General features: G+C 38.3%; 5 protein-coding genes across 9 annotated transcripts; 2 read left to right on the top strand and 3 right to left on the bottom strand.

The window, feature by feature from the left end:
* Positions 1 to 17,114: 17,114 nt before the first annotated feature.
* LOC127426717 (follicle-stimulating hormone receptor-like) lies at positions 17,115 to 29,646 on the top strand. Its single transcript, XM_051673684.1, has 10 exons — positions 17,115 to 17,299; positions 19,878 to 19,949; positions 22,040 to 22,114; positions 22,604 to 22,675; positions 22,949 to 23,023; positions 23,255 to 23,335; positions 24,956 to 25,024; positions 25,124 to 25,198; positions 28,054 to 28,239; positions 28,324 to 29,646. The coding sequence occupies exons 1-10, from the start codon at positions 17,115 to 17,117 to the stop codon at positions 29,471 to 29,473; spliced, it is 2,040 nt and encodes a 679-aa protein (XP_051529644.1). The 3' UTR covers positions 29,474 to 29,646.
* Positions 29,647 to 33,607: 3,961 nt separating this feature from the next.
* Positions 33,608 to 71,582, bottom strand: LOC127426718 (forkhead box protein N2-like). Of its 3 annotated transcripts, none has more exons than XM_051673685.1 (6): positions 71,441 to 71,582; positions 44,173 to 44,750; positions 43,160 to 43,284; positions 41,131 to 41,186; positions 40,718 to 40,786; positions 33,608 to 37,032 (listed from the first exon to the last, which is right to left on the bottom strand). In XM_051673685.1, the coding sequence occupies exons 1-6, from the start codon at positions 71,448 to 71,450 to the stop codon at positions 36,674 to 36,676; spliced, it is 1,197 nt and encodes a 398-aa protein (XP_051529645.1). In that variant the 5' UTR covers positions 71,451 to 71,582; the 3' UTR covers positions 33,608 to 36,673. The 3 variants fall into 3 exon arrangements, with proteins under 3 accessions (XP_051529645.1, XP_051529647.1, XP_051529648.1); XM_051673688.1 differs by lacking the exon at positions 33,608 to 37,032 and adding an exon at positions 37,045 to 40,277; XM_051673687.1 differs by lacking the exon at positions 40,718 to 40,786.
* A 4,004-nt stretch (positions 71,583 to 75,586) lies between these two features.
* On the bottom strand, positions 75,587 to 97,601 carry LOC127426715 (F-box only protein 11). Of its 3 annotated transcripts, XM_051673683.1 has the most exons (23): positions 97,284 to 97,599; positions 93,691 to 93,760; positions 93,023 to 93,150; positions 92,837 to 92,918; positions 92,563 to 92,707; positions 91,834 to 91,963; positions 88,369 to 88,452; positions 88,115 to 88,247; positions 87,898 to 88,004; positions 87,570 to 87,681; positions 87,092 to 87,198; positions 86,645 to 86,782; positions 86,334 to 86,551; positions 85,936 to 86,116; positions 84,379 to 84,501; positions 84,212 to 84,297; positions 83,993 to 84,069; positions 83,644 to 83,787; positions 81,545 to 81,655; positions 78,237 to 78,344; positions 78,025 to 78,133; positions 77,838 to 77,936; positions 75,587 to 77,563 (listed from the first exon to the last, which is right to left on the bottom strand). In XM_051673683.1, the coding sequence occupies exons 3-23, from the start codon at positions 93,128 to 93,130 to the stop codon at positions 77,434 to 77,436; spliced, it is 2,532 nt and encodes an 843-aa protein (XP_051529643.1). In that variant the 5' UTR covers positions 93,131 to 93,150; positions 93,691 to 93,760; positions 97,284 to 97,599; the 3' UTR covers positions 75,587 to 77,433. The 3 variants fall into 3 exon arrangements, 2 of the variants coding, with proteins under 2 accessions (XP_051529643.1, XP_051529642.1); XM_051673682.1 differs by lacking the exon at positions 93,691 to 93,760; XR_007894846.1 differs by lacking the exons at positions 75,587 to 77,563; positions 77,838 to 77,936; positions 78,025 to 78,133; positions 93,691 to 93,760 and adding an exon at positions 81,310 to 81,414 and having other exon boundaries at positions 78,244 to 78,344; positions 97,284 to 97,601.
* A 1,719-nt stretch (positions 97,602 to 99,320) lies between these two features.
* LOC127426714 (DNA mismatch repair protein Msh2-like) lies at positions 99,321 to 112,488 on the bottom strand. The gene is made up of 16 exons (XM_051673681.1): positions 111,673 to 112,488; positions 111,165 to 111,313; positions 110,768 to 111,055; positions 110,527 to 110,673; positions 109,523 to 109,672; positions 109,287 to 109,420; positions 105,488 to 105,687; positions 105,284 to 105,393; positions 105,046 to 105,169; positions 104,804 to 104,954; positions 104,613 to 104,710; positions 103,616 to 103,861; positions 103,285 to 103,489; positions 100,116 to 100,363; positions 99,794 to 99,972; positions 99,321 to 99,684 (listed from the first exon to the last, which is right to left on the bottom strand). The coding sequence occupies exons 1-16, from the start codon at positions 111,878 to 111,880 to the stop codon at positions 99,502 to 99,504; spliced, it is 2,820 nt and encodes a 939-aa protein (XP_051529641.1). The 5' UTR covers positions 111,881 to 112,488; the 3' UTR covers positions 99,321 to 99,501.
* A 12,367-nt stretch (positions 112,489 to 124,855) lies between these two features.
* LOC127427039 (calmodulin-1) lies at positions 124,856 to 130,981 on the top strand. Its single transcript, XM_051674347.1, has 6 exons — positions 124,856 to 124,964; positions 126,119 to 126,149; positions 129,533 to 129,676; positions 129,840 to 129,946; positions 130,051 to 130,186; positions 130,301 to 130,981. The coding sequence occupies exons 1-6, from the start codon at positions 124,962 to 124,964 to the stop codon at positions 130,327 to 130,329; spliced, it is 450 nt and encodes a 149-aa protein (XP_051530307.1). The 5' UTR covers positions 124,856 to 124,961; the 3' UTR covers positions 130,330 to 130,981.
* Positions 130,982 to 144,179: the final 13,198 nt, after the last annotated feature.

The raw sequence follows: 144,179 nt of genomic DNA, 5'->3' as shown, positions 1-144,179 counted from the left end.
GAATGTATATCAGTGGTGTGCTGATTTAGAAAGAAAAATGTAAAAGATTGAAAAAAGAGAATGATTAGGATGATCAATAAATTATTAACAATTTATTACCATTGCCTTGTTAATATGTAATCATGTAATCTATAACAAGTAATTTAATCCAATTACAAGTACTTGATTTTGTAATCTGATTATATAATCCATATTACATGTTATCCATTAGTATCCAGCACTGTTGGTCACCAGAATATGTGGTGTTTTGGATGCTAGTCATCAGCATAGGATGCTGGTGTGCTTGTGTCCCCAACTATTGCTGTGAAACAAGATCTTAAGAAGAATGCTAACCTCAGTCACCATTCATTTTCATTTAAACTTTTTTCCATACATTGAAAGTGAATGGTGACTGATGCTTTCATATTCTATCATTCTGCCTACAACATCTCTTTTTGTGTTCAATGAAAAAATGAAAGTCAATCGGGTTTGGAACAACCCTGTGAGGGTGTTAATTTTACAGGCCATGCTGTCTAACCAGTTTCACCTGCTAAGGTGAATCTGGTCCAACAGCAAGACCAGCACCTAACAAACATAAACCATCCTAGACCTGCATCGCAAATCATGATGGTCTATGCTATTTTTTTTTTTTTAGTTCTGAAGCGTGAGTAAATGCCGTATTGTTCATCACAGTAGAGAAGCCTGGCAACAGCTCAATCTCTCTGACTGCCCTCATCGCTCCATTGCGTGTCATCGGGCAGTGGGTGATATCAAAGTAGCTGTCATTTGTTTTTCCCCATCAAAATCATTTCCTGGCTTCATGTTTCTTTTCCACTGTGTCACTCTCACTTGCCATGATCATTAGTCATAGAGCCAATCATGCATTATCCTCATGCCATCAGTCACCGTTGTCCCACCCTCTCCGTAACAGCCGGTTGTGTGACAGCCGCTCTAATGCATTGTGCAAGGGTCTCTGGGAGCAAAAAGACAGAAAAAAATGGGATGAGGTGAATAAGTGTGATTGGGTGTGGGTGCGTGGTTAAATGTGTGCAGGTTAGGACGTGTGGCTCAGAAGGTAGGTTTGAATGTTCATGAATACTTTGACAGTTTTAGCTTGTGTTGTGAGTGCGTGTGTATGCAGCCACGACAACGAACGGCACCACACGTGTCTTTCACAGCGTGACATTTTATTCATTCATTTCCCTGAATAATCAACAGTGTCAGTGCTACTGAAATGTTGACATTCTTGAATAGAAATTAGGCTCTGTCCTTTCACAAATTTCGATGTGTTTACCTTCCAGCCTTACTTTTGTTTTGGTTTGGTTAATTCACTTTGGAAGGTTTTTCCAGGGCTGAATGGTTTTTTTCTCCTGGTGACAGAGAGAATGCCTGAGTTAAATTCAGCTCCTTGCATATTCCATCGGGAGTTTTGAGCTCAGGTAGATTAAAAAAAGGGAGTCGGAGTAAAGAATGAATCATTTAGAAAGGAAAGGTGCAAGGTTCCCAGTGGCTGACAGTCACGCTTTGAAGTCCGCCTCTCTATGGAGGGTTGAGTGTGTCTTGGTAGGGATGTTCTGCAGTTGTTTAAAAGGGCCGTGAGCCTCAAACACATGAGGAACACAGGAGGGAAACATCAGTCAGGGTGGAAACGCACATTGGATGTAAAGTTCCAGAATATTCTCCATCCTTTCACTCCATACTGGCAGATATTTTGAAAATAAAGGGGAAAACCTGCTAGTGCTATGAGAATATAATAATGCAGTTGCATGAGAAGAAGACTCCACACATAGCCTTCCTAAAAAATCAGAAGTGAATGAACATGCCAACACACACACACTTTAAAATCTCAGTGTCTACTCTAGGGAATATTTTGTAAGTATGTTCTTAAAACAATGGTGTAAGTAGTGACATCATTCACAAACTTTTGTATTGGGGATGAAATAGTATGTCTTTTAAAGACCTTTATCTTTCTAGATTTCTGTTGTTTTGTAAAGTTTAAATGTGCTGAGCTCCATCCAGTTGAGCTACGGTGTAGCGCTGGAGATTTAAGATCAGTAAACATTTGACCATGATGTAAATGGGAGAAAATGATAACTGCATCACAGGAAAGCTGTTAGTCTGGCAAAGGTTCCATAGCTTCTTTACGGAGTGTTCAAACCAAACTCATTCTTGTGCTATAAAGCAGAATGCAGGTTTCTCATGACACATTTTTAAAGTAAGACGGTGGAAAAAACAGTGAGACGTGGCACAACAGCATTCGCCTAGCACATGTTTACTTAAATAAAACGCAGTGTGAACTGCCCCTTACACCACCGATCTGTTTCAGTCAGTTCTCTTCTTATTTGTCTGCTGCACACCGTCGATTTTGAGCGTGTGATACCACAAGCCCATGATTTTGATTCCTGCGTAAATGCCGTCACCGCCATTGTTTTCAAGTGGCTCTACAGCCATCTTTACACTGCACAGGTGGCACAGGATTTGTATCTGAAGTGGCATTTAGGTGTATTTACACAGACTGTTTAATCCATTAAGGCAGAAATGCATTCACACAGCAGCTACAACTGCATCGATAATGTTTTGAGATTGATTACCACCCCTGGAGTCATGAGTTCGAATCCAGGGTGTGCTGAGTGACTCCAGCCAGGGCTCCTAAGCAACCAAATTGGCCCGGTTGCTAGGGAGGGTAGAGTTACATGGGGTAACCTCCTCATGGTCATGATTAGTGGTTTTCGCTCTCAATGGGGCACGTGGTAAATTGTGCGTGGATCGTGGAGAGAAGAATGAGCCTCCACGTGCTGGGAATCTCCGCGGTGTCACGCACAATGAGCCACATGATAAGATGCGTGGATTGACGGTCTCAGAAGCAGAGGCAACTGAGACTTGTCCTCCATCACCTGGATTGAGGTGAGTTACCGCACCACCACGAGGACCTACTAAGTAGTGAGAATTGGGCATTCCAAAATTGGGGAGAAATGGGTAGGGGGGCATAAGGCATTAGAAGGCATTAGGGACCCAAATATTTGTATTTTATTAAAGATAATATTGACAAATACCATAAAATGTACACAGTTAGGATACTGTTAATTTTGTGAATTATTTACAATAATCAGGGCTCTACAGTGCCAGCATTTTACTCGCATTTGCGAGTGAAAATTACTGCTTGCGAATGCAGAAAATTATTTGGGCACAAGTAAAAGCTGATCTAACGCCCAAAGTTATAAACTTATTAAAACTCCCTTATGTATCTTCCCTCATATACCAAATACTTTTAAAAGAGGCACATTAGTTATTTTTGCATTAAAAGCGAAAATAACATTTTGATGCTTTATAACAAGACCATCAAACAGCTTCATAGCTCTGCATCAACATGTAATAGACCAATAGAAATGTCAACCACTAGAAATGTATCAAGTATCATGTCTATCGCAGTTATGCAAAATCGTGGCAATGCTTGTTCCCAAAGACTGTATTCTAATAATCATTTTGCATTTCTCACAGCCATTGATTATATTGCTCTCTCGCACACGCACACGAGCAAATACACAGAGCGCGAAGAGAGAGAGCGCGCATCCATGACGTGAGAAATGCAAAAGTATGATTATAATACAATTATTTTTGGGAACATGCATTGCATAACCTTTGCATATGCTGTATGTGTAGACTTACACATAAGTATTGGGGGCTTCAAGGTAAAAAGGTTGGGAACCACCGGTCTGGCACATATTTTGATAGAATAACAATAAAAATAAAAAAAACAGCATATGATGCAGAATTGCTTCTTTCTGGTAGTTTATGTCATATAAAATATATTAACATTGTATAACTTTCATGAATAACCCATTAAGCATTACTGCATTAACCTATACAACGCTTAATAGACAGTTAAAACTGAAAATACATTTTGTAGTTATGAATGTCATGAAAGTTTGATTTGAAAGACTAATGTTGATGAACTAGCTACTAATCTGTTAATAATTAGTCATATCTACAGTATATGTTTGTTAATGGCAAATGGAAGTATAAAGTGTCATCAATATATTATTAGTTTATTAGTGGCTTAAAGAAATCCGTCAGGACTGATGTAGTTTGGTGCTTCCTGTAAGGTTAATTTAAAAAAATTATAATTTGAAAAAGGTTAATCAGAGAAGACATCCTTTATCATGTATGAAGAATCTTTTGTTAATGAATTCTGTAGTAATTTTTAGTGCATGCATGCTCTATTGTGATACATTACCAGTTGTATTAACCTGAACACCGACTGTGCCCCTAAATACCGCTATGTGCAACACCACCCAGTCAAAGCCCAAAAAAATCAAATGTTTTTAGAACATAAAAAAAAAATTATTCCCGTTTCTCTAGGAACAAGCTTATGTTAAATATAGAGGGAAAGTCTGGATTGAGCACTAAACATGTGGCAGAAGATCCAGATGGCCAGAGTCAGAGATGGTGTGAGGAAATGTATTAGCACCTGGAACATGTGAGAAGTTGTACATGGTACTGTGACCAGAGATATCCGTTAAAGAAGCATTGGTCCTAAACAAACAATGAATGCCCACCTATGAATGGCATCAGCACTGAGTGAGGACAGGTTGGCGAAACATAATTTTCCATGTATTTATTTTTCAGAGCTTTAAGTGGGCCAATATTAAAGGAAAATTCCAGATTTAATGCAAGTTAAGCTCAATCGACAGCATTTGTGGCGTAATGTTGATTACCACAAAAATTTATTTTGACTTAAGAGCAAACATCAAGGTTACAGTAATGCACTTACTGTACAATGGAATGGGGCCCTTTTTGGAGGGTTTAAAGGCAGAAATGTGAAGCTTTAATTTTATAGAAGCACATACATTAATTCTTCTGTTGAAACTTGTGTATTATTTGAGCTTAAAAGTGGTTTAAATCGTCATTTTAGCACAATTGTAGGGTTTTACAGCATTATGCCGTCATGGCAACGAAGTTGTAAAATGGATTTAACTTTAAGCAAAAAAGGTAAGCGATTTTAGCACACTAAAATCATGTAACATGCATAATGTTTATGTCTTGTGGCTCTACTTTTGAAACAGTGAATATTTTAACATTTACAGATTCTTCCTATTCAGTATTGTAAGTGCCTCACTGTAACCCAGATTTTTGCTTTTTTAAAGAAATGGAGGAAAAAGTCGAAATTATTTTTTTGTGGTAATCAACATTATGCTACAAATGCTTTCAATTGAGCCTAATTTATATTGAACCTGGAAAATTCCTTTAATGTAAGTGAGCAACTGACTCATGAGCAATTTAAATGGAGATAAGCTTTTGTAATTTCCTATTTTACTAATTCTTTTTTGATTATGAAAATATAGGCTAAATATACAGTTTATATTTTTTAGATTCTAAACAACGTGAACAATAAATCTGCTTTTGTTGTACAGCTTACAGATGTCAGCACTGGGTAATTTAACCAAGCCTTAGGTGACAAGGTTAGTGAATAATCTACTATCTAATTTCTAAACCATTCAACTAAATAGAAGACACTTTTTCTCACTTGAGACAATGAAGTCAAGTGGTTACACAAACATTTGGCTAAGCCTCAAGAAAACTAAGGGATGTTTGAACTGGAAAGGTGTCGCTGTCAAATGTCTTGCTTCTGTAGATTTCCCAACAACACATTTCTATTTTTAAGTAGCTTGAGGGTTAAAAGCACAACTCTGTGCTTTCCTTAAAGAGAATTTTTGATTCTTCTCTCCAGAGACAATTCTTTGAGAGAGACTTTTTATGTTACTTCTGTGTGTGAGGACAGATTTTGAGCAGCACAACTTCAACAGTGAAGGCAACTAAAACTCTCACAAAGCCCTCCATTTCGCTCTCCTTATTAGAGACACAGAAGAACAGGATCTTGAGTGAAACTTCAAGGGGGCAATTCAATGTGAGAGTCTGACATGGCAGACCATAAATTTAGCAGGAAACCTCTCCAGCTCATTGTTACACCCCAAACACCTCAGGCCTAAATAGCCGACAGGGAGAGTTTATGGACATCTAGGTGAATTTACAGCCTGGGAAGTTAGTGTGAAATAATGGTGTGATTTGCTGACTCATCTTAATGGAAAAAAATTTGTTAACTCCTCTGGGAGAGGGGGCGAAACGACATCAGAGCAAAAAGGAAACAATTCTAAAACACAAGTAAAAAAGTCTGAAACTGTTACTGTTACATTGTAAATAAGGGGAAAACAAAGAAACGCAGACATAAGAGTTCGCTCACGGTTTGACAGACCATGGACAGTGTCCTGCAGAGTGTGAGCTGCCACACTGCAAAAAATCATGTACTTATTAAATATTTTTGTCTTGTTTTTCTGCAAAAATATGTTTGCCAGTTGTGTAAAAAAATAAATAATAATAATAATATGTTTTTCCTTTGAATCAAATTTTTTTTTTTTAGACCCCTTTGGGAAATTTATTATTATTATTATTATTATTATTATTATTATTATGATTTAAACATGAGCCTGTCTAAATTTTTTAAGATTTCTCTGAAAACAAGACATATCATCTTATGTAATTTTGCTCCTAAAGTAAATCTATCTTGTTTTAAGGATGTTTCTGTATTTTTACTCGAAAACAAGACAAAAGTACTTACTAAGAAAAATAATTTTGCAGTGCAGGTTTGTACGAAAACATTTTACTATTAAAAAGTAGAGGAAAAAAATTACTCACAGTTAAAAAAAAAAAGAAAAAGCAAATTTAAGCATGAACCTCTCTAAATTTTGATAGATTATTAATTTAAACAAGACTTAATATCTTATGTAATTTTGCATCTCACATAAAACTGTCTGGTTTATATTTTTATTGGAAAACAAGACAAATGTATTTAGAAAGAAAATAATTTTTTACTCGACGAGTAAATAACAGTGGAGAAAAACATTACACTACCAGTTAAGGGGCAGTGGTGGCTCAGTGGTTAAGGCTCTGGGTTACTGACCAGAAGGTTGGGGTTCAAGCCCCAGCACTGCCAAGATGCCACTGTTGGGCCCTTGACCCTACCTACTCCAGGGGTGCTGTATCACGGCTGACCCTGCACTCTGACCCCAGGTTAGCTGGGATATGTGAGAAAAAAAAGAAATTTCACTGTATATATGCAAAAAAGTGATGTATATTGTGTGACAAAAATAAAAGGCTTCTTCTAGAAAAAAAGAAAAGCTAATTCTTGCATCACAAATTCTATCCTGAAGAACTCAGGAATTCCTGAAATATTAAGCACTTTATGTTTGCAGTTGCCTTGACCCCACCTAACCTTCATCATAAATTTATATGATTTATGTATTCATTTAAGTCAGCTGCTGCAGAAGCAATCTTGAGGCACTTTTTAACCCTTCGTGTTTCGCAGAGAGAGGCTTTTTCAGTATAACCCTTTCCCCTTGACTAGTTTAAAGGATGCTTCAAAATTTATTGCTGTTCATTATTGCAGAAGGTCACCACTTGCCCAATAAGTGTTGATGAGGTTTGCACCTCTGGTCATTGATTTCAGAACACAGTGGCGTTAAAACTGCCTCCTTTAAATTTACACACATCCGTGCCTGGTTCTGCCATGATGCATAAACCACTGTGAATGTCATATAATCTTAACCAGAGATTATTTAGCAGAGATGGGCCACTTCTATTTAAATGAATGGGAGAAAATGGAACCCTGAGTGCCCAGCAGTCAACAGATGTAGAAAAGAAGTCCCGCCTTACAGGTAAAAGAGTCAATCACATTTTTGATACAGACATCACCTGTCGATCAACTCTAGAACGCGCATGCGCATTCTCTATACAAGATATTTTAGCGTAATATGAGAATATTGAATCACAATTTATGATGTTCAGATTTTATTGCTGATCTCAAATATGTTCTTTGATAGTAATCTTGACCAACCGTTTTTGAGATTTTGGTCTTTCCTCATTCAAGTAGATAGGAGCTGCACTGGCATGATGGGAAATAGCCTCCCGAGATTGTTCCAAAGATGGCCGACAGTGGACAGAGGCTAGAAACTCACTGAAATTTGCAAACATAATCCTGTATGTTTATGTTTGCATTTGAATGGGTGTTCTGAATCAAGGACAAAACCTTGTCAACCTGTTTCAACAGCAACTGCCCTGCAACCTCAATAAAAAATAACTTAGTTTAACATCTAAAATAACCAGATGCTTTAAAATCTTTTAAGTCCTCCTGGCTAATATTTAAGTTATTTACCAATAAATCCAAACACAGAAGTGTAATGTATCCATGATGCTGTTTTAACACTCTCATTCAACTCAGCCCACAGTTAGTATTCATTAAATGACACAGAATAGTTCTTTGATCAAACAGGATTATCTGGAGTGCAGTCAAAGAGAAACACAAGCCTTCTTCAGGCAGAGGTAATGACTATGAAGGACTTGTGTAATGAAATGAAGGACATGGTAGAAACACTCAGCCATGACTTGGATTCTCAAAGCCTCGGCTGAAATCATTGATCTGTCAAATTGTCACTGAGACAATACTCAAACAATAAAGAGGTATGAAACCGGATAATACTTCTAATGAATACTATGTAGATAAAAATAAGAATATTATCTTAATATCTACCTTATAGGCCTATAGTTCTGTGTGTGTGTGTGTGTGTGTGTGCGTGCGCGCGTGTGTGCGTACGTGCATGTGTGTGTCTCACTCCATATAGCAAAGGCTATTACATATCTTTAATGTTTTATATTTAAGTGTACAGTTTTATTAGTCCCCACGAGGCACTTACTGTAAAAGTAGAGCTATCAAAGTGCTACTGTACAGAAAGGACAAAACATAAAATACCATGAACAATGCATCAAGAAACTCAAGGCATGACATGTAACAACAAAGTGCATCAGTTACTAAATAGCATCAAAAATAAATAAATAGATACAATTTTATCTTTTGCATAGTTGGATAGCCTAAGGCACAAGGTGAATATGTGGTAGGGATGGGCATTTTGGCCATTTTGTCTACTTGAGTGTTCGGACTCGTCGAGTACTCAAGGGGCAATGACATGTACATAACTATATAATAACATGTCTGACAAATGTATTTGGCTGCTGCATTTCGTCTTGTTGTTCCAGTTTATCCTCTATTCATTATTATAGGCTGTTATAAAATAATCGGTTAAAAAATGTACAAAAGTTTGCATAATCAAAATATAATGCATCATATTTTGTCATTATGTGAAGATTCGCTGCCCAACTCATTGAAAGAATGTGCACAATGCACGTCTGTCTGTTCTTCCTTCAGGTTACCATAGTAATCCTAGTAAGCACGCACTATTTTTTTGTGACTGTCTGAACCGTCTATTTTCAAATCACAGTTGGCTTAACAGGAGACGCCATAACCATTGTGTTTTTAATATGCATGTTATGTTGAAGTTAAGTTTTGAAGATGCTGCGCTCTGTCTAGCTGTTTGAAACACTCATCTGCTGTATATGCACTGCTTCAGTGCGTTGAGTGTGTCTCCCCAAGTGTTCACTCCTGTGGGGAAAGATACGATGCTCCATATTGTTGTTGCTGTGATGATTCATGAAGCGTTCCATTCAACTCGGAGAGTCTGAATTTCCACCTTTCAACTGGGGAAAGTGCAACGGAATGACACTTTATGTCCTACTTCTAACTTGGAAACTCGTGAGGAAATCTTCAACTCCCATTTCGTCGAGATACAGGTGTGTGTCACAAACATTTCAGCAGGGCAGGGAGGTTTACAGTCGGTGACAAACATTCACTTTTATTAAATAATATCCATTAATGATGAAAGTTCTTACTTTAAATGATAATAAAACGTGTTTAGCAAACATTTTACAGAGACAGATGTTCAAAACATGGTTAATTACACTCTTTTGATTATCATAACAATAGTATTGCAGTGTGGTATATCAGTTTGGTTGCTATGCAACGTCTCTGACAATCAATGTACCCCTCAAAATAACAATTTAATCAATCTCAAAATTAAAATAAGCTCCCTCTTTGACATGTTTGTGTTTAGTTGTCAGGTAATTGTCACTGAATTTCAAATTAAGTGAAAAGATACATCATGCTAGATCACCATCGATCACCATTTTCATGATCAATCATTGCTGCCACATTCGAGTACTCATGCCCATCCCTAATATGTAGTGCTTGGAAGAACACCTTACACTACTATGCAGGTGCCACCCTAGAGGCAACAATTCAAATTGAGAGTGGAAAGGATGTATGTCATCTCCCATGATACTGAGTCTTCCTTATCACCTGCTGGTCATAAAATTGGTTTAGACTGCACAGAGGTATCAGTGATTTTTTGAACATGTTTTGACTATAGCTTAAAGGTGGTTCTTTTTTTCCTTTTTTTTTTTTTGACAGAAAACCAACATATGGAAAGAAGAAATACAGATTGCTGTCAGTGAATGTGCTATTATTGTTATTAATCATAATTTCAGTCACAATACACACAGATGAAAAAAGTAATAACCACGGCATTTTGTGAAACATCTAGAGTAAATCCTGCTTATACTATATCAGAGACATTGTATGATGACATGGCTCACTTGTATAAAAATAAATGGGAGAAATCATTAGGGGGAAGAGGGGGAAGTTCATGATTTAAGCTAAAGCAGCACAATGTATGATACTATTGTTGTCAAATTTTATTACTGATTTGAAATATGTTTTTTCATGGTAATCTTAACCAAACATATTTGAGATTTCGGTTTTCCACATTGAAGAAGATAGGAGCTGTACCATCAATATTAAATAGCTGCCTGGAGGCATTACAAATATGGCTGCTGAGTAACCAAATATTACAAACCGTTACCATGCACATCCCTAGTTCAGAGTGGCTCAGGTCTGGGCATTATTTTGGAATGAATGGGAGATTGCTGTAAACGGCATGGTTTTTGGCCAATTATTCTCATAAACGGAATAAATAATATTTTTACGTGGGCTGATACGAAGAGTGACAGTGTAATACATATTTATCTTATGTTTTTTGTTAAAGAAATTGTTAAATTACAGAGTAATTTGATTGAAAAACTGTGGAGACTGTGAATCGGTAAATGATTATTACAGTCACTTGAGAAGAGAAAACATCATTTAATGGCAATTACACATTTAATAACATTAGCGTAAGTGAACAGAGCTGTTTATAACGTCTCAGAACACATTCCTTTTGATGCTGTAAACTGTTTATTTACTATCGCTTTTACTATGACTTGAATCAATACATAAACGAATTAATATTCAGTTATTAGCTTTAATTTACCTTGGAGCAAATGCAGGTATCGTTGCAGATGTTATATGTTCATTTGGGAAAGAGGTTTGACGCAGTTTAATCCATAACATGCTCTTGTATGGATTATCTTTTTAATAAGAAAGAAAAACACTGCGTGTATCCTCTCTGGGTATCTCGTGTCACTATTACAAATGACCCGGCAACTATGTGTTTTAATTTTTTTTCATTATTTTGATAAAATCCCACTAAAAAGTCTCAAACACACATTAGTTGCATAGGCTGTCATTGGAAAATAGCAAATGTGTGACAGAGTAATGTCTGCAGGGCTACAGTTATTAAAACAGGATTGGTCAGAAGTGCTTTTAAGGTGGGGCTTAGCAAAGGGTCAATTTGCAAAAAATAAAATTGTATGGAGTAGCATTAAGCTTTGTTCTTACAGAAACTACTGGAATACCCAACCCCCTTTAGATGGGGTTGTCCACATACTTTTGGCAATATATTGTAAATAAGGTCAAATTTTGAATTTATGTTGACTTTAAAGACTATCAAGAGAAAAAATATCAGAATTATCGTTAATATAAGTTTCCCACTCGGAAGTTGCACATGAATGACCCCTCAAGTCGTAATTACGACTTGGAAACTCTCAGATAATTTTGATACCCGAGTTTCCGAGTTGGGAGGAGTTCTAAACTTTTAACATGGCGGAGGAGAGTACAATTTCTGTAGGGAATGACAGGTTTTGTTCATTTTTCTAAATACAGCTAATTGTTAGTGCTTGCCGTTTTGGTCAAATTCATTTATGTATATCAGCAACCATTCTATGCATGTTGTACATTTTTACACCGTGAAAATAGCTTGTATTTGACCAAAATTCCATTATCGTCAGCAAGCTAACTGAGTGATATGTATTATGGTGTCAAAATAAAAGTTCCTCAAGAAATATGTAAGAATGAACCTGGCATCGTTCATGTTTCCCGTTCTTTCCGACAACAAAACACGTGAACATGACATACTCGTAATTACAGCATTAGAGTCTTTTTCATGAGACTGCTTTATAATTATCCATGCAAGAAAGCAGCTCTGGCACTCTGACTTGACATAATGTCAGTGTGTTTGTCCTCGGGAGAGACAAGGAGAGCATCTTACTTTGTCCTCTCCTCTCGAAAATTAATGCTTGGTTTGCTCCTTGATTTGGTACGTTAATGAGTTTGATGGGTTTGATTGAGGTGGAGAAGGAGAGAGAGGGAAAAAAGAGAGAGAGAAAGAGGACTGCCGGAGCGTGAAGGAGGATGTCGCTCATAAGAATTTACCACTACCTACTTTCATAATACAATAATAGACTCCTGGAAAAAAGAACTGGGTTTGTTTGACTTCACCAGCCCAAGACATAACATGTTTTGCTGCATGTCGTCTGCTGATGTCAACAACTGCAGAAACAGCTGTTGTTAGGAAGTTTTATTCCACGGATCCATTTTCAGCCTATGCCAATACATCCTACAGCATGCACAACATTCCTACCTGTTATACTATGACTTTCTTTGGTATGAGGAAAGGAAAACATTTGTATTTTGTATGTCATTAAAAATATCACCCTGAATGAAATAATTTTCAATCATTTAAACGTGCACTGAAAGGTATTTATTTCCCTCATTTAAAAACGGTTTACCCTTAAAGAAATAGACATTTTAAAAAAATATTTAAAACCATGTACAGTCACATGAGATGAAGACTCAAGTCAAATTAGTACGCTAATAAAAGCTGTTTTATTTTCCTAGAGTAAGTTGTCTCTTGAGGGTCGACATGTTGAGACCACATGACAAGCCGTATTCTAATTATTACATCTCGGTGACCCCCCTATTATCTGAAACTTTCATTTCCATAACAAATGAATACTGGCAAACTATGTATTTGTACAAGTGTATAAGGAACTGAAAACATTGAATTTTGCATGATGCCGCCTGCATCCACACTGCTAGGTGTCAGTAAACTCCATGACGACTGCCATATTGGCCAGTGCTAAATAAACAAAAAATTACTTAGGGCAACTTTCAAAATGTTGACTTGATCAGCAAATTTCACATAGGCTATTTTTAATGTAATGTAGTGTTAATTGGATTCCGGAACTCATAATACAGAAGACTTTGCAGTGTTCTACCTGTGACAACAGATACCTCCCAAAAATTGAAAAAGCCAGTAGGTACAGAAGTACATTATTATGCTGGTTTTGGACAAGATGCATTATGTTCAGACATGCTTGAGGGGGAAAAAGTTATAAAATCCTTCATTATCCCAAAGCCCCCATACACCTGAGCCCTTGGTGCTTTTTGCTCCTGCCAATGAAAGAGTGTGAAGAGAATCAGGTAGCTGTCAGAGCGTATCTTATCATGTCTCCACAGAAATACACAATATGTCTGTACTGATGGTCTTGAAAACAGAATGAGATCTGTGAGGTTTTTTTTTTTATCCTGACCGGATCAGACGGTGTATGTGTGCCCATGGATTCTCGAATTCTGATGAATTTGTTGCATATTCACATTTGCATTTATCTTAGCAGATTCTGTTTTACCACTGCAACTTACAATAAAATTTGTGTGTGAAATATGTCTCTCGTTTTTTCAACCCCATTATCAGAAGCTAAATCTTTTGGAGCTTCGGTATCCAGGGAAGCGAGAACAAACTTGAATATCTCATCAGCAAGAGAGCACATCACTAGGAATGCAGAATGCTGTAGCCTACGCTGTGTGTAGGCAGATAGCACAAGGCTCCAGGCAGATAGGCATCGGGCTATGAACATCCTGATCACAGCTTCCAGCTGGCTCAATGCTAAGTACAACATCCAGAGGTTACTGTCTGTGAGGGTGCTGCAAGGTTATTTCATTTAATTCATGTTATAGATTTTTTTATTGTTGTTTGTTTGTTTGTTTGTTTGTTTGTTTGTTTGTTTGTTTTTACACACAGAAAATGTACATTTTGGAATATTTTCACATAAAGGCCAGGACATTTTCAATAATAATAGCTAGCTATAAAAACAAATATGAACTTAAAGAAGTGTAATACACAGGTTTTGAATTGCCAACAAACATGAACAATTGCACAAATGTAGGTTAAAGTGAATAGGTTAGAACAGCGTTGCCATGAGCTACTTCACAGCTTATTGATGTCGGCCTCTGGTTGGACTCCATGTCTGCTTTCATGGTTCTCTCCTGACCCCTAGTGACATGTTGTATGTAATGACAATAAAAAACACAAAATGTGAAGTAATACACAATACACAAAGTTATACACATTAACATTAGTTAACACAATAGTTAACATGAAATAACAATGAACAATACATTTGCAGTATTCATTTATTTTGGTTAATGTTAATTTCTACATATATGTTCATTTTAAACATTAAAAGTATAAAGTATATTAGCATAAATGCATTATGATTTGCAGATTAATAAATGCTTTACAAATTATGGTTTATTATTAGTTCAAGAATGAAATTAAAGTGAATGGTGACTGAGACTAACAAACTGCCTAACATCTCCACAGAGTGTTCCGCAGAAGAAAGTCATAAAGGTTTGGAACAACTTTAAAGGGATAGTTCACTCAAAAAAGAAAATTATCTCATCATTTACTCACCCTTATGCCATCTCAGATGTGTATGACTTTCTCTCTTCTGCAGAACACAAATTATGATTTTTAGAAGAATATCTCAGCTCTATAGGTCCATAACATCTCCATAACAAGTGAATGGGTGCCAAAATGTTGAAGCTTCATAAAATAACATAAGTCAACATAAAAGTAATTCATAAGACTCCAGTGGTCAAATCTATATTTTCAGAAGCAATATGATAGCTGTTTCTCACCCACACCTATCATATCGCTTCAGAAGATATGGATTTAACCACTAGAGTCATCTGGAGTACTTCTATGTTGCCCTTATATGGATTTTGGAGCTTCAAAATGTTGTTACCCAATAACTTGCATTGTATGGACCTAAAGAGCTGAGATATTCTTCTAAAAATCTTTATTTTGTATTAGGGTTAGGTTTTGTGATCAGCAGATGAAAGAAAGTCATACACATCTGGGATGGCATGAGGGTGAGTAAATGATAATGCAAATCATATGCTTAATCATATGCAAAGATTAGCATGAGGTATCTTACTTGACAAGTCCATAAAAATTTAGAAAATGTATTATTTTATTTATTTATTTATTTATTTATTTATTTATTGTTCTCTGTGTGAAAAAAACAAGTTGCAGTTGTGCTTACAGTAGCTCTCTTGTTTTCTTTTGCTATGTATTCACCTACCGTTGATAAGACAGGAGTAGTTTCTGATTACCAGCTATTTTTAGCACATTTGTTGTCTTTATCATCAAGGTAAAATAAGGATGCTGCTGTGAGTGCTGAATTGCGTATTTCAAAGAGAGGCAGTGACACAGTCTCAATCTCTCTATCTCCCTCGCTCCCTCGTTCTCTAATGAAATTAGAATTGACCTAAATTTTCCTGTTGGTTTACTGTAATTTTTAATTATTCTAGCATTACTGAATAATTGTGTTTAAAAACATATCCGAAGTGCCAGTTGTTTTATGGAAATCACATCTTAAATTAAAAGTTCATAATCATCAGTTAACTGGTGCTAAAAGGAAGCCATATTCATAAAACTCCAGCATTCATTTGTATGTTGTTTTGAAACAGAGTTTTAGAAATAACATGGAGTAAAAATACCTTTCAACCCCTCTAACCACTGTTCAAGGTTACCTATTTATTCAAACCGGTTTACAAAGACCACATTTGACCAGCTCTCTGGCATGGCTGCATTGCAATCATAGTTCTTCCAGCACTTTTTAACAGTAGGATACACAGTAGCAGTAAGAGTAGGAGCAGCAATTAAAACTCAACATTGATTTTTTTTCCCACTAGAGCAGCTTTTTTTCAATGAGTTTGCTAGCAAAGGTGTGCTCCTATTCTACACTTTCAAATAGCATTTGATTGAATAGCTATAAAGGCTTACCGTATTTAATTATTTATTTTTATAATTGTGTTCTTACACAGAAAAAATGTGAGATATGTTCAATTCATAGAAATTAGCTGTGCATGAGGGCTAATGTGTGTGTTCGGTGCCAGCTTCTGAGGTAGTGTAGAGAAAGAACACGCAGTTCATTACTATCATACTTACGCATGTTAGACTCAAACAAAATTTTTAAGACTAAACAGCTCATGTTATTCCCTTCACAAGCTGCTGAGTGAGACCAGCACTCACATGCCAAATAACATCGGTCACTCCCTGCAATGCCTTCCCCTATAAACTGGGACTAAATCTTTTTTACAAGAGCACAAATGTGAAAAGAAAAATAGATCAGTTTACCAAGCATTTCACACCACATTTCCAAATAAACAGCAACAATAGTAACTTCTCCATGAATATTGCTACAGGAAGACTGTTTGTATGTAGCCTTCCTGGGACGTTTTGAGTTTAAAAAGGATAGGGAGGACCACATGCAGTGTTTCTTTCCCTGTAGAAAAGGATGAGAGGAGGAGAGAAAAAAGGATTCGAGGGGTGGAATGAACAAAAAATGTGTTTGTTATCAGCGGACCTCTCTCTCAAGGTCTCCCTTGGCTCTGTAGAGCTTCTGACCCAGCACGCCTCTTAGGAAGAGGATCAGACTCCCTGCTTCACAAGAACACACCAGTACAACCAGAAGGCACTATACAAACAGACCTACAGATCCAAGCCTTGCCCAGGCCTTACCTGAGCATCACCGGAGCCCAGAAGCACTGCTATGGAGTGCTGCTTTGGAACGCTAAACTAGGGCCCCAGCCAGAGTTTTTGTGTGTTTCTAAATTCACAAACACTGTTTAAAAAATTTCCACCTAACAGGAGAGACTGGAAATCTGGTCATCTGTTTTATTAGAAGAGAAGATGATAAAGAGGATGATCTCGTTGATGATGCTGTGCTGTTGCCTTTGCTGGTCCAAGCCATACACAGATGGCATGTGTGCTGGATCACATTTCTGCTCATTCAATTGTACCACTCGCTTTTTCTTGTGTCTGGGCAACAAGATTCATGAGATGTCAAGAAATATTCCAACAAATACCACATTTGTGTGAGTATCAATACAAACACACCATAAATAAAGACTTCTGTTGTTTTAAGATAAAGTTCATTATAAATACTACAGAATAACCCTAACCTAAACCTTAAAAGAAAACCTTTTAGAATACAATTAATTATTGTTTTTCCACACCTGCTCTTGTCACTTCTGGGGACAGATTTGTCCACATTGGGTGCAATGCAATTGCAAAGTTACTAGTTACTATAATCTCATTTCTTTTCAATCAGAATGTAGTGTAACACATTACATTTTAAATTCATGTAACCCAATTATAGTTTCTGACTTAATTTAGTAACTATATTTAACTTAATTAGTTAATTTACTTTTAAGTACTTTACTTGGGTTACAGATATTTCTAAAATTATATTATTTATGTAGAATAAATGTAAAAAATAAATTATGTTTAATGTAATTTATTACATACATTATGTAATATAGGTTTGTGCTTCTGTAACATCTGAAGGGAATACGCCCTCTAACGAATCAATGAACAAGGAAGAAACAGATATCATTTTGAATTTGTTAAATGGAAAAACAAAAAAGTATGTGTTTAAGTGTTTTAGAAAGTAACTTTAAATTAAAGTAATTAGTAATGTGATTACTTTGTTATCAGAAGTAATCAGTAAAGCAGTCTGATAAATAAAAAATAGATCTGGATACAATTTATTATTTTTTTTTGGATTACATTTTTGAGTAATTTACCCAACACTCCACACAATACAAAAAATGCATACAATTTAAAGAATATTGACAGAATTTCAGGTAATGTACATCAAATTACCCTGGAATACCAGTATTTTGAAGCTTGCCTAGTTGTTTTGGGAAATGTAGCTATGTGTATGGTAAAATACGAGTACAATTTATTACATCATTTTCAATGACATTGTTATTTTTCAGAGCTTGTTTTTGTAGTTTAGGAGTAGCAAAATGTGACTGACAAGGAATAAATATTTCTGTTGTGTTACCATAATCTCAAGGCTATCGTTCCTCACACAAACTCTCAAGCCTAACATGGGGGCGTGTGTTTTGATATCAAATGTTTTTCTTATATTGCATGAAGTCATGCATTATTTTTAGTCAGCTCATTTGAGAGAGAGAGAGAGAGAGAGAGAGAGAGAGAGAGAGAGAGAGAGAGAGAGAGAGGTAACCGTAAAGAATCCCTTTGCTTCTTAAGCAGGTTAATATTTGATTGGTTTGGATAAGATGCCTAGGTGAATCTTGCTCTGCTGTCTCACCCAAACTGGGCCTCTTCGTTCTGAGCCTCAGTATGCCTGTCTACACTTTACACAGTTTTGCTACTTTGTACTCTTCCATTCTGAAAGAGCAGGACGAGCTTTGCAGCTTGTTTGTCTTAGCATAACTTTTCTTTGAAATATTGCTTGCCTTCGTGTGCGATGAGTTTTGAAGTCTAAATTGGAAACTGAGTTATTTTGCTTATGGGTTTACTGTACTTCTCATATTGTACAGTAAACCCATAAGCAAATTAACTCAGTTTCTAATTTAGACTTCAAAACTCATCACATAAGTTGAATCCCAGTAGGCAAAACTTAAACATAGGCAAAATATTTTTTACATTTAATTAATGTACCACAATTATCAACCCCCTCATTGGTCCCCATAACTTAAACACATTTCATTACATACTCCCTTCTTGATTCCCTACCACCTTATAAGAGAGAAGAAGAGATGGAGAGAGAGAGAATGGTGGAGTGAACACAAAGATACTTAGGTAGAGAGAAAGAAAGAGAGAGGATGAGAGAGGCAGTTATCATATACGGTATGTTATAGGAAAGGGAAGGGAGGTGTGAGAGTCAAGGACAAATACATTTTTTTTACAGCACTCAAAAACATCAATCAAACTATATAACAAAGAGATAGCGAACTAACAGATTTTGATTATCTTTAATAGTGTATCTCTTGTACCAATGCCCCATTTATGTCCACGCTTATGTCCAGCATGTTTTGTGTACAGGGTAAATGTGCTGTCTGCGTCTGTGAGGATTACAGGAAAGAATATCCACAGACAAAACACACAGACGCTAATGGCAGTATGCAATGATAATTCCACAAGAAGCTAGACAGTAAACAGATCATTTAATGCTGCCTGTAAATACTGGTAATTGTGCTTCCATTTTTGATAATAGGACACCAAATCTTGAAAGCCATAGTTTCTATCATAATGATGTCTCATTCTGTTCACTCTAACATTCATGAGACTGCATTAGATTCCCATATTAAACAAAAAGGAAATCAGTGTGTAAATTCACAAAGACACTTGGAAAGATGGGTTTTCAGAGCACATGCTGTGCTACTCTGAATTTCAGCTAGTGTGTTTCTGTTTGGTGTCACAACTGTGGAACTCAAATTAAATGATTAAACATTGCCGATATGAAGACAGCAAAATCAAAAATAGATAAAGCACCCATATCTGAAATAGCTATGCCAGCTTTTACAGTATGTGTGATTGTTCATGATTCCAACCTCATCTGAATTGGCTGTGATATTTATAACTGCACAACAATAACAAATGTAATGGTAAATCACATGTCTTCTATCTAATTTTGAGCAGGGAGATCAAACTGACTCAGATCAGCGTGTTGCGACAAGCAGCCCTCTCTGAACTACATGAGCTGAAGAGAATGTGAGTGCCAATTATGAAGGTCACGGAGCTATTTACTATTAAAATGTGAATGTGTACACTGTGTGCCCAATTATTAGGCAAGTGAGTATTCTGATCTTATCATTATTTCCATGCACATTTTCCAACTCCAAACCATATAAATTTGAATGCTTATTTGATTCAATCATTTTCAGTTGGTATGTATTTGTGTAATGAGGGAGGGTGTGGCAAAAGTGACTAACACCTTATATCAAGGTGTGCATAATTATTAGGCAGCTTCATTACCTCAGATAAAATGGGCCAAAAAAGAGACTTAACTGACACTGAAAAGCCAAATATTGTAAAATGCCTTTCAGACCGATGCAACACTCTTGAAATAGATAAACTGTTGAGGCGTGACCACCAGACAATCAAACGTTTTGTTGTGAATAGTCAACTGGGGCGCAAAAAGAAGAAAAGGCGCAAATTAACTGCAAAAGACTTGAGAAGAATTAAACGTGAAGCTACCAGGAACCCATTATCCTCCAATGCTACCATATTACAAAACTGCAACCTACCTGGAGTGTCCAGAAGTACAAGGTGCCAAGTGCTCAGAGACATGGCCAAGGTCAAGAAGGCTGAAACATGACCACCACTGAATATATTCACAGGTTGAAGCATTTCACTTTGCACAAGATTGGGCAAAGAAATACATGAAGACAGATTTTTCAAAGGTTTTATGGACAGATGAAATGAGAGTGACTCTTGATGGACCAGATGGATGGGCCCGTGGCTGGATCACTACAGGGCACCACTTCGAGTCAGGTGCCAGCAAGGTGGAGGAGGGGTACTGTTATAGGCTACTATCATTAAGGATGAAGTAGTTGGAACTTTTTCAGTTGAAGATGGACTGAAACTCAACTCTCAAACCTACTGCCACTTTCTTGTAAGTACGTTCTTCAAGCAGTGGTACAGGAAGAAGTCCTCAGCATTCAAGAAGGCCATGATCTTTATGCAGGACAATGCTCTATCACATGCATCCAAGTACTCCACTGCTTGGCTAGCCAGTAAGGGCCTAAAAGATGCCCAAATAATGACTTGGCCCCCTTCCTCACCTGACTTAAATCCTACTGAGAACTTGTGGGCCCTTCTCAAACGTGAGATTTACAGTGAGGGAAGACAATACACCTCTTTGAACAGCATTTGGGAGGCTGTGGTTGCTGCTTCAGCGAAAGTTGATCGTGAACAGATCAAGAAACTGACAGACTCTATGGATGGAAGGCTCATGGCAGTTATTGAAAAGAAGGGTGGCTATATTGGTCGCTGAATATTTTTGAAAGGCCAAAAATGTTAATTGTCATTTTGTGTTACTTATTTGTTGCACCTACTCTAAAAATTGAGAATAAACAATTGAGTTGGGAGAAATTCTTTTTGTAATTTAGTTGCCTAATAATTGTACATACTTATATATTCCCCTGAGAAAGACAAAACTCACTTTTTCTTTGTTAAACATTCAGGTTTGAGGTTCAATTACATATTGGATTGACTGAGAGCATTGTGTTTGTTCAACAATAAAATTAATCCTGAGGAATACAATTTGCCTAATAATTGGGCATGCAGTGTATATTCAGGAAGGATCCACATGGAGATTGCAAAACCTGAGTGCTGTCCCCTGAGTACTGAGTGCTGTTATGCTCACAACTTCTTGTGTCATGATAGATTTTTTGCTTAGTTTTGGCTTAATGCAAAACCTCATGTAAACAAATTATATTTAGCCTTGATTGAATATATTTAGGCTTTGATATGGAACGTGATGTTTAACAGTAACCCAAAACAAAACAAAAATTATCACAGGAAATACTGCAAAACCCAAGGGAGAGAAATTGACATTTTTAATCTATTATTGTGAGAGTCTTCTGAGATAACAATTTGAATAGTATAGTGATTTGATTCTATTTATGTCAGAACATACAGTATGCACAAATGGACAAATTTAGGATGCTAATTAAAATTTTGTAATCAAATTAATTGTACTGTACTCAAACAGCTTTCTAAAGTTTGAAACATTAGAAATATAAACTGCTCATAAAAATATATGCTGTTATGTAATTATTATTCTTTCTTCTCCTTAGAGTGGTGTCGGAGAACGGTGCCCTTGAGCGAATTGAAGCCTTTGCCTTCTCCAACCTTACAGAGCTTCAGGAAATGTAAGTTGTAGCACTTAACAGAGGATATTCTAATTTCTGTATGCAAATCACATCCAGTCGTGTTGCTTCTTGTTCATATATTTTATTTTAGCATAAACACATGGCATATTAAAAACATGGAACTTAAAAATTCAAGTCATCTGATGCAAAAAGTAAAATTAAGCAATATTGCACAACCCAGGTAATCACAGCCATGCTGACAGATTCTGTTGTAACAGCATGATTGCAAGTTCTATAAACAAGGAGTTAATATTCATAGCTTGCATTTTAGACACAACATGGCCAGTTATTTTGCTAATCTTTGCTCTGTAAACGAAAATAGTTCCAAAAGACGTCAAAGCTGGATCAACTGTTGCATGTCACAAACACTGACACATTACTGTGCAGTTACAAGAAATATCAGCACTCTTGAACCAATCAAATTAGATAACCAGAACTAACTGTTGTATAAAAAAATTATAACAGTTAATTGTTTGTTTGTTTCACCAGAACTATTACAAAATCAAAAAACCTTGTCATTCACAAAGATGCCTTCTGGAGACTTTCAAAGCTGCGGTATCTGTGAGTTCTTTTCTGCCTTGCCTTCATTGCTCTTGTCAAATAGAACTCTGAATCATTCTGGTCTCATGCTCTGGTAAAGCAAGCCAAAGGGAGTATATTCCCACATGAGTTGTAGCCTACCATTGAATTATCCTAAGAGTCCTGAAAGACCTCAGTAAAAGCAGAATGACCAAAACAAAGTCTTCAGATACAAAGACAAAGTACAAACGTCTCCTTGACATATTACATTCATTAATCTTGTCTCCCTGTATGTGTCTGTGTGTGTTCCTCTAGGACTATATCAAACACTGGTCTTAAAATCTTACCTGATTTCTCGAAGATCAACTCTGCTGTTCTTGAATTTCTGTTGTAAGTCTTTATGCATGCTTTATCACTTGGGGTTTGAGTATATGTTTTCACTCAGGTACTTGCTCATATACATAACAAAACTTAAATTCTGTAAACAGTAAGTCACAAAAAGGTGCACTACTTTGTACAACTGATCTACAGTATGTTCAGTTTTGTCTGATCCAAGTTAAACTATAAAATGTTACATTTTACCATTTACATTTTTTTTATTTCTTCAAATCCATCTTGTAGTGATCTACAGGATAACATGCACATAGAGAGAATTCCTAGTAATGCTTTCCTCGGATTGACCAGTGCCACCATAACTGAACTGTAAGTATACAGTACATCTATAGTTTTGTTTATATGTTTTTACCAAAGTGTGTTCTGCTGTACTTAAATTTAAAGGGATAGTTCACACAAAAATCACCATTTACTCACCCTCATGCCATCCCAGATGTGCATGACTTTCTTTCTTAAGCAGAACACAAGCTAAGGTTTTTAGAAGAATATCTCAGCTCTGTAGGTCCATACAATGCATGTTAATCCATGTCTTCAGACGAGATCCAATCAGTTTTGGGTGAGAACAGACCAAAATGTAACTTATTTTTCATTTTACATCTTGCCATTGCAGTCTCTAGGCACCAATCACAATCATTTCAGTCTTGATAACACTTCCTAGTGCTTGACGTATGCACAGAGCTCTAGATAATGCTAAGAAGCGTAATAAAACTTGAATTCATGATCGCCAAGGAGACTGCTGATTTATAGTGAAAAAGTAGCTGTTCTCACCCAAAACTGATTGGATCATTTCTGAAGACATGGATTAAACCACTGGAGTCTTATGGATTTATTTTATGTTGCCTTTATGTGCTTTTTGGAGCTTCAGATTTTTGGACACATTCACTTTCATTGTATGAACCTACAGAGCTGAGATATTCTTCTAAAAATCTTAATTTATGCTCTGCCCAAGAAAGAAAGTCATACACATCTGGGATGGCGTAAATAAGATCATTTTCCTTTTTGGGTGAACTATCCCTTTAATCAGAATCAGAATGAGCTTTTTTTAAGGAATCTGTCATGGTGACAGAAGAGTTTTAGTTTAAGAGTTACACAGTTTAAGAGTGTTTCTTCAACTATGTTTGACCCTGTGGACTCCCTTAAAACATGCTTTTCACACTCCTGCTGGTTAAACTAAATACATTTGTCTATTAACAATGTCCAACAGTGGATATACACGCATCACAGGAGAATTTCTTTTTACTATATTTTTTCTGAACCAGCACAGGTAATTCCCACCACATGTATTTTGTTTGTTAATATTTTTATATAAAATTCTCTTGTTAACCATCTTCTAAATTATGAATTACATTTACACATTTGGCAGATGCTTCTATCCAAAGCGACTTACAGTGCCGTTATTACAGGCACTGTAAGTCGCTTTGTTAATATTTTTAGGTTGAAATTACATTTCAGACTGCTGGGACAAAGCATTTGTTTGTAGTGGTGGAAATGAAACCACAATTGAGTCAATGAAATTATTTTCAGTTAAAAATCATTTTCAAATATAAATATTAAAATGGTTTGTTTATTTCATTCTTTGTTTAGATTACCCTATATTTAAAAATCTAAGTAATATTTTTATTGTGGATTTCCATATTTTGAGATTGAAAGTCTGGAACCAGGGTAAAATGATAAAAAACATATACAGTATACATTAAAGACATTTGAAAAGAAGTAAAAATAAATGATGAAGGCATGCTAAAAGCCTTAAAGTGACAAAAAGTATATTACAAAAAGAAAAAAATGGAATCTAATAAAAATCAACCCCTGGAACATAAAAGTGTGTGGTTGAAGAAGCACCCTTTAAAGGGTTAGTGTTGTATATATAAAGTATATATTACAAAGTTAAATAAATTTTCCATTACCCAGTCTAACAGTGTATTCTCACAGGAGACTGACAAAGAATGGTATACGTGAGATAGACAGCTATGCATTTAATGGCACCAAAATTGAAAAGCTGTAAGTTCAATAACATCTTTGATATATTATCTCCTTTATAAATTTTTAATCTCTCATAAATTCTCTAATCTCTCTCTTCCTCCCCTTTTTCTCTCACAGCTTTCTCATGGGAAACCAGCAGCTTAGTCATATCCACAGTTATGCCTTTATAGGAGCCGAAGGCCCCATCGTTCTGTAAGCATGAACAACTCTGACTTTCAACAACAATACAACTCACCAGCTGGAACACCACACACCCACTCCATGTCCTTTAATTCAAGACAAGCTCTCACAGCAATGCCTGTTTCACTCATACTAATCACAGTAACCTTTTTTGTGCACTATTAACTCAGTTCTTTAGAGAGTGCTTGTTAAACATTTTAATGTGGCATTTCTCAACTGGGTTTTTGACAGTGCTATTTTGTGTAACTAATATTTGTGTGTAAATGTATTCACTAGCAGCCTTCTAGACCAAAGAAATGGCTTGATAAGTGCAGTTGAAATTGTGTGACTTTGTGACATTGACAAATGTGTTGACATTCCCAAGGAGGTCTGAAATACCTGGAGAAAGCTATCCGTTAGCATTCCCATTCATCTCAATGGTAGTTTCTCGGCTTGCTACTTTCCAAGGAAACTATTCATTACTCATCTCAATGGCAGTTGCTCGGCTGGCCCCAGAAATATGCAACCTGGATGCTTCCATATTTTATTAATGGGGAATCAGTTCCAGAAATATTTTTATTCAAGCCAATCATTTGAGTAGTGCATGCTATGTGACTAATCAATCTATATTAGAACATGCAGCAGACTGGGCGAAGTGTATTTCATGCTGTAGAAAAAAAAATTCTCTAGTTAACCATCTTCTAAATTATGAATTACATTACACATTTGGCAGATGCTTTTATCCAAAGCAACTTACAGTGCCCTTATTACAGGGACAATCCCCCTGGAGTAACCTGGAGTTAAGTGCCTTGCTCAAGGACACAACAGTGGTGGCTGTGGGGATTGAACCAACAAACTTCTGCTTACCAGTTCAGTGCTTTAGTCCACTATGCCACCACCACTCCTTATGAATTATTTGTGATTTATTTGTTACATGAAACTTTTTTTATTATTTTGTCAGAATACATGGCTACTATTGAATGGATGTAAATGGAGGAACATGCATGTGCTCAAGGAATTTGCAAACTTTAAGACACAATGCCATGAACCTTGCCAATTTTGGCAAGTCTAGCAAAAAAAAAACATTTCTAATAAGCATCTATTTTAGCCTATTCACAGCCTGCTCTCTTCTAAACTAACATTATACACCAGATGAATAAAAAATAAGCAATAAATCTGTCAATTTTACACAGTGCGTTGATCTACAGAAAGCCAAAAAGGACAACATTTTTTATTTATTTTTTTTATCACGTTTTAAAGCACACAGTGTTGAATGCATGCAACTCCTGATATTTGAGCCCATCTGAGGCTGAAACAAAAGTTAGTGGGACCTTTTATTTTTAGTAAGATTTAATGATTTACTACTGTTAAGCTACTATCCACCTTTTTCTTTGGGGTCTTACTGGGGAAACGAATGTGGGTGGGACTTCCGCCGGAAGTCGTTCTATAGCATTCCCTAGCTCTGGCTGCAGTCATTTTAGACCCTGTTTACAGCTGGTAATAAGATGCATTTCGGATGATCAGATCGCAAATGGTCAGCGCTAAATATAGTTGTAAACGTGGTGCAAAATGTTTTGTGGTGGGATCACAAAAAACACATACAGAGGTAGTCAAAAACCACATCGCATTTGAGGTTAAAAACACCCTCCTGATGCGTCACGGACGGCGGCAAAGCACCAACTCTCACTAGTCAATCACCCGCCGAACAAAAGTTTAAATTACATGCGGATTTAAAAGGAAATTTACATTGATGCATTTGGCAGATGCTTTTATCCAAAGCGACTTACAGTGCACTTATTATAGGGACAATCCCCCTGGAGCAAACTGGAGTTAAGTGCCTTGCTCAAGCACACAATGGTGGGGGCTGTGGGGATTGAACCAGTAACCTTCTGATTACCAGTTATGTGCTTTAGCCCACTACGCCACCACCACTCCAAAATAACCATCTGATCGGAAAACTTGAAAAAGCGATTACATACCCAAGGATGAGAACTTCACGGCTCTTCCTCAGTGTGTCTGTCTATTTGAACATGCAGGGTGACAAGATGACAAGCACACACATCTGAAGCTGAACTAACACAGGTACGCCACTAAAACAACTAATAACTTTGCTCGAAATGTTGCGTTTGTGCTTAGATTAAATCTCAACTGCATCTGGGAGAAACAGTGCGCCGGTTTTGTTCGCACTTTCTTTGTCTTTATGACTTTTTTGCAGTTTATTATCGTTCAGTAACACACTGATATAGTGATTGATGTATGTCCTCACGAAATCATACAAGCTCTCCTCAAAAATCCCAACGCCACAACGAAAGAATGAATGGATGTACACTGCAACAACAGCTGTGTTTACTTGACAACGGAAGTAACGCCCACATTTCTCACTAAGCATCACAGGACGTAGGAAAAGTTGGATATACTGTATATACTGTAGATATAGTGTAAAGCCACAAAAATAAAAATTTTCATGAGGTCTTTAATTTTGCAACCATTTCATATACACTGCAAATAAACAATCACATTTTTAAGTGACCATTCTTGTCTTCTCTGATAATTCAAAAAGTTTTGCTAAGCACAACAAATTCCTTGAAAAAATGTTTTATTTGCAACAAAGTGGCCTTTAATATGTGATAAATTGGCAGCAAATTATTGCCAGTAGTTTGCTTCTCTTGCACCACTGGTAGTGGTGAACCTTCAGCAAACCTTTGGCAACAATGGACAATTTGCCACTTGCAAACATTTCTATTGCAAACCCGTGGCAACAATGGCACAAAGCTCATTTTCATGTGAAAGCAATGAGTGGCAAATTTGCAGTATGTTTGCCAGAACTCTAGATTTTTGTAAGGGATCTGTCATTTTGAATGACATTGGAATGGCTGTTGTCATTACAGGGATATCTCACGTACTGCAGTCCACATCCTGCCGGAAAGCATGTTGAGGACCCTCAAGCTCCTGACAGCCATCTCTGTCTACTCTCTCAAGACGCTTCCCAGCCTGGCGCTGTTTGCTGAGCTCACCCAGGCCAACCTGACCTACCCCAGCCACTGCTGTGCCTTTAAAAACTTCAAAAGGAACAAGTCAGTTACACACAGGTTAACGTTCCAAACCAAGTAAGCTGATAAGTTGCTGCACACTCAAACATAATTTTTGTGTCCACACAGGTCTGAAAAGAATCAAATGTGTAACGATCCTGGTGCCCTCCACCTGGAGCCATATTTTTACCAAGACTACTGTAAAGATGTGATAGAAGTGACCTGCTACCCCAAACCAGACGCATTCAACCCCTGTGAGGATATCATGGGCTTTACTTTCCTACGAGTTCTTATCTGGTTCATCAGTGTGCTGGCCATTGTGGGCAATTCTGCTGTTCTCCTGGTGCTCCTCACAAGCCACTACAAACTGACTGTTCCCAGGTTTCTAATGTGTCACCTGGCTTTCGCAGACTTTTGCATGGGCATTTACCTGTTGATCATCGCCGCCAAGGACATCCACACCCAGTCGCTCTACTACAACTATGGTATAGAATGGCAGACAGGGGCAGGTTGCCGTGCGGCAGGCTTCTTCACGGTTTTTTCCAGTGAACTATCCGTCTACACTCTAACTGCCCTCACCCTTGAGCGCTGGTACACTATCACTTACGCAATGCAGCTGGAACGCAAGCTGCGTCTGCGCCACGCCTGCATAGTTATGGCTGCGGGCTGGCTTTTCGCCCTGCTGACTGCTCTGATGCCCATGTTGGGAGTGAGTAGCTACAGAAAGACCAGCATCTGCCTGCCCATGGATGTAGAAACAGCACTCTCACAGGGTTATGTGGTACTGTTGCTCTTCCTCAACGTTACTGCTTTTCTGGTTGTCTGCGTCTGTTACCTGCGCATCTACCTGACCGTCCACAATCCCGCCTTTGTTCCTGCCAATGCGGACATGCGCATAGCGAAACGTATGGCCGTGCTTATCTTTACCGACTTCCTGTGCATGGCGCCCATCTCTTTCTTTGCCATCTCTGCAGCCTTAAAACAACCACTCATCACCGTCTCTTATGCCAAATTCTTACTGGTGTTCTTTTACCCTATAAATTCCTGCTCTAACCCGTTTCTCTATGCGTTCTTCACCAAAACATTCAAGAGGGATTTCTTCATTCTAACAAGCCGTTTTGGCTGCTTTAAAACTCGTGCCCAAATTTACCGCACAGAGATCTCTTCGGGGCAAAATGGAGCTATGTTGCCTTCACCAAAGACTAGTGATGGAACACTGTACTCCCTGGTGCACATGGAAAAAAGTGCACTGACCCAGAATTCAGGTGTGACAAATTGAAGTTATATGCTGCTTGGCCAAGCAGGCAAAATGAGGAAAAATAAAGCAATACAGTGAAATCCTGCTATGGACACAGATTGCTGATATGAAATTCATGCAAGGCATCACATTCCAATGGAAATAATGTTGTGAACTAGTGCTTGACCTCTCCTAAAATATTACACCATACACAAGATGCTGCTTGAATTACTTTTTTGACATGTCCTGCATGCATTTGTGTACAGAACTGAGATTAGTTGATGACTCTCTTTATTAGTATGAATAATGTAGATCTCCTAATCTTTCAACAAGCATGTAGCTCTACCTTTTGTCAAATGAATTAATACAAATATGAGATGCCTTCTGAAGTGTCTTTGTCTCCCTCAAATAAACTTTAAAATGTTTTGTCAAATTATAACAGATAGTTCACCCAAATATGGAAATTTTGTCTTCATTTACTCACCCTCAAATTGTTCCAAACCAATATAACTATCTTTCGTGGAACACAAAAGATATTAGGTAGAATGATAGGGAATGATAGCCTAAGTAAATGCATCTTTTTTTCCATATATTGAAATTGAATGGTGACAGAGCCTGTACAACATTGTGCCTAATTTCTCCTTTTGACCCCATTTACACCTGGTATTAAAATGCATTTTGGGTGATCCGATCACAAGTTGTCAGCATTAAATACGGGGTGCAAAATGTTCAGATCACAAAATCTTCATATGCAGATAATCAAAAACGTATTTGACCACATTGCATTTGAGGTGTAAACGCTAATCCGTCCTGAATGCGTCCCGAACAGCTGCGAAGCACCACCTCTCACCTGTCAATCAACCGCTGTGCTTCAAAAAGAGTTTAAATTTGTCAAATTCCAAGCGGATTTAAAAGGAAATAACCATCCTATCTGAAAAATTTAAAATGTGGATACATAGACATGAACTTCACTGATCTTCTTCAGTACGTCTTGTATCAACATTCAGGGACACGGATGAGAAGCACACACAGCTGAAGCTCCTTTAATATAGGTAATCCACTAAAATAATGCAAATAAAGTTTTTATTAATGCTTTCTTTGTCTTTTATTACTTTTTTGTGGTTAATTATCATGGTGTAGTACACGGACATGATTGATGCATGTCGTCATGAAACCAGAGACCCTCTCCTTGAAATCTGAACACAAGTGGTCACAGCAGAAGCATTTAAGCAACCAGGTGTAAACAGCAGTGTCTCACCTGACCACGTTATTGGATCACCCGAGACGCATCTTAATACCAGGTGTAAATGGGGTCTTTGTGTTCCATAGACAGGGTTGGGAGGGTTACTTTTGAAATGTATTCCACTACAGATTACAGAATACATGCTGTAAAATGTAATTTGTAACGTATTCCGTTAGATTACTCAAGGTCAGTAACGTATTCTAAATACTTTGGATTATTTCTTCAGCACTGGTAGATTTTTTCACTTGTTTTGACTATAAAAACTCTGCCAGTACAGTAAGACAAAATACACATGTTAAAAATACATTCTCTAAATATCTTATGCAGTGTTGTTTCTAAAACAAGATAAAGATATTTTTACAGGAAAACAATACAAAAATTATTATCAAGAATTAGATTTTTGCCCTAATCTCAAAGGTCTTACTAGAAAAAAGAAATTATGATCCAATGTGTATTTTCTTGATAAAACAATATGATCATGCCTGGTAACATGTGCATGTAAAATGGCTAGAAATAGCATTTACACAAGGTTTATTTCTATTTCTTCTGCTCCAAACTTACTTCAAACTTACTTCTCTGTCTGCTCATATGAATGTAACACATCATAAGAAAGTGTTTCACCGCTGTTCAAATGCACGTTGGATCGCATCATTTATATGTATAAATGTTTTCCATCTGAAAAGACTAAATATTAAATGAAACAAATGACAATAAAATGCAAAGTAAAGTTTTTGAATGAAACTGTATTCTAATTACCAACGATTTAAATTGTAACTGTAGTGGAATACAGTTACTTATATTTTGTATTTTAAATACGTAATCCCGTTACATGTGTTCCGTTACTCCCCAACCCTGTCCATAGAAAAAAGTAATAGAGGTTTGGAACAACATGAGGGCGACTAAATGAGTAAATGTCAATTTTCACATTTGGGTGAACTATCCCAAGGCTTGAAACAAAAGTAGCCCACTGCATTTTAACTGATGAAAAACACAGTATCTAGTTGCAGAGGGACAACACACGGAATAAGGCATTCATTTATGATTTTCAATGAGCTTAACCATGAGGGACATGTTTGTAGAGGTGTTATTTTTTTAACCTTTTAATCATATATTTAAAATCAGTTTCAATATCAAAAGTCTGGTCAAACAGTATATAAAAAAAAAGAAAAAAGAGAAGAAAAAAAAGTAGGGGATTGTCTATTGCAATTTTGAAGTTCTCATGCATCTTTAAACTGAGAAGACATTTATAACCCTTGCCATCGCCCCCTCTTATCACAAATATTCCAGGCCTTTAGCAGTGGAATGGTCTGTTCAAGGTCACAATAACCTTGCTGGCCAACCACAGTATGAGAGAGGTCAAGAGACTGTTGGAGAACAAGCAAGAGAGAGTTAACCAGAATGGAATTATGGTTCATCTAAAGAATCCTACAGTATATCTTGCTCATATAAATGGATATACCCTTTGCAGATTCTGCAACAGGTTTTTTTAAAGAGTTGTTTTGTACTACCCAAACGAAGCTATTTGACATAACGGATATTTACATTTATAGCACAAGACGTAACAACTGGAATAAAACAAATCATCCTGTTCAAAAGTTTGCATACCTCTTAATATCGTGTGTTGCTTCATTGAGCATCAATGACTGTTTGTGATGGTTGTGCATTAATCCTTAGTTTGTCTTGTGGAATATACTTGTATATTTATATAGCTTCTTAAGGGCAGTACTTAAAAAAAAATGTAAGAGAAAAAAAATGTATTTTACACTTCTTGCAGATTCTGGAAGGGATAGGCAAACAAATGAGCACAAGTTTAAGGCACAACTCTGTTTACTGCCTGTTCTCTTCATTCTGTGCTTATCTTTGCACCTGCAATAATGTTTAAGCACTGAGATAGAGAGCTGTTGTTCTGCTGAAGTTTTTTAGGCAGTGATGTTTGCCTCTCACACGTTTGAGGGAAAGGGTGGGATTGGGTCTTGTGTGAGGCAGTTACAGCAGCTGTGCTACACAGCACCCTGAACTCAAACCTCACATGGGCTGAGGAAGACCAAAAAGAATCTGTTATGAAGATATGGCTTGTGTATCAAGGCCAGGGGTTCAATGCTGCAAGTCAAGGGAACAGTGGACAGTGAGAGAGCCACACACAGAGAAGGCAGAGTGCAGGAGATTTGCACTCATTACAACTTGTAGAAAATTCCATGTTAATTTTTCCACTTTAAGGAGATAAGCATTACTTTAAAATATGCCTGTGTTCCCACATACTTTACTCCTATGCCCTGGAGGTGACCTAAGTTCTACATAAAGTACCATTCTTTTAATATAATGATTATAAAAATGTAATACTATAGTTAATTGGTAATAGTAACAGTAAAATTAATAGTATAAAACAAACCGGGTGGAAAATAGACTTGTAACTCTTAAAAATAAAACATTTTAAAATGAGTTTTTGTACATTTCAACAAATGGTAAGAGAAAGAAGGTATTTTAAAAATGTTGGTCGAAAACCTCAAGAGGTCAAACTAAATATTGTTGAAGCAGTTTTATAAATTATGTTACCCAAATTTTGGGCTTTAAATCATGGCAACACTTTGAAATAAGGTTCTATTTGTAAACATATGTAAAAGCATTAGGTACCATAAACTAACAATAAACAGCAATTTTCTTTTCATTTATTAATGTTAATTTATAAATAATTATAATTAATAATTTCCACATATTTGTCGAAAAAGTGTAAATACAGTACACAATAGCACATTCAAATTTGGTTCAAAAACAAGTCAGGTTTTCTGTAAGTAAATATCAATCACTATGAACACTGTCCACCACCAGGTGGCGCTGTAAGCCACCAAACGCATGAAGAATGGCATATGGTCCTGAAAACACTGGTAATTAAAAACACAGCTTGATGATATAGTAAAGGAACAAGCACTAAATCGGTAAAAGAAAGAACTCTTTTATTCTTTAATACCATATATAATGCAAGAATTGCATATCTTTGGCAAAAATAAACTTTATAAACATTGTATTAACAGCGGTTAGCTTACAAAATCAAAAATCAGGTTCCGTCTGCCACACATACATGGCACACGAACAAGAGAAAATTGATGGGGAAGTGGCAACTCAGTGGGCCATATCTTAACAATAATAACAATAATAATTAATAGGCAGCTGTTTTCAGAATTGGCCTCAATTTCTAAAACTACAGCTTGGTCCCCCTCCCTGCATTAATACTTGCATTCTGTTTTAGCACTATGTACAGCTGGGGGGAGGGGTTGTGAATTGGCAGCCATGGTTAAAGTGACAGGGAAAGAGCTTCACGAGGATAGGCAGCTTTAAAGTGATCAACTCAAAGAACACAGGAAGTTCTAGTATGCCAGTGTGAAGGCCAAATGGCAGTTATATTTCACAATTTCACATGCTTGGGTATCTAAAATCATAATGTAGCCTCAAACACTTAAAAACCCAATCAAACACAATCAAACTGAAGATTCAGGTTCACAGAGTACACACAGCCAGACAAGTTTTGTGAGCAGCAATTTTGGCAATCTCAAAGGGAACAAAAACCCATAACGGGACAGGTTAAACATGGCTGGGAGTCCAGAGAGTTCTTAGTATCATAGTTTTTAGTTCACATCCAGACATGCTTCTATTTCCCATGTAAAATTCAGTTGATTCTCCCATCACTTTTAAGATCCTTGAGAAAAGTTACTCAGATATACATTTTCACTCACACCAGCTTCACTTCCTTTAGTTCTGTTCTGATCACTTTCTCCCATAATCAGCCCCAATCAGCGAGCTGCATCTTTTAAGCAAAAAGTTTTTCTCTCTCCTTGTAGGCTTGTTGGTTTTTTTTGTGCAGTTCATTGTCTCTGGTTTCCTCTCAAGCCCTGGGAACTCTCTGGAGGTCTGGAGAAGCAAAAGCGGCAGTGGGAAGTGGTGTACCACTTAGCTCACCATACTGGGGAGAATAGCCACACAGGTTGAACCAAGAACAACAAGACAATGGCCTGGGCTGCGTTACCCAACAGCATTGCAAGTTTAAGTTGATCGTAGACACCATTGGTGCCAATGGTGTCTACGATCTACTTAGGCTTACAATGTTTTGGGGAAACGCAGCCCTGATTTGGGTAAAGGTGACCCTTATGGCAACAAAACAGGGTTCATATATCTTGCAGTAGAGGTAAAGAGGTCCTTTTATGTACTCACCCATTTACTGTCATCATTTACTCGCACTTATGTTGTTTAAAATCTGCATGACTTTCTTCCACGGAAAACAAAAGCAGAGTGCATTTGGCAGAATGTTAGCCTCAGTCACATTTCACTTTCAAGGTATGTTAAAAAAAACAAAAAAAACAAAGGAATAGTGAATTTTGAAGCCTTATTGAAAGGAATAGTTCACCCAAAAATGAAAATTCTCTCATCATTTTCTCACCCTCATGCCATCCCAGATGTATATGACTTTCTTTCATCTTATCTTTTCATATCTCAGCTCTGTATACAATGCAAGTGAATGGGTGCCTACATTTTGAAGCTCCAAAATCCAAGGGCAACATAAAAGTACTCCAGATGACTCCAGTGGTTAAATCAATGTCTTCTAAATTGATATGATAGGTGTGGGTGAGAAACGGATCAGTATTTAAGTCCTTTTTTTAAATTCTCCTCCCTGCTCAGCCAGTCTCCATTTCAGTTTCACGCTTCCATTTTTCTTCTTCTGTTTTTGGTGATTCACAGTCTTGCATATCGCCCCCTACTGGGCAGAGAGGAGAATTTATGATAAAAATGACTTAAACATTGATCTGTTTCTCACTCACACCTTTAATCTCGTGTTTAAACACAAGGATTAAACCACTGGAGTTGTTTGTATTACTTTTATGCTCTCTTTATGTGGATTTTTGAGCTTCAAAATGTTGGCACCCATTCACTTCCATTGTGAGTGGCTGACTTATAGAGCTGAAATATTCTTTTAAAAATCTTAATTTCTGTTCTGCAGAAGAAAGTTATACACATCTGGTATGCCAGGAGGGTGAGTAAATCATGAGAGAATTTTCATTTTTGGTTGAACTATCCCTTTAAGTGAATGGTGAGGCTAATATTCTAAAGAAAGAAAATCATACAGCTTTAGAACAACATGTGGGTGAGTAAATGATAAAATAATTTTCATTTTTGGGTGAACTATCCCGTTTATCAAGTCAGTGCACATGGAATGGCACAACACCTGACTATGCAGATAAGTAGAAGCACTGCAGAAACACTGAGGTGGATGTGCATGCCACAAAAAGCGGTTTCTTTCAAGCTGTTCTCCAGGCTTTTCTACGGCAGAATAGTTACAGTGGTCAGGTTGGGAATACAAAACTTCCAATAAGGATTCACGGGAGGAGTCACATGAGTTTGACATCATAACTGCGGTAGCAAAAGGCTCCCAGGGGCATGCCATCACCACTGCACAGGATATAAACCAGCAGTACAAAAATAAAAATAACTACAGATTTTTAGGTCAACTAATTATTGCGTTTTTCTTTGTCATATTATGAACCAAAGTCTTATGATCCAAAATCAATGGCACTTTCAAATTTCTCTTCATTTTTTAAGCTTTTCTTTTTCCCCTATATGATGAAGAACTCCGAGACGTCTTGGGAGCTTGTAAAATCCATGCATTCATTCATTCTATAAATGAGTTTGTGTTGATTTAGAGGTGGAAGCATGCACATTTTCCAGTCTTTTTTTAAGTGATTAACATCTTCAAACCCTCGTCCTGATAAACTCAAATGATGTGGGCTGTTCATTCAAATCTTTTTTTCTTTTCTGTACAATAAAACATGTCAGTATGGCTTTTCTCTCCTATTGCCATATTTGATGAGTGGACAGGACATACTCCCAGTTTAAAAACAAAAGGAAAGAAAGCACCTCAACAATGACAAACGAGAAGAAAGTTACACCAAACCAGAAGAGAGGTTGGGTAGGCCACAGGATGGAGTCAAGAATTAGGGCCAGGTTAGACAGTCTCATTTCCTACTAATTTTCCTGCTCTTGCGTCTTGCGGCAACTAGACTGGTGCGAATACCAGCCAAGTGTAGAAGCGAGCCAGCCGCCTCCTTTAGCTCCTCATCCACCTCGGGTCGTGAATCTCTCCTGCACCTCTTCCCTGATAACGGGCCCTGCGGCTGGCTGCGCTGCCATCGGTCCCGACCTCCTCTCTCCTGCTCATGGTGCAAACCCAGGCTGAAGTTGACTGGTTGTGAAGGAATCATCTGGTGAGGGCTGGGCGGGGCAGGGGTGCTGCTGTAGGTGTGATCCTGCTTTGGATCCCGACTCACAACCACCAAGTCCCTTCTGGAAAGATCTATGGGACCCTCTTGGTCATCTGTGACAAAGAAATCATGAGCAAAGTGATAACTGATGAGTATCAATAGATTTTTTATTGAATAGGGATACCAGTACTTCTATACCAAGACAATACTTACATGTAAATAAAAACAATACCATATTTTCTACAGTATCAGTAGTACCAAGGACTGACTCAATTCGGTACCTACACATTGTTTGATTGACAGATGGCTACTTTGGAAGGCTCGCATGTGCACTTACAAGCGTGCTCTGTAAAGAGTGCTCTCGGTGATACGGCTGTATGCATGAATGGATAAATACACATCTTTGCAACATTTTACTGTAAACACTATTGCTTAAGTGAATGTAAACAGGCAGAAAAAAATGGATCAGTAAACATTTTCAAATTTGCACATTAGGCCTTGCCATGTAAATGTATATTAAGCATCTTGCTGATATGTTGGTATGTCTCATGTTATCAATATTAATCAAACAACAATATTGACAAGAAGATTAAGAAGCACTCACTGTTCTTATTTCCTTTGTTCTTAATTATTAACTAAAACCTGAAGCAGTGGTTATTTCACTGAAAAATACTTGGTGTACATGCCATTGTTGTAATTCAATTTATGAATATTGATATTAATATCATTTCAAAGAAAGGTGGTTGTTCAATAGCATTTTTTGCAGTGGTATTGAAACTGGTATTGAGAATTGTGAAATTTCACTGTATTAGTACTGATACTTTGGTATTGTGATCCATGTTAGGCCAAGTTACTCAAAAAGTAATCCACTATAAATGACTGATTACTTCTATAAAAGTGTTCTCTGATTACTTTACTGTTTATGTAATTGAAAAAGTAGTCATGTCAATTTGTATGCGAACCCCGAAGACTAATTCACCGTCTGTTCCCTCTGGATTTTCCTGTGGGTTTTTATAATGGCAGTTTTGCATTTATAAAATATTGTCTGTGGTAAACATTACTTTAAGATACTTGGACGTTTGTTATACAACATAAATTACACACTAAAATCTCAAACGTTAATTTTGAAGCCATATTGAATAGGGATGTGCACGGATAATCGACATTCAGTTAACCGCTCGACGGGCCACTATTCAGTTATTCTACACGAGCAATAGAGGTCTTCAACTTCACCGAAACTTGACAAGTTCCAACAAACCGTCAGGTTTTGAGTCAGTTTTTCAAGTATAGGGCAAGTTAGGGGCTGTACAAACATACATTTTTGTGAGTCTGCGCTTTTTTACTATTTACTGTTAACACCCGGAGGACGGGCGTCTTTGACTGTTGCGCTGAATCTCCGTTTTTTCTTTAAGCATCTCGTGAAAGATGACCACATATTTAGACACCAAATGAAGTTAAAAAGAACTTAAATTTTTATAAACATATCATTTGTAACATATCATATTTGTTGCGCTGCATTGTGCTGCTTTCTGAAGAGGTTTAGCTTGCAAAGAGGACTTCATGTGACTGTTACACCATTAAACATGATTCCAGGTTGTTTTTCACCAAGGAAAGTTTCAGTGCTTGATAAACGGTGTTTTTTTCCCTTTTGCTCTGGAGTGCTTATTTTCGTACAATAATTAGACAAGTTCAATGCCAGTGTTCAAAGCAGCCCGAAGAGGCTATTTAACCACAGCAGTGTAACTCCATGCACATGACAACTTGCATTCACTGCCTCATGGAAATGTGAAGCTGCACGGGCAGAGTGCATATACAGGTAGTAACAGTTCGGCTATTTTTGTTTGAGTTTAATGTGAGATTTTAACATTTGAAGGTCTATGTATTGTGCTATTTGGGCTCATATCTCACTGTGCACTTTATTTGCTGCTGTTTTGAATAGTGTGAGGAAATTCCATTGCAATGAGCATTCTTTATTCCCGCATCCCGACTCTAGACGAAAAACTGATTAACCATTCGTAAAACATTGCTGTTAACCGAAAGTTAAAAACGGTAACCGTGCACATCCCTAGTATTGAAGCAACACACTATTAAAACGGCAACTTCAAAATTCACATTTCAGATATGAAAGTGTGTAACATACGTTGTAAAACAAAACATCCAAGTGTCTTCAAGTAATTTTTATCACAGAACTTTTTTAATAAGAAATCCAAAACTGCTACAATAAAAACCCATAGGAAAATCCAGAGGGAACCCATGGTGAATTTTTAGACTATAACCTGAACAGCTCTTACTTTACTTTTTAAGTTATTTTCCAAAACAAATGTAACTTATTACAAAAATAATGTCTATATTTCCTCGTATATATCCTAGCACACAAGTCATATACCTAGTAACACATGTTCCTGCCTTACAATGACTTGTTAGGGGCACACATCCTTCAGCTGACACAGGGACACAAATAGACTTGCATGAAAATTAGTTATATTTTAAATTAGGGCTGGGAATCGATTAAAAATTTGTAAACTAATTAAAATCGCACAATTTTCTGTAATTAATCACTATTAATGGCGATTAAATTATGGTACATGATACGTTACAAAAAAAACATTACAAAAAATCTTAAATATATTTACTTCATACTTGGTCTAAAAGAACTCGCAAGAAATCGGTAAGTCATAATTAATTTGAATAAAAATAAATAAATATGTACACATTCAAATGTGTATTTTTTTATTTTTTTGTTGAGTTTTTGCGAATTAGACACAATTTTACAGGTATTAATCTTTGATACCAGTATATGTACACATGCCATAAAATCAGTGGACATGCTGCTATTACAATTTGGGCAAAATCCTCTGGCGTTTTCCAGTGGACATTGTTTAATAATAGTATCAAATGGGCAGATTCACTTCATATCAAACTTTATTAGCAAGAGAAACTCGTGTACATTGCCAATGCATTATTAGACACTATACATACAGATATAAAACATAATGAATGCTCAAGTTTAATTAACTGAAGTTTAATATCTCAAAACTGTTATTTTCTCTGGCTGCCATTCAGTCTCTACAAGTAGGTACACTGGCTGCAGCTCGCTGAACGGTCAGGTCCTTCTCACTCAGTCTCGATCATGCGCACATGCGGGGTCTCTTTCTCGTGGTTCCGCTTTTGAAAATGGTTCAGACGACAGTAGACGACTCGCATGCCTGGTTCATGCAAAGTCTCCATTCTCCGTACGGTAAATTCGCTCCCGTGTTTATAATGCCTGGGACACGTGTCGCGTATAACAAAACATGCACTGCTCCACACAATTACTTTCTGTGTTAGGATGTGCAGTTGTGTATCGAGCGTGTACCTCCTGAAAATGTATATATGCCAGTTAGCCATAGAAAGTGGGGAAAATATTAGTGGCATTAAAGCGTAAAATTTCCCAAACCTATTTTAAATATATACTACTTCAATAATATGATTTTAGAAATGTGTAACCCTAGTAATGTCCTTAAAAGTTAATTAAATTAATTGAAGGTCAGTAACTAATCTATTCGTGTACTTTTTGACTTGACAGTAATTAGATTACAGTAACCAATAACTTTGTAATCGGATTACACCCAACACTGACTGTGACATCCCTCATACAAAGATTATGTAAAAAGATATGCAGACATTATGTAGACAGATATGCAGATATTCAAGGTCTTCATTAAAATAAACCTGATGTAACATGGATAAAAAATGAAGGGAAGAATAAAAGGGGAAGAACGAAATATGAGAAGTGGGTGTATAATGATGGTCTCTTACATGAGTCAATGTTCTGCTCAGAGGCAGATTTTAACAGCATCATGGCAGTGGCAGCATCAAAATCACATTCTGTAAAGAGAAAGACACGTTTAATGCACACAGGTATTGACTACTTGTGTGTGTCTTTGCTTGTGTGTATGTTTAAGTGAATGAGTCACTTCCACCCATGAGTGAAACAGTCTCTCTTGCTCTCATTTAAAAGTATCAATGCCTTGGTTGTCAAGGTTACCAAGTACAGGAAAGAGATGGCATCACTGCGCAGAGTGTAGACCGCACAAGTAAGAGGTGAGTGAAACAAAAGAAGTTGAGATGAGTGACAGGCTTCAAGGTGTGATGTATGTGGTGTGAAATGGGGTGAAAACAATGTGACCATGTCATGGAGTATCTGAACAGAACTGATGAAGTCTACTAACCTTTAAGGGCACAGCCCTGCTCTGATGTGAAGAGGTGATGAGGAGGAGATGAGGCACTACAGAGGAGAAAACAGAAAGAGAAAAAATAAGATACACCTATAGAGTGCAACAGAATATGTCACTGCTGGGCTAAATTGGTGTGCTTTGTGGATTCACAATTCTCTTATTCAATTCATTTCTCCTTAGGATGAATGGGTAGTGTAGTTCTTCACTATGAGATCGACTATTTAACAAGATAAAAAGTATTAACTTCTAGTAATGTGAACTGATGGCTTCAACAGAAGCATTTAGCATTGATAAACAACCTCAGAGCTCACGGTAGGTCTGTCTTTAAAAGTTTGTAAGTTTTAGATAAAAATAAATTTGCCAGTGGAGAAAATGGATGGGATTTTTACTTCTGCAACCAGATTGTTGCGCTCTATTAGATATGGTTATAGGTGGTATGATCAAAATCTTTTAATCACAGTATGAGTAATTTTATATACCAGTAACATAGTATAGTTATTTTTGCTGGAAATTCATATTCTGGGTGATATGCAAGAAATATGTTCAAGAAATAAAAAAAATGTGATATGTGATTACACCGTCGATTCCTCTGCCCCAACTGCTGAAGCTGTATGTAATATTTTTGCTTTATCGATTTTGCTTTCAAATTGAAATTCATTTATTGAAACACAAAAAACTGAATCCAGAGATATTTCTAAATTCAAATTGCAATTCAATGAAACAAAAAAGCAATTAAAACCACAAAGTGGTCAACATTTTTTTATTTAATCACCTCTCGTTTGCCATCACGCAAGTATCCGTAAGTATGTCTACAACAACAGGTAGAAAATGTCTTATACAAATTATGATCCAAAGAAAATTATAAAATGTAAACATAATAATAATAATGATAACTGAAATATAAATAAATGCTAGGTTCAAGGTGTTTTTGTATTATTTTATGATTTGTGAACCAGCAGATTTGCATTCACTTTGCACGTTTAGCTCAAACTGTTCTGTGGAAATAAAGCTAACATAACTTTGAGCACCTCCTGAGAATGTCTTTGGTCATTTGCAGTATTCTCAAAGACAACATTATTCTTGCAAACAGTTTTCAGACAACTGAAATAGAGAAGATTGAGAACTCTTTACATGCGTGTTTTCCATGAGACACGCTCACGCTTCACGCCTCTGAACAAACAGCGAATTCGACATGCGCGTTGACGGCTTTTCTGTCATCTGTTCTTAAAAATATCATAAAGTGTGTTTCTTTAAGCATGTGTCTAAGTCAGCATTTTGTGTCACTCCGTGACGTCTAGCAGGTCGGCCACCACAGTGGCAGACAGATGAGCAAAAGTACCCACCATTGCGCATTAAATAAACGTCCTGACTCGCAGGTGCTAATTTTAAACCCTGGGCTACTATTTAATATGTCTGCTGACTTCCCAGCAGCATGGTTTTGTCATTTCGCAATGTCAATGAGCTTCGATATCGGCATTGGGATATTTATTAGGTATCATCGATTATATCGTCCTGTCGCCCAGCCCCTAATAAGCATGCAGTAGTGCCTGTTTTTAACAATACAGGGAATTAGATAAGACTTCATAACAAATGAATTAGTCGGGCATCATGTTAAAATTTCATTAAAAACCAAAGATTTAAAACAGTAATTTAATAGTAGTTTGTTGTCACTGTAAAATAGCCAACATGTGCACACTTTTGACCGCACATCAGTTATCTAAATGAATGTGGCAAACAGTGAAATTGCTTGGCAACTGTAAACAACCTTCAGTTATACCACGTTGGATTTTTTAAATTATGCCACGATTATACCACAGTATAAACAGTATAGTAGGATATCTACAACACCCAGCCCTGAATGCGTTGAATATTTCAGTGGGTGGACACCATGAAATATGAGTTAGCAGTATACAGACATTGTTCACTACAGATTCTGATTAAATCCTTAATAAAAGGCAGAATAAGCCACAACCCTATGCATTAAATTCCCACGTATTAGACATAATCAGGGCAGTGTTAACACCTGGAAGGGGAGGCAGGAGGGGTGCAGAAGGCATGTGCTTTCGGGAAGTGCTGCTTCTTCAGGGCTTGCATCAGCATGGGCCGGAACTCAGGATGAACGCACCACAGAGAGCCTTTCCCATTGGTCTAGAAGAGAGAGGACGAGTTTGAATCGCAAGAAACAAGCATGATCTCAGCATGGTGCTGTGAGGACCAGGCTCAGGTTAAATGACCACAGGGCCATGCCAACTGTCTGTCTTCACACTATAGTAATGGCTCTTACACTGTACATTCATGAGCACATCATATAATAGCTGCAAAATGATCATCACTAGAGAAAACTATAAAGACCTCATGGGAAGGATGCAGAATGGCAGTGCCGAGCACCTGCTCTGTTTGCATGGGGGTATTTGTGTATGTGTTTGAATGGAGTGCTCATCACCCTTTGTCTGAGGTGTGGTCCTGCAGGGGAATATGACCTTGACTCACTTCACTAGCCGTGTTCATAAACAGGAAAGAGGAAACATTTCCATGGCAACAGACACCAGGCTGAGACATATGAAACCCACAGATTCACACACAATGTCACATGATAACGGAACATACCATCCTCCCCGTTCCATAAATCATTTTGCCAACAATGGCTCACATACAAAAAATGAAAACATCTGCCTCACTCCGTTTAACTGGCTGTGTACCCTGCTTTGAGAACACTGACTTTCAAAAAGCCCTAAACCAATATCCCTCTTGACAACCCTGTTAGCACACTGCAGTCAACCTGCACTCTTTTATTCACTGACCCAGTTAATGAAATGTCTGGGCTAATGTCCTGCAGCAATGTTGTGTGAATCACTCTTGCGAAAAAGATGTTCCTCTTTACATAACAATTAGTTCTGGTAATCTAAAGTGGTGTTCCAAGAGTAATGATATTTAAATAACTGTTCATAGAGTAAATAATGACAGAATTTTCATTTTTGGGTGAACTATTTTTTTTTTTAAGTATACCACATGGGACTTTCCCTTTTGCGTTCTTACCTTTCCTATGCTTCGCTCTACTTTGCGGAAGCACTTGTTTAGGGAGAGGTTGTGACGCACAGAGTTCTTCCAGCCAGTGGGGGCACTGGAGAAATAAGGAAAATACTTGAGGATCCAGCCATAGATGTCCTTCACAGGGAGAGATTTGCTGGGTGACTGCTCAATTGCCATATATATCAGTAAGGAGAAAGAGAATGGAGGCTTTGACTTGTGTGGATCTCTATCACTTCCTGCACTTGCCGCTGAGATGGATGAGGTGGTGTTACTGTGTGGTGACCCACCACCACCCTCGATGTCGAATAGTGGGCTGTTGTTGGGTTGTGCCTCGGGTCCTCCGAGAGTGAAGTTCTGCAGCAAGTTCTCATGAAGCCAGTTCAGGTTGGTTAGCTCATCGTCTTCAGACTCACCTCCTATGACACTCAGCGCTCGAGCGATCTGGTCCAGACTAGTAGCCATGGGACTGGAAGCACTCTCTGCTTCAGGAAGAGTCCCTGCTCCACACACGCCCTGCGCTCCAAGGGATTCAGCTTTCTTATCTGGAGACATCCCGATTATCGGACCCATCAAACCAGGAGGGTCTGTGGAGACAAAGGGGGAAGGGTATTAGAGAGAATATAAAGACAGCATTGGTTACTAAACATGTTAATCACAAATAAATATGGGTGTACTTAAAGGTGAGATAATAGGATAAGTGTGTTGTCTAAAACAGGATTTTTTTTTTTTTTTTTTTTTTTTTTTTTTATGCCAAGGATCCCCAAATTTGATATTCCCCTTGCAATCTACCCCTTCCTAAAATACAAAAGCAATTATTTATTTTAATTTAGGACTGGGCGATATGATGATATATATCGTGGAAACGATTTACAGTAAAGTGTTAATCGATAGAGATTTTGCTATATCGTGTATATCGCATTATGTAAATATCCATATGCGCAGCATGGGCTTATCTATCAGTGGGCAGGGCTTCACGTGAGACTGAGAGAATAAGAAATATGAACAGGGTTATGGCATTAAAAACAAATTTTGGCAGCCGCCAAAGCATATTCAATGAAAATAATCTCGCATTGGTGCTTCATTAGTGCTTAATATGCTTCTCATCTGTTTCATGTGAGTGTCACGTGCGCTTTCTCTGGAGCACACAGTGCGCACGAATCCAGCAGGATTCTCAATATTTACAGGAGAGCGCAGAACGGGATCACTCAGCTACTGGTCACATTTTTTAAAATATATATTTATTTAAAATTTGTTTTCTGCAAGAAGTGTTTACATAATTTTGGATATTTACAGCAAATTTTTATTTTCGTTAGTTTTTTCACTTATGCATTATTTTCTTTGTTGTGTTGCTTTGGGAAGATCTTGTGTTTTTTGTGGAAAGTTTAAAATAATAATAATAATAATAATAATAATAATATTGTTCAACAACATATCAGACTGTTGCATTTAGCATAAGGGTGTTTTTTATTATTATTTTTTTTTTTATGGACTATTATCAATTTCCAAATAAAGACAAAATTATAAAAAGGAGGTAGTATCTGGAAGTATTTAATTCACTGATTGGATTATCAAAAAATATGCTGTAAAATATGTTTATTTAATATATTACATTTTTTTAATTAATTTTACAAATAAATTTATTATATCGTGATATAAAATGACTCATATCATGATATAAGATTTATGTCATATCGTCCACCCCATTTTCATTTATAAAGAGCCATTTATATTGTGATATAAACATGTTGTCGGCAATAATAAATAGTTGTATTTCTCATTGTGCCAAGCCAAAAGAAATAATTCAGATATTATGTGGAAAATATTTACTTTGTAATTCATTTGACATTGTATCTTTGTTCTGCCCAATATTAGAGTAATGTTACATGTATAAACCTGAAGAAATGTTTTTCAACTGAAAATATATTTCAAATTATAACATTTTAAATAATTTAACTGAAATTTCTTTAGAAAGCAGAATATAATCATTGTTAAAATCTGCAAATGTTTTTTATTCTACGTTTTGTTTTTTACACTTTTTTTAACTAGTCACTTATAAGGAAGCCCTATTTAAGCGTTCACAGAATGTAAGGGTCTTTTTTTCTAACGTGACATGTAAAAAAAAAAAAAAAAAAAAAATGCAAATGCTCAGATGAGACACTGAGAAAAAAAAAAAAAAAAAAGACAACACTAAAGGCAAAGATGTCTGTCTGCATGTGTACACTGACCAACAAAAAAATAATGGAGTCTGGCAGTAATCGTTTTGAACCTAATTGTTGAAGGTGTTGGATGTGTTACCCTCTCTGAGAAGTTTTGTCTCTAAATCCATCTAGAGGCAAAACTCAATATTTCAAAATTTGCAACATTGTTTTCCATCCATATGATCATAAATATAATGACCCGCCAAACATCATCATTTCTCTATCGCTTGATTTTACCCCACTGTAATAGTTAGCTTTTTTCTAAACTGTTTACAAGGATCGCACAAGTTTCTTGAAGTGCTTAAATGTGGGTTTTAGAAATGCAAGTACTGGAATACCTGGAAAATCGCCTTGTTTTATTGAAAAGTGCTTGAGATTAAAACAAACCATTTCTTCCATTTAATATGTGTCCATCAAAGATGAGATCCTGCACTCCACTTTCATTGAATGTTCCTTTTAAATATTCTTTCTGTTCTTTCTGTACACGAGAATTCTCTCGTAAATAAATTAACTGGTACACAAGTCTGAGCTGCATGTTGAACTCTTAAAGTGACAGTACCATTTAAAGGAATAGTTCACCCAAAAATGAAAATTTGCGGATAATTTACTCACCCTCAGGCCATCCAAGATGAATCCGAGTTTCTTTTTTCATCAAAACAGAATTTAAGATTTTTAGGATTTCATTTCAGACCTCCTCTTTTAAACAATGCAAGTGAATGTACTCCATTTTTGACGGTCCAAAATGCATATTTAGGGTGCATCAAAATAATCCACACGACTCCAGTGGACAAATAAAGCTCTTCTGAACCCAAACGATTGATTATTTTTAGAAACAAAACAATACTTATATACTCTTTAACTACAAATGTTCACATCCGTACATCTCTGTGACGTGCGCTCATGAGAGGGATGATGTAAGCTCATTGGTAAGGTCACGCATAGCGTGGAGGCGGCGGCAGGAAGCGCGTCATTGTTTACAAGAGAAACTTCCACAGACCATGTGTCGTTCATAAACCAAAAGAGTATAAAACAATATAAAATAAAAACAATTTCCAAATAATAATAAAAAAAACATTACAGCAGTAAATTACCATCCTTTATTTCGGAGCAATGCCGTTGCGTTATCTACTTGTGCTTTTTCTTTAGCAGGAATATATAGGCTATATGACTGTCAGGAATTCAAGCCACACAAGTTGTAGTTAGTGAAACTAAGTGTCCTTTGTGTAAGACTTGACAGTGAAGTAGCGTGAAGGTGAGTTATTTATGCAGGCAGTGAAGAGCGAGTGAATTGAGTGCAGGTGTGGTGAATTAGAAATCGGGTGATGAAGAGCGGAGCGCTGAGGGAGACGTGACAATGACAACGTTTTCACACGTCCCTGAGTTCGCTGGTAAAAACAGCACGGGCACAGCCGATAAATTCAGATACTTACCTTTGTTTCTTTTGATGGTCTGAAATCCTCAGGGGTAAAATGTTCACTACACACCCTCCAATATTTGAGAGAATGTAGGGGTGTACTGATATCCAGGTTCAGCGCGATAAGCCAGAGCTTCAATCGCTCATGATCATGTATAGGCAATCAATGAAAAGTTAATATTTTTCCAGGCTTGCATTTTCTTTGGGCTTTCTGAAGGTTGAAGCATCCAGGATACACAAATCAAATGACCATTTTGAACAATACATTTATACAAATCTACAGCAAAGACAATTAAACTTTTGTACAGCACCCCTCTCTTGTAAACAATTAAGCTCTTCCTGCCTCCTCCTCCACGTGACATGTGACCTTACCAACAAGATTAAATCATCCCTCTCATGAGCGGAAGCGAACATTTGTAGTTAAAGAGTATATAAGTATTGTTTTGTTTCTATAAATAATCAATCATTTGGGTTCAGAAGAACTTTATTTGTCGACTGGAGTTGTGTGGATTATTTTGATGCACCCTAAATATGCATTTTGGACCGTCAAAAAATTGAGGACATTCACTTGCACTGTTTAGAGGAGGAGGCCTGAAATGAAATATAAAAATCTTAAATTCTGTTTTGATGAAGAAAAAAACTAAGATACATCTTGGAGTAAATTATCAGCAAATTTTCATTTTTGGGTGAACTATTCCTTTAAGCGCTTGTTATACAAATGAATGTTAACTCAACTTTATTACTTGTAATTGTACACATTATTTCAAACAGTGTCAGCTCATTTCACTGTTATATATACAATTTCATGATATAATATTAATTGATAGAATGTAGATTTGTTTAAAGTTTAAATTATTAGGATGACAAACAAATAATTAAAAAAATAAAATAAACACTTTCACATACTTTTCAGGACAGGTTCTGTTCAGTTCTATGGCTTGTTCTGCACCTGATCAGCCTGAATGTAGCCCACTATATTTGAAGGCTTATTCATTTGTAATCTTTTCTTATAGAGAAAGGTATGACAACCTCTTATTATTTAAACTTTGAGCATTTGTATTGTGTATTAAATAACTTTTTGATGAGAAAATATAATTTGCATTTTGCGCAAAAAAAGTCAAAAAATAAACAATTTTCTGTCATACATTTGTCATTTAAGTGTTATTGTATCGAATAGAGATTATATCAATTCGTGAACCTCATTTCGTATATTGAACCAAATCATGAGATAACCATATCATCACATCTCTATTTTCTAATATATTAAAGATAAAAAAAGTCCAACATTTTTTTATATAAACTCACTAGTTGGTTGTTTGACAACTAGTCAGTAGGCATGGGATCACATACAGTTGAAGTCAGAAGTTTACATACAACTTAGCCAAATACATTTAAACTCAGTTTTTCACAATTCCTGACATTTAATTGTAGAAAGCATTACCTGTCTTAGGTCAGTTAGGATCACTACTTTATTTTAAGAATGTGAAATGACAGAATAGTATAGAGAATGATTTATTTCAGCTTTTATTACTTTCATCACATTCCCAGTGGGTCAGAAGTTTGCATACACTTTGTTAGTATTTGGTAGCATTGCCTTTAAATTGTTTAACTTGGGTGAAACATTTTGGGTAGCCTTCCACAAGCTTCTCGCAATAAGCTGGTGGAATTTTGGCCCATTCCTCCAGACAGAACTGGCTTAACCGAGTCAGGTTTGTAGGCCTCCTTGCTCGCACATGCTTTTTCAGTTTTGCCTACAAATTTTCTATCGGATTGAGGTCAGGGCTTTGTGATGGCCACTCCAATACCTTGACGTTGTTGTCCTTAAGCCATTTTGCCACAACTTTGGAGATATGCTTGGGGTCATTGTCCATTTGGAAGACCCATTTGCGACTGAGCTTTAACTTCCTGGCTGATGTCTTGAGATGTTGCTTCAATATATCCACATAATTTTACTTCCTCATGATGCCATCTATTTTGTGAAGTGCACCAGTCCCTCCTGCAGCAAAGCACCCCCACAACATGATGCTGCCAGCCCCATGCTTCATGGTTAGGATGGTGTTCTTCGGCTTGCAAGCCTCACCCTTTTTCCTTCAAACATAATGATGGTCATTATGGTCAAACATTTCAATTTTTGTTTTATCAGACCAGAGGACATTTCTCCAAAAAGTAAGTTCTTTGTCCCCATGTGCACTTGCAAACTGTATTCTGGATTTTTTTATGGTGGTTTTGGAGCAGTGGTTTCTTCCTTGCTGATCAGCCTTTTAGGTTATGTCAATATAGGACTCATTTTACTGTGGATATAGATACTTGTCTACCTGTTACCTCCAGCATCTTCACAAGGTCCTTTGCTGTTGATCTGGGATTGATTTGCACTTTTCGCACCAAACTACATTCATCTCTAGGAGACATAATGCATCTCCTTCCTGAGTGGTATGATGGCTGCATGGTCCCATGGTGGTTATACTTGCGTAATATTGTTTGTATAGATGAACATGGTACCTTCAGGCAATTGGAATTTGATCCCAAGGATTAACCAGACTTGTGGAGGTCCATCATTTTTTTCTGAGGTCTTGGCTGATTTCTTTTGATTTTTCCATGATGTCAAGCAAAGAGGCACTGAGTTTGAAGGTAGGCCTTAAAATACATCCAAAGGTACACCTCCAATTGACTCCAATTAGCCATTTTCAGAGAGTATTTTCAGAGAGGCTGCCACCTATTGTACCTCCGTAGACCTGGAGGAGTATACAGACTCAGTTACTGGTAACATTAGCAAGTGCATTGAGGATGTTACTGTCTCCAAAACCATCAAGACTCAGGCAAACCACAAACCATGGTTCACTGCAGAAGTACAGGCTCTAGTGAAAACCAGGGATGCTGCCTACAAGTCTTGAGACGAAAGGGTTTCGCCCAATCCTGGATCTGCATGCCTTGAACAGAGCCTTACACAGGCTTCCGGTCAAGATGTTGACGCAGAAGTGCATCCTGACATCTGTACGACATCAGGATTGGTTCGCGGCCATCGACCTGAAGGATGCGTACTTTCACGTATAGATCCTTCCTCGACACAGACCCTTTCTTCGGTTTGCATTCGAGGGATGAGCATACCAGTACAAGGTCCTCCCTTTCGGTCTGTCCCTGTCTCCTCGCATCTTTACCAAGGTTGCAGAGGCTGCCCTGGGAGAAGGGCATTCGCATTCTTAATTCTCGACGACTGGCTGATCCTAGCTCACTCATGAGATCTATTGTGTGCACACAGGGACCTTGTGCTTTGGCACCTCGACCAACTGGGGCTTCATGTCAACTGGGAAAAGAGCAAGTTCTCCCCAGCACAGAGCATCTATTTTCTTGGTGTGGAGTTGAACTCGATCACCCTGATGGCATGCCTTACGAACGAACGTGCACAGTCGGTGCTGGCCTGCCTGAAAACTTTCACGCAGAAGGTAGCAGTCGAAGTGAAACAATTTCAGAGGCTCCTGGAGCATATGGCATCCTCGGCGGCGGTACTCCCCCTAGGGTTGATGCATATGAGACTGCTCCAGCACTGGCTACAGACTCCAGTTCCGAGGTGGGCATGGCGCCACGGCACCCAGCGCGTGACTATCACGCCTTAGTGCTGTCAAACTTTCAGTCCTTGGTCAGACCTGGCGTTTCTATGGGCAGGGGTTCCCTTAGAGCAAGTCTCGAGGTGCATCATGGTCACGACAGATGCCTCGAATTCGGGCTGGGGCGCTGTGTGCAACAGGCAGGCAGTATCGGGGCTCTGGACAGGGCCCTGCCTGCAATGGCACATCAACTGCCTAAAGTTGCTGCCAGTATTGCTGGCCCTGTGGAGGCTTCAGCCGTTGATTCAGGGCAAGCACATGTTGATCTGGACGGACAACACAGCGACTGTGGCGTACATAAGTACTGTGCGCAAGTAAGCATTTCCCCCAGTGAGCCTCATTGCGCAGATGTTGTGCAAAGTCAGGGAGGACGGGCAACAAGTCCTGATGGTTGCGCCATACTGGCCCAACCGGACTTGGTTTTCAGACCTGATGCTCCTGGCAGTAGCCCCTCCCTGGCGCATTCCCCTGAGGCAGGACCTGCTCACTCAGGGGCAGGGCACACTCTGGCACCCACGGCCACACCTCTGGAATCTCCATGTCTGGCTCCTGGATGGGACACGGAGGACCTAGCAGGCCTTCCGCCAGCGGTGGTAGACACGATCACTCAGGCCAGAGCCCTCGCCACGAGGCGGCTGTATACTCTGAAGTGGCATCTCTTTGCAAATTGTTGTTTGTCCCATGGGGAAGATCCCCAGAAATGCGCAGTCGGGTCTGTGTTGTCCTTTCTACAAGAGGGACTGGAGAGACGGCTGTCTCCCTCTACCTTGAAGGTGTACGTGGCTGCTATTGCAACATATCACGATACACTGGGATGGGAGACCCTCTCGACAGCACGACCTGATCACCAGGTTCCTCAAAGGTGCGAGGAGACCGAATCCCCCTAGACTGCACCTGATTCCCTCTTGGGATCTCTCTGTGGTCCTACCTGCCTTACAGAGAGCCCCCTTTAAGCCCCTAGAGCAGGCCGAGCTCAGTACTTTGTCCCTGAAGTGGTGCTCACTTCTATCAAGAGGGTGGGGGACCTGAAGGCGCACTCTGTCACCAGCGAATGCCTAGAGTTCGGGCCAGCATACTCTCATGTGATTTTGAGACCCCGGCCCAGTTACGTGGCCAAAGTTCCCACCACTCCCTTCCGGGATCAGGTGGTGAACCTGCAAGCGCTCCCTTCAGAGGAGGAAGACCTGGCCTTATCATTGCTGTGTCCAGTTCGCGCCCTGCGCATCTATCTGGACCACACGCAGAGCTTTAGACGCTCTGAGCAGCTCTTTGTCTGCTTTGGAGGTCAGCAGAAGGGAAAAGCTGTCTCCAAACAGAGGTTGTCCCATTGGATTGTGGATGCCATTTCTCTGGCTTACCAATCACAAGAACTGCCGTGCCCTTTGGGAGTCCGTGCGCACTCCACCAGAGGTGTTGCGTTCTCCTGGGCACTGGCGCCTCTCTAGCAGACATATGCAGAGCAGCAGGTTGGGCTACACCCAATACCTTTGCGAGGTTCTACAACCTGTGCATAGAACCAGTTTTGATCAGAGTGTTACGGGGTAACAACAGGTAGGCCGGGCGGCCGGTTAGGTGTATCACTTGCATTGCACCTTTCCCCTTTTGAGGTGATAATGTGCGCTATCTTGTCCACAACAGTTCCCCGTATCTGGTGAATAGTTACAGGGTGAATAACTATCTTTGGACTCAAGATGGCGCCAAGTATGGCTGCTGCGTTGCGAGCTCCGACACAACATAGTAACGTTTTGTTTGTTTTGTTCACAATTCTTATGTTTTTTGTCTTGGATGTTGTCTGCCTTATTGTCTATGACAGACAAACACTTTTGGACATTGGTTCAGCAATTTCACACCGTAAACCAGACTTCAAATTCCTCAATGCCGACCCGCTGTTTACAAACACGCAAGCGGAGCCCTTTGTCTGGGCTGCCCGGCTGCGGAAATGCAAAAGGAAAAGGGGAAACAGAGCCGGCGTTCTCATCAGAGTAAGACGCCGCACAAATCGACCCCCGCTACCCACTATTCTACTGGCAAATGTTCAGTCTCTGGATAACAAGCTCTGCGAGCTGAAAGCGCGGATCTCTTTCCAATGAGAGACGAGGGACTGCTGCATTATCTGCCTTACGGAAACTTGGATGTCTGTGGAGATTCCAGACTCAGCCATTGAACCCGCGGGGTTCTCCGTGCACCGAGCGGACAGAGTGAAAGACCTCTCAGGTAAAAGTAGAGGTGGTAGAGTATGTTTTATGATCAACAAATCCTGGTGTGATCAGAGGAATGTACATTCTATCAAGTCTTTCTGCTCTCCTGATCTGGAATTTCTCATGCTTCTGTGTCGACCATTCTGGCTACCAAGGGAATTCACAGCGATCATTATCACTGCTGTGTACATCCCCCCCACAAGCCGACACAGACCGGGCACTCAAGGAACTGTAAGAAACCGCGCACCCTGAGGCCACATTCATTGTGACCGGGGACTTTAATAAAGCCAGTTTAAAATCAGTCGCACCAAAATACCACCAGCACATTAGTTTCAACACATGAGGGGACCGGGTTTTGGACCATTGCTACTCTCCGTTCCGGGATGGCTACAAATCCCTCCCCCACCCACCATTTGGCAAATCGGACCACTCTTCCATTCTGCTTCTGCCCACTTACAGGCAGAAACTGAAACGGAAAGCACCCACCCTCAGAACGATCTGTGGCATCATTCCATATGTGAACTTCCCCATCGGTAATTCCATGTGAGGTATTCTCCACATGTTAACCTCCCTCTGGTAAGATGTGGTCTCCGTAGTGCTCTCCCTCCTGGAGAGGGAAGAGCACTTCTCCAGCGCTATTCTAGCAGGTGCTTGGCGGGAAATTACTTAATACAAAAATCAGGAAAGGCCATCACCTATAGCTTCCTCGGGTAAGTGCCTCCTCCCACCCTTGTCGGGACCCGGGAGACACTTTACCTGACTCGTTGGAAGGTCACGGCGTGGTTGAGCCCTCGCTGCGAGGCACGCAGCAGCCTGCCGATGTCCGCTCCTCCATAACTCATGACACGGTTCAGCACTTGCGCCGTTTCATATAGGAACCCCTAGTGTCACTACATCGACACAACGTCGAGTGAGTGACAGACAGGGAACGTCTTGGTTACTGGTATAACCTCTGTTCCCTGTTGGAGGGAATGAGACGTTGTGTCCCTCCTACCGCAGCGCTGAACCGACCGCTGACATGGCCGGGACTCTCTCTCGGCTCCTTAGCACAACTCTGAATGTGTGGTTCATGCCATCTCCTTTTATACCCGTATGTCCGGGGCGGAGAGTCGCATGCAAATTCCACTTGCCAATTTTCATGGGCCTTTTCTGAATAAAGCAAAGGTGATTGGAGCTCTCAAGAGCGAACTACTAGTGTCACTACATCGACACAACGTCTCGTTCCCTCCATCAGGGAACAGAGGTTACACCAGTAACAAAGGCGTTCCTGGGAGTGCAAATAGCGGAGGACCTTACCTGGACACTCAACACCACCCGGATAACTGGATAATATCTAGTGTATATCTTTCATACAGCCTACACAATAGGGCTGGGTATTGATACAGATTTCCAAATTTGATTCTGATTCACAAGCTCTCGATTCCATATTGATTCATATGGGCATATTTCAGTTATAATGAAAGAAAGAAATTTTCTCACAGCTAATGCTGTTATTTATGTGGAGGACCTTTTAACTCAGTACATTACAAAAATATTCATTTTACTAATTATATTTTATTAGTTTTTCAAAATTTTGGTCACATTTTAGCTTTTTAAAATTGAACAAATCCATGTATTGAATCAATAAATATAATATTATATTGCATATATTATATTTTGTTACATACTTATTGTTCCAAGGCTCAATTTGTACTAAAATTTGGCTGCAAATGCGAGCAATTTCCTCTCACTGTAGTAAAGGGTTGCGTATAGAGTAAAAGATTGATCTTGGGATTTAAGAATCTATATCATTCAAATGAAGAACACGATGCATCGGACAATCAATATTTTTACCCACCCCTACTACACAATGTATATTCAGTTACACATTGTTTCCCCTATATGCATTTTGCAGCAGCGCTGCACCACTGCTGATTTATGAGTGCCGCTGCTGGGATTTCACATGGTTCATTTAATATTCTTGGCGCAACATAACGCTTGCCAGTCCCAGTCATATGTGTACTTTGTACACTGCGGAAGAGACCCCACCACATAAACACACAAATATATGCACTTACTCACAGTGATGTCACCGCATAACAACACGTGTCAAACTCGCTTATTTCAGGTGGCCCGCGAGCTCATTTCTGAAACGTAGGATGGCAGGGGACCGCAACGTTTCACTGAACAATCAGTTTCTTCATGCATATTAATGAGATTTCCCCTGTCATCTGCTACACAGGTCAATTATCAACACGGCTTACTCATAGCAGCATGAGTGCAGAGCAGGTGCGGTAATTCGCGGACTGGTCTCAACTGCACAGACTAATTTAAATGAGCTTGTGAACCAGTGAAATGCGTGGCGGGGATTGTGAAACCCGTTTGAATGAGGTACAGAATTGTCTGTTGCAAAACTCTTATGTCTCGATGATGAAACTATAGTTTAAAACAAATAGCAAATAGCATTCAAAACGGCACTGACAAAGAAAACATAAATTAGAAGGCTTCTCAATTCACAGATCGCAACACAAAAATGTACCATGGAATTATTGTAGTATAACAACTGTACTGTATTACCTATGGTAGTTGTGGCAGAAAAACTTTCTAAATGTATTTAGACTGCTGTTTTTTCATTACAAAAATGCCATAGTTCTTTATATAGAAACCATAGTTACTAATCATGGTAGTGTGGAGCCATGCATGGTTTTACATGGTTACCATGAACTATTACAAATATCACTGTTAAAACTGTGGATACTATGGAAGAACTATAGTGCACTTTCAAAATTATGGACAAAGCTATCAGTTTTCCATCTGTGTAAAATCTGTACTCTTGTAATGCTCTCTAATTGTAGGAAAATATAGGTTATTTTGTTTGCTTTCAGAAATTCCAAGACATGACTGTAGTTTAATTAGTAGGAGCCTAATCACACTGTCAGAATATTTCAGTTTAGCCATAAAAAAGTTAGGTGTTAATTTTTTCCACAGATGTTAACTGTTGTTAATATCATAATTTTAATCTGCATCCTAACTTCAAAATCAATGCTGTACTGTCAAATGTCCATTTCAATGCACATAACATGTAATATTATTTGCATGGGTGCTACCAAAGCAGGTGCTGCTGCCACATTTTCAAAGGGCCCTTTGAGGGCACAAATAAACCCTGATGTCGCCCAGGCTGAAATTGAGTTTGACACCCGTTTTAATCTATTCTTCGACCAACATGCGTTAATACGGGTCCAGCGTTGCGGACAACAGCACCACTGCTGAAAAAAATTCTAGCGGAAACACTAGTTACATGTATGTCTTTTTTGTGGTTTGTCAGCTAAAATGAAACCTATTCAGTTTGCGCAGTTACACATACTTTAGTTTCATATACTAACCTTCAAACTCATCAATGTCACTTTGTTCATTCTAAATGAAGTTAAAAAATCTTCTGAACTTTTGTGGCTATGGTGACTAGATTCACAAATTTGGACTGCCACCTGCACCGCATCGACACGTCCTCCAATATTGAATACAGTAAATGTTAGATCACCCCCACTGTGGTCTCCCAAAGCTATTACATCAGACTTCATTAAACAGAAGGCCAACTGACAGTGAATTGGAAAGAAATTAAATTAATAAATGTATTTAAATGTAGGCTTATTTTAATATTTCGATGCCTCAAAAACATACAGAGAAAATAACGTGCCAATCAATATTTTATGACATTCCTACTAGTCAACCATCCTGACCCATCCCTTCTTTTTGTAATTAACATTTTTATTGATTCATATGCACATGACAGTGAAAAACTCAACACATATATAAAGAATCAACATTTTACATTTAAACCCCACTAATACAATCCCACCCTGACCCCTAACGAACACCCCTGTGGTCCCACATAACACACACACACAAAATCCAATATATATATATATATATATATATATATATATATATATATATAAATGAAATAATAATAAGCATACATGATTAAACTAAACTACACTCTCCAAATCCCCTCCTCGAGAGACCCCCAAAAAAACTAAATATTTGCCCCATTTTTTAACAAATAAATCCCTAAACCCCAGCCTTCTATTTACCACTTCCTCAAATGTAGCTACCCTCCCCATTTCCACACACCACTCCGAAAAAGAGTGTGCTGCACTTGACTTCCAACCCCTTAAAATTACTTACCAGTCGATCATGAGGTCAGAACACAATTTTTAATATGTTTATCCTCTAAATTCATGATCACCCCATCACCCAAAATACAGAGTCTGGGACAAAGCAAAACCTGAATGTTCAAAACGTCACACAAATAACTCTGAACCCTCAACCAAAACTCCTGGATCTTAACACACCCCCAAAAGACATGGGTAGTGTCTCCAACCTCTGATTGGCATCAACAGCAGGTGGGTGTGTCTTTAAGACCAAGCATATATAATCCAGAGGGGGTCCAATAAAATCTATGTAAAATCTTAAATTGCATAAAGGCGAACCCTTGCATCTCTAGATACAGACTTGACATTTTTCAGAATCTTAGTCCACACTCCATCCTCCAATACCAAATTCAAGTCTTTTTCCCATACTCTCTTGAGAGAAGTCAAGGCTCCATCCCCCAGACTCTGAATTAGCAGGGAGTAATACACTGATGCCTCGACCTTTTCCAAAAGCAGCAATCACCTCTCCCAAAGCACCTGCTGCTTTAGGGGGGGTGTGCTACTCCCAAAAACAGTACAGAGCATGTGACGCAGCTGTAAATACTTACAGAACTGAGATCTGAGAATCCCAAAATGATGAACCAAATTCTCAAAAGATCTCAACACTCCACTCTCATACAGGTCGCCGAGTGTAGTAACCCCCCTCACAATCCACTCTGACTAGCAGAAAGGGGACTTGTTGATACATAATTTGGGGTTCAGCCATATGCTTGAGGCAACATTTAAATAAATGTCCGAATTAAATACTCTGGCCACTCTTGTCCAAATGTGAAATAACAGGGTGTGATTTCACTTTTCCGGTTATTTTGATAGAAAGGCTTTGCAGTGGCAAAATAGGGGCAAGGACTTCCTGTTCAATAGAAAACCAGGGATGGGCTCTTTCAGGTGGAAGCAACCAATGAGCCAAGTGCCTGAGGCCAAACGCATAATAATAAAACAAAATCTTGGGTAGGCCTAGCCCACCTTTGTCTATCGGTCTATGTAACTTATTAAAATGCAATCTGGGACGTTTACCATTCCAAATGAAGGACTTCGCTATGCTATCAAATTGCTTGAAATAAGAGAGCGGGACATCTACAGGGAGAGACTGTAGTAGGTAGTTAAATTCTGGAATACAATTCATTTTAATAACATTAACCTTCCCAATCATCGATAAATGTAATGAAGCCCACCTGCCCACATCACTCGAAAACCTTTTTATTAAAGGGTCAAAATTAACACTAACTAAATCAGACAAATTTGCTGGGAATAAAATCCCCAAATACTTAATGATCTGTTTGGGCCACTGGAAGGCGCCCGGCTGGAAAGCTGTTACTGGACAGTAGGCTGTCAGAGCCAAAGCTTTGGATTTAGACCAATTGACTTTGTATCCTGAGAACTTGGAAAAGGAATTAATAATGCTGTGGAGGCAAAGCATAGATCTAGTAGGTTCAGAGACAAATAATAAAATATCATCTGCGTAAAGCAGAAGCTTTGGATTTTTTGATGAATGAGGCATACTGTATGAGCCGACCCCTAAGAACCGCCTTAAGTGCCTCCCAAGCCACGCCCACAAAGGATACTGAGGACCAGTTGGTCTCCATATAAACATTGATTTCAGTCTTTAACATTTGTTGGAAATCAGGATTTTGCAAAAGTGACACATTAAGGTGCCAACTATAGGATTTCTTTTTCTCTGTATATGGCAACACCTCTAAACTCACCAGGGCATGATCTGAGACTAAGATATTTCAAATTGAGCAATCAACAACAGATGAAATTAGGGATTTGGATATATATAAAAAAAATAAAATAAATAAATAAATAAATCTATTCTAGAATAAATCTTATGGACTGATGAAAAAAAATGTATAGTCCCTACCAGATGGGTTCAAAAGTCTCCAAATATCCATAAGACCAAGATTTTTACACATCCTGTGAAGCGTCAATGTTGCTCTAGGGGGTTTACACACTTTTGCTTCACTGTAATCAGTGACTGAGTCCATCAAAAGATTAAAGTCTCCTCCCAATATTATATCATGAGGAGTGCCAGCGGTTTGCAGCATCCCTTCAAGATCTATAAAAAAGCCCTGATCATCAGCGTTAGGTGCGTAAATATTAGCCAAAATCAACCTTTGCCCTTGAATTTCAGCTAAAACAATAATGACTCTCCCTAATTTATCTTTAGTCTGTTTGATACATTTGAATTGTAGATGTTCATTAATCAATATAATGACTGCCTTGCTCTTACTTGAGCCAGCACTAAAAACAAACATGTCCACCCCATATCTTCCCAAATTTTTCAGCTTCCTGTGGGGAAAGAAATATCATATTTCTTATGTTTAAGAAAAGTAATAAACTTGCTTCTTTTTATGGGGTGCCCCAACCCATTCACATTCCATGTGGAGAGAGATAGTACACTCATATTAACATTTGACATTTTGAAATAGTGGAAAAAATTATACAGATCACATTCCCCATTAGTGAAACAATCAAATCCCGAACAAAACAAACAGAAAAAATAAAAATGTGCACATTATCCCCGCGCACAAAAGCCGGCGACAACCCCTCTAAACTCAAACAGTCCATGAACACCCACAAGCCCGCACGGCAACTTTGCCATCGGATTGCTCAATTTTGCCTCACAAATTTGTGAGGCAAAATAACATAACAGAAAATATTTTGTAAAATAAACCCCAGCCAATAGGAAGAATGAACACAAAGAATGCGTAGATTCATTCACAGAACTGTCTCCAAGGTGAACAAAACGAAGTCCAGCTGCTATAAAACCGTTCAAATTCCTCAGACAGACAAACGACTATTCAGTGAGCTGGCTGTTATGGAGTTCAGTGGATGACGTAATCATTCCAATGTCCCGTAAAAATACTCAAAACAAACTCCAGCCAGCAGGAGGAACAAGCACGAAGAATGAACAGATTAATCCACAGCTGTTCCAAAGGAGTGTTATTCAATAGAACAAGCTCCAGCCGCTAGGCGGAACCAATACAAAAAGAAACAAAATCGGCATCCCGGTTCCCCGGATGATCGAGTCAATTCACTCGGAGGCCGCATAAAAGTATATACCATGACTTACACAATCCGTAAACTTTATAAAAGACATCCTTTGTGTGAGCATGTAGATATTTTGTGATCAACCGTAGTGTCCACTCTCAAACTGGCCGGGAACTTCAATGCAAAAGTAATCTTTCGTCAAAGCAAAAGTTTCTTTAAGGAACAGTGTTATTCACAAAACAAACTCCAGCCGCACGGTGGAGCCAACGCAAAAAGAAACCAAAATGATGCCCAGCTTCCTCAAAAGCCAGAGTAAGTACAGCGAGTTGACCCACTCACATGAGAAACACCCAATGGTTTACTCACCCATTGATTCAATAAAAGACATTGCCTGATTGGGACATGTAAATACTTTGCGACCGTCCTTCGTTTCTGTTCTCAGTTTGGCCGGAAACATCAGAGCAAAAGTGATCTTTCGCTGATGTAAGAGTTTCTTACATTCCTTGAACCGATCGCATTTCTCTCGTCGAACTCGCAAAGTCCGGGAACAAGAAAATATTATGGTTCTTCCAAGAAAGCTTCCCTTTGCTCCTCGCCTGGCGCAACAAGACCTTTATCGGATGATCTCAGAAATTTGGCCAGAATCAATCGGGGCCTATCTCCCTCAGCAAATCTGTGAGCTCGCTCGATTTCCAGCTTGTGGCCTGTTATGTCGAGCAGACTCGGGAAAAGCTCGTCTAGGAATTTCACCATATCTCTGCCCTCCTCATGCTCAGGAATTCCAACAATTCGAATGTTATTCCTGCGGCTTCCATTCTCAAGATCTTCAGGCTTTTCAAGGAGATGTTCCAAATCAACTTTGGTCGTGGGCGGATTAGCGGTTAATTCCCTCTCCGAAGACTCCAGACAATCAATTCGTCACTCAACATCAGTCACTCTTGTAACTAACTCCGAGAATTTTATTTCCATCACCGTAATCGATCAACGAATTACAGCGAGATCCTCCAAGTCAGCAAGAACCTTCGTCAACATCACCGACATGTTGGACAACTGACGCTGGATCACCTCTCCCCCCACGCCATCCAAATCGAGTCCGTGGTCTGTAGGCCTGTCGGGGCTTTTATCCTGAACACGTAAGTGTCTTTTAATGTCTCCAGAGCCCGAGGATTCTGACTTCTTTGCCATGTTTTGCCTCAAAGAGCAAATGTGTAACTAGGTGTATCAAATTTCACCAGAATATAACATGAAAATAATTAAATTTAGCAAAGTGCGCAGAGCTCGTTGCTCACACGTCTGCTCCTTGCATGGCGTCACCGGTGTCGACCCATCCCTTTTTTAATTCAGCTAAAATTGTCAAATTACTGTGATGGCATAACAGATATGAGGCACTGAAAACATAAAATTATGAGATTTTAAATTCATAACATTCATAATTGGATTAAGAGACATCAATATTTGATGTTTTGTTTTCAATTTCGTATATCAGTAAAACTTTGCATTCGTATCACTGAATCTGCATCATCTTTCCCCCTTCTCTTGAGAGAATTAAGAGGCCCTTGAGGGCACACACAGGACAGAGTTAAGGGCCTCTTAGGTGTCTACTCAAGTGTCGAAGAGAACCCTGACCCTCATCTTCAACATGATACCACACCAGAACAACTACAGTGCGCACTCTAGGGTTCTTAAGTCTCAACCACTGAAGAAATGCTGGTTTGTTATTTGTGTTGTATCATAAAAGAGACAAGGATGGAGAGGATAGGTGATACTCAGCTCCAACCCCTTTATCTGAGTGCCGGGGGCCTGGCATGGTGGCTCTACAAAGCCTGGAGAAAAAAGAAGCCATCCAAGCACAGGAGATTAACTCAGAGAGACCAATCAGAAAGCTACCCTGCCGCAGACTAAGTGACTTCCTTAATGGACAGCCACGGAAAGCACACAGAATATTGATAAATAAATCATCAGCTCAAGTCAAAGAGGGCTGAGTGCCTAGGAGAGTGAACGTTTCTCTGCCCACTATTATACCCACTGCCATGGAAACCATACAGCACATCAATAAATAAATAATCACATAAAGTGCTGCTCGGAATCATTCTCTCACCCACTCTGGAAAATAAAGTGGAGGGCATGGGGAGGGGGTTCCTGTACCCCTTTCTTTCGTGAAAAAAAAAAATCACCCCAGACACAAATAAATGTCTTCCTGTTCATATGGGTACTGTTATAATAGGTGCTAACAAAAATGTTCTTGATGAAACTAAGCTGAAATCAAACAATCTGCCTCCCTGGCCCTCATCATTAGACCCCTGCATGTTGTGTATACACATGCCATTCTATTTTCCAATAACGTCCTCTGATTGTCTTTCTCCACGGGCACTGAAAGGCAGGTAAGGTAGCAGTATGTCCTTCAAAGCAATTCCTGCCACAGCCGGAGACCTGATCTCTGCACTCACGGCTGCTCTCATTAGCAAGACAAATCTAACTGCCTTCAACAAGCTCATTAGTCCATCTCCACAGTCCACACCCTCCATCCACAGACACATAATGCTAATGATAGCACTCCACCACTCTTAAGCACTTCAAACACAAATACACAAAAGCAAACTTACTAACTTCTATCTATGGGAGGGGCAGCTTAAAAATACAACAATTCCTATGGGGCATGGGGGGGGGGGGGAACCACATAGCTAGGCTGTACGGGACAGCTGTGGCATATAAAGTAGTTTATATACACTCAAAAGTTAAGACAAACATATCTGAGTCATTACTTAATAGAAATAATAATTATTAATAATCCTTCAATTTGAATTTGAACACCTCCATAGTTATACGTTTTTGTTTTACAACAATTTACAAAGAGAGGATGATGTCACACGACTCAGACCGCTGCCGAAGCAAACTTCATTGTAGTCATCTCGCGTTCAGCGCTTTATAAGTACTAAATATGCCTCTCATAACTAACGTGCTTCTGTGCAGGGCAATTGAAGCATGCCTTTGCACGCTCTGCCACAGCACACAAGCGTTGTCCACAGATAAGATCGCCATAGCTCTGGGAAACTTGCTTGATTCAGTTGGGCTTCACTCGATATTGCAGCAGCCAGCGAAGAACATAAAACGTATGTGACCTGCAAACTCATCAACGTCACTTTGTTAATTCTAAAAGAAGTTCAAAAACCTTCTGAACTTTTGTGTGCATGGTGGCTAAATTCACAACTTTGGAATGCCATTGTTAATGGACACGTCCTTCAGTATTTAGTACAGTAAATGTTATATCAACCCCTTGTTGTCTCCCAAAAATATTAAACCAGACTTCATTAAACAGAAGGCCAAATGAAAGTGAATTGAAAAGAAATTAGGCTTCTAATTTAAATGTCGGCTAGTTTTAATTTATCGATGCCTCAAAAACTTAAGAAAATAACCTGCCGATCAATAATCAATAGAAAAGTTAATTTCAAACCCTGCTAGCAGCTGCATAACAATATGCTCAAACTACTAAGAATATCTTAGCAACTAAATAATGTATTGGCTACCTCCCACAACACCCTCTCATTTTTGTATGGGCAAGCAACTCTTAAAATTTTCTTCAGTAAATGTAAAAATGCAGTTCTAATAAGTACTACGAGTGTGAAATGATCTGATGGGTTTTCTGTTATTTTTTTAATCCTCTGGTGTTCACTGACTAATTTCCCTCAAAGCTTGGAGGAGGATTTTTTCAGTATTGAACCACTAATGTTTGCATTAGCGAGAAAAGAACAGGGAAGCGGAGAGAGCATATGCATCTGTAATAAAACAGTTGGAGATGGAGATCAAGGGGTAGGCTACGTGTTTAATCATGCTTAAACAGCTCGTTTGAATCTGAGGTCTCTTCGCTGAAAACTAAGCAGAGAGCTTTTCTGTCCTGATTCCTGTGGCTGTTGGAATTGGTCTGTCAAGCATCAGTCCTGACTCAAGCATCTCCATCACTGTATGAGATCTGATCTAAAAGCCCGGCAGAAAGGTCACCTAACGCCATTAGAAAGCTGCTGGAGATTAACTACTTTTTTTTATTCTTCTCTGAAAAATCCAGAATTCAGGAGAAGACATCTGACAGAGACTAATGGATTTACTTCCAGGCACAATAAGTTCTGAGAAACTCTGGAGAAAAAAAAAAAAAAACTCATACAGTACAAAGACCTTCTTGTTAGTTTGTTTGGGGCTCCTTTTTTCTACAATTCTGAATCACGTTTCAAAACTAAAGCTACTTAAACACATTCATATGCAAGGGCTCTGGAATCTTGAGCGCTGTAATCCACCAAATTAAAGACACTGTATGAACAATGTCTGAGTTTGTTTCATTTCTCTTGCCATTTTTAAATATAAAAACTTACAATCTCAATCAGTAATGTCTTGATTAATCAAGTTACATCTCTAACGGTGTGTGTGTAACAAATAGCCTGTAATGCTGTTATTTTTCTATGAATGTGCAAAACTACATATTTTCAACATCAAGTAGACGAAGCATTGCCTGATCGAAAATGTCGACTAATCAACAGAAGCCCTGTGCCTGACTGAAGGCACTTCTAGGGGGTGTTTACATAAGACGTGTTCATGCATTCAAAAACAGCTTGATGTAGCACAATGAAATGAAAAAAAAAAACAAAAAAAAAAACAAGGGTTTTGAGACATTTTTTTAAAGTTGTGCTATTTTTAACTTCACATTCTGAAAAAAAAAAATTTCATTAATACCCATCCATACTTTTTTTACACAATAATGAGAGCAGAAATATAGACGGAAAAAAAGTCACAAAAAGAATGTACAGAAACCCTAAAGGGGCTTCCACATGACCCGCGTCGGAAAGTCAACGCACCGCTCAATGCCAGTGCCAAATGCCGCTTTGAACTCCACAAGAAAAGCACTGTAGAAAATATCTTTTGATTTTAAGAATGGAATGACCCACATAATGATATGCCATCTGAATTGTCCGTTAATCATTGGCTCCTGCTTCGAAAGGTAAGCAGCAAAGGGGTCAAAGTTGAAATTGTTTGAACTTTGAGTGCTGCGTTACAACACTTGACAGAAACCGGGGATAATGCTGAAGATAAAGCTTGGCAACACAACACTGATGTGAATCATGTGGAAATCCTCTAGAAAACCTCTGGAAAGCTCTTACCTTTAAGAGCTATAAAAGAGCTGCAGTGTCACTGTAGTGTTATTGCATGATGATGTTTACACGGTGGTTGCATGTATGCATTCACACACTCAAGCCCCCCACACAATTTCCACAGCATGCTGTCTGGACATCACCCTGTGTCATTGTCACACCCAACAGTCTCAATTAAATACCCTGTTATTCACACAGGACAGACCAACACAATGGAGTCCATTGTAACCACAGTGACACAAGGGCTCCGGCACTGGGGCAAGCCCTCCTCATCAAGGCAGTGCCTGACATTAGCATCACTGTCAATGGGCAGAGGGGCCCTACAATGGCCTGCCGGCTGCTCTACGGACTTAAATCCTTCAGAAAGAATTTGAGGGATCCTAAAAGAGAAGGAGCATGACAGACCAAACTAAGAACACAAGGGTGAGTTAGGGGTTGTGGTGGGTTCGAAGTGTGACACAGCCCAGGCAAATGAGGGGAAAAAAAGCTCACATTTGCAACTGGAATCTAGAGCAGTCACCTATATTTGATTACCATGCCCCAGAGTCACCATGTACCCATGGCAACCACAGCGTTATAGCCTCCTGGCGATGCGAGCTGCGCCTCCTGGTCTAACGTTGAGGGCAAGAGGAACAAAAAGAACAGCAGATGAGAAATATGTGCAGCTGGACGTTTAGTGAGAGGATGGGAGGAGGGATCACTGAGCAAAGGCACTGTCATTATAGGGCACATTAAATTGGACATAAGTTTCATTTGTTTTGCTTTTTAATGGAGTTAAGAAAAGCCAAAGAGTTTTACTGAAAGATGTCCCCCCCCCCCCAAAAAAAAATTTTTTTTTTTTTTTAAATACATTGAGCACTCACAGAACATTACTGTACATTGACATTCACCAAACATGTAGTACCACTCATCCAGGCAAGGTTGCCAAATTTTATTAACCAGACAAAGCTAGACTTTTCTTTAACTGGCACCTTATTTGATTGAAAATTAAGAAACTGCTCAGCTTGTGGTGCATGTGTGACCTGCTGGCTTTTGTAGGCATACACTGTTATATTTGCAGCATTTTGCATTTCTTTCCTGTGTCGGAAGGCTTTGTGTTTTTTGACTGTTGTAAAGACAGTTATCAGCTGCTTAAAGGGATAGTTCAACCAAAAATGAAAATTATTTAATCATTTACTCACCCTCATGCCATCCCAGATGTGTATGACTTACTTTCTTCTGCTTAACACAAACATAGATTTTTAGAAGAATATCTCAGCTCTGTATAGGTCCATACTATGCAAGTCAACATGGTCCAAAACTTTGAAGGTGCAAAAAGCACATAAAGGCAGCATAAAAGTAATTAATGACTCCAGTTGTTAAATCAATGTCTAAACAATATAATAGCTGTTGATGAGATAAATATTTAAGTCTTTTTTTACTATAAATTCTCCTCCCTGACCAGTAGGTAGTGATATGCACAAAGAATGTGAATTGCACAAAACAAAAATCAAACAAGAGAAGAGTGCTTAGGAGGGCTCTTTGAAAGTGAACATTTATAATGACTTAAATATTCACCTGTTTCTCAGCCACACCTATCATATCACTTCTTTAGACATGGATTAAACAAACTGAATTCATATGGAATACCTTTATGCTGCCTTTATATGAGTTCTGAGCTTCAAAGTTTTGGACCCTGTTGACTTGCATTGTATGAACCTACAGAGCTGAGATATTCTTCTAAATATCTTCATTTGTTTTCAGCAGAAGAAAGTAAGTACATACATATCTGGGATGGCATGAGGGTGGGTAAATTATGAGAATTTTCATTTTTGGGTGAACTATCCCTTGAATACTTTACATTGTCATACAATCCTTATCAAATTTTAGTTTAACTAGGTTGAAAGCTTGAGGGCAGTCATAATTGCAGCAACAAAAAAACAAAAAAAATAGGAATATGGGGATTGAAAAGTCTTTTCATTTGCCCCGTTGTAGAAATGGACACTTTTGTTGACAGACAAATTTATGGATTTACTGACATTGTCAAATCAAGCTTTTAATTTACAGACTTCCATGTAGCCTATTTATGGACAGCTGGCAACCCTGCAACATTGACTGCACAATTAACTTGTACCAGTCAGACATGGCATAATGGCCTGGTATGGACTATAAACCTTCAGATAAGTTGAAAACATGCATGTTTTCTGTTCATGTCCCTTTATAGGAATAATGTAAATAATTGACAACACATTGACCCATGATGTCAGCAAATTCTGTACAAACATATAACACAATCCAAAAGATTAGTTTAACTCACAAACCTTTCTCAAAGCTTACAAAAAATGTCTAATATTTCAGACCATACACAGGTATGAACCTTTCAGCTGAAGCAGTGATTTAAAATCGTATACTCAGCATTTCCTCAGCCTTTCTGGGACAGCAACTCCATACAGCCAAGAGCCAGATCTTATCTATCATTGTGAGAGTCATAATGAGACTAATTAATTTCCCGTTTAATGCCAGGAGAGAAGCAATAAGCAAGGGATTGTTTGCTGTGCCCTACAAAAGCCCTCCAGAGAACAGCACTGCTCAGACAATATTTTCACTCACTACATTAGTACAAGATTCAGTGATAATGCAATTCTGAATACTGTACACTGTGGATTCAGCTAATCACAGAAATGGGGCCATTCCAGGGCTCCAGACTAAAAAAAAAATGACTTAGGAGCCATTGGCTCCTAAACTGAAACATTAAGAAGCCAAATGACTGTTTTTAGTCACCAAATCACAGAATTGCTCGATTTAGATTGCTGTCCAGAAACAAGATAGAAAGCCGAAGAAAAGGAAGACAGCTGATAACCCAGTAAACTGAGGTTTAATAAACAGTATATATAGTTGAGAAGATAAGTTTGCATTCCCTTTTGTCTAACAAATGTTCATACCCCTTTATTAATTTATACAAATATAAGAGATAAAATATGTTTTTATTTAGTACTGTTCTTCAGAATCTACATTACATATAATTACATAAAGTATAGTGTGCATATAGTAGTGTGTTGTCTTCTTGAGCATCAATGAATGTTTGCACCTTGTGTAATAGTCCCTCAATTGTCCTAAGTGTCAAAAGCTTATATATATATATATATATATATATATAAAATTGTAATTGTTTTAAAATATTGCCTTAGTCTTTCTTTACAGTTATCGGATGGCCCCAGACACAGAGACAATCCCAGATGCAGTTTATTGTGCTACTCCAATCCCAATTAATAATTACATGAAGAAGAAAAAAACTGGTTCACAATATGTGACTTAATTATAAAGAAGCCTGAAATACACATGGCACTCATATTTGAAATGTCTGCACTCGCAGTTGTGAGTTCACTGACGGCTGATTCGCTGAGAAAGTGAATCTGATTCAAACTGCTAACCTGAGCTCCTGAGTTCAAATCCTCAGTTCTTTTCTGGTGATTCATGAAAAAGATCCAGTTTAAAAGAGTCATTTGTTCACAACTCTCTCGTACTGGGTTTGTTGTTGCGTGCAGTGCAGCGAGCTCATCAGAAACAGAATGGGTTAAAAGCAACTCATTGGTGGTGTGCCCTAAATATGTATTTAATAACTCACAAGATGCTATCTGAAAAAACAGCATATGAACGCACACAACCCAACTGTCGCCAGTGGCGACTAGATTTTTAATTATTGTACCAGTCAATTATTTTTGTTCACATTTGCAACCATTTTAGTCGCAGTCTGGAGCCCTGCATTCAATTTGTTATTCTGGCAAATCAAAATTAGAGGTAGACGTATATATTTTTCAGTTTTACCGATGAATCAGTGCCGATAGTTGCTTTTTGTAACTAGCAGTTATCTGCAAATGTTTTTTTTTTTTTTATTCCTAGTGTTTTCCCCCACATCAATAAACTTCAAACCTCATTATATATATATATATTCATCTGGTGAAAATTTTAGCTATAAAAAGCTGTACTTGTTAAATGCTTACATATAGAGCATTGCGACAAGCCAAGTCTCAGTCATTTCACAATAAAAGTCCCCAGTGTATTTTGGGCTTGTTTATGGTTGAAAATCCCGCGTTCTGCACCAAATATTCCTTTTTCTGGTTATTATTGGGACTTTGGTTGCACAATTAACTGCTTTTGGGATTTTTTTCATTTTGGACTCTTGCAGCCTCAATGTCTGTGCCCACCATAGTAAGGAAAGACTATGACATTTTTATAAATTGATAATAAAAAAAACTATCTGCAGATTAATCGTTATCGACTCTTCCACCACCTTAGTTATCGGTATTGGCAAAATCCACTATCGGTTGACCTCTAATCAAAACAATATGACAACTATAACAACAGAGCGCACAAACAGACACGCTTCTTACTGCCTACGCAAGATAACCTGAGTCTAAAGTGCAAAAGTAGACACCACAGCTAAATAATTTGCTCATGTGACAGACTGTGCATAAGTTGTACTTGTCACTTTACCCATCCTAGGCTCTTTCCTGAGCACAGCTATGCGCTCTCTGACCACGTGTCATTGTCACTCATACATTTTCTATCGCCGGAAATTATGCGTGCACGTCCGCATCATAACATCCCATTTCATCAACAAGTCACGAGTAAAAGTGGCAGGCAGACCTTCGGTATCGATCTCAACGAATAACTGCCCACGGACACTAAGGACAGTCACAACATGTATTAGGCAATACAAAACAAGAGAAAATAACAGCCCCCACCCTCAGATCTCATGTTACATAGTTGCCAATGATTCTCACTACACTCGCCACAATGTGAATATATTTGTAACCTTCAACTACAACCTTTAGAATTACTTGGTTGTTACGTCGCGCGCATTCGATGTTCTTTTCGAGTGTTTTTAAAATGCTGAACCAGGAATTCAACACAAAGACGCTTTGGCGCGAACGAGCATTTTAAATGTAATATAAAATATGTATGATTGCATAGTGTTGTCTGTCGTGTGTTTTAATACTTCCGTACATAATGTCACAAGAATGTTGAGCAGTCCTTCATTAGATCGAGGATTTTCAGTTAGCGACAAGCTAATGCGTGGCTTTAAAGTAAAGCTTCACTGCGAGCTTCTGTCTATTTAGTGGAGTTCGGGTGATAAAACGGCACAGAAGAAAATCCCTGGATATGTGTCTTGTTTCAAATATACATTTTGTAAAAGTGTAAGAATGTTGTTGACTAAAGGTATCGTGTCAGCTCGACGGCAAAACGCGTGCATTTCACTCAACTAAGTTAGCTAACAAGATCACATGGTCTAAAATGTTTATCATTTTCTTCAGCAAACAAAATAGACAGCTAAATGTTTAAGCTATTCAAAAGCGGAAGTTAACAGAATATATGATTCGTTACAAATAATAATAATAATATATATCAGTATAAACATCAAAATTAGGCAGGTCAGTTGGCTAGGTTTTGTCACGAGACACGTTTCATACATGTCATATAGTTAAAAATCCGATGGCAAATAATATTTCCGTTCAAACACCTTGGAACAACCAACTTATATATCATATCGAAAGGCGTTTACTTACATTCGTGCATTCTACTGTCGCGTCCGACGACAAAAACTCCCGTGCTTTCATGCAGTAGCCTTTCGCTCGCGCTGTGTCAAAGATCAGCAGCTGCTTCCTCCATCCACGCAGCGCAGAGATCACGCCGCACGGCAACGCTTCCGTACCCCCCCTGCCGTCGCCAAGGCAACAGGGCCACTTCAGCCAATCACACCCCCTCCTCTCCGATATCCCCCTGACAACTGCCGCATCGCAGTAGCACTTTTTTAGCAAACCTAAGCAGTTACGTTCAGCATGCGCTCCGCGTTGCACCACACTATTCATTCGTTCTTGAGAGGTTTGTGACGAAAAAGCTCGGCGCTCGGAGATTCGTGATTTAAAAAGGCATCGCTTAAGAAAAGATTGCCTGCACTCAATGTAGACAAAATTCAGTCGATTTTTTTCACGTCATATTCTCATTGAGATTTTACTTTATACTCAAAGGATTTACAACTTTAGAATTTTTTTTTTTTTTTTTTTTTTTTTACCACCAACCAGCTTATGTTGGAAACGAGGTCAGATGCTGTTGCGTCATTTAGCGGGGGAGTCCTGGAGGCTTGAGGTCCAATCGCAGGCCATTTCACGATGTGAAGTAGAGGTCCTTAACGAATCTTATCAGAAAAACAAACATATATATTATGCTCCAGAGAAGAAAAAAAAACAAAAGGAAAAAACAGGCAACGGAAAGTCAGAGTAGAATGGCCATAATTATATTATAATTTGTCTTTAATTTATGTTTAATCGTTAAATAAAAATGGAGACCAATTAGCCTTTTAAGTAATTTAACCAAAAAATGGAAAGAAGTACAAGTGAGTTAAGCGTTGCCCTATATGTTGCTACTGTTTATGCATGCCCCATGCATGTTGCTTCCCTATCACATGATTGATGTATGGCATTGAGGTGGGCTGGAGGAGGGGTCTGTAAACGTGTTCAGTAGAGGGCAGTGAGGACATAGCTGGGAGGAGAAAAAGCATGGTTACTTCTTTCTCAAGGTTCTTACACACACAAATCGTTCACAGACAGTACAGTCTCATTCTAGCATTTCATCTTTTTATTTTGTGATTTGGACATATGTTTAATATAAAACATGACCTTTCAAGAGTAGATCATTTAGGTTTTAGGTTTCATTTCGATGTATTAAAGTTTATTTGATTATATTAAAGGAAAAGCTACCCAAAAATGAAAATTCCTTCATAATTTACTCACCGGCAGGCCATCCCAGATGTGTATACATTTTTTCTTCTGCAGAACACTAAGATGTTTTTAGAATATCTCAGCTCTGTAGGTCCATTCAATGCAAGTGAATGGTTATCCAAAAAGGCATATTAAGGCAGCATAAAAGTTATCCAAACGACCCCAGTGCTGAAATCCATGTCTTCAGAAGCAATATAACAGGTGTGGGTAAAAAAACTGATCAATATTTAAGTCCTTTTTTACTAAAAATCTATACTTTCACTTCCACATTCTTCTTTTTTGTTTGACGATTTACATTCTTCATGCATATCACCACCTACTGGCCGGGGCTGGTCAAAGGTGGAGATTTATAGTAAAAAAAAAAAAAAAGGACTTCAATATTGATCTTTTCTTCACCCACACCTATCATATTGCTTCTGAAGACATGGATTTAACACACTGGAGTGTATGGATTACTTTTATGTTTTTTTTTTTTTTGTTTGTTTTTTTTTGTAGGTTCAAAGTTCTGGCCAACATTTACTTGCATTGTATGGACCTAGAGAGCTGAGATATTCTTCTAAAAATCTTCATTTGTGTTCTGCAGAAGAGAGAAAGTCATACACATCTGGGATGGCATGAGGGTGAGTAAATGATTTTTCATTTTTGGATGAACTATTCCTTTAAGGTTTTATTTGATCTCAAGTTACCATCTCACTATGTCAAGCTCTGCTTTTCAGAGTAAAGACCTTAAGGAGTGCCTATGTGCTGTAATGTTTACTTTGCCTTTGGATATTCTGAAATATTATTATTTATTTTTTTCCTCAGGTTAATCCCAGATTGCTAAAACATTGGTCATCCACATACATAGAAATGTATTTATGTCTGATTTATCTTTTTTTAAGCTGTAGACTTTGACAAGACTGATCTTCTTTTAGGCATTTCTGTTGTACACATAAAGATGGATGAATGGTAAGCAGAGGAGTGTATAAGCAAGTTACTTCTAATCTGCACACATAGTTGAAAATCCAATCCAGTACAGTTCTGCGCATTTCCATAATAACGTTTAAGGCCACGGGTGTGTACAAACACTATGTTTCCATTTATCTGGCCTTAAGAGTCTGAACTGCCTACCAGCCATGTGTCTGAAATCTTTAAGTCAAGCTATCTCTAATTAGTGTAAGCTTTAGGTGTACACTGAAAACCCTAATAAATTGACTTTACTCAACTGATTAACGCATTCCCTCAATTGAACTGAGAAACAGCGTCTCCAAAACTTGTGTAATTAAGTTAACTTAATTTGGAGTTCATATAAAATTAACTAAACTATTGAAGTTAGGTAACTAGATGCAAGTAGACTTAACCTCAGATTTGCTATTTAAATACTAATAATTTTAGTTGCATTGACTCAAATTTAGATCATACAATAACACAGCTCAAATAAATAAGATTATAACCGATTCTAGGTCAATGATAAACTTAATTCTCTGCTGAAATGCATATATACTGTACCTGTACTACAGTTGCACATGCACAAGGTGAACTGAAAGAGTTAACAGTGTCCAACTTGACCTAAGGGGACACAGATCACCCTTAGTGTCATCACACTAAACAACTATTTGCAACAAAACAACAAATAATTCTATATAATAGCTAAAACTTCTATGAATTCTTAATAAAAACAACTTAAATGTCCCCATAAGTTCCCTTTGACCAAGGAAACATAATTAAATAATTCAAATGCAAGGGATTATGGGATTTCCCCATAGCCTCAGCTTTTGTTCTCAATTGTTTGAGTTATAAAAAGTCTATATATTTTTTACATAAGTTTAAGGAACATAAACATTTTAGTTATGAGTCCAAAACTAGACATTTCAAGTAAGCTTAATTAAGACAACTTATTTCTTCCAGTAATGACAACATTAGGGTTTACAGTGTATTGATAGTATTAGATGGAAAAGCTGCCAATATGTAAGTGACACAAACCTTTAGATTAGCCTGCATATGACCCAAACCTCAGGTGTGTAATGCTAACCGTATAAAGTACTCTCAAAATTAGTACTCCAACTGTTCCGTCGAATAGGCTTTTTTGTGTTTCTATGAATCTTAGAACCTAAACACAATCTTAACTGTTTAACAGATTTATGCCATACAGCACCGACAACATTTGAACATACTGTCGATTATTGTCCTTAAGTTACAGTAGTGGCAAGCCTGCATTGCAAAACAGACATTATGAATATGATGTATTATCTCATGCTTGAGGAACGAAAAAAAAAAGCCAGTATGAACTATTAAAATACAAGTACTTGAACACAGAGAGTGTCAGCATGAAACAAAAAATATATATACTGTATATAAATGGCAATGCAGTTCAGAAGGTTTTTATCCATTCACACTGGCTCTGATAGGCTCGTTTAGGTGTTTTGCCCATTATGTGGCCCATATTTACACAGGAATTGATAAATGCCAAGGTTTTATGAATTGAGTCAATAATGGCCTAATCTTATCAGACTAGATAAAGCCCAGTGAGCATACTGCTGTAAAAAGTCTCCTACAGCACAAGTTGCTGCTTTGAGGACATTGCTTATGATATTTGCACATGTAATGCAGAGTACTTGGTGCACAAGATTATACAGCTCAAGATTTTACAGTAAGGCAACACCTGTAATCAGGGTGGGTTTAGTCTTATAATAACTGTAATCATATCATGTTTAACAAGCTCTTGAAGGTAGTATACTATTTTGTTGACAATATGTTAGGGGCTTTTATAGCTTTATGGACAGGAAGGTAGGCTGTTTTTTGTTTTCCTCAGGAATTTTCAAAAAAAAGCAATACAACCAAAGATAAGGTGTTTACAAAAGCAAACTTCCTCTTTGCATGCCCAACCATAGGCTTCACGCTGCACACCCCCCCGGAACATGTTCCTAAAAATCAACAAAATCAAGAACAACTGGCTTTGATCTAATAAAGTTTATTTTCTTAAAAATGACCAGTTTCTGTCCTTTTATAGGAAATGAAACCCTTTTTAAATTCATACTAGCATCTACATAATGGTTATTGAAGACTTCACAATATATTAAGTCTAGATGTTATGGTACACATGCATAAAATTCAGGCTGCATGAGTAGCCACAGTCACCACAATACACATAGATGGAGTTTGAGGGGCAAAAAGACAATGGGGCTGTAAAGATACTTGTCTCAGATTCAAAGAGGCCAAAGGCCTCCAACATAACCAACTCCAGCAAGGTTTTTCAAACTCTATACCATACAGGCACAAGTAAGGCCATGGGCCCAAAACAATACAGTAAAAATAAAAAAATCAGAAAAGTGGTGTTCATTTTCTATGGCCACATGGACATTAAATGATATGTTTTTAGGATTGTTTTAAATAAAACTATTGTTTTTACATTCAGCTCAAGATTAATGGTCAAACATGTTTCACAATTCTTTGGGCCCTTGGTTAACACTTCAAACTGCTTGGAGACTATAGCTCCAAATATTTAGAAAGGGAACTATTAGAGATAAATACAATAGGTAAAAATAACCCTTTTTCTAATAATGGCAGCAACAAAGATGATGCAAACACTCCTGAACCTGCACAACTGTAAGTTGAACAAAGTTCTACACATCAATAAGTCACTTAAAAGAAGATAACTTAAAAAGGTAAACTTATTAAAAAATAAAATGCTGGAGGACAATTTAGTGTTAGTTTTCTGATCTTTTCTTTGTTATTCCTCTTTCACAGAAAGAACTTTATGCTGAGACGCGAGTATGATTACAGCTAACCTAATGTGTGCTAACAAAAAATATTAATAACAATAATAACAATATATAATAAAATAAAAGACATTCAAATACAGTAAGATTTTTTTTGCCCGAAAATACAAAACTACATGAGAAAGCATTAAAATCATATTTGTAGATCAGAATAACGTATTAACATATTTAAAAAAAAAGCAAGTGCTAATCACATTTTTTTAATATACATATGTATGTGTATATTTATATATATATATATATATATATATATATATATATATATATATATATACACACACACACACATACACACACATATATATATGTGTGTGTGTATGTATGTGTGTGTTTGTGTATATATATATATATATATATATATATACACACACACACATACATATATCTCAGCACATTTGCTGTCAGAAAACAGTCGGAGGAAGCCATAGTGGTATGGCTCTGCCTTTATTCTGAGAAACCACTATCTATAATTCCTAGTTGCTCTGATCACGCTCAGGTCTGTACGTAAACTGCAGCAGAACTCTTTTTGAATCTCCACATAGCACTAAAGTTGCACAGGGCAGGCGCGCAGCATAGGGCTATGCAGTTGGAAGGACCGAAGCAAGTCTACTCCCCTTCCAATCTCAATACTACTGTGGCGCCGACCTCCATAATCTCCAAAATCCTGAGTCAACATATTGCTTCACAATATTTTACTCTTCCATATTTTCTGTTGTTCTCCCAACCATCATTTCTTTGTACGCTGAGAGTGAAGTAATTAGAATTCCTTGAATCCATTTGCATCAAGTCAGCGAAATACAAGAGTCTGCATCCAGTACTGAGGCAGCTTTACACAGTTTCGGAGTTCTGCATTTTATCTTTCCAAAGATAGTTTCTATTAAAATGATTCATTCATAGTCTGACACTTTAGTAATCCAAACACACTTCGCACATCAGGTCTCTCTGGCCCAGAAATGGCAGGCGCACTGGATTTGTAGGCAGGTAAGAAAGACCAGGGTGCTGTGATGGAGGATGTGTTCGATCTCAGTTGTGCTGTAACGTGTTGGATTCTATGGGAGGTGCGGAGTCATACAGAGTGTCTGTGTCATGGGTTGGCTCTCCAGCCAATGTGCAAGGATTGGACAACGTACCCGCTCCACAATCACAGAAAAACCTAAACAGGGCAGATTATAAAAGGGATTAGAGCAGATTAATCGGTCTTCACTAAATCTTACAGAACTTGTAATTCTGTAATTTGACTGCAACTATGGCTACACTCATAGTTTTATTATACTAGAAGATAAGGATAAAACAAAAGAACTTGGAATATTTTTATACATTTCTTTGGAAAAAACTTAAGAAAACTTAAAAGAATAATTTAAGAAATTAATAGAAACTAAACCAAGGTAAAATGCAACGAGATTATCATAAAGGTAATGCACACTGACCTATCATGCCGTATAAACTCCACATCATGACCTTGGTGGCACTTCTTAATACAATTCACACAAATTGCATTTCTGTCTGTTGTGTTACAGGTGTGACACCTAAGACAAGACAATGGAACAGGGTGAAATACAGCAATATCTTTTGGTTTTCAAAGCAGACTATATTAAGTTGCCTGCCTTTGATTACCTGTAGAAATCGTGCATGGGGTAGCTGGTGTAACTGGAAATCTTGTACAGGCACTGACCTCTGCTTACAGCCTTTTCTATGGCATCTTGATTGTTCATGATTTTATTATCTAGAGAGTTTTGAAAAACATTAATATTAAGGGATATGTTATTTAGGTAAAGAAAAAGTCAGTCAGCTGAGTGTCACTGATGATTGTCAATGATGAAGTTTACCTTTCATTGTAACGTTGACACCAGAGGCTAGAAATAAGCCTCCAAATCTATTGTTGAATATCTGATTGCCTTCCAAAGTTGCTGTGGCATGGTTCGTGATTTCAATGCCTACAGGGGAGGTTAGAGGGAGAGTGAGAGGTTGCTAGGATGAATAGATCATGGCACAAACTACACAAATCCAATTTCCAATGGACACCAGGGGCTCTATTTTCATGAGTGCGCAAAGCGCTGCGCTACGCACAACAACCTTGCGTTACATCTTATCCCATTTTCGTTAGTGCTAATTCTAAGTGCAATTTTCAAGTCAGTGCAAAGTGCAAGTGGGCATGTTTGCACTAACTGAGGGTGTATGTGTGCAAACTGTGGGTGTGTGGTGCAAAGCGCAATTTGCTATTTTCCTGAGAAACAGGTCATTGCACTAAGACGTTTCAAAAGCCGGTATGAAAATTGACATTTGCTTATCTACGGTATTGAGAAAAAAATGCAACAGGACAGAGAATCTCACCTGCACGTGCGCATCTCCTTTCCTCCTCGAATGCCTCTCAGACTCGTCAATTTGCGCCACACACACATATGCAGTGGAGAAAATGTCAGCGAGAAGCAAGGCGAGGGGGTCTGACATAAGTGAGTTTGTGTGCGAGTTAAAGCAATGTTTCTCAACTGCTGGGTCGCGACCAAAAGGACTGGGTCGCGGACAGCAGGGAAAGAACAATGCCATGGTTCTCCCATTGAAGATATTTCAGCGGCCATCCAAGTGATAGCCTATTTAGGACTGCCGAGGCAGATTTAATGATAATCTCGCAATCAGCTAAAGGCTTCTCATCTGCACTTTCACACGAGTGTAACGGAACCAGCTCGCGATCATGATCTGCTCGTGCAACAACTGGGCTTCCCTCGATATTGCGGCGCACAGACCTCAAAACTTATGTGACCAATTTCAATTCTAGTGAGACTTTTCTAGTTTAATGCATTACAGAGGAATCAATTCAAACCTCTCAATGAGTAGACAGCCCTGACATGCCAAACAGCACTGAGGAAAAGAGCAACACTGTGCTGTGCGCACATTTTTTTTCATTATACATCATCACCTTTACAAAATTGTTTCACAATTTTACATGAGTAAAAGTAACTGTTATATTTTGACAAAATGTTACAGTTTCATATGTAATAATCTAAAAGGTAGAATCTAATAGATTTTATATCAACAGCAGCAGTTGTAGTTAAAGTTTCAAGATATGCTTTAAGCTAGTATTTATTTTCTCATAAATACTATAATTTTTTATTATTATTACTAATATTTAAGACTAGCTACACTGATCTAACCATGGTAATGGAGCATTTCCTCCTGTGTAATATGTATGTTCTGTTTGAATTATGTTTGAAATTAGAAACAAACGGGATAATAATGGGCTCATAGCCTATAAATAAATAAATATACTCTTCAATTTTTAAAAGGGGGGAGAGAAAACATCCTGTCGCTTTTGTTGATAATGTCAACAACAAAAATAATATCACTTGATGCATGTCCTTGTACTTGAAAACCATGAACATTGACTCCAGCCAGGTCTCCTAAGCAACCAAATTGGTCCGGTTGCTAGGGAGGGTAGAGTCACATGGGGTAACCTTCTCGTGGTCGCTATAATGTGGTTCGTTCTCGGTGGGGCGCGAGCGTGGTTGCCGCGGATGGCATGAAGCCTCCACACGCGCTATGTCTCCGTGGCAACGCACTCAACAAGCCACGTGAATAGATACGCGGGTTGACGGTCTCAGACGCGGAGGCAACTGGGATTCGTCCTCCACCAACCGGATTGAGGAGAATCACTACGCAACCACGAGGACTTAAAAACGCATTGGGAATTGGGCATTCCAAATTGGGAGAAAAAAAAAAAAACATGTACAAACCTATGCAACGTAAAAGGAAATGTGACCCAGGATAAATTAAATACTGGTTACGTTTTTACTATGGTGGGTCGCCAATTTGATTTCCAATGTAAAATCTGAGTCCTGAAGCAAAACCAGTTGAGAACCACTGAGTTAAAGGTACAGACAGGAGCAGTCTGGCTGCACTGTCACGCACTTACAGTATATGTTAATTATTAATAATCATAGGACATTACTTTAAAAGCTCACACAGCTTATGTTATTTTTCATTTAGTAGTTAATTTAACATGCTATGCTAACATGTAAACTAACATGCTTTAGTCATATAACATGTTATAGTTACATGCTATTTTTTGTTATGTTTATAATTCGGTTTATTATTATAATTCTGTTAGCTTATTTATTCTATTTATTTTTCAAAGGGTTTATTTTTTTTAAACATACTTCAATTTAAAAAATGGTTTCAAGTTTCAATTATAATAAAGTGTTTGCTCAACCAAATAAAAAAAAAAACCTTCTGTTTTCACTCCTTTAAGGGTCATTGTAACTGATAATAGTAATTGTGTAATACCATATACCGCGATATTTTCTGAGACGGTTTTGTACCGTGAAAATCTCATACCATTGCAACCCTAGTCAGTAGATGAAAATAATTAATAATTCATACATTCCCTTTCATTTAACGGAGCGTACATCCAACTCTTGTCGAGAATAACATTTAAGCATTTAAAAGGAGCATGTCCATATTTCTATTATTCTAATTCATTGCATACAGTCCGAGACCGTCAATCAGCGCATCTTATCACGTGGCTTGTAGCGCGTGTGGAGGCTTCACGGTATTCTCCGCGGCATCCACGCACAACTCACCACGCACCCCACAGAGAGCGAGAGCCACATTATAGCGACCATGAGGAGGTTAACCCGTGACTCTGCCCACCCTAGCAATCGGGCCAATTGGTTGCATAGGAAGCCTGACTGGAGTCACTCAGCACGCCCTGGATTCGAACTTGCGACTCCAGGTGTGGTAGTCAGCGTCTTTACTTGCTGAGCTACCCAGGCCCCCCAAGAACCTCAGAATTTAATTGCACTTAACCCAGCCCATTAGCGTATTGCAAGAGCGATTTCAACAAACCCACTTGCGCCTAGACTTAGCGCATGCTTGCAAGAAAATACCAAAACTTCATGGCCATACCATTGACTTTGTACTTATGACTTATGGCATAGCGCTGCACTTAGCGCTAGTGCTCTTAAAATAGGGCCCCAGAACTCCATATCTCCAGAGTATGTTCCATTCACACTATAAATAAATAAATCTTTATTACTGCACAATTTAATGTTAAGACATTAGAATATTTCTTCATCATAGTGTATTGAAGACCACCGCTGTGGCAGCACTTACACAGCTATGACCTAAACCTTCTACTGACCTGCAGCAAAACCGTCAAATATCCGGTTCTTCCGCAATACCGGGTGGCTGTTTGTGCTGATGAGAACACCAGCCTGTGCATTCCTGAAGATGTCATTTTCTTCCAACAACCCTGAGCATGAATATGCAGACACTGCTATTAGTTTAATAAGGAACACTATGATAATGATTAAACATTCAGATGCAATAGGTACATGCATCCATTATATTACATGGGTTGCTTCTTTGTGTTGTGAAGCATCTGTGAATGGTCACAAATTGTGTGATTTAGTTCTCGACTATACTTGATTTGTATCTTGGAATCTGCTCTGATTATAATTCTACTATATACAGGGTTCGTACAGATGCTTCAAAGTTAAATTCAAGGACTTTTCAAGCACATTTTTATTTGTTTTCAAGGACTATGCTCGAAATGTCATTAAAACAAATTATTTTTGTTAATTTAAAATAAAAATATTTTAACCATACAGTTAATTTATTTTTATAAAACACCACTTATTACAAGTACAACAATGAGCATCTTTAACTACATATTCTCACAGTAACAATTCTTGGGTCATTCATGAAGAAACTGATGTGCAGTTGTAGTGTGCTCCCTTAAAATGCACTCACACTATGACTCGTGCTGTGTTTCATGTTTTCTAAAGTCACAACAGATTTATGTGAGGACCTGACTGAAACTGCAAATGGGTCATTCTCAAATTTTGACTTTCCAACTTACAAAATATTGCAATTTAGTTCCGTTTTTGCCTATATACGCTGAGGGTAAATATTTTGTAACATGTTGACATTAATTTTTATTCATAAAGGACAAATGGCTGTTGTTCTTTCTTTTATTATTTAATTTTGTTTCACGAACGAAGCAAGTTAACACTAAGTTAACACTAACGAGGGTTAAATGGGGTACAACACCAAATATTTTTGTGTGAAAAAATTAGTTAAAATGTGAATTAATAACTTCTTAACATGCTGGGAAAAATCACTATATGCATATTTAAGTGGCCTCTGAACTTTGACCTTAATTATTTTCTACAACTTTTTGTATTACATTTTTAAAAAAAAAAAAAAATAATTTTTTTTTTACATTAATAAAACCAATAACATTCAACAAACATTCTTTTTAAATTATTAAAATTATTATTAATAATTTTGTTTTGCTTTTTTGCACACTTGTTCGGCCTTGCACTAATGCTTTTATTAAAAATAAGTACAAAATAAATACACAAATAACTTCACGTCATAGAAGTGGTGTAACAGATGAAGGGAACAAGGATTTTTTTTTTCAGGCAATTAACAATTTCAAATATATTTTCTAAAAAATCTGCAAAACAGAGTAAAGCCATTTCATATCATTAAAGGTTGTTATAAAATTATGTTATTATAATTTTTTTTTTGTTTTTTGTTTTTTCGCTATTTGAAAGCATTTTCATGACTAAAAAAGTCAAGGGACATGACTGTCTCAACATATTTTGATATTGACCTAAATGTTGCCAGAAATAACCTATTTTGTGAGACACAAAGCTTTCTTTACACAAGGGGGCGCTAGATGGCTCACAAAACCGAATCCTCCATTGATCTGCATTCAAATCATTCAAAACGTTTTACATCTCATATAATTTTTTCACTCTGGAGAGTAAATTGTAATTAAAACTGATAGTTGCAAGGATTCATACTTGTTAAATTCACCACAGCAGTATCAATAAAATATATATATTTTTAAATCCTCCAGTAACAATTGATTGTGATTTGCCCATTCTGAACAGCGCTGCCAAAAGTAACAGGTGTCACGTGACAGCGCTGTCCATGCGCTGCCTGCTTCAGCAGCGGTCTAGTGGTCTGTTGTCATGTTTTTCCGAAAATAAATACATTTAATTTATTAAATGATTTAAGCAACGTATTTTAAGATTTTCTATAATTCAAGAATTTTTTAAGCACCTCTTCATAAAAATTGCTATTTTCAAGGGTTTTCCAGGACTTAAATTTGAAAAAGTCAAATTCAAGTACTTCAAGCACCTTGTACGAACCCTGTATATATTAGCCTCATCTGGTACAGTATTTCCTATACTTTACAAACAAAGAGATCTTCCTCTCCATTCTTACCCCTCCCACCATTGAATATGCAAATGCCCCCATCCCGACCATCATGGATCTTATTCCTGCGCAGCGTGGGGTTGCTGTCCGTCTTAATCCACACCCCCGCCATGGCATTATCAAAGATCTCATTGTCCTCGATGAAGCCCAGCCCTAATAAAAGAACACCGCATCATGTTAAATATAAACAACAATAAGCAGAGACCCTTGCCTCTCTCATAACTGGGCAGCACAATGTAACAAAATTATAAAAACTCTCAACAGATTTCTACTTGCTTTCACACAAGAGGGATTACTCAGACACAAGCTTCATGAGTAAGAGACAAATGAAGAAAGAGGAGACAGAAACAGAACTTACCCGAGTTGTAAACAAGGATGCCCCCATTTTGCCCTCCCCAAATTTTGTTTCTTCTGATTTTTGGATTGCTTCCAGTTCTTTGTTTACAAATAGAAAGGGGGGAAAAAAATCAATCCTGTACAAAATGTATCCAATATAAAAATGCATTACAATTTTTACTTTCAAGAGTCTTAAACTCTTTGTTCCCTCGGAGCAGAAATGCAATTACTTCCTTCCTACCTGATCTGGACTCCAGAGTACATGTGATTGTAGATATCATTATCTTCCAGTACTCCGTGTCCGTTGTCGTAGAAATACACCCCAACCTTTTCAGAGAAATAACAATAACTTCAGAACAGGGAAGAATGAAGCCAGGATGAGATCAAAGTCAATTTAAAATCTCAAACCTGTTTGCCGCTGTGTATCCTGTTCCTCCTGAGCACTGGCGTGCTTCCTGTAGTCACCCACACACCTGCCAGAGTGTTGCTGTACACCTCATTCTCCTCTATTACACCCTGGCCTTTTTCATGCTACAGACAACCGAAGAAAATCGATAGAACAGACATAATTAAGCTGTGAACAGACTAGGGATGTAGACGTTAAACAATTAACCAAGTTACTATACTATTGCTTAAAAAAAGATTATTGTTTAACAATAAACAACGAATGTAAGCTAAATTGATGAGTAGGCCAAGTTACAAGTGAGGGCATTTTCAGACCTGTAGTTCATTTGATTTGTACCGAAACGGGCTAAAATTGTTACATTGTTGCACTTTCTTCTTGGTTTGGTTCGCTTTCACAAGGTAACATTTCGTGTCAATAAAGTCACATGTGAGCAAGCTGTCCCCTGTTGGTCACAATATTTGTGTGCTGTTCCGGGATTTAGCGCATCCATTGATATACCTGTTAAAATGATAAACCAGTAAAAATTTGTCAACTGCTAAAAATTTTCGAGTATTGTTTATGTTACGCTATGCAAAACGTCACCGAATTATTCAGAACACGCTGCAAATAAACGTTATCCGACACACTGATGATACAAATTGTAAAATTTACGTCATGGTTATTTTTTTCCATCATTAGTTGCTTTTGCATTATTTCTGCATTGGAAAGTGCCTGTTCTCACAGTCACAGAGCTCGCCCTCTCTCTCTCGCTCACACAGCCACGTAAAATTGTCTGTCAAAAAGTTGCTGGCACCATCCCACCTCTGCCGCTATCCAAAAGAGAGACACGACTGTACTAAATTTACCTTAGGAATGATAAAACAGCTCTTATATTAAACGTGCAGTGATGTCTAATATAGTCGCCAAAAGGCTATATCCACATTTTGATGATGAATTACACTGATGAGCTGACCTACAGCTGTCTTCTCCTCAGATCCATCAGGTATGTTCATGGTTTTAATAGGGATATTGCTTGGTTCGTTGGGTCAGATTGCATTCTCACCACAAGTGAACCTCGGACCGCCTCGGACCAATTGTTTAAGTGCAGATCCGAGTGCGATTGCTGTGTTCATACATGCCTAAATGAACCAAACCAAGGGAGAAAACGCACCAGATTCCGAAACAAATGCTCCAAATAAGCCAGGTGTGAAAACGCCCAGAGTGCACAATAATGCACAACCCACTGTCTTCTGAGAACGTGGGATAATTTCATCCATTCTGAAAGTAATCCCTAGTTTTTTTTAAATGACTGAAGTGGAATACAGATAAATGTTTTTGTATCTTAATTACATTAAACATTTACAAATGTTTTCATTACTACCCAAGCCTGCATGTATGGCGGGTCAGATGTTAGGCTTATTGGTTAAACAAATAACAATAAAAAATGGTCTGTGATCAGAATGAGCCAAAATTTGCATGTTTAAGCAGTATAGATTGTGTGTACATTATCGTTCTGTTCACGATCCTTACTGTATTATGATCAGTGCTGAACAAGTCATCAAATTATTGTGCGTGTTTACCACATAGATTCCTCCATGCTGCCCGTCATGAATCTTGTTGTGTCTCACTATAGGACAGCTGTTCGTTCTGATCTGAATGCCAGCAAGGGCATTTCCATAAATATCATTTCCCTCAATGAGGCCCCTCCCATCACCAAATATGTAAACGCCTCCTTGGTTGCCGTTAAAGATGGCATTTCCCCTAGAATAAGAGCAGACAACTTATTTAAAGCTAATCAAAAAAATGGCATGATATCCACAATTCACAGTGTGCTGAGTGTTTAGCTAACTGATGTCAAATCCAAAATATGAAAAATACTAATTCTTTTCAAGCCTAAAAATAGCATGAATGATTTATACCAATTTGGCATTAAAAAAATAATTTCCATAATCAGTCAGTGGGGACAAGAAATACTGACCTTATAGTTGGGTCACTGTTTGAGGTGATCCATACACCAGCAAAGTTATTGGCATAGATTTTATTTTCTATGAACTGGCCTCTGCCCTTCTCATGTACATAGATGCCCCCTGTTTGGCCGTGGTGTATTTCACAACGTACCACAGTCGGGTTAGCATATGCTTTAACCTCAAACCCTGCAATCCTGTTCCTATGGATATTACAGCTCTCAAAGTAGCCCTGCAGAGGGAGACAGAGAGACAGAAATCAACTTACGGAGTACTGGCCAGAATAGATAGTCTCAGTGTGCGTACAGACGTTTGACTTAATTACCATGCCATGGTCAAAGGTAAACACTCCTACGTCTCTGCCGTGGTGGATATGATTACGTCTGATGATAGGATTGCCGTGGTTTTTTACCCAGATTCCCGCAAGCGCATTGTTTGAGATTTCATTATCTTCATAAATACCCTGTAACATAGCAGCACACAGTTAAATGTTTTGGAAGATTTTTTTAAGATGCAAAAAAACAATATAAAGCATACCCTGATTATAGAACATAAATATAGTGATTAATATTAAATCCAGCTGTTAGTAGATAGTGTAATAGTCTGGTCTGCAACTGAATGATATATAATACACAGAATAAGTTACCTAAACTGTGATATGCAGTATTCTTACCAAACATGCTATCAAAATAATCTACTTGTTCTTTAATTACACTGAGCTTTGTCATTTAACCACTATGTAATTGTACAAACAGACATTGAAGTTTCCTACTTGAGCATGATCAGTGATGTACAGCCCAACGTTTTCACAATCACTGATGTTGCAGTGTTTGATGGTAGGACTGGCACCCTGACCACTTACACACACAGCTGACCCCACTGTGCGGACAGTTACAGAGAGAGATAGAGAGGAAGAGAGACAAATGAATATATCTCAAATTATTTATATGCTTATGCAACACATATTTATCATAGTAAATATGCTGAATATCAAATCAAAGAATTTAGGACAAATATTTGTCCCTGATGCCTAACTACCCAGATTAGTGTGATGTCAGGATATATTATGATCCAAAATCTTTTAAAAGCCCCCAATTAAAATATTTTTTTATCATAATATATCCTAACATTGCACTAACCTGGGTAGCTAGGTGTCAGGGACAAATATATTTCCTAAATGTTTTATGGCATGATATTTTTTGCCAAAGCGGACATGGTTGATTGCGTTGTATTGACTAAGTGGAATGTACCTGTGCAGGTGCTGCGGATGACACAGTGGTCAATGTTGGGACTGCAGTTAACTGTGATCTCCAAACAGTGGTGAGCATTATGGTGCTGGGCTGATTTATCATCAGGGTTGAACTGTGGGTAAAATAATACAAAGGATCAAAAAACAGTTATGCAACAATTTCTTATAAAAAGCGTCACGTGTCTTAGGTGAATAAGAGCCAGCAGCATTATCGCAATTATTTATTAATGCGATCACTGAAGAGGGCTGAATAGAGAAGATAATGTGCTGAGAAATAATCAAAATATTTAAATAACCTCAAATGCAATAGAAAAATCTGTTAGACTTACTCTGATGGTCATGTAGCCCACATATGCATCTTCAGATCCCTCCATAAACACAAATGTTGAATCTCTAGTGTTTTCAATAACAACCTTGTCAGCTACCTTCCCTGAGGCTGGATGGATGAAAACAGGGGTGTATATGACTTTAGTACAAGGTAAAGGCTGAAAAGTTTAAGATATAAAAGGTAAAAATATTAGGTAAAATAGGGTTCATCATGTTCACCTGCGCCAATCATTGTGATGGGGGACTCAATGTAGATCCATTCATCTGTGTAAATGCCAGAATGGACAAATATCAGGCCATCAAAATGGGCCTCCTGCACCCCTCCCAGTGCATCCTCGATGGTGTCATAATACTGCAAACCATAACAACATTGCCATCACAATGGAGCTGAAAATGGTTCAATGCATGTACTGAATTTTGTTTAAAGAAATGAAACTGCTAAAGGAAATTCATTATAGGTTAAAGGACCATACCAGCATATTCTCTCTGCCTTTATATCTGGCTGGATTACTATAAAAGTGTTCTGCAAATCCAGGCTTTACATGTGCTCCTTTATACTGTGGAAGGAGAAAAATACAAAAGCAGAGGCTTAAAAAAAATTATCCAATGAACATTTTCCACATTCTGTTGTGTTACATTTCAGGCCCTGGTATTAACAGTCTCTGGTGAGCTGAGTAAGTGGTCACAAGTGGTCTGCCATTTGTGATTGGATCACCCAAGAAGCACTTGAATACCAGACCCAGAGGGCCTTAGATATGACATTTGAAGAGTTCAGAGCCTTTTTACACTGTGACAATTACAAAACAAAAGGCATCACACTGGAAAAATCATCCATACACAGTCTTAAGGCCAAAGTATTCTTTGGCTGTCCGCGTTGGTGATCGCTCCGTGCACAGTATGTGTGATGCAAACTTAGTCATCGGCACAGTCTGCGCGAACAGGATTTCTCGAAACGCGGACAGTTCTGTGAGCATCGTTGCACATATGCCTAGGGATGCCGTGATTATACAATTTCACTATTAACTGCGATATAAAATGTCACGGTTAACTTAACCACAAGAATTTAGAATCCACAGTTAAACCGTGAAATACTTTTAGATGTGGCAAAAAATATATACATAACGTATAAATATATAAGAGAGTTATTCATAAGATTTTGTAAGCCTAAATGTGAAAACTCTTGTGTGGGTACTGGAGCTCTTGCTATGGTTACGGATGGTGGCCATGTGGTGCTTAGCCAGGTGTCGGAGACTGAACGTGAATTTTCACTGGGGCTACTACACACAAACTCCAAAATATAACCGAAGAATTCAATCTACCAGACCCATATCCACCAAAAAAGTGACTTGCATCAGCTGTTTGGGAGCACTTAAATGACTGACTGAAGACGACGGATGTAAATTAGGCAGACAGAAGTCAAGGAAAGAAACAAATCCTACAAATGGGACAGGATGCTCCACAAGTCATCCAATAACAAACTAGTGAGTTTAATATTTTTAGCTGTGGTGATTTTAAAGTGATGAATTAAAGATGCCACTTTTTGTAATGTTTGAGTGCGTTGACATTGCGCGGTGCATTGCGTGTTGTTACTATCAGCGAGTAAACTTTGAAAAGTTGCATCTTCATCCTCATTATTTAAAGCAATGCTTCTGTACAAATTAATCTAATTCAACAATAAATGTAAATTTTTGTCATTATCAGACTTTAAATTGCCTGCTGTGAGCAATGTTCCCATTATTATGCATAGTCCACAGGTTTAATTGTAAGGTGTTGTGGACAGTAATTTTAGTCTGTTGCCGATTCTTTATGTTGGGGTGTCTGACAGACAACGGACCGCTTTAATAATCTGTTGAAGAAAAATTTTTTGGATGACTTGCACTAGGCTACATGATGCTCACCCACAATAATCTTGCATTTACGCACTTTTGAAGCACATCACTGAGCTCGGAATGCACATAAGCGGTGTCGTGCTCTAGATTAGAGCACCTCTTATTATATACCTCCTATTTATGTTTTTTTATTTTATTTTAGGAATGCCCTTAGCGTCCACTAGGGCTGCACCTAACGATTATTTTTTTTTTTATCGATTAATCTAACGATTATTTTTCCGATTAGTCGATTAATCTAACGACTAATTTGCCGATTATTCTAAAGATTTTTTTTAATTATTACTTGATTAATATAACAATTAATTAACCCAAAATAAATATACAAAACTTGTTTCAATATTTTATTAAATCATCTTGTCTTAAACACAAACAAATGTACAAGAAACAAAGTGTGCACTGCAGGGCATTATGAATGCAAACTTTAATAGAGTGAAAAAGACACTATTAGCATAACATAAGTATATATATATATATATATATATATATATATATATAAATAAATAATTTCCAACATTCTTTTGAATGTCCATGTACTAAAATCAAATATTTGATGTCATGAGTGTAACTATTACTTCAGTATACTTCATTAACTACTACTATTATTTTGAATTGCCATGGAAAATGAAGCAATGTGATAATTTTACCTGGTCACAAAAGTAGTCCGTTAATTTACCTGATGAACTTTCACCTTTTGCTGACCCTTTATGCTTCGCAGAGCTAATGTGTGCTTCTAAATCACTTGCACCTTTATTAGCAACTGACACATAAGTGCCAGCTTTACATGTCATACATTCTGCTTCCCACGGATCTCGACCTGGACGAAAGCATGGGAATTTTTTGTGTAATTCTTCCGTAAATTGCACTTTCGTTTGCTGTCAAGCAACTGTTTGATGCTGAACACAACAGCGCTTTGCGAGTTCGCGGAGAGATTGACAGGCAGGAATTTGGCCAATAGTTGCTGCAAGCGTCTTATAATTGACCAATTGGTGTGCGAGAAGGCGGGACTTTCAAAGAGGGGTTAAAGCAATGCAAATATGCACGCACACACAGTGAAGTATTAGACCAGATGCACATCATAATGCAACTAAAGCCAAATCTCGGACATTTTCGCAAATTTAGAAATCCCGGCCGGACGCTTTAAGGTCCGAAAAAGAGGACATGTCTGGGAAAAAGAGGACGTATAGTCACCCTAGGTTAGCAGCGGTGCAGAAATTACTTTTAACATGGGGGCGATGAGGAAACATTTAGAAAATCAATTTAAAGTGACTACTACTAACAGAAACACGTGTTGTAATACTAAAATGTCATGCTTGGGTGGGGACAAAAAGTTAACAGGACTTACGGTGCTGCCTTGCTGCCGTCTTGACAAAGCGCTCTGGGATGCTTTCGCTTCAAGTGTTCGTTCATGGCGGTTGTACTGCTGTGATAAGCCATTTCCAATTTGCATAGCTTACACAGCACCACATTGTTGGGTTTCTGGCTAAAATACTCCCACGCTTTAGATGACCGTAGGCAAGTTTTTTTTAGCTGCAGCTTGTTCTTCGTGGAATCCATACTTAAACCGGGCGCTGCCATTTTAATTACTCCATTGCGACGCGCCGACGCATGTTATGTAAATCGACGTATTTCTGTAATCGATGACGCCGATGAATCGTCCCAGCCCTAGCTTCCACATATCCCCCAGAAATATGTCCACTAAGATGTTCAATTGTAATATGATATGCATTTTTCGCATCAGCGCTGTTGCATAATGAAAAATAGAAAATAATCGTAAAACCGGTTAATCATGATTTTTTTTTCTCAGACAGTAATCTCACCGTCAAAAACTCAGACCGCGGCATCCCTACATGTGCCTGCCGTTGACTTTGCTAAAAGAGTATAGCAAAGCAGTCGTAGTGTGCATGCCTTGAACATGTTCATATTCATTCACAGTCAGAAGAGTATACTTTGACAGGCAAAGCGGTCAACCGGTCGCAATCCAATCAGGAACACACAAAAACAAAGTATATCCCGGCCTTTACAAAGCAATACAGAAAAGCAAGCTCATACCAACTGCTGAAAGCTCTCCTTCCATGGGTTGGGCTGCTCATATTCTTCTGGGTTGATTTGGTAGAACTTCCCCGGCTCTGGATGCATCATAGGTCGCGTGTATTCAAACACTTCCATGTACAGTCTCTTCCTACGAAACAAACAGACAAAACCATCACTATCATTAAACTTCTCGGATCAGAACCATCTGAAGCAATTCTAATCATCCTCCATTTACAAAACACATTGGTGGTGGACAGGGCTGCCGATAAGGGGGGACAACTGAACCTTTTGTCCCGGGCCCGGGGGGGGGGCACAGAAAGGCTGTTCCATATTGTATAGCGCATCTAAGCGCATTCAATGGGAGACGCAGATATAAACATGGAGATTAACTATTCTAACCGTGCTGATCTTTTACATACTGACGAGATCTCGCTAATCAGAATGCAGCATGCAAAAAGGTACCAGTGACAGAACAGAACAAAAACGATGTAATAGGATTTCGCAATATTATTTATAACAATATTGCAAACACATTTCTTAGATACGGCCCAGCCCTACTGTTTAGTGATGTTATGGACAAAAATCAAGCACGTCCTCTGTGCATATTGCCATCTGTTTTAGTCTATTGGATCATCAATACCCCAAGCCTCCTCAGACCATCACAGTCTCCTAACAAATACTCCACTACAATTATGGGAAACAGTCTGTGTATCTGCAAAACAATCTAATGTAACTAAAAATTCTCACCAGAGAATGGGGTCATTTGCAAGCTCACTGAATCGCTTGCAAACGCAGGCAGCCTGGCACAGGTCCTGCTCCAGCAGGTAGGAGAAGATCTTTAGAACGACTTCATCTGGAAGCTTCTCTTGGAGATACTGCTCTGCAGGGGCGGCTAAAGTGAAGACAACAGGAGAACTAATTTTAACTACACTGCTTAAGAAAAACTCATTTTTAATATACCATGCTTGCACCCAAGTGATCGAGACCACTTTTGGAGGAAAACTAATTATAATATTCTCACCTGGCAGGTCTTGGGATTTTCCTGATACTCTTGCACGTTTCGCTCTGTGACCAAAATTTTCTGTGGCTGAAGTGGAGGCTCCCTACAAGCATAAATAACATCACATTTTAATACAATTTTTGGCTGAAAAAGATGTCAGAAGTCAGATCAAATTGCAGACTAAACAGGATTAGCTTGAGTCTTTACCTCCATACTGCTTTTTGTGGGGCACACGGTTCTTTTAGGCAACAGGGACTTTCTGCGGAGTTGGTATGGACTGTTTTGAGCTCCTGGACCAGATTCTTCTGCAACCATATCTGCAGGGATGTCCTCATCTACAGAAACAACAGGAGAAAAAAAAAAGCTTCATTCAGCAAGATATATCTAAACCTGCCCTACACAAGCTCAGTTCCAAATTCCCCCGCACACTCCTGACATCAATGTGTGCACGCAGCAAACTGTGCCTGTAGGAACAATGCGATTAACTTTGAGAGAACCCTAAGCAGTTTACCTAAGAGCCAAAGGGAAGCCCACAAAAAAGGTGCAAAGAGGATTGGTGGTAACAAGCAGGACATGAATGTAATGACAGATCAACTCTCACAAGGTAAACAGCCAGCAACTAAAACAACTTCAGTGGCCCTCTCCTAAAGCATAGCAGTAAAGATAACAACTTCCAGACATCAGTTGGGGAGAACATTACACATATTTACAAAAGGTTGAACACCTGAATCTTTCCTAAATCTTGTACCTTACCTGAAACTTGATCCAGGTAAGGTACAACATCTGCATTTTTGTATCCTGCTCTTTCATAAACTACAAATGTCAGCAAGTGCCCTACCTGTTCATCTGTTTGTGTGTGCGAGTACCCTACCTACCTGTCAATACCTGATGTACTGATCACCTGAGAGGCTTACAGTCTGTCCTTTCCAAAAGCACATTTGGCACCTGGAGACAACATCCAAAAGTGAAAGATGAGACAAGTGGATAAAGCTTGACTCTGAACTGCCTCGAATTTTGTGGCAACTCACAGCTGATTGGACCACTGGCACCAATCAACTTATAAATGACAAGACAGCCAGACATCTAAAGTGCATCTGACCAAAATATTAAACATGTGGAGGGAAAAAATAAACTTGCTAAGCATGACATTAAACCCTAATCTGTTCAAGAGGTGCTGTTTACATGAGTCTGATATCTCTCTTTCTTTTTGACTGCCAACATATGCATCTAATAAGCATCCACGTTTAAGAAAGAGGTATGAAACGAAACAGTTTGTCATGGAGAATATGCTCTTCCTCTTCGCCTTACACAGCATGCACAGATCTGAGAAACAGGACAATTGTGTGGAGCAGAGTTGGAGCGATAGTGGATTTTGCAGATACCAATAACTAAGGTGGTGGGAAAGGCTGATAACCGATTAATGGGCAAATAGTTTGTAAAATCAATTTATAAAATGTCAAAAAATAAAAATAATAATAATAATATATAGAGTTGTGCTCAAAAGTTTGCATACCCTGGCAGAAATTGTGAAATTTTGCCATTGATTTTTATTTAAGGATAGTGATCATATGAAGCCATTTATTATCACATAGTTGTTTGGCTCATTTTTAAATCATAATGGTAACAGAAATCACCCAAATGGCCCTGATCAAAAGTTTACATACCCTTGAATGTTTGGCCTCGTTACAGACACACAAGGTGACACACACAGGTTTAAATGGCAATTAAAGGTTAATTTCCCACACCTGTGGCTTTTTAAATTGCAATTAGTGTCTGTGTATAAATAGTCAATGAGTTTGTTAGCTCTCACATGGATGCACTTAGCAGGCTAGATACTGAGCCATGGGGAGCATAAAAGAACGGTCAAAAGACCTGCGTAACAAGGTAATGGAACTTTCTAAAGATGGAAAAGGATATAAAAAGATATCCAAAGCCTTGAAAATGCCAGTCAGTACTGTTCAATCACTTATTAAGAAGTGGAAAATTCAGGGATCTCTTGATACCAAGCCAAGGTCAGGTAGACCAAGAAAGATTTCAGCCACAACTGCCAGAAGAATTGTTCGGGATACAAAGAAAAACCCACAGGTAACCTCAGGAGAAATACAGGCTGCTCTGGAAAAAGACGGTGTGGTTGTTTCAAGGAGCACAATACGACGATACTTGACCATGCAGCTCATTTTTGTTCGAGTCGCAAGAAAGAAGCCAATGCCACAAATAAGCCCGGTTACAATATGCCCGACAACAGATTGACACGCCTCACAGCTTCTGGCACACTGTAATTTGGAGTGACGAGACCAAAAAAGAGCTTTATGGTCACAACCATAAGCGCTATGTTTGGAGAGGGGTCAACAAGTATTGTGCTCCTTGAAACAACCACACCGTCTTTTTCCAGAGCAGCCTGTATTTCTCCTGAGGTTACCTGTGGGTTTTTCTTTGTATCCCAAACAATTCTTCTGGCAGTTGTGGCTGAAAATCTTTCTTTGACTACCTGACTTTTGCTTGTTACACAGGTCTTTTGACAGTTCTGTTCTGCTCCCCATGGCTCAGTATCTAGCCTGCTCAGTGCATCCACGTGAGAGCTAACAAACACATTGACTATTTATACACAGACACTAACTGCAATTTAAAAAGCCACAGGTGTGGGAAATTAACCTTTAATTGCCATTTAAACCTGTGTGTGTCACCTTGTGTGTCTGTAACAAGGCCAAAGATTCAACGGTATGTCAACTTTTGATCATGGCCATTTGAGTGATTTGTTATAATTATGATTTAAAAAGGAGCCAAACAACTATGTGATAATAAATGGCTTCATATGATCACTATCCTTAAATAAAAGACAGTTTTTTTTTGTTTTTTTTTTTTGCATGATCAGTCAAAATCAATGCCAAACTTTCTGCCAGGGTATGCAAATTTTTGAGCACAACTGTATGTATATATATATATATGACAGGCACAGACAAAAAGTCCTAAATGAATAAAATCCCAGATGCAGTTTATTGTTCAACCAAAATAACCAGAAATAAATGAAGATTTGGTGCATAACACAAGACTTTTAACTATAAACAACTCTCTTTACTTTGAAATTATGAAAAAACTATCAAATGGCAACTATCACCATAGATTTTTGCCGAGAACAATAGTGCCAAAAAAAGCAACTACCGGCACCGATTAATCGGTAAAACCAATATATCGGTCTACCTCTAAAGTGGACAGTAAAATTAATTTACACTGCTCAGTGCAATACACCCCCTTTCAGAGTAATCTAATGTTAATACACAAACAATACTTTGTGCACCCTTATTAAAAAGGTCCAGTTGCATGTTAAATGTGTTTGCATGATGCTCACTTATCTCAATGAATAATTAACCTTATTACATTTTAAGGGAGAGAGTATATTTACTTCACACTCTCAGCTCAATACACACTGCTAAGGCTGGTGTTCCCATTGATGTAAACTATAAACGCAAACATATCACCTATTAGCCTACATCAAATGTTTTGTCAAACACAAAAATTAGGCTACACACAATGTAATCTATTACACTGCTAATCGTATGATCACTACTGATCTATAGCGAGTACGGCCTATTAAATGCTTGATGTGCAGAAAACAGCTACCTATCTATGAAAACCTGATGCATTTTTACACTTCATCAATAGATTTACCACACAAGAGTTAAAAGTCTATCAGTGGGGGTATGTAACCCAGCTAAAAGAGACAAAGGTTTCTGATTGATCATCGCAGATGCACCTCTACTTGCACAAACCCGGGCCTTATCCGGACTATCCAAAAACCACTCAAACAAACATTACCTATGTTATGATTCGCAATTATACACATATCTCGAACAAAACAGTCAAGACAGCTCACGTTGTGAGCCCAACTGCGCAGCTATTCACATTAGCTAGCGTTGCTACATAGCAGTGTAAACACTGTGTAACTTTAAAACTACTGCATTCAAAGCTGACTAAAATCATGAACACAATGCAGCTAACTTTGCTCAACATATTAATATGGTGAAGTAGCCAACTTGTGTTTTTCGTCAATGGATAAACTGTTGTGTGTCAGGGACACAATATCAATGGCAGCCCAAACTGGATGCAAGCAGCTACGCAGCGCAGATTTTCCTGTCTATATTCACTTCCCACGTCCCTATTTTAACTAGAAACCAAGAGAAGGGGCTTTTAATTGGGATAAATATACTTTTACCCTGCCACTTTGTTTCCAGGCTGAACGCAAACACTGAAAGGTGACAAAGTATGTAAAAAGTTAACCGTTTACGGTTCTGGCTCGTGAAGCCCAAACAAAGCGCGGCCTGGCCTGTATATGAGCCTCAACGTTTTCCACACAAGCCCGTGTAATCGGGCCGTAGGACTCCAGACTGACCGTATAATATCAGATAGCGAATGTGCCGCACACGACACGGAACTACATTGAAGCGTTGTTGGATTAAAGACCCCGTCTCACCTCCTTCTGCGTTGTTTCTTTCCGGCTGCACCGGGCGCGGCCTCGACACTCGCCTGGGTCTCCTGCTGCTCGCTCTGACGGAGTTCATTTGGCGAGGTGACTTTACCCAGAAAAAATATACTTCCCTCGGACCTTATCGCTATGTTCTTACCATTTACACAAATCTCTGGTTTGAAACAAGTCAAATCAGCTGTTTACGCCGAAAAGGACACCAACCCGGGGCAGTTTTTCTTATTCGGGGTGTTGGTGGTGTTTTTTCAGACAGCTCCCCCCTGTGCTGAGCTCCGTGTCTCTCTCTCTCTCTCTCTCTCTCTCTAGCAGGAGGAGCCATTAACACGGACACGGAGAACATGCAGAAGGGGGCACTGCTGATATTCTGTCAGAGTAACATTGATCGTATTAAAGGAATACAAAATTCCCTCATCATTTAATCACCCACATGCTGTACCAGATTTCTTTCTTTCTTCAGCAGAACACAAATGAAGATTTTAAGAAGAATATCTCAGCTCTGTAGGTCCTTACAATGCAAGTGAATGGTGACCAGACATTTGAAGCTACAAAAATCATATTAAGGCAGCATAAAAGTAATCCATACGACTTCAGTGGTTAAATTCATATCTTCAGTAGTGATATGATTGGTGTGGGCGAGAAACAGGTCAAAATTTAAGACCTTTTTTTTTTTTTTACTATAAATCTCCACTTTTGCATTGAGCGTTTCTTCACCTACTGGTTGGGGCTCATCAAAGGTGGAGATTTATAGTTAAAAAAAAAAAAAAAGGACTTAAATTTTGATCTGTTTCTCACCCACACCTATTATTTTGCTTCTGAAGATATGGATTTAATCACTGGAGTCATATTCATTACTTTTATGCTGCCTTCACGTGCTTTTTGGAGATTCAAAGTTCTGGTCACCATTAACTTGCATTGTAAAGACCTCCAGAGCCGAGATATTCTTCTAAACATCTTCATGTGTTCTGCAAATGAAAGAAAATCATACACATCTGGGATGGCATGAGGGTCAGTAAATGATGAGAGAATTTTCAGTTTTGGGTGAACTATCCCTTTAAATATTGATGTTTCTCACCCACACCTATCATGGAGTCGCATGGATTACTTTTATGCTGCCTTTGTGTGCTTTTTGGAGCTTCAGAGTTTAGGTGACCATTCACTTGCATCATGGACCTACAGAGTTGATATATTGTTCTAAAAAATTGTGTTCTGCAGAAGAAAGTCATACACATCTGGGATGGCCGGAGGGTAAGTGAATGAGAGAATTTTCAGTTTTGGGTGAACTATTCCTTTAAGTATGCATTGCTTTTATTTATGGAGCCTCCAATCTGGAAAAAGGTTCAGTTTTAAAGTATGAAAAGAGCTGACTTTTTTTTATTTTTTTAAACGAGTGCCATTAGGCTGAGTTTTGAATGATATTTAAATGGTATCAACATTTGCGGAGGGTAAACGAACTACAGGGTAAGTTCAATTTTGAACATAACTGAAAAAAGCCTGCCTATTCTAAAGGTGTCATTCCCTTAGAGCTAAATGAGAAAAACGATAAGCAGCTTTGAAGATTTGATAGATGGATTAGTGTTTAAAACAATTAACAAAAGGTACACACATAAGAGTGGAATACATTTTCATTTTTGTAGCCCAAGTTGTACACTTAAGTTTCAAAAGTTTCACACGTTCTCCAACTCATCCATTAGATGGCGACATTGTCACTAACAAAAAATTCTAGCCGCGATTTTAAAATGGACTGTTCACCTAAAAATAAAAATTCTGTCATTTAATCACCCTAATATCGATTCAAACCTATATGACTTTCTTCACTGGAACACAAAAGATGTTAGGCAGAAAGTTAGCCGCAGTCACTATTCACTTTTATTGCATCTTTTTCCATAAAATGAAAGTGAATGGTGACTGAGGCTAACGTTCTGCTTTTGTCATACTGGTTTGGAACTAGAGTGAGAATGAGTAAATAAAGACAATGTATTTTTCAACAAACTATCCCTTTAACAGTTAATACACACAAAACACACATATTTAGAAACAGTTTACTCTGAAAGAGGATTATGAGGACAGAATATACAAGAAAAAAAAACTCTGCAGAAAAAAATAAACTGAAAAGAGATGGCTCTAAAATGGAACAATTTTTCTAATCTACTATAGATTTTATGCATTTTTAAACAAAAGCTTTTGTCCGCAATGACAAAGATACCCCTCAGGCTGAGGCCAGTTTGACTTTGGAAGAACGTGACACTATCTCATTAACAAAGCTGTTGTTTTGGCCGATGACCTCTGCCTTCAGTTTGTGTAGCTCTTCTTTGACTGCTTCATCCGTCATGCCATCAACAGGCATTGATTTAACCTTAGCCAGGAAAGCTTCGATGATCTTCTCTCCCTCCTAGAAGTAAGATGACAGGACAGCTAATTATTTTATAAAGCGTAAAACAATTTAGTAGAGTGAGCTGCAGAGCAGATGCAAACACATATCTTACAACAAGACATCTTACCTGTTTTTCGAGGCAGCGCTTCTTGGCTTCAGGTCCAGCCCCAGCCCCCTCTTCCCCGGCTCTTGAGATATCCTGGAACTCCTCAAGCTCCAAAGCTTTCTCCCTTGCATTAGCAATCACATGCTTGGGGAAATTAGCAAGCTCTGCCACATGAATCCCAAAGCTCTGGTCACACACACCTAAGTCAAATCGACAGGGGTCAGCATAAATTGTAGAGGAGTGTCCTATTAATTATACAACAGTTAGTTTCGCTCTACAGGCTTTAATTTGATTGACACGTGGTGCCTGGTTCATCTTTGTGCTTTGCTTGAAAGGCACATACCTTTTTTCACCTTGTAAAGCATAGTAAGAGTGCTGTCTGTGGTCAGGGCAGTGACATGTAGGTTACGGACAGTGGGCACTTGCTGTGCCAGTGCCGTCAGCTCATGGAAGTGAGTGGCGAACAGGCAGAAGGACCTGAGACGGGTGGCGATGTATTCTGAGATTGCCCAAGCCAGACCAAAGCCATCATACGTGGATGTGCCTCTGCCCAATTCATCAATAATGATGAGAGAATCCTCGGTGGCTGATCTAAAGAGCAGTAGGACACAGATAATAAAATACAAAACATGATATTTGCATTCATCTCTAAACAGTACAGAGATAAATATGCAAACATTATAAATACTGATAAAAAATGTGAATTACATGATATTCTGATTAATCAAATTGATTGCAATTAATTGCATATGTCAATATTTGCTGAGAAAACCCCTCAAATGTAGATCAAAGAAATTATCCTACATTATTGTGGCAGATTGAACAGACACAAAATAAAGTGACTTTGAATTCTATTTATTGCTTTTAGTATTTTTACATCTCTTTAAACATAAACCTATCACTGGGCAACAGTCAACAGCAATTTTGCAACTAAGTTTGGCAATTGAGGTATATTTAAAGCCTATGCTATTTTTCAATTGTTGGTCTACACCGATCAGCCACAACATTAAAACCACCTGCCTAATATTGTATAGATCCCCCTCGTGCCCCCAAAACAGCGCCAGCCCGCATCTCAGAATAGCATTCTGAGATGCTATTCATCTCACCACAATTGTACAGAGTGGTTATCTGAGTTACCGTAGACTTTGTCAGTTCGAACCAGTCTGGCCATTCTCTGTTGACCTCTCTCATCAACAAGGCATTTCCGTCCACAGAACTGCCACTCACTGGATGTTTTTTGTTTTTGGCACCATTCATAGTAAATTGAAGAGACTGTTGTGTGTGAAAATCCCAAGAGATCAACAGTTACAGAAATACTCAAACCAGCCCATCTGGCACCAACAATCATCCATGGTCTAAATCAACGAGATCACATTTTTTCCCCATTCTGATGGTTGATGTGAACATTAACTGAAGCTCCTGACCCGTATCTGCATGAATTTATGCACTGTAGCCACACGATTGGCTGATTACATAATTGTATGGATGATTGTTGGTGCCAGACGGGCTGGTTTGAGTATTTCAGTAACTGCTGGTCTTTTTGGATTTTCACGCACAACAGTCTCTAGAATTTACTCAGAACGATGCCAAAAGCAAAAAACATCCAGCGAGTGTCAGTTCTGTTGACAGAAACGCCTTGTTGATGAGAGAGGTCAACAGAGAATGGCCAGACTGGTTCGAACTGACAAAGTCTACAGTAACTCCAATACAATCTGTACAATTGTGGTGAGAAGAATGGCATCTTTAAAAAAAAAAAAAAAAAAATTCTCAATTTTTTTTCTCTCCAAAAATAATTGTTTTTTTCCTCAAGAGGCAACATGAGATTTTTTTTTCGTTGCTTGCTAGCAAACAATTATAATGCAGTACCAGCCTCGGCCAGCAGGTGCCACTATCAGTAAGCATGAAATCTTATGCTTAAGATGACAGCTGTGGTACTTGATCGGTTTATTTTTATTGTTGTAAAATACAAATGGAATGTTTTGAAAATCTTCATCAAGGAAAGAATCATACTGTATATAATGTTTGAGAGTCTACTAATACATGAGATCCCACAATTAAATGAATATACCTCAGGTTACTATATCTCATTTGGCATTTGTTGACAACGGGAGCTCTTTCTGGTTTTTTGATGACATTAACCACCGGGAATATCGATGCAGCTATTAATATTGTGCTTTTTTAATTTGTTGGCCAATGTAAAGATGTGCTAGATAGAGTCTTTGACCGTTGAGGCACCTCTCGCTCTGTTTTCAGTGCTGTGTTTAAAGCAATGACTCGTGTTAGAGTTGCCCAAATCAACGAACTCTTGGAGCGATGCGTCAGCTTCAACCACGGCACCGTGTCGAGTTAAAGGAAGATGCAGAGCTGCTTGAAGAAATGGTGCACTTTCTGGTTGTCCCTTAGTCTGTTAAATGAGATGAAGTACTGAGAACTTTGCATCTCTTAAATACTGCAACGTAGGCAATGCCTGTCCTTTTGTTGTGATGTGTGTACAACTGGTACTTTTCAAAAGTGCCAATAAACCTGCTCTTCTGGACATTTCAAGTTTGTATTCAATCAGTTGTGTTGAGAATTTTCACCAAGGCAATGACGTAATGGGTTTTCGCCATCCACATGTCTCACCACCTGTAGATTATTAGTAATTAAATCTCCGCCTCTCCTGTGATTGCTGTGTCTTTGCTTATGGTGAATTTCCTCCCCCGACTTCTCGTGAGGTGGCTTTTGGAGTTGTTGCGTTTTAAATCAACAACTTAATTTATGGGATGATTGACCACATGCTGCTGGAACACAAATTGTTTTGAGAAAAAAAAAATTTGGAGAGAAAAAGAAAATTGAAAGAATTTTTTTTTTTTTGGGGGGGGGAAGAAAAAAAAATTCTAGAACATAGGCTCAGGAAGGCACAAAGACACCTAAAAAAAAATTGGTGTGACACAAACGAAGATATTTTGATGGAAACATGATGTGAATTTATCCATACAATGCAAGTCAATGGGGGCCAACACTTCCAAGCTCCATGATGGACAAAGGCAGCATAAATTAAATCCATACTACCCAAATGGTTTAATCCATGTCTTCTGAATCAATTTGATCAGTTTTGGGTGAAAACCCATAAAAATATAATTCCTTTTTCACTTTTAATTTTGGCATTTGCAGTCTCCTAGATGAGAAAATGATTTGAAGATTGATTACACTTCATTGCACTTGGTATGTTCTCACCAGACACAGATCGTATCACTTCAGAAGACATGGATTAAACCACATGAGGTGTATGGATTACATTTATGCTGTACTTTTTGGAGCTTGTAATTACTGGACCCCATTGACCTACATTGTATGGATATATACACATCATATCTCCATAAAAATATATTTGTTTGTGTTCCACAGATGAATGTCATACGAGTTTGACGTGCCATAAGGGTGAGTAAATGATAAGCAAATTATCTTTTTTGGGTGAAATATTCTTTTAAATATAATTGGACTGGAAAAAGTTTAATAAACATAGTTCTGACCGGAGGATAGCAGCAGTCTCCAGCATCTCTGCCATAAAGGTGGACACTCCTTTGATCTGGCTGTCCCCTGCACCCACTCGAGCAAGCACGCAGTCCACCACACTCAGCTCTGCCTCTTCACATGGCACAAAACAGCCAATCTGTGCCATCAGAACAATCACACCCATCTGACGGATATATGTAGACTTACCACCCATATTTGGACCTAAACAGAACATTTTGGATAGTTATCAGTAATGCATTTATATACACATTAATCTTCAACTTGGTGGTTGTATATATGTCACCCAAAAGCTCATTTTTGTAATCAGTTTATCAAACTGGAGCTTACCTGTGATGATATGAAACATCTCCTCGCCCCTTGAGAAAGTGACATCATTGGGAATGAAAGCCACATCATCTTGGGCTTCAACACATGGGTGTCTTGCTGCCTTCAGAATGAGTCTGCCTGATCCTTTCTCTAGTATTCTGGGCCTTACATAAGGCACTGGAGCAGCATGGGACACCATAGCAAAGCTCACCACTGCATCCAGTTGAGCAATCACCTCATTCAGTGTCTGCACTGGATCCACATATCCTAAAATATGAAAACAGATTTTTCAGAATATTTTAACAGTTAGTTACTGTCCTCTAATCCAGGGGTTTCCAAACAAGGGTTCATCAGATTGTAAAGATGTTGCGTACAAAAATATTTCCTTTTCTACAGAATAAAAAAATACAATTGAGGGATAATTTCAAATGTTGCATGGTTGCCAATATAATGTAGAGTTTCCAAAAAAAATTAAATAGAATGTTTCATTTCACAAAAATATTTCCAGAGGTAAGGGCACCATATGTCCCCTCACCCCTGATTATAATTGTTGTTACGGCCCTGGCTTCAATACTTTCTATGAAAAGCCATTTTTAATTATTAAAAATTTACATTTTGGCAATATCAAGATTTAACATTTACAATACTTACATAAATGGAATGACATAAACTTATAAAATTACCAGGGAAATGAAATTACATAAAAAGACCATGACGAAATTTTACAACTTCCTTTGTAGTGTGAACCTCTGATTGAAATAAAAATGCCAATGGTGAATTTAATTAAATAAAAAGGAATACTTATTAGAAGAAAATAGCAATAAATGTAATAAATATTCAATAAAATCTAAAAAGAATTAGAAAAATGAAGTGAAAAGACATTAAATTAATTATATTTCCAAAGCATCTTCAAGTAAATTCAGGTCAAAGGGGTTCAGCTGACTAAAAAGTTTGGGAACCCCCGCTCTAATCTGACTGGCCAAATTAAAGACTGTCCTTTAAAATGACCGATTCTCACCTGCAGCTATGCTGATGATCTCTTTGACAATGGCGTTTTGCGCCTCTTCATACTCTTCCCTGTTTTTAGTGTACTCTTCATTCAAAGAGCTCAGCTTACTGCAAGGCAAACACAACACCATCACTGGCTTGGAAACCACTAGCCACACCAATATTACATCTTATAATGCAGATATTGTATCCATCTCTTGCCTGTTAGTAAAGCGCACTCCATTTTTCTGAACATCTAAAGTTGTGAATTTCTTGTTGTTGCGAAGGTTTTTCTCTTCTTTGCATGTGACTCGGTAGAAGTAACCGATCTGGGCATTGGATTCAAGCTTCACAGTCTTGCCTGCATCAAGCCCTAAAGCACAGATCAACAAAACAGTATTCATGACAAAAAACACAAAACAAAGCCAACACAGAAGTTGAATTTCCACACTATTTTCACTAACCAAGCTCTCGTGCTGCACTGTTCAAGGCAGCTTGCATGGCTTTCTCCAGCCCGTTCATGTTCTCCCTGAGCTCACTCAATGTGGGATCAAATGAGGGTTTCACCAGGAACTCATGATGCTCGACCTAGACAGCAGACACAACAAGTCTTATACATTCACATTTAAGGCATATAGCAGAAGCTCATGAAGTTTTCATTAAACACAAGAGTGTAGATGACAAAAGTAGGCCATTTTTCACCTGGTTCATGTCCAGTGTAGTTTCAATCATCTCCTGAAATTTGGAGAAGTCAGAGATGAGGTCACTAAGGGGAGAGATGAATGCTGCGTGCAGGAGGACCTGATGTTTTCCTGGTAACAGGTTGAGATAAAAAGTCACTTTTTATTTGTTGTTCAAAAGCATATTAGAATGCTTTAAAGTTATTACAGCTAATGTTTTGCTTACCACTGTATCTCTCTAAAGTCAACACCAGACCTGGGAGTTGACCCACAGCTTGGTAGACCCGGTAACAATCCTGTAAATTAGAGCTCTGACGCTGGAACTTTTTCGCCATCCGGTTGAGGTCTGGAAAACGGCGGAGAAGATCCTCTTGGCAACTCTTCCTCAGCTCAGAGTCTGCCACAAAGGTCTCCACAAGGTCCAGTCTGTGCAACACGCCCACAAATATATAAGATCAAACTGTAAACATGCAAACACCCACAAGATACACAAAACAAAAAAAGAGCTACAGAGTATAATGATGGCCAACTGATTGTGGTTCAAACCATAATTTTGTCTCATAGTAAAATATATTCATAATAGGGATGGGATGATATACACTTAATATAACACTTAAATGACAAAGTATGGCAGAAAATTGTGTTGCACAAAATGCACATTATAATTTCTCATCAAAATAAGTCTTTTAATACACAATTTAAATGCTCAAAGTTTAAATAGAGTTTCTCAAATACCTTTCACTAAAAAAAAAAGATAACAAATAAGCCTTCAAAAACAGTGGGCTACATTTAGGCTGATCAGGTGCAGAACAAGAAATAACAGAACCTGTCCGGAAAAAGTATGAATTTTTGAATTTAATTTAATTTTTTATTAGAATAATTTGTGTTGATAATTTATCACTTTAACTTTTAAAAATATAAAAACTCTACATTCCATCAATTAATATTATTTCTTGAAACTGTATATGTGTGTATATATATATATATATACACAGGTGCATCTCAATAAATTAGAATGTCGTGGAAAAGTTCATTTATTTCAGTAATTCAACTCAAATTGTGAAACTCGTGTATTAAATAAATTCAATGCACACAGACTGAAGTAGTTTAAGTCTTTGGTTCTTTTAATTGTGATGATTTTGGCTCACATTTAACAAAAACCCACCAATTTACTATCTCAAAAAATTAGAATACATCATAAGACCAATAAAAAAAACATTTTTAGTGAATTGTTGGCCTTCTGGAAAGTATGTTCATTTACTGTATATGTACTCAATACTTGGTAGGGGCTCCTTTTGCTTTAATTACTGCCTCAATTCGGCGTGGCATGGAGGTGATCAGTTTGTGGCACTGCTGAGGTGGTATGGAAGCCCAGGTTTCTTTGACAGTGGCCTTCAGCTCATCTGCATTTTTTGGTCTCTTGTTTCTCATTTTCCTCTTGACAATACCCCATAGATTCTCTATGGGGTTCAGGTCTGGAGAGTTTGCTGGCCAGTCAAGCACACCAACACCATGGTCATTTAACCAACTTTTGGTGCTTTTGGCAGTGTGGGCAGATGCCAAATCCTGCTGGAAAATGAAATCAGCATCTTTAAAAAGCTGGTCAGCAGAAGGAAGCATGAAGTGCTCCAAAATTTCTTGGTAAACGGGTGCAGTGACTTTGGTTTTCAAAAAACACAATGGACCAACACCAGCAGATGACATTGCACCCCAAATCATCACAGACTGTGGAAATTAACACTGGACTTCAAGCAACTTGGGCTATGAGCTTCTCCACCCTTCCTCCAGACTCTAGGACCTTGGTTTCCAAATGAAATACAAAACTTGCTCTCATCTGAAAAGAGGACTTTGGACCACTGGGCAACAGTCCAGTTCTTCTTCTCCTTAGCCGAGGTAAGACCCCTCTGACGTTGTCTGTGGTTCAGGAGTGGCTTAACAAGAGGAATACGACAACTGTAGCCAAATTCCTTGACACGTCTGTGTGTGGTGGCTCTTGATGCCTTGACCCCAGCCTCAGTCCATTCCTTGTGAAGTTCACCCAAATTCTTGAATCGATTTTGCTTGACAATCCTCATAAGGCTGCGGTTCTCTCGGTTGGTTGTGCATCTTTTTCTTCTACACTTTTTCCTTCCACTCAACTTTCTGTTAACATGCTTGGATACAGCACTCTGTGAACAGCCAGCTTCTTTGGCAATGAATGTTTGTGGCTTACCCTCCTTGTGAAGGGTGTCAATGATTGTCTTCTGGACAACTGTCAGATCAGCAGTCTTCCCCATGATTGTGTAGCCTAGTGAACCAAACTGAGAGACCATTCTGAAGGCTCAGGAAACCTTTGCAGGTGTTTTGAGTTGATTAGCTGATTGGCATGTCACCATATTCTAATTTGTTGAGATAGTGAATTGGTGGGTTGTTAAATGTGAGCCAAAATCACCACAATTAAAAGAACCAAAGACTTAAACTACTTCAGTCTGTGTGCACTGAATTTATTTAATACACGAGTTTCACAATTTGAGTTGGATTACTGAAATAAATGAACTTTTCCACGACATCCTAATTTATTGAGATGCACCTGTATATATATATATATATATATATATATATATATATATATATATATATATATATGAGCTGTCAATGTTTGAAATAATGAGTACAATTTACAAATAATAACATTAAGTTTACATTCATTTAAATAAGCACTATAATGGTACTGACAGTTTAAGAGTTTAATGTGCAACTCACAACCTCGCACAAGTGTTCCGGTTCATTCCTCAAAGGGATAGTTCACACAAAAATGTAAATTCTCTCATTATTTACTCACCCTCCTGGCATCCCAGATGTGTATGATTTTCTTTCTTCTGCAGAACACAAATGAAGATTTTTGGAAGAATATTTCAGCTCTGTAGGTCCATAAAATGCAAGTGAACGGGTGCCAAAATTTTGAAGCTCCAAAATCCACATAAAGGGTGCCTAAATGTAATCCAAATGGCTCCAGTGCTTAAATCCATGTGTTCAGACACAATATGATAGGTGTGGGTGAGAAGGAGATCAATATTTAAGATTTTTTTTTTATCATAAATTCTCCTTCCTGCCCAGTAGGGGGTGATATGCACAAAGAATGTGAATTAACAAAAACAGAAGGAAAAAGTGAAAGAAGGAAAAATCACTTCAGAAGACATGGATTTAACCACCAGAGTCATCTGGAGTACTTTTTTGTTGCCCTTATGTGAATTTTGGAGCTTCAAAAATTTGACACCCATTCACTTGCATTGTATGGGCCTACAGAGCTGAGATATTCTTCTAAAAATCTTAATTTGTGTTCAGCAGATGAAAGAAAGCCATACACATCTGGGATGGCATGAGGGTGAGTAAATGATGAGAGCTTTCATTTTTGGGTGAACTATCCCTTTAACAAGAGAGCATTCTCGGTTTTTTAGCACATCCGTAAAGAACAGAAAGGACATTAAAAGACATATTATTCAATGAAAGTGGGAGTCTAATCTTTTATGGACACACATTATACGGAAGAAATGGTCTGTTTTAATCAAGCACTTTTCAACAAAACAAGGTTATTTTCCAGGTATTCCAGTACTTCCAATTTCTAGAAGCTAAATTCAGGCACTTTATGCACTTCAAGGACCTTGTGTGAACTCTGTAAACAGTGTAGAAAAAAAGTGCAGTAGGGGTAAAATCAAGAAATAGAGAAATATGATGTTTAAAGGGTCATTTCATTCATGATCACATGGACAGAAAACAATGTTTCAAATTTCGCAATATAGAGTTTTGCCTCGATATGGTTCATAATTGTTTTGGTTGGAAATATAGGGAAATTCTACATATCGTCCCATCCCTAATTCATAATCAAGTAGAATTATCTTTTCAGCATATTTAGCAGAATTTTGTGCGACAGAAGTCAATTCAACCTCATATGAAATATCCTATAGATTAAAAAAGGCAGGATGAAATAAATAGCATATCTAAATCTCAAGGCTTAAAGGCACATAGCTACGATTTGAAGGCCTCACCTTTCTTCTATCTTGTTTTTGTCTATGAGAGGCTGTTTGATCCACTGGTTTACCAACCGCTGTCCTTGTGGGGTACGACATTTGTTTAAAAGACCTGCCAAAGAGTGAGTGCCTGTAGTATCATCAGAGGAACCCTGAGAAATCAGAGGATGAAAATCTGACTCACAATGATGATTTACAGTTGAAATTCTGAATTTCTCATCTTCAAACTTTTTTTTTCCTTAATGAACCCTGACCTGGAAGAGATTCAGGGCCTGCACAGCAGCATTATCCAGCCGCATGTACTGGTTGAGGTCAAAAGTGGTCATCTTGAAGGAACCAAAACTGGCTTCATCTGAGAGGAGCTCCAGGTATTTGATGACTGCTTCCAAGCAAGACATTGCAATCTATAAAAAGCAAAAACCTGAATAAATCTCCTAATCATAGTGCTGTCATATTATGAGTTCCAACAATTCAACTCAAAACAATTTATTTATTTTGTCCAGAATATCTTAAAAGTATTAAAGGAAAAGTTCACCCAAAAATGAAACTTCTCTCATCATTTACTCACCCTCATGCCATACCAGATGTATATGACTTTCTTCTGCAGAGCACAAATGAAGATATTTAGAAGAATATCTCAGCCATTGGTTCATACAATGCAAGGGAATGGTGGCCAAATCTTTGAAGCTCCAAAAAGAACATAAAGGCAGCATAAAAGTAATCTATGAGTCCAATGGTTAAATCCATGTTTTCAGAAGTGATCTAATTTATTTTGGGTAAGAACGGACAAAAACTTAACTCACATCACTGTACATCTTGCCATTGCAGTCTCTAGGCACGATCATGGTTTCAAGCTAGATTACACTTGTTTGCACTAGATGGCGCTTGTAAGTGTAATCAACCTTGAAACTATGATCGCCAAGAAGACTGATGTTGTCAAGATTTATGGTCTGTTCTTACACAAAATCAATCAGATTTCTTCAAAAGACATGGATTAAAACACTGGCATCTTATGGATTACTTTTATGCTGCCTTTATGTGCTTTTTGGAGCTTTAAAGTTCTGGCCAACGCTCACTTGCATTGTATTGACCTACAGTGCTGATATATTCTTAAAAAAAAATCTTTGCTGTGTTCTGCAGAAGCAAGTCAGTCATACAAATCTGGGATGGCATGAGGGTGAGTAAATTAGTACATTTTCATTTTTGGGTGAACTATTCCTTTAACATCATGGTTAAATTGTAATGCAGAGCTCCAAACCTGTTTCTCCATCTCTGGAAGGGCAGCACTGGACACGGTCTCTCCCTTGCGGGCCTTTAGCAGCCGATTCAGATCCTGCACAATGTCTTTGGTAGTAAATTCTGATTTCTTTCTATCTGTGAGTAAAATGCCTCCACGCTGTACCACCTGAATTTTGAACAACAAGCATGTATTCAGAGAATGATTGTGGTCATAGAATCTCATTCCATAACATACAAGCTGGCAGTTGTAAGCAATCTACCTGTCTAAGTTTTCCAAGGTCTCCACCTGCATCTCCTCCCGGTAGCACACACTCTTTGGGCCCGATTTGCACCAGCAGAGCTTCCAGATTGGAGAACTGATCATTGTCTGGAAACTCACACACACCAAGTTTCCTGAGGGTACTGTCCACATACCCAACCCCGACAACACGCTGTCCATCACCTCCAGTGCCAAGACGCACCCCTACCACACCAACAGCTCCCTCCCCAGGTCCTCCTCCACTGCCAAATAAAATCTCCTCAAACTGGGTCAGGTTTCCTGGAGACGCCTGTGATGCACAAAAAAAAAAAAAAAAAAAAAAAGATGAAATATACATGATGAACAGAGTAAAGAGAGATATTTTAAAAAAGTGACATAAGATAATGAATGCAAGGTACCTTGAAAGATATTTGCCAGTCATGGTCTTTGCTGCTCTTACTGGCATTCCTGTAAACTTCCACTCGGTACTGTCTGACCAACAGTAGGTCCCTCACGAATGACTCGAAGTTCATCTTACTGAGGACCACACTCTCCAACCTCCTATTTCCTGTGTTTTTAAGAAATTCACATGATTTTGTAAGCTACCACCAATTTTACTAAACAACTGCTTAAGTTATTACCATTTAGGTTCCATCTATTCTAGCTAATACTATTGCATTCTTCACCCGGTGCACAATTACACAACCTGTATATGTCCTGTATTGTATTTTGCATTGTTTATTGTGTACTACATATTCAATTCTGTATGTTTATACTGTGCGGAATGTTATATCTGGAATAACTGATTGACATAGCATGTTAACTGCAGAGTAGAAAAAGACAAGGAACAAGAGACCCTTGCTAACAAGCTATGGCAATGAGCAGTCTACCTAGCGATTAGTTACAGAAGTTAGGCTAACAGCCAACCTGAGCCCAGATTTTTGATGACTCCATTCGTCTTGAAAACCTCCTTGGCTGCAAAAACAGCATCTTTTCCATGCACCGTATAATAATCATTGCGATCAAATATTCTCACGGTTGTGTCAGGTTTCTCAGGCATAGAAAAATAGAAATTTAGGAATCCATTTTCAGATACACTGTCCATGGACAGATTTTGTTTAGGCTGCACCGCCATGCCGGAATCTCCCGCCACAACACACGCGCGCAAAGGCAAATAGGGCGGAGATTCTTTTTCTTCTTCTTTTGGTTTGATTGGCGGCAAACCAGTTTGCAGGTGCAGTACCGCCACCTACCGGACTGCAGTGTGGAACAGTAGATTAGCAGGAAAAGAAAGAGAAAAAAGAAAAGAAAAGAAAAGGAAAGAAAAGAAAAAAGGCCTAAATTCTTTCTATTAGCCCTGTTCCCTTCAGATACTCAATAAGGTGACTGTATATTCCATGATGCCTCTCCCAGTAGGTTTCCTATTAGGGCGGAGATAAAATGATGACAACACTTTTAATCTTCTTTTCTTTTTTTTCTTTTTTTCTTTTTGTGTGTGGCATTTGTACATAGTCACTTTAATTACATCACTAACATAGCCAGATAAAATATTTTTTACACGTTTCAATTCCTTTGTGAATTTACATTTCTCACAATCACTTTTGTTGTTGTTGTTTTCAAAAAATGTCAATATATAGTTATTTACATTTCAAAACATCATCTTTAATATAAAATATCACATCAAATAAACTCATTTCTATCACACATTCCAATTTTCTCTTAATAAGTTTCCAAATCCTTCTAAAACAATCTTGCACAAATACAATAGTAAAACAAATGAAGAAATGAAATGATTCTTTCTCCAATTTATACAATTCTGGTGTATAAAATGTTCAGTTTAAATCTTTCCAAGGCATGTTTGTTAAAAGATCCTATGCAATATTTTGTATGATACTTCTTTGAATTTGTTATTTGATATAAAATGTATTCTGTATTTTCTATGCTTTTTTGAAGACATTTTTGGACTTTTTAAGTCATCACAATTTCCAAATAAATGTTCACAAATATCAATAATCAGGATCAAGTTTCTTAACAGTGACACTACACTTTTTTGGAATAGCATAAAAAAAATAGCAAATTCCTTTGGTTTAATAGATAACATTTTTGAAGACAGTTAGTAACACTTTTAGTGAGATCACTAAAGAGTATTTTATAGGTCATAACAGTTCTTATTGTATTCTTATTTCTCAACAATGGTGTGCACCGTATGATACTGTGTTAAAAGTGTGAGGAGCATCAGAGACAGCACAGAGAATGATGACAAATTCACAGCGGAATTTTTTTTGTAAAGTTTTATGAAAAAGGAAACTGCCAATTATTATTATTATTAGCCTATTATTATTATTATTATTATTATTATTATTATTATTATTACTGTTATTTTTACTAATAAGCAAATACTTCTCAGTTTAGTAAGCTGTAGCTCTGTCTCTGTGAATTCATACAAACACTGCCTCTGTGGATTGGGCTTCGCATAGCAGAAAACAAACCCTGGCTAACATATACCCAGACAGCACACGTACATCTCTGAGATGTCTGTTTTTAGATCTTTTCATCTGGAAAGCATCACCATCTAATTAACATCTGCTAAACATCTTAAAATGATCAGATTTACAAACATTGTAAATCATAAACATCTCAAAGACATCTGCTTAATGACTTATTGACTTCTGAGACTTAATTCTTGACATACACCTTATAGATGTATTGCAGATGAACAAACAACGTGAAAAAAAGAAAAAAATACATCTTGCAGATGTAAACACGCACATCAAATAGAGATCTGGGTAATGTACATACCAGGATAGTTACTCAATTTTTTCTATGGAACAATTAAAGATCCAAGAAACAACTTTGCAACAATGTGCATTGTTTTGTTTGTATTTTTGTTTTTGTTTTTCGTGCAAGGGAGGGCTGGAATGTATAATAATTAATTAAGTTTTAACAAACTAAAAAAAACTTTTTTTCTAACTGCTTGTGCATAAACCCATTATGTAAACTGCAAAAGGGCCAACTGAAGGCATGTATTTACACTATAAATTTCTTATTTTATTTTACACTCTTTAAAGGTATTTTGTCAAGGGACGCAATGCTCCACAAAATCCTTGCAGATATCATTAATCAGACCAACTTATTGGCATGCAACATCTTGATGTTTGAAGTTAAAGAGAGCAACCCTTTCATATGCTTCACGTTGCTGTTAAGAAGCTTTAAATGGGTCGCTGACTTTTTTAATTTAACATAATGATGACACACATAACTGTAGTTGTATAACATACAAACATAGCTGTCATAATTAAGAGGATGGCTCGATGTGTGTGGATCACAGTTAAACTGATTGAAAATAGTTGTTTTACATGTGGAGTTAATCGCTGATCAGTGAGATCAAATTTAATGATGGATATTTGTTTAATTCCCTTGGACAAGATAACCATCCATTCTGTATGAAACTGTAATTAAAGGACCGATCATTTGAGCCCTCACTCTAAGCTTCAGTAAAACAAATGGACTCACGTAAAACTAAGGCAAACTGTTGAAAACTATAGTTTGTAGCTTGCTTGGTTTAGCAGGTCTATATATATATATATTTTAAATGGAAGCGTTACCACCAAAGAATGAAATGTAATTTACATGACATTAAAATAACATGTTGCACTGATGTCCTTTGACCGTTTTGTCTGAGCAAAATAATGTAATCTGTGATTGTGAACTGTGACATTTGGATCTGGGTTTACACTCTTTATTTCAGCAGCTCTCCTACTCAAGTGTTGGATATGAAGCTGGTCATCAAGGTGGGGAGTTCCCTAACGACTCAGTACACTTGACATTGTGTCACTAAGCTGACACAAATGGGGAGTGTCCTTCTACACTACCTAGTTGAAACCTCTCTACAATAACGCCAATTCTAATAATGGCTATGGTGTTTGAGCCCCGCCCTTTTAGGTATGAAGCTGTCCACTATAAAAGCGGGCGCGCAAACAACATTACTCAGAATTTTCTTCTTTCACGACAGCGATTCATCTCTTTTCTAGAAGCCCTCAACTACTTCGCCATCAACATACACGAGTCAGCGGGCGGGATCTTCATGACAACGAGAAGACTCGCCGCTCCCCTGCAGTGTCTTGACAAACATTTACTCCACCTTGACCAGCTTCGCTGGTGAACGGGCCGCTTCTGCTTCCTGATTCCCCGCAGTGCTTCGGCAGGAGTTTTGTATCCTTATTGTGTTTTTGTGTATATGTATGTGTGTGTGTGTGTGTGTATATATATATATATATATATATAACTAAAAGAGCCACTTACGTGTTCACGTCTTTTTAAAGATGTTGTTCCGTAAGTGTTTTGTTATGCGAGGGACACATCCTGCCATCTGATCAGCATGTATATTCACTGTCTGGGCCGTGCCCACGCAGAGACAGCTCTCATAGAGACAGGCTGCCCTCACTGTGAGGTCATGAGTCTCAAGATGCTTCGCTTGCAAATCGCCCTCGTTCTGAGGGACGGTTGAGCCTCACGCACCTTCCCACCCGCCTCTTCTGTGACTCCCGAAGGATCACACAAGGAGGCATGGCGGGGCTGCGAGGTCAAGCAGGATGAATTTGAGGTGGACCTCATGCCGACATGCCCCGCGAGCCCCTCAATGTCCATGTACCGATACAGTATATGCGTGATGAGCTTCAGCCCTCTGTAGGAGCACGCCGCCTCGTCACGTTCAGCGGTTCTGACGCTGGGGATGATGATGTTATGTCTCTCGCTGCATCTGGCATGTGGTCATTGGATGACACTGCCGCCCTTTCCCCAAGCTCGGTCTCGAGTAATCTCCAGAGAAACCTGAAAAACCTTGCCTTGATGAATGGTTTGTGCAGTCCAGACGCCGCCAAGAGACCGTGTTCCGCAAATCTGCCCCTCACTTCCCGGAAGTTCATTACGAACTGACAAAATTCTGGCGTGCGCCCTATTCAGCTCACTCGCACAACGATTCCACTCTTCTCAATAAAGTGGACCATGGGGAAGACAAAAGTTATGCCCAACTACCCCAACTGTAAGAGGCGAAAGCGGCACATCTCTGCCCAGCGAGTAGCAGGGCGTGGAACTCACACCCCGTTCATCTTTCTTATACGTGTCGACTAACATCCGCACTGGCTGAAAAAGAATACTCAGCCCAAACAAAGGCAGCCGCCTCAGTGCAAGCCCTGCATGGACGGAACCTACAAATAAGAAAAATACAAGCAGAGGTAATTAATCCACAGGAGAGCACAATACAAATTATACTTCCACACCACCAGAGTAGTACAACAACAACAACCATATAAAACGCAAGGGTTAAGTATCAAATGTGGTCCTGTTTCAAAATTCTAGAAAATTTGTTAAAGGGTTCATTTACTCCAAAATGAAAATTCTTTTATAATTTACTCACCCTCATGTCATCCCAGATGTGTCTTTCTTCAGCAGAACACAAATGAAGATTTTCAGAAGAATATTTAAGCTCTATTGGTCCATAAAATGCAAGTGAATTGGTGCCAAATTTTTGAAGTTCCAAAAAGCACTTATAGCCATCATAAAAGTAATCCATACGACCTCAGTGGATTAATTAGCATCTTCTGAAGCAAAGCGCTAGGTGTGTGTAAGAAATAGATCAATATTTAAAACTCTTTTTACTACTGTTCGCTTCTGGCCAGCTTGTTGAGGAGGGTCGACTTCAAACTGCCTCTCACGTGATGTGAGCGTGAAAGCCTCCTCTGCATGTTCCTATGGACCGCGATACTGTTTCGACACAAAAGCAGTTTAGGCAGTGGTCTGAGCAAACTCTGTCTGAGGCATCTCCTCCTTTACTTGCATTCAAAAAGATTAAAACAGCTCTCCTTGTTGACCATTCCAAGATGGCGCCGCAGTTGACATATCCAAACCAGCTGAATGAGGCATCTATGTATGTTCCTCTGTTGTAAACAACATTGCACTTCCATATTTTTTCATAGGCTATTTCACGCTTCAGTTCTTGCGTTAACTTGCCAATGCTTTACGTCACGTGAGAGGATGCGTGACCTCGACCCTCGTAAATTTTTGGTAATTTAAAAAAAAAAAAATATTGATCTATTCCTTACACACACTTAGCGTTTCACTTCAGAAGACATTAATTAATCTACTGGAGTCTTAAGGATTACTTTTATGATGGTTATACTGAATGTGCTTTTTGGAGCTTCAAATATTTGGCACCCGTTCTCTTGCATTTTATGGACCTACAGAGCTGAAATATTCTTCCAAAAATCTTCGTTTGTGTTGTGCTGAAGAAAGACACTCATACACATCTGGGATGGCATGATTGTGAGTAAATGATGAGAGAATTTTCATTTTTGGGTTTACTATCCCTTTAAGAGATGCTGGACTCAATGGAATTCAGAACAGCAGAAGTTGCAATATCAGGTTGGCACCACTTGGTGTCATAACTGAGTTGGTGAGACAAGAATGAAGAGCAATCCATCTCTGCAGGGATTCGGCATGAAAGGATCATTACATAACAGCCACTTTAGCTGTGTCTCTCTGAAGTGCCTTCACTTCATTCACTGAATGAAGAGACCTGGGAATTTGCTGTCACAAACATTTAATCTGTATTGTAACACCATCAACTACACACAAAGTACACACTGTATGTGCACATTACAGTATACGGCAAGTGCTGTGTATATATGCCTACAATATGTGTGCACACACAAACATAAGACAAAGAACCTTGCAGGTGTTCCACTGAAACAAAAGTCAACTTTCCAAAGTGGAGAAAACAGGGTTAAGGACAAGCCATGGCATTATTATCACACCTGTTTCATCAGTTCTGTCCCTCAGTTCTCCATTTGTTTTATACCTCTGCTCTGTATACAGATGTCTGCTAATGATTTCTTGTCCTTGATATGACACTTCCATTTTCTGTATTCAACAGAAATCACTGCCTTCTTACGCATTTGATCAAACTTCTGTAGTGAGTGCTGGTCTTAAAAGCTTTTTCACTCTGGTGATAACAGACAGTAAGGTGAGATGTGTACAGTGTGTTCAGTGGAAAACTGAGTGGGTGGTGACTGACTAAAGTCATGGCTTTACATTAGAAATGGTTTCATCAGGTTGATACATAAAACTGTTTGGCTAAAACCATAAGTATGTTTTCATTTGTTAGTTGACACTGTGTACAAAAGGACCGACACCAAGTACAGTACAGTATGTGAGTGTGTGTATAATATGTATGTATATGCCTGCCCTGGTGGTTGGAGATCAACCTGGACTTTAAACAAACCCTTCTGAGAACTTGAAAACAGGCCTATACCAGAGTTGAGAGCAGGGTTGATATCTGTTGTAGTGCTGTTTGGTATTGGTCATCTCTGATTAATTCTTGATGGGCCAAGTGAGAGTGTGTTTGTTCTCTGCAGTGGCCTTTCGTAGTGGGATGGCCTGCTTTAATGGGGGTGTCAGCCTGCTGCAGTGCTCTGGACTGCGGCCAGATGCACTGGTCTAACTGTTACTGCTGTGACAGGGAATCTCTCGGAGACTCTGCAGAGGTTTAAATCATCAGTATCTGGACAGGCACAATTCAGGCATAGTAACCTCTCTTGGATTGAAAGATCTGTAATTAAAGGAATATTCAGGGTTCAATACAAGTTACGTTTAATCAACAGCATTTGTGGCATAATGTTGATTACAACAAAATTAAATTTTAACTTGTCCCTCGTTTTCTTAAAAAAAAAAAAATCTAAAATCTGGGTTACAGTGAGGCACTTACAATGGAACTGAATGGGGCCAATTTGTAAATGTTAAAATACTCACTGTTTCAGAAGTATAGCTACAAGACATAAACAATACAGGATGCATGTTAACAATTTTAGTGTCATAAAATCACTTATTAACCTTTACAATTCGTTGCCATGACAACGTAATGCTGTAAACCCTATAATCCCACAAAAACACAAATTTAAACAACTTTACAGCTCAAATAATACCCAAGTTTCAACAAAAGAATGAAAGTGCTTTTATAAATTAATAAGCTTCACATTTCTGCTTGTAAACCTGCAAATATTGGCCCAATTCATGTCCATTGTAAGTGCCTCACTGTAACCTCGATTTTTGCTTTTTTTTAAAGAAAAGGAGAGACGAGTCAAAATTTAACTCGGAATATTCCTTTAATTGCAGATAATACTTATTATAGTTAATACTTATTTAGTACAGAAAGCAGTGTCAATAAAAAGATGCAGACATGATGTTGAACTTTTTTTCAATAAGCAGCAATAATAGCGTTGATAAAATATTAGTTCACCCAAAAAGAATGAGGGTGGAAAATGATCATGTTTTACAAATATATGACTGTTTTTTTGTGTGTGTGTGCAAAAAAGTTACTAATATTATAGGTGAACCTCAAGAAAAATATTAAAATAATAAAAAGGCATGTCATGACCCATTTAAGATCATATAAAGCACAAAAGGCAATAAGGAGAAATAATAATAATAATAAAAAGATTTCTCGAACATAACACTTCATATCATGGACAAGCCCACAAATATCTTAAGCTATGAGCTGTTACTTCATTCAGTCATATGTCTGTAATTGCCCTTGTCAGAACAATAGACGTGCAAATTAGTCTTCTTGTTGTTATCTGATAAATGGCATCTCAGTAACTTGGCCATCAGTAGGTACTGAACAGAGTGTCAGTGTATGAGAAGAGAACAGTAGTAATTTCTCGAGCCAAGACTTGAAAATCAGATGTCAAAAACCAGGCTGTCTAGTATACAAAATAAAAGGCAGTCTAATTTGATGGTAAAAGGTCATGTGGAATTAATCTTTAATGTTGTGTATATGTCGTGCATATGTTAACAAATACAAATAAAGCCTCTAATAATGAATGACAATAGGCTAAAAATATACCGTTTGTTCTGCAGCCTATATATACAGCTTGTTTTAATTGTCTGGAGGGTTCGGTTATATCAAATAGGCTTCACTAAAAACGTGGTTAAATATTAATCCTGTACTGTATGTGAAACTCAAGCCTCAGCTGTACTTGAATTACAGGTAGCATTTTACAATGTCTGAGACACACAACAATACAGATCAAGAAAGTTCAGGATGAATTAAGGAAACATATACTGTATAAATATGCATAATAATATAGCAATATTGATTTGTAGTACCAATTTGTTTGTCTCCTTTATCAAGTCATGTACTAAGGTCACTACTTTTTTATTTACCATCTCTTCACCTCTTCTTTGTGGCAATGACTTGAAAAGTTTAATAGTGGTCATTGCAACATCGGTTAGTTTGCACCATATTTGTGTATTTTATTTGCAGCAATAACAGCTATCTTTGAGGTCGATTTACACCATAGTACTCTACTGAATATCTGCTAAAGGCAATAAATAGGGATAAGCCATAATTTCTGTTCTTTATAGATGGAAAATCAGTGCTTCTAAATCTATTCCAGTTCTTTAATGTATTTTTTTTTTTTTTATCTTATTGAATAAATTGTTGTATCTACATGAAAGGTGTCTTGTATATGTATTTTTAAATCACATCACATTCATTATATTGCTTCATTTGTATGGTATGTTGTGCCAACATGAAAAACAATGTGGACTTAAATCAGTTTCTGAGTACATTATCTAGGCCAACATATATTGATTTGAATTATGAGCACTAAGCAGCAAAAACCTTTTATAATTAAACTTTTTATTATTATTGATCTCTGAAAGCTCTTGATGTTGATAAAAGTACTCATTTTCTGTCCATTTAATTCTGATTTATTTATTGTCCTCATTGAGAAACCTGTCAAAGGTGGTAGATTAAGTGAATACAAATCCCTTTTTTTTTAATCGGCTTTACCACCAAAGATCCAGAGCTTGTCTGTTACAAGTCAAGATTCAAGCCACTGTGAATTCCATATTGGCTTTTGTAAACAAAATCTGATTTTGCAATTCAATTCTGCTGTGAGAAAATTCACTGGACAAACTGCTGGAGTATTTGTCCCATAATGCCAGTTATCAATTTTGTTGTACTAATGTTATCAGTAAGCATTAATTTCCAGAGTTTGAATCCTCTTTCCATTCCTGAAGGACAGAGCTGATTGCTTGTTGTAAGTCCTGACTCTCATGTATCTTTCTCATTTTGTATGCCCAACATCAATAATTGCTGCATTCACTATTCAACTAAATGATTTCTGGCTGTCATTGAAAAAAGGGAGAGGGAAACAGATGGAGATTCAGAGACAATCTCAGTCACGTTCTTTTCCCTTTATGGACAGCTTTGCCAACACAAAGAGACATGCACAGACACACACATGCATTCAACCACACACATGTCTATGCACAGTAAAAAGCCTAAATGTGCATAAAGAATGAATAGGTCTTCAGTTTCATGGCCCTCACTCTGAGTAAACACCTGAGTGGTCAGGGGCTCTTTATACCAGTGTTTATCAACCATCTGTGTCTCACATGGCTTTTTATGTCCTCAATTACCCATTCACAGACACTGGCATCTTATTACCAACGTTCTTGGCATAGTTGAAGGTAATACCAGAATATATTGTTTTCCTTCACTCATTTTACTTATTTAAATATGAAGCCATTTATATCCGTACCATAATCATATCTGATGTTATGACATCACAATATCAGTGGTTTTTGTGTAGTGCTCATGACAATGAAATAAAAGTAAAGGAGATTAGTTTATTAATTATTTATTGCATTGGTATTACTCTTTCCTGTAATTATATTATTTCAAGAATGGGGGGATTTAAAGAAAATGATGTGTAGAGTTAACTTAAATATATGTAGCATTTTTGCATCATGCTTTTTAAGTAAATTCAACTTATGGTCAACAAGAAAACTTTTGTTAGCTATATACAAATGTAACAGCAAATATCAACTTTATTTACTTAAAAAGATATGTTACACAAATAAGATTTAACAACATTGTTTCAAATTAACATTTACATTATTGTTCCTACTTAATTTAATTGTCTCAATAGAAAATAATGTCAGACATAAAATTAAAACCCCAAAGAAGTGCAATTAAAGCTGCATTTCTGATACACACTTTCACATGCACAAGGACAAAATAGCATGGAGCCAACAGGATCCAATTTGATCACTTATAGAACACTAATCACCCAAATGGTTACTTTACACAAAACAACTAATTACAGTAAAACAACATCAGTAATACTAAAAAGAGCTCAAATCTCGATCAATTCTTAATAACAACAAGTAAATGCCACAATTCCTTTTTTTTTTTTTTTTTTTTTTTTTGGACCAAGCAAACGTGCTTAAATTATTCAAGTGCAAGGGCTTATGGGAAGTCCCCACAACCTCAATTCTGTACTTGATCATTCGAGTTAGCACATAACATTTTACTTTTTTGGATTTTTAAGCCAAAGAAGATCAAGGAGCAATTATTCTTTTACTTTATGCATCACTCTAAGTCCATCTTATAATTGATGTTTTGTGTTGTACACAATAAAGTTGTTTTATATATATATATATATATATATATATATATATATATATATATATATATATATATATATATATATATATAGCCTATGCCTACAAGTAGAAGCTATTTATTTTCATACATTGGTTGACTGGTTCAATGTAGTCATGTCTATACTGCTGAAACAGAAATTAATGTCTTGCTTAAGTTGTGCTGCCTCACAACTGAAATGTTGTACAATACGTCATTTAACAGTATAAATTAAAACATTGCATACAAACAATTATTTGTATGTTGTGTTGGCCTAAAAGGTGGATTAAATCTTACAGGCATTACTGTGTTTTAAGACACCAGACACCCTTGTGTGCTGCCAGACAGCACGGAAACTCTTAGGTAACCTGAAAGAGGCATTAGCACACATGTTGCATGTGTTGTGGTTATAACCGATGTATGATTCACTCTTTCCCCAGGTTTTACAAGCTCTGGAAAGGCTAGTATCCAGGAACCACCCAAGTTCATGTTGTACTGTTTTAGGCGGGTCTGTTTTCTCAAAAGGAGGCTTGATTCAGTCATCTCCCTTTTGAGGGGCAGTGGTTAGGGATGAGTGGGGTATGGAAAACATCTGGGGTAAATAATGAACCTTATGAACCTACAGCAATTAAGACGAACAGAACATGATATTTATCATATTCAACAATACTAAGGATGGTTCACTCAAATGATAGGCTAATCAGTTTCTCCTGCTGCTCCTTTGGTATGAAAAAGCCCCAACCCCCCTCAGTAACAGTCTGTCTTCTCCTCAGCCCTTCAATATCCAACAAACCTGGGACACGGCCAGAGACAGGTGGCCTGCGAGGAGGGAGCTGAGGAAGACACGCACTGAGAAGCTGGGTAGGAGCTTGAGTAAGGCTTGATGAATATGCCAGGGTCTGGCTGACTGCATCACTACTTTTGGTGCTATTGTTGCTGACCTTTTGTTCCAGTCTTATTATCCAAGCTCTTTTCTTTACCGTATGAGCTTATTGGTTTGCCTTCCCTATTACTATGTTTGTTTTAGATAACAAAGGCAGAAATGTGCCTTACATAACCACTACTAGATTAAATATTCAGATATTTCATCAATAGCCTGTTATGGTAAAACCATGATGCCTTCATAAAAAAAAGCTGCAGTGACAGAGCAACGTAGTTCCACTTAAGTTGCACAACTTCCATTGGTTTACACATCTCAAAACAGATAATGATGAATTTGACTGTTCTAAAAAGAAGCTCCGTGTATCAAAAAAATACCAGTATCTTGTACTGTATATTATGTGCGGAAACTACATAGTCCAACACCATGTAGTTGGAAAACATTTGTGCTGGAGATATTTTTACATTTTTGGCATGCATAAATCTATTTAAAGATTAAAAGTATATATTGAAATTTGGTGTTAAGTAGTTGAGAAAATGAAAAAGTTTACAATCACACTCATTTAACATCAGACAAAGGGGGCTTAAAGGGATAGTTCAGCCAAAAATGAAAATGATCTCATCATTTACTCACCCTCATGCCATCCCAGATGTGTATGACTTTCTTTCTTCTGCAGAACACAAATGCTTTTTGTGAAAAAAAAAATAAAAAAAAAAAAAAAAATTTTTAGAACAATATATCTGCTCTGTAGGCCCATTCAAAGCAAGTGTGTGGTGGCCAGAACACTGAAGGTCCAAAAAGCACATAAAGGTAGCATAAAAGAAATCCATACGACTCCAGTGGCAATATGATAGGTGTGGGTAAAAAAACAGATACATATTTCAGTCCCTTTTACTATAAATCTCCACTTTCACGTTCTTCTTTTTTTTTTTGGCAATTCACATTCTTCGTGCGTATTGCCATTTGGGCAGGGAGGAGAATTTATAGTAAAAAAGGACTTAAATATTGATCTGCTTCTCAACCACACCTATCATATCACTTTAGATGACATGGATTAAACCACTGGAGTGGTATGGATTACTTTTATGCTGCCTTTATGTCCTTTTGGAGCTTCAGAGTTCTGGCCTCCATTCACTTGCATTGTATGGACCTACAGAGCTTAAATATTCGTCTAAAAATCTTTGTTTGTGTTCTGCAGAAGAAAGAAAGTCATACACATCTGGGATGGCATGAGGGTGAGTAAATGATAAGAGAATTTTCATTGCGGGGTGAACTATCCCTTTAAATCTGCAAAAAGTAATGTTCACGAAAGAAAAGAAAATGAGGGAAAATGAAAACCTGTACATTTAACCAGCACAATAACGATATCATCCCCCCCCCCCCAAAGCACTAGCATTCACATTGACTCAGGTGATTCCATATTTCAATCCAGTTGCATGGCATTTATGACCGTCCAAACGCTACAGCGTGTGACCAGGGAGAGACGCATTGCAGGTACAAACGAACCAATCAGAGTCATCCGCACAAACCGAAATGCGTACAGTATTCTTCCGCCATCAGATAGTTCCCCTGTATGTTTGCGTCTAGCTACGCCGTTAGGAGAATAAAAGTACACTTCTTTCTTGGAGAATTATATGTATCACGTTTTCTCGAGCTTAGTTTGGTTTGCTGGACTAATATTTCAGCATTTACAAAGCACACATGGACATAATGCAGTGCGGTTGGCGGATGGATACAGAAAGATGGGAGGAGTTTATGTACGACCGTTAAGGCGGGTCTATATTAATATGCCGACCACCATTTGTGAATCTGTCACGGAGACAGAGGGAGGCTAAGAAACAGAAGAAAATGGTGAGTCCATACCAATATTTCTTTAAATAAATAAATAAAATAAAATATGATAACCGACAGACATGCGTTAATGGAACGACACCTGAATTAAACATATAATTGAACGGAAGTAAGGCGAATCGAGAAAGAGATTCAGGCTGATCTGCGTTTTTTGCCGAAATGTGCCGCCAAGTTTACGACTATAGTAGATGGAGTGAATGAGGGGAATATATCCGCCGCATCGCATTTCTGAAGTCTTTTTATTTTTTATTTAAAAAAATGTTCTTCGTTTAATGCTGTACTTTAATCTTAGCCTGCTTGGGTTATTTAAATATCAAATGCGTAAACGAAGAAATTCTGCGAAGAAAGTATCACTTAACTTTAGGGCTTTGACTTAAGCGCCTTGAGAACTTTCATTTGATAGGTTGCATTAATCTTACTGATCATTACACAAATTCATTTGTGTTCCGTTTATTCGCTCTGGGTTTGATTGTGGTTTCAGTTGTCGTTAAGTTGACTGGGCAACACTTAAACATCACACGTGAGCCACAACAGGCTTGGCAACGAAAAGTAGCTGGTTAAACCAGAAAAGCTCATTGGTTCATTTTTGTTTTTGTGAATTTGCATAAAGTCGTAGAGGATTTATTTATTCTAATTTCCTTTTCCTCGACGCCGTTCTTGAACTATTTTAAGGATATTGATGTTCAGCATCACGCCTATATTATCTGTGTATGTTAAAGTGTTTATGTAATTTTTAGTAAAGCAGTGCGAGAGCTTAACTCCTTACATATTTCACACTGTTACTGGGATACTCGATCATTGTGGCACAGGGTTATAACAGTGTAATAATTTATTACTATCTGATATGACTGTCTATAGTGCCACTAGGGAATAGTTCATTAAATACCGTGAATCTGTAGGTGTGTCGATGAGTTGCTGCTGTTAGGAGTGTCTTATCGTAACCATAGAGGGACTTTATTCTCTTGAGTTGATCTCGGAACAGTTGGATGCAGGGAATCTGAGGTCTTTGTTTGCAACAAGTAGCTGCTATACTATGAAATCAGCGTACCAAAAACACACGTGCTGAATAATATGCAATGATTTCTGAGTATACCTGTTGCTTTTAAAAGGCATGATTTAGTAATATTATTGTTTGTCGTCTCTTCCATCCCCAGGCCGATCAACTCACAGAGGAGCAAATCGCTGGTAAGGTCCTATACTTGTTTTGCTGTCTCTTCAGAGGTTCAGCATTGGCACATGGCATTTTACAATAGCCTGTCTATTCTGCCAGCTCAGATCTCGGTGGATTATCATTGCTTTTGTTGCCTTTTATGGTGGGCTCTTAGTCAAATCTGAGTGTGCATGGATGGGTTGTGCCTACTAGACCAGTGTTTCCCAACCACCATGCTGCGGTGGAAACCCATAATGTGTCGATTATTAAACTTTTTTAAATCATATTAAACGGCCCCAACATACTAAAAAGCACTGAAAAGAAATAAAGGAGAAATCTGCACCATGAACAGACAGAAATGGTAGGCTTTCAGTCCACACATCACAGATATTAAAAATATTTACCATTAACTTATATCAATATATCGGGATAGTGAGGGAATACAATTTAATTTCTGAATGTGTTTTTTTTATGAAAAAATGCCATAATTAGTTTTATGGTTACAGTGCTAATCATGGTTTTACTTTTACCTTTGGTTACTATGATCCAATTGCAAATACCACAGTTAAAACTCTGGATACAATAGAACTTTCCTTCAGTGTAAAATCTTTTCTAATGCTCTCTTGATTGTAGAAAAAGGCTTTATTTGTGTTCAGATTACTGTATTTTAATCAGCAAGATCCTGATAAAAAGAAACCATGAAAGAACACTTAGTCTGGAGCCCTGTAAATAAATACATGAATAAAAGAAAAAAATATTTGTTGTGGCATTGCAAGAATTAATTTGCAAGAACAAATCTACAAATTAGAAAAGAAGCTAATTTCCACCCCTGGAGTTGCGAGTTCGAATCCAGCCAGGTCTCCTAAGCAACCAAATTGGCCGGTTACTAGGGAGGGTAGAGTCACATGGGGTAACCTCCTTGTGGTCGCTATAATGTGGTTCTCGCTCTCGGTGGGGCACGTGGTAAGTTGTGCGTGGATGCCGCGGAGAATAGCATGAAGCCTCCAGTGCGCTATGTCTCCGTGGTAACGCGCTCAACAAGCCACGTGATAAGATGCGTGGATTGATTGTCTCAGACGCAGAGGCAACTGAGATTCATCCTCTGCCATTTGGATTGAGGCGAGTCACTACGCCACCACGAGGACTTGGAGCGCATTGGGGATTGGGGAGAAAAGGGGAGAAAATCAAAAAAAGAAATGAAGCTAATTTGTTGTTTTTCATTACCCAATTAGCGCTCTTTCCACCTGAGACCTCATTATACAGCGCACCTATGTGACTTACGTTTTTTGCATAGCCGAATTAAAGAGTAAAGGTAGTAAAGACGCTACTAAGATGGACAGAACATCAACAAGTTCTTGAAAAGGAAAACTATCGATAATGGTTATGTGGGATAGTGGTGTGCCGTGGCAGAAAAAAGGTTGGGAAACACTATACTAGACTATGATATCACCTCCTCGAATCTGTAGTGAAATAAGTGGCTGTAGTGTTTTTTTTCTCTCTAGTGGGAAATAACAAGCAGCCTAAAGCATGAGTTGGACCCACTTTCAATGATATTCTGCATGTTTGTAAGGAAACATTTGCATCCTCTTGGGCCATGATGTTTGTGTTTGTTATACAGGAAAGGTGGTTGTGCATCTGTAATGTCTAATGGAATATCAAAGGGAGTATTAAATAGGCTTATCTGGATGATGATGCCACAGCTCTGCTCAATTGATGTCCTTTAGTGTTCAGACCACTGGGCAAATGCATGCACTGCTGAAATGCAGTCTCACTTGTCACTATGGCTTTGTCCTGATTATGCCTGCAAGGATCAATTCTCAGAATTAGTGCTTATCAGTTACACAGTGCTGAATGAGGGGTTTGCCTCATGATTACTCTTTGCTATCTTTGAAATGTAATCAAGAAGGTACTAAATGCATCTATACAAAGTGAATGATGCTGCTGTGCAAGAGGCACGTGACTGTTTTCTGTATATGTAAATACTGGAACACACCAGATCTGATTGAGCTCTGTGCTTAACACCAACACATGTGGTCAGTGTTGCCATGGCTCTGGGTTGATTGTCTTCCTGTCTGTGAGGGTATTGTTGTTACTTGTGTCTTGGCAACAGACAACAATGTAATACATACTACTGCTACTACTACATACTACTACTACTTTTAAAGTCGGCATGAAATGAAAATTCACCATATCTATTTTCTAAATGCATGTTAATGATCTTATTGTGAACGATTCGTCCATGCATATGTTTTATTTATTTTTTGACCTCATAATCTTTAATCAAAATGTAATAACTCGATCTTCCGATGAAACGACAGACTTCTCTCTGGTGGCGTATGCAGGACTTCTCCAATCATTTAGTCCGCTTAAACCCTGCCCCTTTCTAATAAATACCACAACCTTGTGTAGAGTTGAACGAAGTATCAATCGCATGTTGTTGAAGATGTCAAGGTGTATTTTCGTATGTTTTCCCTTAAAAACTATCATTCCTTAACCCAAACTTCCTTGGTTACTGGTCAGCTGGCTTGAATTTACATTTCGAATGAGAAGGAATAACGGCAAATTCACGGTTGTGTTCGAGACATTTCACGCCTGAATTGCTTAGGTGATCATTAATGAATACAATGCTTCGGATGCCTCTGGAGTTTTGTGTTTTATGTGGAGTTATATCTTTGAATGCAGTTATCTTGGGATGCACAGCACGAGGAAGTGTTTTTTCCTTTATATTTAGTGTATTGTGATTCAAAACTTTAAAATATGGTTATCTTTTATCTCCTTTTTCAATGGCTACATCCGCTGTGTAAGCAAAGACCACAATGTGCTCATGCGTTTATGTTGTCATTTTGATTATAAATGTGTTGAGATCGCTGCTCAATTTCACAGATAACCGGCTCTGACTCTAGCAGCTCGCATTCACATCTGCCTCCGTTCCGCTATGCAATGGCCATATTTTCACAATCCAATCAACAACCAATGGATAAACTCAAATCCCGCGCTACATTTTTTTCTTGTTTGATAAGCTGTTTCACTCGGAAATGCGTCACAATACGGAAGTAAAATCTGTCGCAGCTTCCCTTTCACGCCGATTTCAAAGAAAGTGAGGCGTTTTCTGAAAAAGGCAACTTTTTTAGCATTCATTTTACTTGAAGTACTGGACATTGTTTGTATATTATAGAATCTAGCATGTTTCTGTAGCCATGTGGAATCATAATGCTCATAAACGATTAAGTAATTATGCAAGAAGCTTGACATCAAGGAGTAGAAGACTTTGCCTTTTCCTCTTTGTTTAGTAGTAAGATGAAATTGTTTCACGATAAAGCCTAAACATATTTAAAGAGATGTGTAGGATGTTTTTGAGTGGGAGGAAATGCAATTTAAGTCCAAAAGAACTGATTCAAACACTGATTTGTCCACCCAGAGTTCAAAGAGGCTTTCTCGCTATTTGACAAAGATGGTGATGGCACCATTACAACCAAAGAGCTGGGCACTGTCATGCGCTCTCTTGGCCAGAACCCTACAGAGGCGGAGCTGCAGGATATGATCAATGAGGTGGATGCAGATGGTGAGGACACATTTTTGCTGCTACATTAGCCATCAACTTGCTGTAGAACTTAAAACAATTTTCCTGTATTGTTTTTGTCACAATTGAATAATTTACACTAGCACCATTTAAAGTGCTGTGTCCTTTATCTGACTGTGAACTTTGTCTGATCTCCATTAAACAGGTAATGGAACAATAGACTTCCCCGAGTTCCTGACGATGATGGCAAGGAAGATGAAGGACACTGATAGTGAGGAGGAGATCAGAGAAGCTTTTCGTGTCTTTGATAAGGTAAGCCTTCTGTGCACTTAACATCACATCTGAGAAACTGTATTTTTGAATTCATCATTGCTTGAAATGACTTGGGTGCCCCATTGTTTGCTGGTATTTTTCAGGACGGAAACGGATATATCAGTGCTGCTGAGCTGCGCCATGTGATGACAAACTTGGGGGAGAAGCTAACAGATGAGGAGGTGGATGAAATGATTAGAGAAGCAGACATTGATGGAGATGGTCAGGTCAATTATGAAGGTGAGCCTCATAATTCACACAGTCACTGTCCATTTAAAATCATCAGTTGGTTTGGAGCTTTTTAACTGTGACCTATAAAGTGTTACTTATGTTCCCCCTTCTTTTTCTTTGCAGAATTTGTACAGATGATGACAGCGAAGTGAAGGCCTTGTACAGAATTTCTTGTATAAAATCTGCCTTTTCTTGTTTGTAATTTCTGTAAAATGTTTTATTTTAAATTTCCCCTATCTTCTCCTGCTGTTCAAAGGATTTGCATGTATACTACTTAAAGATTTGAGTGCTCATGCCTTCACAACTCCTAATCATTGTAAACAGTCTGTCAGAAGGAGCAGTTATGGGACCAGGTGAATTAGGCACAGATACTGGCTACGCACAGGCCCCTTTTCCTCCCTCTGTTGCTCTGTCTACCTGCCCACCTGATGAGTGGCGACATCAAGGGTCCAGCTGACTGAGAGACATTATTTCAACATAAATTTTGGCATGGCTCTTTTTTCCTCTCTCTTTTTGATTTTATGTGGAGGAGCAACTCTGAGTGGACAATGGACTGAGTATAAATAGAAATGGGAAAAGTCCTCAGCATTGCACTATTGCAACATCATTGAATTAAGTACTAACAGGTTTATCGCTGGGTAATCATACACTCTAATCTTTTTGTATTTGTTCTGTTCTTATTATGCTTTTTAATTAGTCTCTTTTTCTTTTCTTTTTTTTAACTGCTTATGGCACAGCCATGCTTCAGAATCCATTCCAAGTTGTATATTTGTTTTCCAATAAAATTAACAATTTACCCAAAAACTGCATTCCTCCGACTTCTTTCAAATGACCACCATGCCTACTTGAAATACAAACTGTGGAGATTTGTCAATCAAGTATTTTGGTTATGCTAAGCATTTGCAGACATGAGGTGTCACTACTATTAAACTGCATTTAAAATTAATCCACTCTCATCTCATGTAGATTGCTTTCCTCCTTTTACATTCTGTTGATGTTACCCACTTACTTTGTCATTACTACAAGCTTTGTAGTTACATTATGCCTGTATTTATTTCAGTATAATTAGAATTTAATTAGACACTTTTCAAGACTTGAGTTTTTCAGACTTAATTTTGAGTTTAAATGTTGTGTAAAACTTAAAAAAAAAATTTGTGCAATTTTTCAAGTTAGTCATGTTTGGAATAACTTGAGTGGCTTAGTCCTCTGACCAATCTGTTTGCCTCGCCATGGCTGTGCTGTTTACAGGATTGATAATAACAGACTTCAAACCACTTATGAGTGAAACATTCACACTTCGGTTGCTTAGACTGCTGTCTGAAATTACATTTATTATAACTTATTAACTATTCAAGAGTAATATCTCTGTACAGGACTGATCCACATAGAAAAGGCTCTGGGAGCCCATTCAACTTTGACAGAAGTGGATGATCTGATCAGATCTGCAGCAGGCCAATTCTGGTCCACCTCATAAGCAGGATGCTCAGAGGACTAATATTCTACTCTGACTACAGCAATCTCCTTAAAAGGGGTTGAACTGTTGCCAGGCTTCCCTGCGGTGGATCTATAACAGATTGTGCAGCTGCAAGACTGAAATACAAACACTGCCTGAGTGTTCCATTGGTAACAGACTGTGCATAAATGGTGCTGGGTGATGGGGTCTTTGAAGTAAGCAAGTGTAGGTAACGGCGAGTTTGAGGAACGAGCAAAGGCTCATTCACAATGCAAACAAATACGAAGCGACTGTGATGTAGACCAATGAGGCATAAAGCGGATCACTGTTTTGAGGGAGATGTGCGTGCATCTCATCTTGGAGAACTATTTACCACCGTGCTGAGCTTTCTGACGTGTGATATTCATGTTCCATCACGTTTCTTAGCAACTGTGAATTCTAGTCTCACGTGTAGCTGCTCTTTCCCTTTTCCAGTGGGCTCTGAAGGATCTTTGGGAGTTGAGCAGTGTTCCCACATTCATGTCATGTAAGTATGCAACTTGACTGGGGATGGAGATGTGGTGCTCGGTGGAGGCAAAGTAAAGAAAATGCAGGCCAGGCTTCGCATTTCTTACCTAAAGGGAAAGTTCACCTACAAATTATAATTCTCTCATCGTTTACTCGCCCTCATTCTGTGGAACACAATGATATTGTGACAGATATATGAGCTGTTTTTGTCAGTGGAGTCCAAGCTCCAAAAGGCACATAAAGGCAGCATAAAAGTAATCCATACAACTACAGTGGTTTAATCCAAGTCTCTTGAAGCGATAAAACTGCTTTGTGTGAGAAACAGACCAAAATGTAAGTCCTTATTCACTATAAATCCTGATATCTGGCCTCACTGGAACACATCACAGGCTTTAAAACAGTATAGCTTTAACATTGAATGTGGTTGCCAGGTCCTCAGTCCTCGTTTCATTATACAGTACATCAGTAAGACATTGCATTTTAATTTCTAACATTTATCTTCAACCTTTTGGTGACTGCAATACATTTTAAAAGTATTCAAAAAAAAAAAAAAAACTTAACCCACAACATTTTAACATGCATGTGCATTTTCATAATAACCCAACTGGGCATGAAAACCATGAACCTGGCAACCCTTTCTGATTTGTGTACAGCGCTCTGCACATGTGACAAGCACGTGGAAGTGTGCAAACGAGCTTCTGTCATGAACAGGCCAAGGAGACTGCAGATGTCAAGATATGGACTTAAATTTTGATCTGTTTCTCACACAAAGCGGCTGTATCGCTTTAGAAGACATGGATTAATGCTGCATTCCAGACGAAGTTGGATGTGGCAATATCAGAGTTGAAATTTCCCACTTCCGACCTCAGTGTGGTCTAGTAAATCACACATCATTGTCACATGAACACATGCCAAATGCATAAACACATGCACAGTCTTCCATATGCTAGCTAGCTGGCTATCTTGTAGCTATTTCACAAGCAAAATAGGTGAAAACGTTGGCAGTGATTGAAACACAAATGGTTCTTCTTAATATCCTCTTGTATATTTAATGTACATTGCATATTCATACTCTTTGTGCTGTGAAAATACTTAAAAGTTTGTTTTTATTCTTCATAAAACCCAGCTTCGGTTTCTTCTCGTCGGTCACCGCCATCTTGGAAATGACGTCAAATGACGCTTCTCGCTGAGGTCGGGTTGGTAGGTCTGAACTGAGTTCACAAGTCAGATCTCTGACTTCGGGTGGCGTTCCAGTCATTATTTCCTTGCATGAGGTGGGAAAATTCAAAGTTCAGAGTTGTCTGGAACAGAGCATTAACCATTTGAGTCGTGTGGATTACTTTTATGCTGCCTTTATGTCCTTTTTTGAGCTTGAAAGTTTTTGACCCCTATTGAGTTACATTGTATGGACAAAAAAATATCTTGTGCTCTCTTCAAAAAATCTTTGTTTTCCACAGAAGAAAGTAAGTCATAAGAGTTTGGGACGGCATGAGGTTGAGCAAATGATTAGAGAATTTGTATTTTTGGGTGAACTATTACTTGAAGAATGGCTCATTACCATGGAGATACATGGGCAGGCTGATATACAATGGGGAATATTCTGTCTGTGTTAGAGATTAAAAGGCACCGCAGACAAAGTCCACTTGACATCAGTCATGGGACTTTGTGATATTACTGCAATCCAGGCTAACAATAGCTCTTCACCTCCTTATTGTCATGATATCAGGTACCTTATCGCTGCACTGTTAAAGATGGCCTGTGCAACTTTTGAAACCCCCTCCCTCTCCTTGTGTCCTCACCAATTCTTATGGTGATAATTTATTCCTACATTGCCATGAGAAAGAGGAACAGAAATTGAAAGTTAGGTTCTGGGAAGTGGCAAAAACCGCTTGACCAAGGGAAGGAAGGTTCATACAGTGCATCCGGAAAGTATTCACAGCGCTTCACTTTTTCCACATTTTGTTATGTTACAGCCTTATTCCAAAATGGATTAAATTCATTATTTTCCTCAAAATTCTACAAACAAAACATAATGACAACGTGAAAGAAGTTTGTTTGAAATCTTTGCAATTTTATTAAAAATAAAAAATGAACAAAATCACATGTACATAAGTATTCACAGCCTTTGCTCAATACTTTGTTGAAGCACCTTTGGCACCAATTACAGCCTCAAGTCTTTTTGAGTATGATGCTACAAGCTTGGCACACCTATTTTTGGGCAGTTTCTCCCATTCTTCTTTGCAAGACCTCTCAAGCTCCATCAGGTTGGATGGGGAGCAACGGTGCACAGCCATTTTCAGATCTCTCCAGAGATATTAAATCGGGTTCAAGTCTGGGCGCTGGCTGGGCCACTCAAGGACATTCACAGAGTTGTCCCGGAGCCACTCCTTTGTTATCTTGGCTGTGTGCTTAGGGTCGTTGTCCTGTTGGAAGATGAACCTTCGCCCCAGTCTGAGGTCCAGAGCGCTCTGGAGCAGGTTTTCATCAAGGATGTCTCTGTACATTGCTGCATTCATCTTTCCCTCGATCCTGACTAGTCTCCCAGTTCTTGCCACTGAAAAACATCCCCACAGCATGATGCTGCCACCACCATTCTTCACTGTAGGGATGGTATTGGCCAGGTGATGAGCGGTGCCTGGTTTCCTCCAGACATGACGCTTGCCATTCAGGCCAAAGAGTTCAATATTTGTTTCTCATGGTCTGAGAGTTCTTCAGGTGCCTTTTGGCAAACTCCAGGCGGGCTGTTATGTGCCTTTTACTGAGGAGTGGCTTCCGTCTGGCCACTCTACCATACAGGCCTGATTGGTGGAGTGCTGCAGAGATGATTGTTCTCCTGGAAGGTTCTCCTCTCTCCACAGAAATGCTGGAGCTCTGTCAGAGTGACCATCGGGTTCTTGGTCACCTCCCTGACTAAGGCCCTTCTCCCCCAATTGCTCAGTTTGGCCAGGCAGCCAGCTCTAGGAAGAGTCCTGGTGGTTCCAAACTTCTTCCATTTACAGATGATGGAGGCCACTGTGCTCATTGGGACCTTCAATGCTGCAGAAATTTTTCTGTACCCTTCCCCAGATCTGTGCCATGATACAATCCTGTCTCGGAGGTCTACAGACAATTCCTTGGACTTCATGGCTTGGTTTGTGCTCTGACATGCACTGTTAACTGTGGGACCTTATATAGACAGGTGTGTGCCTTTCCAAATCATGTCCAATCAACTGAATTTACCACAGGTGGACTCCAATCAAGTTGTAGAAACATCTCAAGGATGATCAGTGGAAACAGGATGCACCTGAGCTCAATTTTGAGTGTCATGGCAAAGGCTGTGAATACTTATGTACATGTGATTTTTTTCGTTTTTTTATTTTTAATAAATTTGCCAAGATTTCAAACAAACTTCTTTCACGTTGTCATTATGGGGTATTGTTTGTAGAATTTTGAGGAAAATAATGAATTTAATCCATTTTGGAATAAGGCTGTAACATAACAAAATGTGGAAAAAATGAAGCGCTGTGAATACTTTCCGGATGCACTGTATCTATTTTAAAGTATAATACCTCTATTCTGGGCTCATTGACCATTGGTAACGTTTAGCTAGGAGGAACTTCCAAATCATCCCTTTAATGGGAAAGGAGATCATGCACTCCACAGTGGGGTCAGATGAGGGAGGTATTCAGTTCCAAATATTCATCTCTTGTCTTTTTTAATTTCCTCTATTGTGGGAATACATCAGCTGTCTCTCTTCTCAAGCAGTCTGCTCATCTTGTGCTCTTGTTGTTGCCATCCTTATGATTATTGCTATCACTCAGCAAGGACACAATGCCAGCCATTCTCAAAATGTGTCAGCCACCACACGTACAGTCTCCTGCCTCCCGTACCACATTGACACTTAATAAGATCATCTTTCTCATCTGGCCCTGGCTGTCCACCCTCTATGTGCGTGGTTTGGCAATTGCAATGGCCATTATCACATGTTGCTGATGGATGTGTGTGTGTGTGTGTGTGTGTGTGTGTGTGTGTGTGTGTAAGCGCACAGCTGCTCCTGTTGTTGCACCATGATAAATGGGAAGGGGTGTTTAATGGGCCCCTGTGCACTCTTGTGTTGGTTATTTTTCAATCCTGGGTTCAGACGAGGCTTGGGGCATCACACCCCATGGGTCCAGTCTGTATAAAAAACAAGCCAAAAACAGAACTCACAGGAGGATGCCAATGAGAACAAACAGTTATTTCATATGAACAGTGCTGTGTTGGTCAGTTCCTTTTCCTCAGAGAAGAAATTAAGGCTCTAATTTACAGAAATAAGATAGGTCCATTTGCCTATAAGCCCGGGGTTTGATTAGCCTCCTTGGCAGCCAAATTCAATTCAGATCTCAGCCAGGTTGGCAACCGGTCATAAAGAAGGAATTTTAATGGGGTTAGAGCTTGGCAGCCACCGTTCACAACAGGTCTCCATAGTCAAGGTTTGGACTGGACGGTTTTACTGTGTGCGCCAAAATTAACACCTCCTCCTGGGTCTCTCTGCCCATTTTGCCACTAAAGGGATTGAGTGGCTCTTACCTCAGGAGTCCAATGACATGAAATGTCTGTGTAACCAGATTACCAAGAGCAATGTAATGCAGTTTAAGCACACAAATAAACACACACACACACACACACACACACATATACACACTCAGTATTAACACTACTGAAATATGATTGAAATAGAATGATCTTTGGAAGCCCTATCATATGACTGGTTACGTGAGGCCTAATGCGGAAAAAGTAGGGTCATAAAATGAAATAAGTTTTCATTAATGATGGCTCATTTTTCTGTCTAGAAAGAGCACACTGTAGATACAAGCAACATGCACAATTTCTGCCTACCTTCCTGCAAAGGCCAGGGAGGGGGTGGTGAGAGATAGAGAGAGAAAGATCGGGGGTGGGAGGTGGAAGTTGCTGAAAATAGTGGAAAGCAATTAGAATATCACAAAGTTCAGCCCCAGGGAGGAAAACTGGTAAGTTTTTTTTTTAAACAAAAGAGCTGTGTTCTGAGATGAGCACAGAGCAAGCAAGATTGATGCAAAGAAAGTAAGAAAGAGGGAGTTCAGTGGGGGAGGGGAATTGTAAAATTAGTGTAATGTTACTCGCAAGGAAAGCGGGGGGGGGGAGTGGTTGATTCCTGGCATAACGCCACAAAGAACTCTTTTCAGGAAAAAAAAGATGTCAGGCTGAGATTATGTCAAGAGACACTATAATTGTGAAGGTGAAGCCATCCGTGCAGGAAACACAGTTTCGCATTATAAATAATTATGTCCATATGTGTCCACTTTACGTTTAGTTACATTTTAGTTACAAGTTAATAAAGATGAACATGTGTTATTAAGCATTTATAACATGTGAGGTAAAATGGCTTACTATTTGGCAAGACAGTATTGCAAGACAGTTGCCCATTTTACTCATGTTTTTATAACCATATATAAATGACTTATAATGCAGTTGTAAATGAGTTAACGGTCATTTATGAGCTCCTTTTTAAACCTTTAACAAAGGGTTACAAATCTGTCTAACAGGCAGTCATATGGGTTTGGAACAACATGAGGGTTAATAAATGATGAAAGGATTTTCATTTTGAGTGAACTATCTCTTTAAGACTCCAGTGGTGTGATTGGTCGGTGCACGGTAGCACGTACTGTATGTGGCTTCTGTACAGTGGGCTATGTTGCTGAGCAATGCCAAGGTTGTGAGTTCATGTCCAATCTGATTAATGCTTATTGCCTAATCGGGGACCTTTGCCATTACCACAAGGGTAATAAATTCAGGTCCACTCAGTGACTTAATAAGATCACAATTCAGCCCTATTGCCAATGTGCCCTTGAGCGATGTACTTATCATCAGGTTGCTCCAGGGGGACAGTTTCAGTGGTTAGCACAATGTAAGTTGTTCTGGATAAAAAGCTTCTACTGAATGACAAGTAGCCCTAATATCATCCTTGGACTGTTTCCCATTATTTCCAGAGCAATACTATATTGTATTAGAACATCTTTTGGCTAATGAGAAAGAGAAGACCTCTAAAGCAGCAGATGGGATGTCCCTAAACAGCCCATATATAATGGCTGACATAAATTTGGATCAAAGCAATATCACTTTTATTATATCAACAGTATATCCTTCAACATTCCTGACCGCAAAACAAGAGCCATGAGAACAATTTGTGTGAGTTTTAAGATGTCTGCTTATTTGTCATGTGCTTTTTGCTTATTCCTAGATGGCTATGCCAAGATTGGCATTAAAACTATGCAGCTGCCTAACTCTGGCCCTTTTGACCTTGTGGCAAAGGTGAAATGCCAGCATCTGTATAGAAAGAACTTTAACACACTGGCAGTGTGCTTAGGCACCGTAATGTGGACCTGACATGGCATAAGTGGACAAACGAAGATATTTCTCCAACAATTTATGATCCAATTGGATGTAATAGGTATGAAAGAAAATATCTTTCATAATTGTATAACAAAAGATGTTAGTGATCTTTAATCAGAGATCTACAAAGGTTTGATATTGAGTTTGAATGTTTCTTTCTAGGGCTGTGGTCAGACTAATATAATCATGTAAACAGTAATCCATTTAAAGTCATTCTCTGAATGCTCAGCTGGGAGGCAGCTCAGTCTCCTGTCTCCTGATGGCCTTGACTTCTCTAATTGATACATAACAAGAGTGAGACACACCGATCGATGGGAAAACCACGTCCAGCACATGCTATTGTACTCCTGCAATTATATCCAAATGTTCATCATGTAAGGATAATTCAATTTCATAGCTCAGTATGCTCCAGTACTCATCAGAGGTAATAATGGCACAGTGAAATGAAGTGAATTCCCAATTTCTTGAATCAGGAATCTTTTATGATATCACATGAAGGCATCAAACAGAACAATTTTCATTCAGATAGATGGAGTTATCAATATATAATTCATAACTTTTGGACAATCTTTGGCAGGTAGAATTCTTTTGACTGACCAGTGTTTCTGTCATACAAAGGCAAAATGCAGTAACTACGCTAACACTGAAACAGAAAAATGGCTTCAAAAGTTACCTGTTATTTATGTGGATTTTGTAGAACTGCAATTTTCACATTTTGTTTTCTCTGAATCTAAGCAAAGTTGAGCCAACCCGTCTATCACAGGACAGATCATAGAATAAGAGATACAGTTTTGACAAAATATACAGTTATTGTATTTTGCCTTTGCCCAGCAGATTTGTGCTTTGTCTTGTATTCATGCTTTCTTGTGGCAACCGCTGAAAAAAATTAGAATGCCCCATATTTAACATAGTCTCATGTGTCATGACATCTTTTCAAGAAGGCGAAATCGTAAGATTTTGTACCAACTGGCTTGCAGGAAAAGAAACCACTTTTATTCCAATTGAGGCCAACCAATCAACAAAATTTTCACATCTATATAATACAGTCCTAAAATTTAAACATTTAAAATTTAAACATAGATCCAACACTTTTAAGAAAAAAAATGTCTGTGAACAAATTTTGTTACTTATTCCATATATAATGGGAGCCAGCTGGTACATGATAGCTGTGCGTATGTGTAAACCTCACTCCCCTGGCCACAAGAGTCGCACTAGCGACTGACACTAGAGGCTTTAGCCTTTAGCCTCCTCGTTAGTGCGCCCGCCTCCCATGATGGCTGACGCCAGTTTGAATCTCGCTCGGAGCGGGCTGAGCAGGACCAGCGACACATATTTTTTTCAGTTCAAATGTATCTCAATAAGGGTAAGGGTCATATGTAAATAAGGTTTAGTCATATGCTTCCCTAGTCTCGTTCCAATCCCCAATGTTTTCTTTGGGTTAGGGGTTAAATTTAGGTAAAATCTAGATGTTTCTCTTTCTTCCATGGTAAACAAAGTTTTTTCCTGTTAAAATCATGGTTAGGTTTAGGGTTTGGGTACTGGGTTACACTTTATAGTTATATTTAGATTTAGGGTTTTGTTTAGAGTCTGGGGTTGGAAGTTATAGGTTTAACATTGTTTGTTGGTTTATTTATTTTCTCTATATGATAATAAAATATGGAAGCTTTTGTACAAGCCAACTTGTATGATTTCTTATAATTTCGCCATCTCGTACTATTATAACGATTTATCATGAAACCGGGTTGCCCATATTTGTAGTCATTAGAGACATTAGTTGGAGGACAATTCACTATTGTTCAGTTGGGTGTGACAGTTTAAATAATTATTTAATTTCGGATTTTCAGTTATTAAGACATGGAGTTCATTAGATAAGAGCTTGTGCTAAAATATAATCCTTGTATAATCTATGATTTCATCTCGCAGACCTGCAAACAGCCATAACCCTGTATAAATGATGGTGTTTGGGTTTTTTGCTTTCTGTCTTTTGAAAGAGAGGGCTGTTTGTGAAACAATGGTGTTTTGTAATACCAGGCTTTCCTTCTATGGCTCACTAATGACAAAATCCCAGGAACCAGAAATCTGCCCATGTATCCATGTACTGGGTAATCTTCTGATCCAGTGAACTTGCAATGATAGGTGTCTAATCTTGAACATACGCGTCTTACGATTAAAATGCCCACATCTGATCCCAGTTATACTGCATCACAGAGACAAGCAAATTGATCTGCGCATAGTTACATGCACACGCATGCTAATGAAAATAAGATCCCTTGAAATCTCTCTGACCTTAGCACAACCTTTCTGATCCTCCCTGAAGCAAAAGAATAGAAAAGCCCAGTAAACTGACTTTTGAATCTTTCCTGTGTTAATGTATTTCCAATTAAAACAGGAAGTATTATTTAAATTCAAGAGCGAGACTGTTCACTTTAATGTGCATATCTGCTAAAAGTGAATTTTGTCAATGTTTAGGAGTTCACTAGCGTATAGATGGCATCAAAGCTAATAGACAAACTAAAAGCCACAGCGTTTTCAAATAAACAATGCCTTGGACAGAAGGCTGAAAAGTTAATAACTAATGATTAAGGTGCATATTTGACCCTTAGAATCATCCTGAAGCTACACTAGAAACAACATTTTTCAAGAATAATAGATTCTTTGCAATCACTTATTACATACAATATTAAATATCATAATGAATAACAAACAAGATAATTACAGTGAATATACAACTACATAGACCTTAGAGCTTTCAGAGAAGGTCACATTTGAATTATCCATGGCCTGGGACCCCACCTGTGTTTTTTCCAGTGACTCCCCAGATGAGATAGCCCTGACAGGGCCTCAGTAATGGAGTCGGACCCAGGTGCCCCAGTATCCATTTCCTCTACCAATGCGGGCTCCCCTGGATGGGCCACACTGCTCGATTGAATGACTCTTGAAATTTTGATGAGCTTGAATGGACCAGTGCGCCACAGACAAAGAAGGAGTGTTGTTTGTACAATAGTGCTACTAGGAATATGCTGGGTCAGCCATGGTTTAAACCTGTTATTTGAAGCCAATCCAGTGCTCATGCCTCCATGAAAACAGAGGATAATGGGAAATCAGTGATTAATACCAAAATTCATGCAGACTGATTAGGGTTGTGAACAGGGTCAACCAAAAGTTTGCCTGTGAAGAACAGGATAACTATTGGCCTATATGTCTGTTCCGTTGTCTACACATATTAGAAACTAAACTGAATAAAAATGAAACCTTGGTTTCCATAGCCAAAGATGATAATGATTAAATTAAAAAGATGTATTAATACAGCTTATTCAGATTTTTTAAATGATAGTCAATCAACTACATCAAAGTCTCAGTAGTATGGAAATACACTGAAATACTTAGCCCTTTCTGAATGTTTATGAATCTGTGTAACATGAATATACACAGCAAGGCATAGTAACATAAGCCTTCAAAACATTAGATAACCCATCTTCAACCTAGACAGAAATTCCTGGCAGAGGACCAATGCCTTCACAACAAAGCATTTTAAGAGACACGTTCCTTATAGAAACACCACAGATACAGCCTAAAAAAAAAATTAAAAAAAACATATCAGTGACCTAACATTATTAGAAAAGAAAAAAAAAAAAAATGCTTGGGAAGATGCTTTTAAAATGTAGTTTACCAAGCTATAAGGCTCTCATAATAAAGTAGTTAAACTACAGACAAGCAATCCTTTTAAAAAAGTAGTTAGCTACTCTACATGCAAAAAATAGCTTTGGAAAAAATAGCAGTTCCGAAGCAGTTGTACAATACCAATATTAGCATACTTGTGACACATTGCTTGGCAACAGTAAACAGCCTACGGTTATGCTACGACATTAAATTCCAGGGCAGAAGAATTGTGCATTCTGATTATTGTTAATAATAGTTACTATTTAGTTAATGGAACATCTGTGTCCTTTGTTATATTAGTGTTGCTGCTGTCGTAGGAGAATAATAATGCACTCGAGGCCATCCATTACAATTATATTACCAGTTAAGAATGTTTAAGGCACTCCATTTCATGTTGTGCACACCATGGTAAAATCACACACAGCCTCGAGTGACTTGACTCGTGCACGTGGTTCTCAGCTGTGCACATTTTCTGCGCATGCACTGGCCATTGACTGACCTAAAAGAGTGTCAAATCAGTTGAGGTACTCATGCGTCGAATGCATTCCTATTCGTTCGCGGTCAGAAAGTATACTCACAAAGGCAATGCGGTCAGCCAGGTGCAAGGCAATATGGAACATGCAAAAACGAAGAATACCTGGGCCTTTATTTCTTCAATATAGTGTTTTGTCATAGTACACTGCTATTTGTTGGGGGGGGGGACCTTGTTAGCGGAAAAGCTAGACTCTTACACTACAAGCATGAAGGAGAAAGTGTTTTTCTTCACACTTTTTTAACACTTTTTCCTCTGTACCCAAAGCTGATGGTCTGTTATAGTGTTAAATCCCAGTTAAGCCACTGCAAACCCATAACTTAAGACATACACCTCATCCTCATTACAGAGAGAAAGGAGAGTGAGCTGATTAAAGAGGCAGTAGAGAAGGAGAGGAAAGAGAAGAGGCAAGAATGGGGGAGGGGAGGATGAAGTCTGACATGAATTCCCTTTTCACAGACCTATGGAAAAAATAATCTCCCACACTTGAGAGTAAGAAGAACGTGTATACATCACAAGTGATCATTCCCACCAACAGGGAACATGATCACATCCCCCATCTTAAGCAACCTTCTCCCAGGTATTGTAAGGGTTCTGCTGGGATCTACGGTGTTGGATGCAACAAAATAGGATAAGTGGATTAGACATTGACACTGCCTCTGGGAATGCTCACCTTACATGCCCTGTGTAAGAGAGAGATTTTCACCATTTCTGCACACTGCTGGTTTCCCCCAGAAAGCAGGCATCTCTGCTGGAGCATATTTATCCTGTCAGGCTCCAGCCAAGGATTCAATACTATCATTGCGTAATTAACAGGAATGTTACCCCACCAATGGAATTTAATTACAGCCCCAGAGAGTCGAAAATAAATTAGGGGACAGTAAGCCAAGCTCAGGCATGCTTAGGCCAGAAAATATCTGTGCAATGAGATAATACTGAAAAACTGACAATAGATCAAATCGTCAGTGGACTATTATAGAGAATAAGGGAGAGGATATTCACCATAGCATGTGATGCACTATGTGCAAGAAAGGCAGGGAGACACATGCAGACTAAGGGGCTATTCAGATCAAACATGTTCTTTCATAAAAATAAATAAATAAATAAAAAAACTACTGTTCCCAGTGGCCGAAGCTGGAAGTGTTTTTCTGGGTAAAATGTCCAGAGTGGCACCAAAAGTGAGTAAAATATTTACACTCTAACCCAAAGCCCAACCCTAAACCTAACCAATAGATGAGTATAAATGTAAACTTAGAAGGAAAATGCAACTTGTGAAACCCGCTCACCAGTGATTAGGTGAACACATTTACTTACTGGTTTCCATGGGATCAGAACCTGTGCACCCGAGGCTGCTTGTGCAATCAGTAGCGCCACAGAAATGGGTAAACACACTTAAATGAATGCAAAGATGACTGATGAGATTGTGCTCGTCAGTAACTGGGAAGAGTAGGGTCGATGTC

The sequence above is a fragment of the Myxocyprinus asiaticus genome, chromosome 36 (genome assembly GCF_019703515.2).
Source record: "Myxocyprinus asiaticus isolate MX2 ecotype Aquarium Trade chromosome 36, UBuf_Myxa_2, whole genome shotgun sequence".
NCBI lineage: Eukaryota > Metazoa > Chordata > Actinopteri > Cypriniformes > Catostomidae > Myxocyprinus > Myxocyprinus asiaticus.
The sequence above is the reverse complement of the archived record's forward strand: the minus strand, read 5'-3'. Positions and strand labels throughout refer to the sequence as shown.

Excerpts from the sequence above, each read along its gene's own strand:
- LOC127426717 (XM_051673684.1), top strand. The coding sequence starts at position 17,115 with ATGATAAAGAGGATGATCTCGTTGATGATGCTGTGCTGTTGCCTTTGC. Across the intron at positions 23,024-23,254 it reads GCTGTTCTTGAATTTCTGTT|TGATCTACAGGATAACATGC; the intron begins GTAAGTCTTTAT and ends TCCATCTTGTAG. Across the intron at positions 25,025-25,123 it reads GGCACCAAAATTGAAAAGCT|CTTTCTCATGGGAAACCAGC; the intron begins GTAAGTTCAATA and ends TTTCTCTCACAG.
- LOC127426718 (XM_051673685.1), bottom strand. Across the intron at positions 43,285-44,172 it reads TAGAGCGAAGCATAGGAAAG|ACCAATGGGAAAGGCTCTCT; the intron begins GTAAGAACGCAA and ends TCTCTCTTCTAG. Across the intron at positions 41,187-43,159 it reads CCTCCTGCCTCCCCTTCCAG|TGCCTCATCTCCTCCTCATC; the intron begins GTGTTAACACTG and ends TCTCCTCTGTAG.
- LOC127426715 (XM_051673682.1), bottom strand. The coding sequence starts at position 97,371 with ATGAACTCCGTCAGAGCGAGCAGCAGGAGACCCAGGCGAGTGTCGAGG. Across the intron at positions 86,783-87,091 it reads ACATCACTGATCATGCTCAA|GGTATTTATGAAGATAATGA; the intron begins GTAGGAAACTTC and ends GCTATGTTACAG. Across the intron at positions 77,937-78,024 it reads CCCATGCACGATTTCTACAG|GTGTCACACCTGTAACACAA; the intron begins GTAATCAAAGGC and ends GTCTTGTCTTAG.
- LOC127426714 (XM_051673681.1), bottom strand. The coding sequence starts at position 111,880 with ATGGCGGTGCAGCCTAAACAAAATCTGTCCATGGACAGTGTATCTGAA. Across the intron at positions 105,688-109,286 it reads AAAAACAAGATAGAAGAAAG|ACTGGACCTTGTGGAGACCT; the intron begins GTGAGGCCTTCA and ends CGTGTTGCACAG. Across the intron at positions 104,711-104,803 it reads GGAGTGCGCTTTACTAACAG|TAAGCTGAGCTCTTTGAATG; the intron begins GCAAGAGATGGA and ends TTTGCCTTGCAG.
- LOC127427039 (XM_051674347.1), top strand. Across the intron at positions 129,677-129,839 it reads CAATGAGGTGGATGCAGATG|GTAATGGAACAATAGACTTC; the intron begins GTGAGGACACAT and ends TCCATTAAACAG. Across the intron at positions 130,187-130,300 it reads TGGTCAGGTCAATTATGAAG|AATTTGTACAGATGATGACA; the intron begins GTGAGCCTCATA and ends TTTTCTTTGCAG.